The sequence below is a fragment of the Coregonus lavaretus genome (genome assembly GCF_964263955.1).
Source record: "Coregonus lavaretus genome assembly, chromosome: 3".
Classification (NCBI taxonomy): domain Eukaryota; kingdom Metazoa; phylum Chordata; class Actinopteri; order Salmoniformes; family Salmonidae; genus Coregonus; species Coregonus lavaretus.
In genome coordinates, this window is record NC_139990.1 from 61,174,905 (window position 1) to 61,319,083 (window position 144,179).

Below are 144,179 nucleotides of genomic sequence, written 5' to 3' on the forward strand. Positions count from 1 at the left end.
GGAAAATGAGCACTTTGATATATTGTTCTTGAATTAAATGTGTCATGTACTGACTTATACTGACTGTGGAATAAAAAGGTCCATGGCAACTGGACCAGATGAATTGGTTTGGAATGTATACCCCACTGGGCTGATACAACTACTGTACAATGTAGATCAGACAGAGCTTTAGATGACACCGCTACCTAACCTTAGATGACACCGCTACCTAACCTTATGCCGGATACGATGATCTCATACTGATATATACAGTGCCTTCGGAAAGTATTCAGACCCCTTGACTTTTCCACATTTGGTTACGTTACAGCCTTATTCTAAAATGGATTAAATCGTTTTTTCTCTAATCAATCTACACACAATACCCCATAATGACAAAGCAAAAACAGGTTTTCAGACCCTTTACTCAGTACTTTGTTGAAGCACTTTGGCAGTGATTACAGCATCGAGTCTTCTTGGGTATGACACTACAAGCTTGGAACACCTGTATTTGGGGAGTTTCTCCCACTCTTCTCTGCAGATCCTCTCAAGCGCTGTCAGGTTGGATTGGGAGTGTCGCTGCACAGCTATTTTCAGGTCTCTCCATTGATGTTCGATCGGGTTCAAGTCTGGGTTCTGGCTGGGCCACTCAAGGACATTCAGAGACTTGTCCCGAAGCCACTCCTGCGATGTCTTGGCTGTGTGATTAGGGTCATTGTCCTGTTGGAAGGTGAACCTTCGCCTCAGTCTGACGTCCTGAGCGCTCTGGAGCAGGTTTTCATCAAGGATATCTCTGTACTTTGCTCCGTTCATCTTTGCCTCGATCCTGACTAGTCTCCCAGTCCCTGCCGCTGAAAAACATCCCCACAGCATGATGCTGCCACCAACATCCTTGACCGTAGGGATTGTGCCAGGTTTCCTCCAGACGTGAGGCTTGGCATTCAGGCCAAAGAGTTCAATCTTGGTTTCTTCATACCAGAGAATCTTGTTTCTCATGGTCTGATAGTCTTTAGGTGCCTTTTGGCAAACTCCAAGCAGACTGTCATGTGCCTTTTACTGAGGAGTGGCTTCCATCTGGCCACTCTATCATAAAGGCCTGATTGGTGGAGTGTATGGTTGATTTTCTTGTACATATGTTGTAGAATGAAACACCTATATGCCTTACAGTTTTTCTCCATTGGTTTGGCTCATTTCTTGAAACAGAAATTACATTCTCAAAACTACATGGACAAACCTCCAAACCACTTGGCAATTGTTCACAACAGAATTGAATTTCTCATTCATTTCATCAAATTGCAAATGTCTAAGTACATGTCTCAATGTCTCAGTACATCTTTGCAAATGATTAAGTACAGGTAGCCTACATTTAGCACAATTTCCAAGTGAATAGATCTTGTTGATCTAAACTGATTGTTGATTCTCAGTCTAATGGTTGTTCGCTCCAAAACGTGTCAGCGTCATTTCATTGTATAAGTCATCACATGCACAATAGTCTGTTCAATTGTCAAAATTAGTCAAGAACATAATACCATGAATACCATATATGAATCCCTTGGAACATTTGATAAATTTATTACAGCAATTGACAGTCAGGTGAAACTAGAACTTGACTAACGAAGGAGGAGTTTCACACATCTCAGATGACCAATCAAACAGTATGTTTAGTTACCTGACAGGTGCTGTCCATGACTGTGAATGCTGCCAAACATGTATGTAAAGAGCTTGACCATGCAGGACCAGTACAATTTCTGAACATGGAGGCACCTGGCCAAGTAAATGAACAAGGGCAACTGCCTGCTCGAGGAAGAGGAAGAAGAAGAGGAGGAGGAGGAGTAAGGGTGCGTGGTGGTGGAATAGGGGGAAGAGGCCGAGGAGCACGAAGACACCATGCTGTCCCGGATGAAATTCGGGCCACAATTATAGACCATGTCATCAACCATGGCCTCACAATGGCGGAGGCAGGTCGCCGAGTGCAGCCTAATGTGCCTCGCTCAACAGTCTCCTCCATCATCCAAACCTTTCGCAGGGAAAACAGGTATGTAGTCAGTCAATGATGGAATTATATGTTGTATAGGACAGGACACTGTGCATAGAGCAAGAAATATATTTATTTACATATTTACCTATTCATTTAGTGTGTGTGTGTGATAGGCCTACAGTAATATCTTACCTCAATGGGATGTTATGATACTAAAAATGACAAGAAAAACATTGGAGAAAATAAACTATGGAATAGTTTATTTTCTACAGTATTGATGATACAGTTTACAGTAGTATTCCAGTCACTGTGCAGTGATGCATTAGAATTGTGGTAAAGTTACTGTAAGTAAAACAACAATACAATTACATAGGTAACTCATTCTGTAAGGAATACATAAGGTATACATTACGAATGGAGTGTTGTCCTTTGACTTCTATATCTAGGATTGGACGACAACCTTGCACAGGTGGCAGAGGAAAACTTCTCAATGAACAACAAGAACAAGAGATCTGTAACATGGTGATGGCAAATAATGCCATCACATTGAGACAGATCCGCGCTGCAATCCTACAAGACAATGCCATATTCCAAAATGTCAACTCTATAAGCATCTCCACAATAGACCGGATATTGAAGAAGCATCAGATGACAATGAAGCAAATTTACAGGGTACCATTTGAGAGGAACTCTGATAGAGTGAAAGAGCTGCGGTACCAGTATGTACATGTAAGTCAGTTACTGGTTGTCCATCATTATAACATTTTTACAATTAAGCAGTGGTTCCCAAACTTTTTTGGCTTCAGTACCCACTTTACCTGATTTGTGTATCCAGGTAATCCAGGTATGGAAGTATTTGATTTATCTGACTTCAACATTTCGCCTAAAAACTGCAGCTTACTGTATGATGCAATTATCATTATAATCCTTATTTTGAAGAATATAACATACAATAAGAAAAGGGGTCAAAGAGCTGCAATTAGTGCCTCCCATGTAAATCTATCTAATACTGTGGGTTTTACTGTAACATTTCAGTAAGTCTAGTCATTGATGATTTCCCCCCTCCCCTTTCTGTCAAATACCCCCTGTAGTACCTCTGCATAGGGGTACATGTACCCCAGGTTTGGAACCACTGGAGTAGTGGCCAGTAGTATATTGAACTTGTGGAGAACATAGAACATTCCTATGTAATTGTCTGTAACTGTAGTGTATGACTCTTCTGTATGACTGATTTGATGTTTTCTTTTTTTACGCTATTGTAGAGAATAATGGCATTGGAAGGAAACGAGACCCATCACATCCTCGTGTTTGTGGATGAAGCTGGCTTCAACCTGGCCAAGGGCCGAAGACGTGGCCGTAATATTATTGGCCACCGGGCCATGGTGGATGTCCCAGGCCAGCGAGGGGGCAATATAACTATGTGTGCTGCCATATCGGAGAATGGTGTGGCCACTCACATCCCCAGTCTTGGCCCATACAATACACAGAAGCTCCTCATCTTCTTGGACCGCCTTCATGTTGATTTGATCCCTGAAAATGAGAGCGGTCTCGTAGGGCCTCACCTACCACAATATGTCATTGTATGGGACAATGTGAATTTCCACCGTGGCCCGCTCATCAGGGCCTGGTTCACTACTCATCCAAGGATGGTCATGGTGTTCCTACCACCTTACTCTCCTTTCCTCAATCCTATTGAGGAGTATTTCTCCGCTTGGAGGTGGAGAGTGTATGAGCATCGGGCTCAAGATCAGAGGTCCCTGCTCCATGCAATGGACGCTGCGTGTGAGGATATTACAGGAGATCAGTGTAGGGGATGGTTGCGACATGCACGCCGTTTCTTCCCTCGTTGCATCGCAAGGGAGAATATACGCTGTGATGTGGACGAGAATCTGTGGCCAGACAGACAGCAGCGTGTGGATGGCCAGGAGGGTGAGGACAGCGACCAGTGAAGAACTGTTAGTTGTGAAACTCCAGCTTTATTTACAGCACTGTAGGCTGCATATAATTTTCATTGTTTTTTGTTTGTGTGTTTATATTACAGTATATTATGCTGTATACATTTTCTTTTTACTCTGATGTATGGAAGTTACTTTATGTGTGTGAATGATAATGGTTACAATTTCCTTGGCAGTATGAGTGCAATGTGTGATGTCAAACCTTGGAGGCTACTCTTACCCTAAAATCCTATTTATTTTTTTCAGTTTTATACACAATTGTATTCTGTTAGCTAGACAAAAAACAGTACAGTAACCATTGTCAATGAAGGACTGGGCTAAGACTGAAAGGTGGACATGAGGGATATTTCAATGGTCCTCTGCCATAGTGACAAAACATCTAAACATTTTGACTTGCAGTGCTTACACAATGCCAAAGGGACGAAGCATTTTGGGGGCACTGACTGTTTAAATGAGAAGGAAATGTAGTTTTGACACATGCGTGAACTGTTTTGGGAGAGGTATGAGCTTTTGCAGGTGAACCATGGTGTTGTGCCGAACCATCCACGTTATTTTGGCTAAAGCACCAAGAGTGTTGAGAACGTCCGGTCTGTTTCAAGAAATGAGCCAAAGCAATTGAGAAGGATCTTTGCCATTTTCGTGGCACTGACTCCTTATATGGGAAAGGAATTTAGTTTTGAAGCATGAGTGAACAGTTTTAGGAGAGATATGAGCTTTTGCAAGTGAGCTATAGTGTTGTGCTGAACTGTAAGACTGTTTTGCCAAATGATCTTAGAGTTTTGAGAATGTAATTTCTGTTTCAAGAAATGAGCCAAACCAATGGAGAAAAACTGTAAATGCTCATGGATTGAGAACCAGTTGAAGGGTTAAAACAGAGCAGAGACATTTCTTTAGTGCAAATGCTGTACTTCAGATAAATGAAATGATCTATCTAATTCCCTGCAGATGATCTGGGTATGTCAATGACATGTGATGGAGATACAACTCCTCGTGGTGGCTGTATGGAGATTGGAGTAACAATGGAACTAGTATTATCACTTGTTTGTGCTTATGACCTGATCCACATAGTTACATGCACATAGTTACAAGGAAAAACCATAGCGGCTCAGGGTCCTGGGAGGATGCTTTTTGGGATTGGCTTAAATGTATGTGGTTGAGAATGGGTTATGGCCATGACATGTTTAAACCATGTTTAAGTATTAATTGATATGTTTTATAATGTGTTATGAAAGTTTAAGGGTAAAACAGAATGAACATGATTGATACTTTGTACTCCAGATGCATGTCTGGATAGTGAATATAGTCAATACAGAGTGTGATTGTTCTTTAACGTACATATGTACATACTTTTTTGAGTCACGCCACTAATAAGATACAGAGGCCCCATTTAGAGAAGCGCAAGTAGCCCTCGTGAGTAAAACAACATGTGGCACTGAAAGAAGTTAATCATTTGCCTTAAGGGGGTAACTGTATATTCTATGTAAGCATGACTATGCATTTGTGTCTGTATAAAAGGAGAGCTCTGGGTCAGGGCAAGCAGGTGTTCCATGGAGCAGCTCGGCTTTGTTATGCAATAATAAAGTCTAATATTTGGATTCCCAAGCTCCAGTTTCTTGAGAGATATTTTTGAGATGACTACTTTTGAGTCAAATATTTCTACGACATAGATGGCGAGCGTTGCCAGGAGTTGGAAACAGGGACCAGAGACGGTGGACATCTGCGGCTGTGAAACGGCTTGGACGGACCATACAAACAAAGCGGCCGCTTTTAAAAAAGGTTAGCCAAGTTCTTATTTATATAGTATAAAGTTTGTGTGGTTCGATCCGGGGCCTGGCCTCAGCTGCAGAATACCAAGTAGGTCTCTCCAAATTTAAGAACCAGAAAATTAGAGACTGGGAGCTTTTGGATTTAAGAATACATGTCGATGTCACTCTGTTGTTCGTCTGAACCGTCTGTTCAATTCATTTGATTCATTTGATTCATCCTGCTGATCGCTTTGTTTGGGTTGCTTTGGCACGGGCGGCTGTCCATCTGTTTGAACGATCAGAGAATAAATTGGTAAAAAGCCCTACAGATACCACTCTAAAAGTGTCGAGGAAGTGTATCGGTTAGAGGGCTGCTTAGGTAGGCAGAAATCCTGTGCAATACCGCTTTTTTCTGTGTCGAGGAAGTGTATCAGAAAAAAAGGGCTGAATTTACAGGTCGCTTAGGAAAGTATAAGATAGAAGTCCAGTAAGGGTGTGTCGAGGAAGTGAATCACCTAGAGGGCTATATAGGTAGATAGAAATCCTGTATAAAATCATCTTTCTTGTGTCGGGGAAGTGAATCAGAAAGAGTCGATCAGGTAAAAAGATAGGTCATCCAGAGTAGGTGACACAAATTGGAGTTAACACCGGTCATCCTGAGTAGGTGAACGGGTTAAACAGCCACTAAGGCTTCAAAATATAGAGAAAGTGTTACATAGAGTAGGTCTGATCATCTCATGTGGATGAGTGGTTTCCTTGGGCTACTGTGAGTCATTAAACTGTCTGATTCATTTGGGCACAAGTGGCTGCTCATCTGTGTGAGTGAGAATAATAAGAAATCCTGCAAGTAATAGCCTTTTCTGTAAGGAAAGGAAATATATTTGAGGTCGTTTGAAGCTTCTGCCTGGTGGAGAAAGGGCATGCCCAATCTCACATTAGGAAAGAGAATAATTAATGTTATGTGGATATACATTTACCAACTGAGTGGAAAATTCACATTACTAGGAGGGGTATGAGAAATCCTGTTGGAGGAACAGGTCACGTGTACCGGTGTGATCATATGACGTCTATGCATTGTATTTTGGTCAATCTTTCAGGATGTGTTTCTGACATTATATTTGGAAACTTTAGAGGTGATGTAGGTTTGTGATAAATTGACTACAGTTAAAAATAACTGGAATAGGGTTAAAATTCCAAATTTAGGCCCTTTGATAGAATCAAATATTCCTGTAGGTTATACAAATAGTAATTAAGCGCGTTTGAGAACAACATTGTATGAATGTTGAATGAGAGTGGTATAATGGTGTAAATGAGTCGCACTCTGAAGTTTGAATGATGAGATATAGAGGTGTGCATGATAATGTAAATGATATCTTGGAGTTTCGTACAACAATGTCTGTCATAGAATTTTGTAAGATCAGTGAATAGTGACCAGCCTGTACGATTCTGGGAGGATTCTATGACTGAGGGGAAGGATTTGGGTAATTTGTTGTTCGTTCTGCTGAGACTAGATTGTGATTAACTGATTTGTGGCAGTAAAGAATCATTAGAAACATGAATGGTTTGGTAGATGTGAATATATTAGAATAGAATGAATTTTATGTGAATGTAATTATTTTATTAATTTATTACGAGGGATTGGATAAAATAATAGATGCTGACTTGCACACCCAAAAACGTAGACATGCGTGAGGGGTGGGAGAAAGTACATAGATAATTTGATAGAAATAAGAGTAGGCATTATGATAACTATCTATCATTTTGAAGCAGAGGTGAGATAGTAAAGGAATTTTTGTATAATAGGGGGAAAGAACATAATCCATTTGATTGAATTCGTTAGATCTGTTTCCAAATTAATGAATGTAGATTTGACTTGTTGACTGCTAAAGCTTCTAGCTTGTGAAATCTTAGTCCTGTAAAGCTATTTTCTGATAAAGTGTGGTATGTGCCAGATACTAAAACTACTAACCATTATCATTGGAATAAAGGAGGATTTACTTGTCATTTCAATAAAGCATATATTCTACATCGCTGATTAGAATCTAGGTTTTCTAAGTATAGTTCAACTATGGTTGTGGGTTGCTTAGATTGAAGGAACAGTCAGGATAAGACTGGACGATTTAGCAGCCTGCGTCTTTTCAGACTGAAGGACTCACTTATTTAACGGGAAAGAAGGAGGAGTGACTATAGTCTAATCAGAAAGGACAGTTACATACATTTGAATAGCGGACTGGCAATTGCGATAGAGTTGTGGCCATAATTTGAATTGTTTAGGTAGACTGGAATGAAAGTAACGTCTTTTAATAATATGAATACAAATATACTATTAGTTATTGTTGGGTTGTGAATAGACTTTACTAATGCCATGTTTTAGTTCTCAGGCAAAAGAGAGTCGTACTTGCTTGACTGTATCGAGCTGAAAGAGATATTTGAAGCAAGTCTGAATAGTTGGATGGAAAACATTTATTTGACAAACTCTAATTGTTATTGCTTTATTCTATAGTTTGCGTGACACCAATGATGTATGCAAATAGTTAATGAATTCTAAAATGATAATTTGTTTTCGCTACGTGGACCAGTGGAGTGTAGGTAGTTTTAACTATTATGCTGATGGGATAGTACCGACTTAATGTAGGTTCTAGATTTGTTCAACAACAACTTTGTATTTTAAACTAAATTAATGCAATAGGCTACAATTACAACATTATCAGAAAAAGGCACAATCTAATGCGAAACAGTTATTACATATGTCATTAATCCATTAATGATACAAAGCTAGATGGATAACAAGAGGGAGAGTGAACCAAAAAAGGCTGGCTTAATTACACCACCACCAAGAAGACCAGGGGTCTGCTGGAGGTGCAGTCAATCAGGACATACAAGAAGGGATTGTCCTACCAAGCCGTGGTGGCCTAGGCAACCACAACAGGGTAATTGGCAAGGGAATGGGCCCAGCTTGGCTGAATGGCAGCAGTCTTAGAACTTGTGGGAAGGACCAAATCAGGATAGCTAGAGAAGCATTTATTTTGGACTAGGGGACAGGAGACAGCACTAACTTCTTGTGGGTTCTGGATTGGTTACACAACAATTTATATTTTTACTAAAAACAATGCAACAGGTTGAAATTATTAGATTACTGGAAAGTGGTTATGGGTTTGTTATGTTATAGGTGTATATTCCACTTAATGAAACATTATAAATGTCTGATGTGTCTTGGTTGGGAGTCTTTTCTGGGATTGATGGAAATCCCCTACAGAATGAATGATGAAGGAGATGTAGGAGACCCACGTCTCAAACAACATTTTAATAGATACTTGGGATCAAATATCACTGATTCCTTATATGGAGAAATTGACTGTATTTGAGGTTATGGAAAAGCCTCGGGGGTTGAAATCTTATGGGACTTTATGTCATTTTATGTGCTCTGGATAGTGGAATTCATCGGGGAAGGGAGCAGTCACAAGTGATGTTCTTGAGGGTTTTCTGAGTAGGAGAATTAGGAGATGTGGGAATAGATAGTGAGAATTTCGAATTTAGATTGTTTGGACTGGTTGGGAGGTATCAAAATGTAAACTAACTAAATGTGTACCTTTTCTTCCAGGAAAAAGGGGGGAGTGATTTTCTCTTTTCTTTGAAATACTTTCCGAGACTATAAATAGGGTCTGGTCATTTTTTGTTTGTTTATTGCTTTACTATATGGTGTTTAAATAACCACAAACAACCCACTTAGTATGAAATGTTAGCTGTATAGGATTTTAGGTTTTTTCACGGGATAGAAGTGAAATATCTTAAAGGGGCAAACACATGTAATTTGGGCTTTTATTTACTGAGGGATAAGTAAATACATGTGATTTATTTTGAAAAGAGCTGTACTAAGGAATTACTGTACACTCGGAATACAACATTTATGAAATGTTTTGATGGTTGTTAATAAGTAGTATACTATTGGATGGAACAATTCATTTAATGATTTCAATGACCTCTTCAATCTGTCCTGGCTTTATAGTGTGACCTGATCACCCGCACTGTAAATCCTAGAGGAATGCTGAATTGGGGGTTAGATATAATAAGGATAATTGTGAAGAAGTTTATAATTTGGAAAAAATCCTATATATTAGTCCAAACAGGACAAGGAGGAAGTGAGAGAGTTAGTCCTGAAGGAGAGGTATTCCTTGAATAGTGTTATGGGATACAGTTAAGTAAAGATATGCTCAAAGGTTGTCATTTTAAGTTTAGTTATTATTTTTGGTTTGATAGGCAATATTGTTGTTGTTTTGTTTTTTGAACACATGAATCACGATGTGATGCATGTGTCCAAGGGGGGAAGTTGGGCTTACAGAGGTTTTAATGTTTTATAATGGTTTTGTGGGGAAATATGCAAGGTGTATTAAGGATATGAGCAGTAGTTATAATGTGTTATGGGTTTGGTGAAATATTTGTTTTTGTTTTTGTGATAGGAGGCAGGGTGTAGAGGTGGTCTGTCTATGAAATGAGTAGACTACAATAAACTGGAAGAGAGTGCGCTTCATAATCTCAAGGCTTCTCCTGACGGATGAGAGGACATAAATAGCATACTGTGTCTCACCTAACCTAACAATGTTCTTAAGATTTTATTTTCATGGGTGAAGATAACTCTGCCCAACTAAGTAGGAGAATCTGAGTATTTTCTGCGCCCTGGAGACTATGTGATGGCAAAAGACTACAGAAGAAAGACCTGGAAAGACCCTGTGTGGAGGGGCCCATACCAGGTGTTGTTGGCTACCTCAATGATGGTAAAAGTGGCAGAGACCGATACTTAGATCCATGTTTCCCACTATAGGAGTGTTCCAACCCCAGGAGAGGAAGACGACCCGCCATTGGGTAGCATTGTTGTCTTTTGTGTTTGTCTGTGTTTGTGTGTCTTTGCAGGAGTGACTCCGAGCTTCCCTATGGGTATGCTGGTAGAAGGACACTCTTCGCAGACCGATGTCAGTAGATTGAGAGGGACTCCGGCTGGTCCGGAGACCCTAGTGATGGAAGAAGATTAACAGCTAAAGTGACCATACATCGGCGTCCAGGTTACACCAACGGCGGTATGGATAGAGGGGAGCGTGACCTGGTATCATCTAAACCATTGTACCAGAGTGAGGGAACCGATGACTGAGAGATGAGAGAGCTGAGGATGCTGGCGAGAATCAGATGGGTCAGGATGGCAATTACTGATGAGCTACGTGTTCTTGCTGATTCCCTCGGTGGAGGGGCAGATCTTCTTTCGGGGCTGTCGCTGGGCAATACGGACTTTCAGCTCCCTCCAAAGATTTTATATTGGGTTCAGTTCTAGAGACTGGCTAGGCCACTCCAGGACCTTGAGATGCTTCTTACGGAGCCACTCCTTAGTTGCCCTGGCTGTGTGTTTCGGGTCGTTGTCATGCTGGAAGACCCAGCCACGACCCATCTTCAATGCTCTTACTGAGGGAAGGAGGTTGTTGGCCAAGATCTCGCGATACATGGCCCCATTGTGGTGTCAAGACAATGATGCTGATATGCTGTGTAGACAAGAAATCCGCTGACACTGTCCTTGATTATAATGGTTTATTACATCAAAGATTACAGTATCAATTTACAGACTCCTGCAGAAATCCCGAGAACAACTGACCCAATCTCTAATATGTTATTGTCCCCGTCCTTTGTTCAAAACATGGTATTTATATCCTATGTAACATAATATGGCGTGATTTTAATAGACCAATCCCTGGCCTCTACATAGCAGACTCTCCTCTGTTTTAGAGGGCCCCTATAATAATGTTTTCCAGATGTTTCCGCAAGCAGAGCCAAGTTCCTCTAACACACCATTTGCAAACGTCAGCAAAATCATAAACTGTTTAGATACTATATATTTCCCCCCTTCGAGACTAATTAAGTCTCGAAAACAAAAATAATAGGATTATGACAAATAACAATTTTTGTTCTTGAGTAACTTTAGCAATAAACCAAAATGTATGGAGAGTAAACACATTTTTATATAGACACATTTTTGTATGGAGTGTAAATAAATTGTTATGAAGTGTAAATAAATTGTTATGGAGTGTAAATAAATTGTTATGGAGTGTAAGAGCGAAAACCTGTCTGGCAGCTTTCATTCCAAATATCCATCAATCAATCAAGACAGGAAAAATCTCTCACGGCCCCTCTGCCCCAGGCGACCACCTAAGTACTCCAGATCAATTTATAAATCTTTATCAATGCATTTTAAGCTATGATGCAATTGAATACACATGAAAACCTGAGGTCTCGAAAACCTCAGAAAACAAAATACAATCAAAAATGTCCACATTCAGGCTGGTCGACCCATCGGACCCTCCTGTGGATTCTCTCTGTCCCTGCCTAGACCCAATATCCTTAAGCTTCAACTAAAAAAACAAAAACATCTGAGGTCCCCACATGCATCCAACAACAGAAAACATCATTCTTCAAAAATTAATACAGAAAGAATATGACACAAATTATGTATTACACATGCAAATATGTCTATATATCATTGCAGACACTGGAATGTAGTCCACTACACTGCATCTCCTCAGCAGTGTCAACTTTCAATGCAACGTCGATGATGGAATCTGAACATTTCCACATCTTCCTTGTTCCACTTCCTCCAGTCCATTCATATTGTCCATGTTTGAGTATTTGAATCCCACTCTACACATCCCCATATACTTCTGGAAGAAAAGAAAACACCAACCAGTATCTTTTGCAAAACAACACATGCAAATTAAAACATCAATATCAACAATAATATAAAAATGATATATAAAATGATATATAAAATGAATCACATTCCATTTCCCCCCTTTGATTCATAAGAAAATACTAAATATCACAATAATATGTAAAGACGTGAAAAATTATCGGATATTTAAAATGGATATCTATCCATCAATACTCCATCCAGTCCCACTTGTTTATCTCCATCTAGATCAGTAACAGTTAACAACGGCATCTGAGTGTTGTCTCCAGGCATCACAACTCCAACACATCTCAATATCATAGCCTTAGCAAAAGTCAATAACAAAGTACAAAAGCAAAACATCACACACAGCGCTACAAGAGCTGCTACTAAAATCTGAACTATCACTGCGCCCACTGGGCCTAACTAATCTTGCAACCAAGCCTTCGCTGACCATCCAGCTCCTTCAGATTGACCAAACGCATCCCTTATACTCTTCAATGCATCTATAACACTAGTGATATTATCGGAACTATCGGGGATCAAAGTATAACAATCATCCCCCGTCAAGTTCATAGCCAAACATAAGCCACCTTGTTTGGCTAAAATATAGTCAAGAGCCATGGCATGTTTCAACAGCGTCAGTCTGTGACTTCTTTGAGTATTTGACAGAAGGTTAAACCCTCGTATCGTTTCGTTTGCAAAACCCTGCAAAGTATAGGTAATATTATCAATGTGATCTGCCAAAAATGTTACACCATACCATGGAAAAAGTCCAAGTCCCCACTTCTCTCCCAGACTTATCCTCCAAATTTCGCCATTTCCCTTTTCACCCTATTTCCAGACCTAGAATCAGATTTAGCAGTGTCCGGTGCCTCCCCCTTTTGAATGGTATAAACCTCATATGGAAGCTTCAACGTCGACATGTAACAACATCCTGTCCATCCATAGGGTAAGAATATATAGGCTTTATCACCACAAACCCACCAAATATCTCGAAAATTCCCAATAGTCACATTGCCAGGCAAAAGCTGATATTTTACCATCAAAGTCCTGCTCTTCTTACTAAATGGAACATAAAAAGTTATTTTATATATCTCATCACTAACCTTACGGTCATGTTTACCCAAAGTCATCATATAATCATCACAATCTGATATTCCCATAAACATACCCGGTCCATCATATGTTTTATTTGAACAAAAACATATTTTAGCCCTCACGGGTTTCACCTCCAATGCTTCAGGAATCGCTGTTAACTGATTTTCCTTCCGATCTAACAAATTCACATAGGGTAATTCATTTAACCAAGAACAATTAAACCTAGACCTAAATAAATGCTTCGACAATGACATCATTATATCTGTTAGTGATTGTTGCTGATACAACAGCCATGATAAAGCATAAGATTGACACGCAGTTGATAGAGGTTGAGCCACCGTCTCTAAGATTGAACCCCATGTGCCTGGTGCTGGAATTCTCAACAGACATGGACCCTCAAGATTCCTCACTGATCTTACAGAATGAGTTAACTGCTGGAACCATAGATTCCTACCTGCCCATCCATCTTTAATTTGCAAAACAGAAGAATCAAATCCATATGCCTTCCATTTAGTTTCTCTCTTCCCTAACTAGCGTTATTGATCAGATATATCTTCTGGTATTCCATCAAAATTAAAGAACTCATCCTGTACCTCCGGGATAGAATTCTGCACTATTTCAGATGAATCTACATCATTCTCTGCTACCATCTGCTCTCCTATTTCAACACTATCCTTACTACCATTTACAGCACTCTCCATCTGTATCATAGACTTCTGAGTCACATTTACTACATCCTTTAGTTTCAGAAATGTTGGTGTCTGTGTCACATTTCCGAAATTTGTTATCGCCGTCGTAACATACATCTCTTTCAAAGTTACTGTTAAAATAGTGGCTTTAGTTGATGTATTAACACTCTTAATTATTTCCAGGGGCAAAGTGACAGATGTCCTCTGTGTATTATTTACTGTTGGAGTGGTTACTGTAATATACTGCTCCTGAACTCCTTTGGTGACTGTGGAAACTTCAACAGACTTTAAATCTTCCATCATAAGCATCACCTTACGAGTTACATAGCCTTCTAACCAATAATTCTTAACCGGAACAAATTTGAACGCTGGCTCTAAATAAGTACACGTATATTCTCCCTGATCTTCCCATGTAATATTACACAAAATAAGTGAGCAATCACTCATAACCCTCTTCCACTTCATATCATTGTACAAAATATACTTCCTTTGACTAGGTGGCACAGCTTCTACTTCTGGTCCTGATAACAACACTTCTTCTCCATAATTATCTCTCCACGTGGGAGGAATGTCATCACCCCCACTCCGTCTCTCACATCTACAAGGAAGATGAGCTGTACCACCCATCCTAACCCTAATGACAGTCTTTTCTTCTAAAATTGGTGTTGGAGCGATTTTTTGAGGCGCCATTGTAATCAAATGTGATACATTTATAACTTTAATAACTGTCAATGTTGAAAGAGTTGAATTGCTTCTCACTGTTGTTCTATTAGGCTGAAGTGTTGATGTCATTGTTGTTGATTCATCTATTTTCCCCACAGCTTGGAGCTCTTTACTTGTATTTCCATCTATCACCACTAGTGTCACTACATTAACTCTCAGTCCCGACTCTAATCCCTCACTTTCAAACTGTGGATTCTAAAAAAATACATTTATAATCACCTTGATCCTCCTGCTGGGAATTGTACACATAGAGACTGCAATCACCCTCAATCTTCAGTCTTCTCTTATCATTCAGCAACGCATACTTTCTCAATGCAACTGCTCCTAACAGATCTAAACTCCTGCCATAGCTATCTTCCCACTGAACTCTAAATTTCCCTTCACCACTGTTCTCTCTCGTGCACTGGCATGGAAGCTGAGCTGACTTTCCTAGAGTTACTTCAACCCTAGTTTTCGAAACGTTTTGGTCTGACTTTTCTCCTAACTGGTCTGGGCCTACTTTGTCTAACCGAATCACCAGCTTCTCCTGTAACAGAGTTGCCCTTGGTGATCTCCGCGGTTTCACATTCCACTGAAATATTCCCTGTTGTTTCTGGGACGTATTGAAAATCAATGTCCCCAAATCTCCTTTCCTTTCCATCCATTGCAGAGTCATCTCTGGCATCATCAGAAGTGTACACATTATCATCAACGTTGTCCACAACATGGACAATCTCTCCTTCTGGGTTTTGACTCTGGATATTGTCATGCATCTCTCCTTCTGCCTGTTCTTCCCTATCTTCATCCTGCTCTCTTGAGCCTTCAACATCCTGTCTCTCTGCGCGTGGCACCTCTTCTCCAGGTGCTTTAACACAATGTGACAAATGATACCACGTTGGAGACCCTTTAACCTGGACAGCTGTTCCAGTACTACGAACAACTTCAAATGGTCCTTCACGATGTTCGTTATACCACTTCCTTCTAAATACCTTCACGAACACCTTGTCCCCAGGTTGCAATGTACTCCTTTTTTGCTCATCAAGCTTCTCCTGCACCTCTTCTTTACTTTACCTGTCAGAAACATATGTGGACAACTTTTTATGAAAATTGGCCATATATGTAACGTACGCTCTCATTTCATCTTCCAAAAGAGCCAAGCTTGGACCCTTTCCGCTTGTTCGCAAACAAGGCGTAGGCATCCTTCTTCCTGTGACCAGTTCATGGGGTGTCATATGTAGATCACGCAACTCACTTGAGCGACACACCATTAATGCTAAAGGAAGCGCCGCTATCCAGTTTAGACCCGTATGCTGGCAAATTTTGACAATGCGATTTTTCAAGACACTGTTCATTTTTCACAAATCCCTTGACTTTGTGGGTGATAAACTGCTCCAAGGCGTTGCTTAATTCCCAATTTTTGCAACATCAATTTCACTGATTTATCCACAAATTCCTTCCCATTATCTGAGGATTTTCGATCGGGAAGTCCCCACCTGCTTATGACTTCTTTACACAAGAACTTAGCAACCGACTGAGCATCTTTTCGCTTGGTTGGACAGGCCTCCGGCCATCGTGAAACTCTATCTACAACCACCAACATGTATCTTTTCCCATCAACTGGTTTTATCATATTAACAAAGTCGATAACCAACTCACGCATAGGACCTCTCGGTGTAGGAAGAACAGTCACACCCCTGCGAACATTATTTTACAGACAGATTGTGCACCTGCCTATATAGACATAGTCAACCTGTTCAAGCAAATATGATGCCCAAAAACCATACTCCTTTGTGATCTTTCTCCTAACCTCCCCCCTTGCAACATGAGCTAACCCATGTGCTTCCTGAATCATCAGACCTAATAGATCTAGAGGCGCTACTATCAACCCCTCATGGTTTCTCCAAAGACCAGTAGCATCTTTGACGGCACCTCGGTCTAGCCATAACTGTTTGTCGATCGTAGAAGCAGCTTCCTGCATCAAAATCACATCCTTAAGCGTAATTTTGTCTTCTAAATCCACTCCATGAGTGACCAGAAAAACTTTGCCCAATTTGCCGCTCCTGTGACGGCTTTTGCAGCTTCATCAGCAGCTTTGTTCCCTTGTGTGACTTTTGACACATCTGTTTTATGAGCTGCACACTTAGCTATCGCTATCTCTTTAGGCTTCATCATAGCATGCAGCAGTTTCATTATTTGCACATGATGTTGTATCGGAGAACCATCCGTTTTCTTAAACCCTCGACCTTTCCACACTGCTCCAAACAAATGACATACACTATGTGCATATTCTGAATCAGTGTATATCGTCACTCGCTTTCCTTCTGCTAACAAACATGCTTCTGTTAGCCCCACAAGTTCAGCAAGTTGTGCAGACGCAGGCTGTGGTATTACTTCAGCCTTTTCAACAACAAATCCAGTTCCTTGGCCTTTAACTACTACATAGCCAGCACACAATTTATCCCACACGATAACAAGACCCATCAGTCCAATACTCCAGGTCTGCCTCACGTAATGGAAAGGCTTGCAAATCTGATCTAAGCCTCGAGTATTTCTCTGCTTCTTGGACACAATCATGTGGCTCACCATCCTCTGAAGTTGGCAAATTCTCGGCTGAATTCACCGTATCACACCTCACTAGGGTGACATCTTCCTGCTCTAAAAGCCTATGATAGTCTCTGAGCCTAGGCATAGTCAATGTATATTTCCCATAGTTCAGAAGATTTCTGAGACTATGATGGGTAAGAATTGTTACTGGGTAACCCATCATCAATCAATCAATCAATTTTATTTTATATAGCCCTTCGTACATCAGCTGATATCTCGAAGTGCTGTACAGAAACCCAGCCTAAAACCCCAAACAGCTAGTAATGCAGGTGTAGAAGCACGGTGGCTAGGAAAAACTCCCTAGAAAGGCCAAAACCTAGGAAGAAACCTAGAGAGGAACCAGGCTATGAGGGGTGGCCAGTCCTCTTCTGGCTGTGCCGGGTGGAGATTATAACAGAACCATGCTAAGATGTTCAAAAATGTTCATAAGTGACAAGCATGGTCAAATAATAATCAGGAATAAATCTCAGTTGGCTTTTCATAGCCGATCATTAAGAGTTGAAAACAGCAGGTCTGGGACAGGTAGGGGTTCCATAACCGCAGGCAGAACAGTTGAAACTGGAATAGCAGCAAGGCCAGGCGGACTGGGGACAGCAAGGAGTCACCACGGCCGGTAGTCCCGACGTATGGTCCTAGGGCTCAGGTCTCTCAGTTGGCTTTTCATAGCCGATCATTAAGAGTTGAAAACAGCAGGTCTGGGACAGGTAGGGGTTTCGTAACCGCAGGCAGAACAGTTGAAACTGGAATAGCAGCAAGGCCAGGCGGACTGGGGACAGCAAGGTGTCAGCATGCCCGGTAGTCCTGACGTATGGTCCTAGGGCTCAGGTTCTCAGAGAGAAAGAGAGAACGAGAGAATTAGAGAGAGCATACTTAAATTCACACAGGACACTGGATAAGACAGGAGAAGTACTCCAGGTATAACCAACTAACCCCAGCCCCCCGACACATAAACTACTGCAGCATAAATACTGGAGGCTGAGACAGGAGCGGTCCGGAGACACTGTGGCCCCATCCGAAGAAACCCCCGGACAGGGCCAAACAGGAAGGATATAACCCCACCCACTCTGCCAAAGCACAGCCCCCGCACCACTAGAGGGATATCCTCAACCACCAACTTACAATCCTGAGACAAGGCCGAGTATAGCCCACAGAGGTCTCCACCACAGCACAAACCAAGGGGGGGCGCCAACCCAGACAGGAAGATCACGTCAGTAACTCAACCCACTCAAGTGACGCACCCCTCCTAGGGACGGCATGAAAGAGCACCAGCAAGCCAGTGACTCAGCCCCTGTAACAGGGTTAGAGGCAGAGAACCCCAGTGGAGAGAGGGGAACCGGCCTGGCAGAGACAGCAAGGGCTGTTCGTTGCTCCAGAGCCTTTCCGTTCACCTTCACACTCCTGGGCCAGACTACACTCAATCATAAGACCTACTGAAGAGATAAGTCTTCAGTAAAGACTTAAAGGTTGAGACCGAGTCTGCGTCTCTCACATGGGTAGGCAAACTGTTCCATAAAAATGGAGATCTATAGGAGAAAGCCCTGCCTCCCGCTGTTTGCTTAGAAATTCTAGGGACAATTAGGAGGCCTGCGTCTTGTGACCGTAGCGTACGTATTGGTATGTACGGCAGGACCAACTCGGAAAGATAGGTAGGAGCAAGCCCATGTAACGCTTTATAGGTTAACAGTAAAACCTTGAAATCAGCCCTTGCCTTAACAGGAAGCCAGTGTAGGGAAGCTAGCACTGGAGTAATATGATCAAATTTCTTGGTTCTAGTCAGGATTCTAGCAGCCGTATTTAGCACTAACTGAAGTTTATTTAGTGCTTTATCCGGGTAGCCGGAAAGTAGAGCATTGCAGTAGTCTAACCTAGAAGTAACAAATGCATGGATTAATTTTTCTGCATCATTTTTGGACAGAAAATTTCTGATTTTTGCAATGTTACGTAGATGGAAAAAAGCTGTCCTTGAAACAGTCTTGATATGTTCGTCAAAAGAGAGATCAGGGTCAAGAGTAACGCCGAGGTCCTTCACAGTTTTATTTGAGACGACTTTACAACCATCAAGATGAATTGTCAGATTTAACAGAAGATCTCTTTGTTTCTTGGGACCTAGAACAAGCATCTCTGTTTTGTCCGAGTTTAAAAGTAGAACGTTTTCAGCCATCCACTTCCTTATGTCTGAAACACAGGCTTCTAGCGAGGGCAATTTTGGGGCTTCACCATGTTTCATTGAAATGTACAGCTGTGTGTCATCCGCATAGCAGTGAAAGTTAACATTATGTTTTCGAATAACATCCCCAAGAGGTAAAATATATAGTGAAAACAATAGTGGTCCTAAAACGGAACCTTGAGGAACACCGAAATGTACAGTTGATTTGTCGGAGGACAGACCATTCACAGAGACAAACTGATATCTTTCCGACAGGTAAGATCTAAACCAGGCCAGAACTTGTCCGTGTAGACCAATTTGGGTTTCCAGTCTCTCCAAAAGAATGTGGTGATCGATGGTGTCAAAGGCAGCACTAAGGTCTAGTAGCACGAGGACAGATGCAGAGCCTCGGTCTGACGCCATTAAAAGGTCATTTACCACCTTCACAAGTGCAGTCTCAGTGCTATGATGGGGTCTAAAACCAGACTGAAGCATTTCGTATACATTGTTTGTCTTCAGAAAGGCAGTGAGTTGCTGCGCAACAGCTTTTTCTAAAATTTTTGAGAGGAATGGAAGATTCGATATAGGCCGATAGTTTTTTATATTTTCCGGGTCAAGGTTTGGCTTTTTCAAGAGAGGCTTTATCACTGCCACTTTTAGTGAGTTTGGTACACATCCGGTGGATAGAGAGCTGTTTATTATGTTCAACATAGGAGGGCCAAGCACAGGAAGCAGCTCCTTCAGCAGTTTAGTAGGAATAGGATCCAGTATGCAGCTTGAAGGTTTAGAGGCCATGATTATTTTCATCATTGTGTCAAGAGATATAGTACTAAAACACTTAAGTGTCTCTCCCGATCCCAGGCCCTCGCAGAGCTGTGCAGATCCAGGACAGCTAAGCCCTGGAGGAATACGCAGATTCAAAGAGGAGTCCGTAATTTGCTTTCTAATGGTCATGATCTTTTCCTCAAAGAAGTTCATGAATTTATTACTGCTGAAGTGAAAGCCATCCTCTCTTGGGGAATGCTGCTTTTTAGTTAGCTTTGCAACAGTATCAAAAAGAAATTTTGGATTGTTCTTATTTTCCTCGATTAAGTTGGAAAAGTAGGATGATCGAGCAGCAGTGAGGGCTCTTCGGTACTGCACGGTACTGTCTTTCCAAGCTAGTCGGAAGACTTCCAGTTTGGTGTGGCGCCATTTCCGTTCCAATTTCCTGGAAGCTTGCTTCAAAGCTCGGGTATTTTCTGTATACCAGGGAGCTAGTTTCTTATGACAAATGTTTTTCGTTTTTAGGGGTGCAACTGCATCTAGGGTATTGCGCAAGGTTAAATTGAGTTCCTCAGTTAAGTGTTTAACTGATTTTTGTCCTCTGACGTCCTTGGGTAGGCAGAAGGAGTCTGGAAGGGCATCAAGGAATTTTTGTGTTGTCTGAGAATTTATAGCACGACTTTTGATGCTCCTTGGTTGGGGTCTGAGCAGATTATTTGTTGCGATTGCAAACGTAATAAAATGGTGGTCCGATAGTCCAGGATTTTGTGGAAAAACATTAAGATCTACAACATTTATTCCATGGGACAAAACTAGGTCCAGAGTATGACTGTGGCAGTGAGTAGGTCCAGAGACATGTTGGACAAAACCCACTGAGTCGATGATGGCTCCGAAAGACTTTTGGAGTGGGTCTGTGGACTTCTCCATGTGAATATTAAAATCACCAAAAATTAGAATATGATCTGCTATGACTACAAGGTCTGATAGGAATTCAGGAAACTCAGAGAGGAATGCTGTATATGGCCCAGGAGGCCTGTAAACAGTAGCTATAAAAAGTGATTGAGTAGGCTGCATAGATTTCATGACTAGAAGCTCAAAAGACGAAAACGCCATTTTTTTTTTTGTAAATTGAAATTTGCTATCGTAAATGTTAGCAACACCTCCGCCTTTGCGGGATGCACGGGGAATATGGTCACTAGTGTAACCAGGAGGTGAGGCCTCATTTAACACAGCAAATTCATCAGGCTTAAGCCATGTTTCAGTCAGGCCAATCACATCAAGATTATGATCAGTGATTAGTTCATTGACTATGACTGCCTTTGAAGTGAGGGATCTAACATTAAGTAACCCTATTTTGAGATGTGAGGTATCACGATCTCTTTCAATAATGGCAGGAATGGAGGAGGTCTTTATCCTAATAAGATTGCTAGGGCGAACACCGTCATGTTTAGTTTTGCCCAACCTAGGTCGAGGCACAGACACAGTCTCAATGGGTATGGCTGAGCTGACTACACTGACTGTGCTATTGGCAGACTCCACTAAGCTGGCAGGTTGGCTAACAGCCTGCTGCCTGGCCTGCACCCTATTTCACTGTGGGGCTAGAGGAGTTAGAGCCCTATCTATGTTGGTAGATAAGATGAGAGCACCCCTCCAGCTAGGATGGAGTCCGTCACTCCTTAGCAGGTCAGGCAAATGTTTTGGGTAACCTTCCACAAGCTTCCCACAATAAGTTGGGTGAATTTTGGCCCATTCCTCCTGACAGAGCTGGTGTAACTGAGTCAGGTTTGTAGGCCTGACAAAGCATAACAGATTATGCTTTGTCATACATTGAATATACTCCCACCATTGCTCTGTAGCACAGTGGTAGCCCTAGTTCTACTTCTGAATAGGCAGTAGAGTAGTAGGAAATAGGCTGAGGATTCGTCCCTGTGCCTGTCGGCTGACAAAGAACTGCACATGCAGAGCTGGTGTAACTGAGTCAGGTTTGTAGGCCTGACAAAGCATAACAGATTATGCTTTGTCATACATTGAATATACTCCCACCATTGCTCTGTAGCACAGTGGTAGCCCTAGTTCTACTTCTGAATAGGCAGTAGAGTAGTAGGAAATAGGCTGAGGATTCGTCCCTGTGCCTGTCGGCTGACAAAGAACTGCACATGCATATTTACCTCCAGTAGAAGTAGACACATATAGCAAAACATTCTTAGAGTAGTCTGGTAGTGTGAGTGCAGGTGCCTCCTGCAACCTCTGTTTGATCGTTTCAAATGCCACATGGCCTTCCTGTGTCCAGGAAAGATTGCTATGGAGTTGACCATTTCCAGCATCCTTAACCATAGCTCTCAAAGGTCCCGTCAAACTAGCATAGCTCTCAACCCAAGCTGAAGAATAACCAGCAATACCAAGAAATGTCATAATCTCTCTGACAGTTCTAGGCTTCTGAGCCTTACGAATAGCTTCCAATTGACTGTCCGAAATGCTTCTGTGTCCATGCATTATTTTCTGACCCAAATAAACAACCTTCTCCTGGCAATATTGCAACTTTTTCTGTGAAACCTTATGCCCCTTTTCTGCCAATACCTTTAGCAATTTAATTGAGTCTCTATGACGTTTCCTTATTCTGTGAGCAGATAATTATAGCATCTACGTACTGAATGACAGTGCTTTGCAATATCTGATCTATCCCTACCAAATCATCCTTCAGTACTTTATTGAAAATGTGCGGGCTATGCTTGTACCCCTGTGGCAAACGACTGTACTCATAGAACTGTCCCTTATATGTGAACCCAAATAAACCCTGAATTTCTACACTAAGTGGAACACAAAAAAATGCACCACATAAGTCTAACACCGTAAAATGTGTCGCATCAGGAGGAATATGGGCTAACAAGGTATGCGGGTCTGGCACTTCTGCTGGAAAGTCAGTCACTACCTCATTCACCGCTCTCAAATCATGAACCACACGATAAGTTTCATCTGTTTTTTTCACAGGCAACAAAGGTGTGTTACTCTGAGGATTTTTTGTTGTCCTTAAAACACCTGCTTTCGAAAGTCCTTCAATTTGTGGTTCGATCCCTTGGATTGCTTCATCTTTCAATGGATACTGATTCTTCCAAGGAGGTCTGGCTCCTGGTCGAAGTTCAACTTTCACCGGTTGGGCTGATTTCACAAGTCCAATATCGGTACTGTGTTGAGACCACAAACATTCTGGAACTTGTTGCAACATCTCCTCTTTCATAGGGTCTGAATCCATCTTCACACTGCAAATAGATTCATGTGTCATCCATACAGCTTGTGGCTCTCCTTGTCCTTGAGCCGAAATCATGATTTCAGAAATCGCTGATCTTCACTCCTCCAAATCGCCAAATTCTCTTTCATCGGTACGAAAACAGCTTTCTCTGCTTCTGTCATCATTTCTCCTATATGCTTCTGCTCATAGCCTTCAGAAACCAACAAGGTCACATGTGGCACCCTCTTCTCAATCTCAAATTCTTTATCCAGATTATCGTCTGTGTTTATCTTCATAGCTGCTCCTTGTGGTCCTAAAATTATGCAACATGAGCTGAGTTGAACTTTCTTTGGTTGATGACTCAACCATTCCTCTGAGTTCGATTGGGCAGCATTCTTGAAATATTTGAGCGTACAATGAAATGGATATTCCGGAAGCCTCGCATCTGGCATGTTTGCCACAATGAATTTCTCCCATATCTTAGCCTGCTTCAAAAAATCTTCACTGAGATTTCCAGAATACTGAAGAAGAATCCATCTCTGTCGTCATCAACAATTGGTAAACCTTTTCCTTTGGCACTTCTACCAGACAGCCGTCTGGTGTACATTTTATTGTACAGTTCAATTTACACAATGCATCTCTTCCCAACAATGCGATAGGTGTATGTTCCGATACCAATATGGGTATTGTAATTTTCTGATTTTCACAGCAGAGCTCAATTGGTTCCGTAAAAGGAATCAGCTGTTTCACTCCCTCAAATCCGATTGTCCTAATTAGTTGATTGGACATAGGGAGATGTGTAGCATCTTCAGGCCGAACACAGGTAAAAGCAGCTCTGCTATCCGCCATCACTTCCAATGGTTGTTTGTTTACTTTCACCTCAATTGTTGGATCTTTTTCCGGTCCTGTTGCTACCAGCTGACACCCCCCTTTTGGATCTTCTGGGCACCTCTAGAATCCTTGCTCCGGGCCCCTATAAGGGTTCACCGGTCCTCCAGATGATCTTGACTGGCCCCTGTATCTTCCTCTGAAATTCCCTCTGGTGTTTCCTCCTGGCCCATTACACTCACGGGCAAAGTGACCAACCTGTCCACAATTATAACACACTTCTGAAGATTGCTGGAAGTATGGCTTAAATCTTCCTCCTCTTTCTCTTCCTAAGCCTTCTCGTCCTCTTCCTCTCCAATTCTGTGTCTGTCCAGAAACTGGCTGTGGATATGAAACAACTGGTACCGCTATTGGTGGCTGGTACAATTGCGGTTGGAACTGGTTCGGTTGAAGCTGTGGCAGTGATTGTTGATTTGGTGCACACTGATTCTGCATAACCAAAGCTTGTTTCTTCTCCTTCTTATTCTCCACCAGTTGTATTTGATTGAGTTTTCTGAGAGTTTCTTGGTCCTGTTCTTTCTGGTTGTGTTCCTTTTTCCGGTACAGATCCACTTGATGGGCTATATGATCTGTATAGACACCTTTTGTCATGCTTCCAAGTCCAACCACCTCTGCCAGTTTGCTCCTTACTGGTGAGGGCAGTCCCATCTGCAGTTTAGCTCTCAAAATTGACTGCTCAATTTGACTCACCTCTGGATCATTTCCGGTAATATTTCTCCACACTTGATGAACTCTTGACACATAGGCTAGTGGGTCAATCAGAATGTTGTCAGGATGCACATTTGTTGGAAACGTATCTTTCAGTGCTCTCCACAGCCGATTTCTACTTGCAGCCAACAATTCAGGATCATTCACCGCAGTCCCCACATATCGATGAAGTCCAGCTCTCTGAAAAATGTCTTCCATACCTGGAATCCCAAGGAGATTAGCCAAAAGTATCTTAATGTCTCCTATGGCAGACTGTGTTCCCACTGTAATTTCTTCCAACTTAGAAATCCAAGGATATGCTCCATCTTGAAGAGTAGGCAGCTTCTCAAGTATATCTGACATATCGGTATTCTGCTAAGGCTTATACTCCAGGTTCTGTCCTCTAATTGTCACTGGCATCATCTTCTTACTTGTGCTCCCTTGTCTTGGCCTCAATGTATACCTCTTCTCCAATTCTTGGGATCCTTTTTTCAGCAGTTTTTTCTTCTGTATCTTCAGCTTCTTGAGTTGTTCTTCCAGTTCTCTTACTTCTTCTAAATTATTGGCCTTATCCAGGCATGATATGCATCAATCTATATCTTTTTCTATTTCTTCTGTGCTAGTCATTGTAGGATAAAATCCTCTTGAATATGAAGCACCTTTAATCTCCAAATCTTTATCGCTGTCTTCATCTTCACTTTTATCAAAACTCGAATCTCTTGTATTCTTCTTCTTCCAACTTCCATCACCCCTTCTTTCCGCTCTGGCCAACCTCTGTCTGATCACAGGGTCATATCCACTCATGATCTCTTCTGAATCACTCTGATCATCATCATCATCATCTTCAAGTTCCATCCTCCTGAACCTCACTCCACCCTTAGTTTCCAGACATCTCGTTTTCTTCTTACTTTTGGAATTTGGATTCATCTTTATGGTCGTTTCTGCTTGTCCTCTCTCTATTATTCATTCATCTTCATCTCTGATGCAATAATCACCCTCCTGAATGATCACTGGAAGCTGAGGATAGACGTCCTTAAACTCTACTTTTTCCTCGTAAGGTGGGGGCCTCTTTGCTGAATCCGTATGTGAGAAAGGTGTATTGACTTCTGCCATTAGTTTTTCTGTTACCTTCATCTCTTTTGCCATTTTCTCTATACCTCTGTCTCTTTTATCTTTTGTATCTTTTATCAGTTTTTGTCCTTCATTTTCAAACAGCTAAAGAACACCCAGCTCTCTTTGTCTCTTTTCTTTACGTTGTTCCCCTTTTTTCCCCTTCTTTTGATCTGCCTTATAAGTCGACACAAGCACTTTCATTATGTTGATGACGTCTGGGTTAAGAGTCCCTTCCACTGGCCATGGTTGTTCAATGTCAGGCCAACGTTTATTCCATTTTCCAGATAACCTTGCAATACCATTAACTAGAGGATTACTATTTTGTACTACATCAACAGGAGTAATTACTTTCATAGTTTTGATGTCCTTTTTCCCCATTGTAACCACTCTTTTATATTCCTTTATTGTGAATTATTTTATTATTATTATTATTTTTAATAATACATTTGTAAACCCAAAAAACTTTTAGCTATGTTCTTTATCAATCCCTCCTATTTTTTCCCCATTTTTATTTTTTAAATTAATCAATCAATCAATCAATCAAACAATCAATCAATCAATCAATCAATCAATACTTAATTAATTAATTAATCAATATATTTACAGTGGGGGAAAAAAGTATTTAGTCAGCCACCAATTGTGCAAGTTCTCCCACTTAAAAAGATGAGAGAGGCCTGTAATTTTCATCATAGGTACATGTCAACTATGACAGACATTTTGAGAAAAAATTTTCCAGAAAATCACATTGTAGGATTTTTTATGAATTTATTTGCAAATTATGGTGGAAAATAAGTATTTGGTCACCTACAAACAAGCAAGATTTCTGGCTCTCACAGACCTGTAAATTCTTCTTTAAGAGGCTCCTCAGTCCTCCACTCGTTACCTGTATTAATGGCACCTGTTTGAACTTGTTATCAGTATAAAAGACACCTGTCCACAACCTCAAACAGTCACACTCCAAACTCCACTATGGCCAAGACCAAAGAGCTGTCAAAGGACACCAGAAACAAAATTGTAGACCTGCACCAGGCTGGGAAGACTGAATCTGCAATAGGTAAGCAGCTTGGTTTAAAGAAATCAACTGTGGGAGCAATTATTAGGAAATGGAAGACATACAAGACCACTGATAATCTCCCTCGATCTGGGGGCTCCCCATGGGGTCAAAATGATCACAAGAACGGTGAGCAAAAATCCCAGAACCACACGGGGGGTTGACCAAATACTTATTTTCCACCATAATTTGCAAATAAATTCATTAAAAATCCCAGAATGTGATTTTCTGGAATTTTTTTCCTCATTTTGTCTGTCATAGTTGACGTGTACCTATGATGAAAATTACAGGCCTCTCTCATCTTTTTAAGTGGGAGAACTTGCACAATTGGTGGCTGAATAAATACTTTTTTCCCCCACTGTATTTATTTTTATTAATTAATTAATTTATATATATATTTATTTTATTTTATTTTACCAAATTATTGATTAGTGGCAATCTTACCACATCCGATCAGGAAAAGTAAAGGAAACTAGTCAACTTCAGAGCAATCCAAAAAAGAAAGACCTGTAATCCAGCAACACTACAGCACTCACAAACCAATTGCTTAATAAGCACCCAATTACCTTAATTTTACAGAATAATGTCAGTGCTGGATTTCCAACACAACTCTAATCAAACCAACCCATGCACAACAAACTCCAATGTGCAATTCTTAATTACATCAATTGATCAGTCTGTTGCCAAGTTGTCACAACATGAAATATGCTAGGCACACACAGTATCCTGTATGGGAAAGTAAGTTTGTGAACAGAACAGTACTGGCCTTGATTGGACTGGATCCGGAGCAGCACACACTGTCGCGTGACGCACTGGTCAGCACCTCCTCTCTCTCTGTCTCCTCCTTCTCGTCTCTCACATGACAGGAGAACAAAGGAAACAGACAACAATTTACTATTTTATGCATACCTATGTTCACATTCGCGCTAAGAAATAAGCAAACATCTTAACTCAGGAATATTATAAATAGCGCAATAACATTTTATAATCTCTCATTTATAAATTCAATAGATCTCAATCAAATAGTTTCATAGTTAAGCAACAGCCACTTATCAAACAGAATACTTTATCCGTGTGTATTCAAAGTCTCCCCCCTTTTCACATCCCTGCAGCACTAAGTCTGCGTGTCACAGCAGCTCTGTGCAGGCAGGGGAGTGGCATATTTGCTCTACGTAACTCTAAACTCATAAAATCCCACACATGCGCAGCTCATTCACCAGTGCGATTTCAAAGCGAGAGGAGCTCTCCCAAGCAGCTCTCTCCAAGCTAAACAACAGAAAGCAGACAGACCAGCTGTCCCTCCGTTATTTCCAACACAGACAAACAGTAACACTTAACAAAACTCACAAACCAACACAGAACATAGAACACAAATCCTACTTCGAAGTTTCTTATCTTCACTTATTCTAATCTGCAGATTTATAGTTATTTTCTTATCCATTACAAATAATCGTCCTCCCAGGGGCTCATAGTTTTTTAACAATTATTAAACGTTCTCTTTTATAGAGACTCATAAGGTTTTAACCGTAACGTCCTCCCAGGGGCTCATATATAGTTAACAAGTATTAAACGTTCTCTTCTATAGAATCAAAGGTCCTCCCGGTGACTCAGATATAGTTAACAATTATTAAACATTCTCTTCTATAGAATCTAAGGTCCTCCCGGTGGCTCATATATAGTTAACAAGTATTAACGTTCTCTCTAATGGAGACTCATAAGGTTTTAACCTTAACTAACATATTTCCTTACAAAAAACGAAACCCCCTGTTGTCATAGCCTTAGTCGACACACAGCAGAGACCTCCCCTTTTACACACACACGCATAGGCTGTCTTCCTCTCACACACACACAATTCAAGAGGAATGCATCCGTTCATACAATACACTAAGCATGCTACCGTCGCTCCTTATTTCTCATTGTTCCTTCCTAAATTTCTGCTACCTCGAGTTGCAGATATTCAATTAGAGGTTACTTCGAACATATACCTCGTCAACTATATGTCGAGAGGTAACGTGCAATTGAATGTATCTTCCACAAACTCACAGTTCCCAGAACTGCCCCGAAAGTCAACCTAGTGACTCTCCTAGGATTTATGGCCCATCTTAATGATCGCCTCGTTTGAGGGCTTCCTTAAATCAGCGACGTCCTAAAAGTATACTTTTTCCTTATTTCCTGGCCTTATTCCTTCATGCTATTCCTGGACACTCCTTTTAATTTTATTCAAGCCAAATATCCGTGTGCCCAGTGTTAACAAGAGACTCCCCCCTGTTTGCGTTGTTCCCAACGCAAACAAATTTAGAAATTTAGAACGGATTCTCATCACACAGCAAATAAGAGCAAAGCGCACACGCAAGTCCTAAAACGGTACATCCCCTCAACGCACACACACACACAAGCACACGAACTGACGAGCGCCCAAAATTGTGAGAAATCTCACCTTATCTGCCAGCCTCTTGAGCGGGAGTCACTTCGTAGCTCATGAATGGAACGCTGAAGAGACGCAACACATCCCAAAAATCCTCATCGCCATTCTGTGGTGTCAAGACAACGATGCTGATATGCTGTGTAGACAAGAAATCCGCTGACACTGTCCTTGATTATAATGGTTTATTACATCAAAGATTACAGTATCAATTTACAGACTCCTGCAGAAATCTGGAGAACAACTGACCCAATCTCTTATATGTTATTCTCCCTGTCCTTTGTTCAAAACATGGTATTTATATCCTATGTAACATAATATGGCGTGATTTTAATAGACCAATCCCTGGCCTCTACATAGCAGACTCTCCTCTGTTTTAGGGGGCCCCTATAATAATGTTTTCCAGATGTTTCCGCAAGCAGAGCCAAATTCCTCTAACACTCCATTTGCAAACGTCAGCAAAATCATAAACTGTTTACATACTACACCATCCATCCTCCCCTCAATACGGTGCAGTCGTCCTGTCCCCTTTGCAGAAAAGCATCCCCAAAGAATGAGGTTTCCACCTCCATGCTTCACTGTTGGGATGGTGTTCTTGGGGTTGTACTCATCTTCCAAACACGGCGAGTGGAGTTTAGACCAAAAAGCTCTATTTTTGTCTCATCAGACCACATGACCTTCTCCCATTCCTCCTCTGGATCATCCAGATGGTAATTGCCAAACTTCAGACTGGCCTGGACATGCGCTGGCTTGAGCAGGGGGACCTTGCGTGCGCTGCAGGATTTTAATCCATGACGGCGTAGTGTGTTACTAATGGTTTTCTTTGAGACTGTGGTCCCAGCACTCTTCAGGTCATTTACCAGGTCCTGCCGTGTAGTTCTGGGCTGATCCCTCACCTTCCTCATGATCATTGATGCCCCACGAGGTGATATCTTGCATGGAGCCCCAGACCGAGGGTGATTGACCGTCATCTTGAACTTCTTCCATTTTCTAATAATTGCGCCAACAGTTGTTGCCTTCTCACCAAGCTGCTTGCCTATTGTCCTGTAGCCCATCCCAGCCTTGTGCAGGTCTACAATTTTATCCCTGATGTCCTTACACAGCTCTCTGGTCTTGGCCATTGTGGAGAGGTTGGAGTCTGTTTGATTGAGTGTGTGGACAGGTGTCTTTTATACAGATAACGAGTTCAAACAGGTGCAGTTAATACAGGTAATGAGTGGAGAACAGGAGGGCTTCTTAAAGAAAAACTAACAGGTCTGTGAGAGCCGGAATTCTTACTGGTTGGTAGGTGATCAAATACTTATGTCATGCAATAAAATGCAAATTAATTACTTAAAAATCATACAATGTGATTTTCTGGATTTTTGTTTTAGATTCCGTCTCTCACAGTTGAAGTGTACCTATGATAAAAATTACAGATCTCTACATGCTTTGTAAGTAGGAAAACCTGCAAAATCGGCAGTGTATCAAATACTTGTTCTCCCCACTGTATATGCCTTAAATGCTTATGGATTGAGAACCAGTTGAAGGGTTAAAACAGAGCAGAGACATTTCTTTAGTGCAAATGCTGTACTTCAGATAAATGAAATGATCGATCTAATTCCCTGCAGATGATCTGGGTATGTCAATGAAATGTGATGGAGATACAACTCCTCGTGGTGGCTGTGTGGAGATTGGAGTAACAATGGAACTAGTATTATCACTTGTTTGTGCTTGTGACCTGATGCACAGTCACATGCACATAGTCACAAGGAAAAACCATAGCGGCTCAGGGTCCTGGGAGGATGCTTTTTGGGATTGGCTTAAATGTATGTGGTTGAGAATGGATTATGGCCATGACATGTTTAAGTATTAATTGATACGTTTTATAATGTGTTATGAAAGTTTAAGGGTAAAACAGAATGAACATGATTGATATTTTGTACTCCAGATGCATGTCTGGATAGTGAATATAGTCAATACAGAGTGTGATTGTTCTTTAACGTACGTATGTACATAATTTTTTGAGTCACGCCACTAATAAGTTCAGGTCATAAGGTTTTTGCTCTGACATGCACTATCAACTGTGGAACCTTATATCATGTCCAATCAATTGAATTTACCACAGGTGGACTCCAATCAAGTTGTAGAAACATCTCAAGGCCCCATTTAGAGAAGAGCAAGTAGCCCTCGTGAGTAAAACAACATGTGTCACTGAAAGAAGTTAATAATTTGCCTTAAGGGGGTAACTGTATATTCTATGTAAGCATGACTATACATTTGTGTCTGTATAAAAGGAGAGCTCTGGGTCAGGGCAAGCAGGTGTTCCATGGAGCAGCTCGGCTTTGTTATGCAATAATAAAGTCTAATTTTTGGATTCACAAGCTCCAGTTTCTTGAGAGATATTTTTGAGTTGACTACTTTTGAGTCAAATATTTATACGACAAGTGCTGCAGAGGTGGTTGTCCTTCTGGAAGGTTCTCCCATCTCCACAGAGGAACTCTAGAGCTCTGTCAGAGTGACCATCTGGTTCTAGGTCACCTCCCTGACCAAGGCCCTTCTCCTCCGATTGTTCCGTTTGGCTGGCGGCCAGCTCTTGGAAGAGTCTTGGTGGTTCCAAACTTCATCCATTTAAGAATTATGGAGGCTAATGTGTTCTAGGGAACCTTCAATGCTGCAGAAGTGTTTTGGTACCCTTCCCCAGTTCTGTGCCTCGACACAATCCTGTCTCGGAGCTCTACGGACAATTCCCTCGACCTCATGGCTTGGTTTTTGCTCTGACATGCACAATCAACTGTGGAACCTTATATCATGTCCAATCAATTGAATTTACCACAGGTGCACTCCAATCAAGTTGTAGAAACATCTCAAGGATGATCAATGGAAACAGGATGCACCTGAGCTCAATTTCGAGTCTCATAGCAAAGGCTCTGAATACTTATGTAAATAAGGTATTTCTGTTTTTTGGTTTTAATACATTTGCAAAAAATTCTAAAAAACAGTTTTTATTTTGTCATTATGGGGTATTGTGTGTAGATTGCTACTCTTTCCCTTCATGACAGCTTTGCACACTCTTGGCATTCTCTCAACCAGCTTCACCTGGAATGCTTTTCCAACAGTCTTGAAGGAGTTCCCACATATGCTGAGCACTTATTGGCTGCTTTTCCTTCACTCTGCGGTCCGACTCATCCCAAACCATCTCAATTGGGTTGAGGTTGGGGGATTGTGGAGGCCAGGTCATCTGATGCAGCACTCCATCACTCTCCTTCTTGGTAAAATAGCCCTTACACAGCCTGGAGGTGTGTTGGGTCATTGTCCTGTTGAAAAACAAATGATAGTCCCACTAAGCCCAAACCAGATGGCGTATCGCTGCAGAATGCTGGTTAAGTGTGCCTTGAATTCTAAATAAATCACAGACAGTGTCACCAGCAAAGCACCCCCACACCATAAAATATCCTCCTCTATGCTTTACGGTGGGAACTATACATGCGGAGATCATACGTTCACCCACACCGCGTCTCACAAAGACACGGCGGTTTGAACCAAAAATCTCAAATTTGGACTCCAGACCAAAGGACAAATTTCCACCGGTCTAATGTCCATTCCTCATGTTTCTTGGCCAAGCAAATCTCTTCTCCTTATTGGTGTCCTTTAGTAGTGGTTTCTTTGCAGCAATTCGACCATGAAGGCCTGATTCACACAGTCCCCTCTGAACAGTTGATGTTGAGATGCGTCTGTTATTTGACTCTGTGAAGCATTTATTTAATTTCTGAGGCTGGTAACTCTATAGAACTTATCCTCTGCAGCAGCGGTAACTCTGGGTCTTCCATTCCTGTGGCGGTCCTCATTAGAGCCAGTTTCATCATAGCGCTTGATGATTTTTGCGACTGCACATGATGAAACTTTCAAAGTAATTGAAATGTTCCGTATTGACTGACCTTCATGTCTTAAAGTAATGATGGACTGTCGTTTCTCTTTGCTTACAACTGATTGGCTCAAACGCATTAAGAAGAAATAAATTCCACAAATTAACTTTTAAGAAGGCACACCTGTCAATTGAAATGCATTCCAAGTGACTATCTCATGAAGCTGGTTGAGAGAATGCCAAGAGTGTGCAAAAATGTCATCAAGGCAAAGGGTGTCTATTTGAAGAATCTCAAATATAAAATATATTTTGATTTGTTTAACACTTTTTTGGTTAATACATGATTCCGTGTGTTACTTCATTAGTTTCGATGTCTTCACTATTATTCTACAATGTAAAAAAAAAATTGTACATATAAAGAAAAACCCTTGAATGAGTAGGTGTGTCCAAACTTTTGACTGCTAGTATATATACTTACATTTTTGTAATGTACACAATTGAACAATATTTGCTGCTCTATCTAGCCTGAAAGCTTTTCAATACTTAAGAACAAAGATGGGTCAGATAATACTATTATACTATACTATATACTACTAATACTATTTGAGGAAGTAATTTAGAGCCGCTCTAATACTTTTGTTAGGCATAGAGAAAATCATACATTAAATCACACAAAAAACGGAACTTTGGGGAATCTGTGTATTTTCTTCTATAAAACAAGACATTTACAACTGAAGTCACATCCATATAAATTACAACAGCAAACACAATATATTTTAAATACAGATCTCCTCTCTTCATTTCTTTGCTCACTTGACCAATAAAAGAACAGACAATATAAATGTCCCTTATATTCACTTGCAGTCCGGTGCATTGAAATAGTGGCCATAAATGCAATATTGCCTACGTTGGGGAACAAAACTACCTGCATTATTTTTATCATCTAACTCCGGACTGGGAAATATCAAATTGCATGTTATTTTATCAACGTATTATCCATACAGTTCACTACTTTAAAGCAGAGCCAAATAGGGAACAATTTGAGACGCTGACGATAACTCAGTCTTAACTTTTAAACAGCATTCCAGCTTGGGTCTCCTTTACGTCATGACCACTGATAGGTAATTTGAATAAGCAAGTTCCCACCATGTTATTACTAAAGACATGTCAACTCCAGACCAGGGTCAAGCCTAATTCCCCTACCAATGGATAGAACTGGTCTCTATGTCTTACTGCCCTCTACTGGTTGAGAATGCTCAATGCTTTGCTACAGTCTGTATATCCCTGTTGATTGGATGGCTTTATGCAAACAATGTCTCCATTGTACTTGAATGATATATGGGGAGACACACAATGATATCAGTGCCATTTTAAAATACCTCACCCTCAGGTTAAGGCTAAAATATGAGATATGAAAATTGTTCTCCCTACAACTTCACATCCCTAGTTGTAATTACAGCTTTACTCCGCAGGAAGGACAATAATTTCTGTCACTCACACAATCTTCAAAGGCAGAACACAAGGTATTCTCTCGTGACTCTGCTATATAACACTGCAACAAAAAAAACTGTATGAAGGTAATAGAGACATGTGACAACATTATATGAAATTGAAAGAAAATGAAAAATCCATTGTGCAATTGATATGTTTTCATGTACAAAGCTGAACAACAAATAAAGGGTTAAAATATGAGGGGAAAAGGCCTCACAGGTACTGTACATGAAAACAAGAACCTAGTAGGTAAGTACGGGCTCCACAGTGAAGTACCTTCCTCTCTATTAACCCTTCCAATCAAGTGAATCTTCTGAAGTTTTTAAATCTCTGCCAACAATTCTTAACCCGCTACTGGCCTAAATGTGTGGTGAATGAAATACTGGTGATGTGTGACTAATATGCATTGTGTTGACAACAGATCCCAACTACTAAAGTTCCATCACAGTCATTCCCTTGTGGACCATCCACCCAAACAAATCACTCCCATTTAACTTGGGAAAAGAGGTGTGAGATGAGGTAAATATGCATAAAATCAGAGAAAACACATGACATCATACATACCATAATCAACCCCCCCCCCCCCCCTTCCACACGTTTTTCTTTTTTTCTTCTGTCAGCCACTTTTCTGCTACAAATGCCTCAATCACTGAGAATCAGTTCTTAAACTGAGAACCCCCAATCATACTTCCAATTCACAAGAACAGTACAGGAAATTAAAAACGCAATACAACTCATAAATCCTCTATGTAATATGTATATGTGTCCGTGTGAAAAGTCCTTCCTGGTTGTGATGTAGGGGTGCAGGAGTGGGGTTTTATAGGACTCGTGGATTCTCCTTGACTGTCAGTGTCTGTTCCCAGTCACACCCTCCCTCCATTTCCTGCCTAACCTAATGTAGCAGGCATAGAAAGACGCCTGAGCAGAGTTCCCACTTACGTTAGGTTGAAAATACCGTATCCCTGAAAAACGGATGTTAGCATTTTCTGGCGACTCTGCATAGGCTATTTCCTGCCTTAGCCAAAGTTTGACCATAGCTCCATTCCACACCATGAGCTGGAAAACACACACACTAAGGAAACCATAGTGACAGTGATCAAACCATTACATTGCTGATCCCGACTGTGCAAGGTTAGAGGTGTTCTGAAGCCTCACCATCTGCTCCCAAGACCGATAGTTAACATCATCCTCTCCCAAAATCAATAGCAAACATCATCCTTTCCCAGTCGACATCATCCGTTACCAGATTTGACATCAGAGTTGACATAATCTTCCCGAAGTCATCCTCTCCCGAAGTCGATAATCAACATAATCCTCTCCCAGAGTAAACATCCTCGTTTGGATTGGCTGAGACTTGCTGAAGCGGTCTCATCCCAAAGTGATAGACTTTACCACCAAGGTCCAGTTGACAGAATTCATTCCAGAGGGTGAAACAGAGCAAAAGAGGCATGAAGTGCAATTTAATCTAAAGATTTTGACTGTAACTGTGTGTGATTGGTATGTACCCTTCCAATGTACTTTGTGTTCAATTTCGATATTGACTCTTCCCATCACGGATCACTAGACATCTCCCACTCTTATGAGATTTTCTGTCTGAAAGCAATGCAAGTTATAGAATATGTTCACATTGAATGCATAGATTGCAGGTCGGTAATATGCCTTACATGTTGCATACGTATGAAATGCATGGTTTATGACCTACAAACCAGTACGAGTTATATTGGTGAAGCAGAGGCCATGTATATACGAGCAATGAGCAAAGTCCAAGGGGGCTGGGTTGTATGTACCAGGTCCAATAATCCCTGTAGCCAAACTATAGGCCGAGAGGGTTGTGGTTAGTTGTTGAGGAAGCTGTCCAAAGGCCAGTTGCACAATGGAAGTGAATGAAAGTCAAATGTAGATATCGGGTTCACACAAACAAGGATAGTGAGGTATAGTTGCACGGTCAGGAGGGCTTTTATAGTGTGGCCAGGCTGTGCTAGGGGGCAGCACAGCGGAGAAGTCCAAAGTGAAATGTGAAGGCAGAATTTTTTGTCTGTTGTTTTCTGTCTAGCTTTTCTCATCCCTTCTTCTTGGCAGCCTGGTATCAGTGTTCCGGGGAGCGGAGGCAGCAGCAATGGGGCCAGAATTGGAGTGGGTGGAGGCTGGAGCTGGTATCAGCACTCGAGGGGCAGCAGGAAGCTCCGTCTGCAGTCCACAGCCTTGGGGCTAGGTGGCTGGGCTCGCTTCCTGCGGAGTTCCTCGCGACCCAAGGAGCCACTCAGCCGTTGGTACGCAGCCTTGTATTTCTTATCAAACGCAGCTAAAAGACAGAGAAAGTGCTGTAAGCAATAAGCCTGGTTGGTCTGAAACTATAGTGAAGTTCTAGTATTCTATTATTCCAACTGTCTTAAAGAGGCTGCTTACCAACGTGATCTCTACCCATGGCAGCCAGCGTGAGGAAGAGCATCTCTCTGTACAGACTCCTGGACAAACAACACAAAGTACTGTCGATCACAATTGTGCAATCACATAACCAATACAGTGCCTTCAGAAAGTACAGTATTCACACCCCTTGACTTATTCCACATTTTGTTGAGTTACACCTTGAACACACAATACTCCATAATGACAAAGTGAAAACATGTTTTTAGAAATGTTTGCCAATTTATTGAAAATGAAATATCAGAAATATCTAATTTACATAAGTATTCACACCCCTGAGTCAATACTTTGTAGAAGCACTTTTGGCAGCGATTACAGCTGTGAGTCTTTCTGGGTAAGTCTCGAAGAGCTTTTCACACCGGGATTGTGCAACATTTGCCCATTATTCTTTTCAAAATTCTTCAAGCTCTGTCAAGTTGGTTGTTGATCATTGCTAGACAACCATTTTCAGGTTTTGCCATAGATTTTCAAATAGATTTAAGTCAAAATTGTAACTCGACCACTCAGGAACATTCACTGTCTTCTTGGTAAGCAACTCCAGTGTAGATTTGGACTTCTGTTTTAGGTTATTATCCTGCTGAAAGGTGAATTCCTCTCCCAGTGTCTGGTGAAAAGCAGACAACCAGGTTTTCCTCTAGGATTTTGCCTGTGCTTAGCTCCATTCCGTTTATTTTAAAAAAAACTAAAACTCCCCAGTCCATAATGATTACCAGCATTCCCATAACATGATGCAGCCACCACTATGCTTGAAAATATGGAGAGTGGTACTCAGTAATGTGTCGTATTGGATTTGCCCCAAACATAACACTTTGTATTCAGGAAAAAAAGTTAATTGCTTTGCCACATCATATTTTGCAGTATTACTTTAATGCCTTGTTGTTTTCTTTCTCTCCGACAACTTAGGAAGGACACCTGTATCTTTGTAGTGACTGGGTTTATTGATACACCATCCAAAGTGTAATTAATAACTTCAAGGATATTCAATGTCATATTTATTTATTTTCTACCAATAGGTGCCCTTCTTTGCAGGGCATTGGAAACCCTCCCTGGTCTTTGTGGTTGAATCTGTGTTTGAAATTCACTGCTCAACTGAGGGACCTTACAGATAATTGTATGTGTGGGGTACAGAGATGAGGTACTAAAAATCATGTTAAACACTATTCATGCAACTTATTATGTGACTTGTTCAGCAGATTTTTACTCCTGAACATATACTGTAAAAAATATAAACGCAACATGCAACAATTTGAATGATTTTACGGAGTTACAGTTCATATAAGGAAACCAGTCAATTGAAATAAATAAATTAGCAGGGGCGCAGCCATGGGTGGGCCTGGGAGGGCATAGGCCCGGGAGGGCATAGGCCCACCCACATGGGAGCCAGGCCCAGTCAATCAGAATGAGTTTTTCCCCTCAAAAAGGGCTTTATTTCAGACAGAAATACTCATCAGAAGTCAGATGTGGAGTTCCTGGGCAGGCGTGGATACACGTGGTGTGCGGTTGTGAGGCCAGTTGGACATACTGCCAAATTCTCTAAAACGACGCTGGAGGCGGCTTATGGTAGAGAAATGAACATTCAATTCTCTGGCAACAGTGGACACTCCTGCAGTCAGCGTACCAATTGCACGCTCCCTCAAACCTTGAGACATCTGTGGCATTGTGTTGTGTGACAACGGCACATTTTAGAGTGGCCTTTTATTGTCCCCAGCACAAGTGGCACCTGTGTGTTGATTATGCTGTTTAATCAGCTTATTGATATGCCACACCTGTCAGGTGGATATATTATCTTGTCAAAGGAGAAATGCTCACTAACAGGGAGGTAAACAAATTTGTGCCCAAAATTTGAGAGAAATAAGCTTTTTGTGCGTATGGAACATTTCTGGGATGTTTTATTTCAGCTCATGAAACATGGAACTAACACTTTACATGTTGAGGTTATATTTTTGTTCAGTATATTTAGGTTTGCCATAACAAAGGGGTTGAATACTTATTGACTGAAGATGTTTCAGCTTTTCAATTTTAATTAATTTCTAGAATTTTCAAAAACATAATTTAACTTTGACATTATGGGGTATTGTGTGTAGGCCAGTGACATTTTTTTTTAAATGTAATCAATTTTAACAACAAAATGTGGAAAAAGTCAAGGGGTGTGAATACTTTCTGAAGGCACTGTATTACTCACACAAACAAAAAATGTAATCAACAATTGATGATTCAGAGGCCATTTCCTGCACTCACCTTTGTATCTTGGGCGTGCCTGGTTGCTTGGCGATGGTTTCCAGGAAGAGGGTGATTCCCTTGTGTACCTCGTTCATGCCGACCCAGCGCAGCACTTCCTCCAGGAAGACAAGGGTGAAGGGGTGGTTGTGCCTCCGCCAGCTGTGGTTCCGCATGGGTACGCCACCTGAGAGAGAGCGAGCGAGAGAGAGAGATATGTAATTCATGAAAGGATCTGAACCTGTATCATCTGACCATTTCCATGTGAATAATGTGTGTATCTTACTGTGTATCCTCCATAGGATGTAGAGGGGGGGCCAGTGGTCTGTGTCAGGGGTCAGTGTGTCCCACAGCAGCCTCACCCTCACTGCTGAGTTCTCTGAAGTCTGACATACACACAGACAGGAGCTCAACATTAGTATGAGGACATTATGTATTGTAATATACTAAAGCTAATAATTAATCACTAGGCCCCAAGATAAGCCTGGGAGCGAAGTTACCTGTGCTAGTTGGTTGGCCAGCGGTGAGGAGCTGACCAGCTGCAGCAGATTGCTGGGCAGGCCCAGGCGATGGAAGTACCAGACCAGGTTCCAGAAGATGATGGAGTGGCTGTCCAGGAGCTGGCCCTGTGCCAGCACCGCCTCGCCCTCGTTCTCTAACAGGCTCTCCAGCTCCTTGCGAAGCACCAACGGGCTCAGGTAGGCTACCGTCACCTGGGGTGACCCGCCCACCGACAAACCCTGGAGTCAATAACACGTTAACTGTGGTTATAGACTGAATATTTCCCAGAAGCCGACAGATAAAGATGAAAAATAAACTAGTGTTGGTAGAGTACCGTGGTAGCGCTGCTGCTCTCAGAATAGCTGCTGGTCTCAGAGCTGGAGTCCTCACTCACACCGTTGTGACCCAGGATGGCCTCCTGGCCACCAGGGGGCTTGGCGGCACTCTCCACCTCCTCCTCCGTGTTCCAGTTGGTACGCTCCAGGCTGTGGTGAGCGCTTTTTGATGTTAGTCAAAATGAAGGGATTGGGTGACAAAAATGTCTAACGTTCATTCAGTTTAAGAATCATACAGTCCTCACCATACATCATACAGTCCTCACCATACATCATACAGTCCTCACCATACATCATACAGTCTTCAGCATATGTATTTAGACAGTAAAACCGTAGCTTCACTTTCCAAATACATACAGTGGGGGAAAAAAGTATTTAGTCAGCCACCAATTGTGCAAGTTCTCCCACTTAAAAAGATGAGAGAGGCCTGTAATTTTCATCATAGGTACACGTCAACTATGACAGACAAATTGAGATTTTTTTCTCTCCAGAAAATCACATTGTAGGATTTTTTATGAATTTATTTGCAAATTATGGTGGAAAATAAGTATTTGGTCACCTACAAACAAGCAAGATTTCTGGCTCTCACAGACCTTAAAGAACTTCTTCTTTAAGAGGCTCCTCTGTCCTCCACTCGTTACCTGTATTAATGGCACCTGTTTGAACTTGTTATCAGTATAAAAGACACCTGTCCACAACCTCAAACAGTCACACTCCAAACTCCACTATGGCCAAGACCAAAGAGCTGTCAAAGGACACCAGAAAAAAAATTGTAGACCTGCACCAGGCTGGGAAGACTGAATCTGCAATAGGTAAGCAGCTTGGTTTGAAGGAATCAACTGTGGGAGCAATTATTAGGAAATGGAAGACATACAAGACCACTGATAATCTCCCTCAATCTGGGGCTCCACGCAAGATCTCACCCCGTGGGGTCAAAATGATCACAAGAACGGTGAGCAAAAATCCCAGAACCACACGGGGGGACCTAGTGAATGACCTGCAGAGAGCTGGGACCAAAGTAACAAAGCCTACCATCAGTAACACACTACGCCGCCAGGGACTCAAATCCTGCAGTGCCAGACGTGTCCCCCTGCTTAAGCCAGTACATGTCCAGGCCCGTCTGTTGTTTGCTAGAGTGCATTTGGATGATCCAGAAGAGGATTGGGAGAATGTCATATGGTCAGATGAAACCAAAATATAACTTTTTGGTAAAAACTCAACTCGTCGTGTTTGGAGGACAAAGAATGCTGAGTTGCATCCAAAGAACACCATACCTACTGTGAAGCCTGGGGTGGAAACATCATGCTTTGGGGCTGTTTTTCTGCAAAGGGACCAGGACGACTGATCCGTGTAAAGGAAAGAATGAATGGGGCCATGTATCGTGAGATTTTGAGTGAAAACCTCCTTCCATCAGCAAGGGCATTGAAGATGAAACGTGGCTGGGTCTTTCAGCATGACAATGATCCCAAACACACCGCCCGGGCAACGAAGGAGTGGCTTCGTAAGAAGCATTTCAAGTTCCTGGAGTGGCCTAGCCAGTCTCCAGATCTCAACCCCATAGAAAATCTTTGGAGGGAGTTGAAAGTCTGTGTTGCCCAGCGACAGCCCCAAAACATCACTGCTCTAGAGGAGATCTGCATGGAGGATTGGGCCAAAATACCAGCAACAGTGTGTGAAAACCTTGTGAAGACTTACAGAAAACGTTTGACCTGTGTCATTGCCAACAAAGGGTATATAACAAAGTATTGAGAAACTTTTGTTATTGACCAAATACTTATTTTCCACCATAATTTGCAAATAAATTCATAAAAAATCCTACAATGTGATTTTCTGGATTTTCTTTCTCAATTTGTCTGTCATAGTTGACGTGTACCTATGATGAAAATTACAGGCCTCTCTCATCTTTTTAAGTGGGAGAACTTGCACAATTGGTGGCTGACTAAATACTTTTTTCCCCCACTGTATGGTAAGGACTGTATATGGCCCTGAATAGACAGATTGAATATAAATAGGAGTCAAAATGAAGGGATTGTTTTGACTTCTATGGGCCCTGGTCAAAAGTAGTGCACTATATAGGGAATAGGGTGCCATTTGGGACGCACTTCAATTTGAGGGTGATGTTATGATGAGAGGAGTAGTCCTACCTGCTGACGGGTCCTAGGTCACAGATCTCAGCGTTGAGAAGGGGGACAAAGGTGGTCGAGCAGAAGGGACAGCTGGAGTTGAGGTTGGAGTCGTCAGACGTCCACCCGGCCATAATCTCCTCGTCATAGACCAGGGAGTTACAGCTCCGACACAGGGAGCAGCTCGACATCAACACCTCTAGTCCCGCTCCCCCTTGGTTGGTGTCCCAGGACTTGCGGAGAGGAAAGGCCAAATTGGTGGTGTCAGGCAGGTCAATGTCACTCCCCACCGACAGAGAACTCTACAGAGGGAAACGATGTGGGAACATTAAGCATGTTTTGACAGGTTTAATATTTCTCCCTACATCTGCAAATACATTCACCCCAGTAAACTAAATCAGTTGGCCAATACAGTATAGTTAGACTATAAGCTACAACAACCCACGTTGTTCCCTCACCTCAGAGGTAGCATTGTAGAGCCTCTCCTTAGCCTTCAGGAGGCTCTCAGCCACCGGAGCTTTTCGGGATTGTCTCTGTTCCGACACCCTGCGCACCGTCCCATTTTCTCCCCCCGTGCGCCGGGCGTCTACACTGGCGGCCCGCCGCCCCGAGACTCTATGGCGAGTAGGCGTGAGCAGCTGCTGTAGTTTCCCCGCCAGGCTGCCTTGACTCGGCGGTGACACATTGTTGTAGTTCTCATCCACGGCCTTGCGGTTCACAGTGTCTCTAGGCCCAGGTGGCCTACATTGAGAACAGAGGAATGGGAGACATACTCTTATAGTATATCAGAGTGATATTTCAACTGTAATCCCAACACATACCAGAACATATCAGCCCAAGCTTCTCCACCCCCTCACCTGCCGTCTCTCTCCCCAGGCTGGCAGCTGAAGTCGGGCTCAGAGTCGGCCGCCTCAGCACAGTCTTTGTAAAAGGTGGAAAGGCACACCTGGTCGCGGCGCACCAGGACACCACCAGGGGGAAAGGGAGAAGGGGTGGAGGTGTCTCGTGTCCCCACGGGGGGCTTACGGGAGGCAGGGTCGCTGCAGCCATTGGCACCTGCGTTCCGGAGCACCGCCTTCCTTGAGAGCTTAGACTCTGTGGGGTGGAAATTGTTAGGAGGGTGGTTCCCAAACATTAGACACAGTTGTTTGATGAGAGTGTTATGTTATATTAAACATTATATAACATTCCAATTACAGTGCTATTACCATATAATAGATATATGTCACTCACTGTCTTTTGAGCCTCTCATGCTGTTTAGGCTGTTGCTCTTCACCATAGACCCCGTCAGCGATTCGTGGCTGGAGCTTTCACTCAGGCCACTCCAGCTGGATTGACGAATCAAGTTATATTGTGGGCGGGACCGTTGGTTACTGTCCATTGTAACATCTTTTTAAAAAGACAAAACATGTTTCACCTCTATGTTTTTACATATATAATGATTTTGTTTAAAACCATGCATATTAGGCTCAATTACCATTTATTGTTACAAACAATAGTAAAAAACAACAACATGTAAATATGTCCTGTCCTGACCTGTCCGCGAGCCTACTGAACCACTCTTCTGCCGTTGTCTGATTGGCTGTCTGAACTGCGCCACGGCCATCAGAACGTTACGCAACTTGGCCCAGCGCAGACGGCCACCCTGATTGGTAGAGGGCCACTTGCTCTCCAGCACTGCCTGAGGAGAGACGGCAGAGCCAGAGGTGAGACAATATTGAAAGAAAAAATACAACACTACAGATGGGATCACAGACGTGGTTCAACTCATTTTTTAATTCATGTAAATAATGGCTCACCTTGTTGTAGTATGCATAGGTGATGGTGTTGGGTGTGATCCCAGCTTTCTTCATCTCCAGAAGTACCCTAACAGCGAGCACAGGCTGCCCGTACTGCCCACACAGCTGCATCAGGATCCTGTAACACACCTCATCCGGTAGTACCACCTTCCTGGTCTCCATGTGCTTGAGCACCTCGTAGGCCGTTTGCAAGGCACGCACCTTGGCACTCTCCGCCCGCACAAAGGTGGGCAGGTAGATGAACCACAGCCCATAGCAGTGGCCCAGCAGGCATTTGGACCACATGTCGGGCACTGCCGAGTATATCTGTGCCCGCTTCTGTGCCAGCTTAATCTCCTAAAGGAGAGACAGCGACACAGAGGAGTTAGGTAATCCAATCTAGATTTACTAAAGCCGTAATAATGTGGTTCCTATGTGTCCTAGTAGGCGAACTTAACAACCCTGAAGGGTGCTTGGGGTATTCACCCAAAATACACAGCCGCCACTGTGCTTCCTGCTTTTAAATATTGAATGAAGGATGAAACATTTATGCTCATTAAATTAAAATGGCACAGAAAAACAGTGAAGCATGTTCCCTCTTTGGCTGTGGAAAATTGGGTTATCATAAAGCTAACTGGGGAGTCGTGAACAGATCAAGTTGATTGGTGCTAATACATTTGATTTTGATTTGCAGGCAGGGTAAAGCTCTTAATAAATAATAAAGATTGAAATTAAACTGTGTGAGTCAGCCTCTTAATATTATTGTATAGTTCTTAGTAGTTTTGGTGCAGTGGATCTACTGGGGTTGTGTTGGCTTTCAGTGGTGTTGTAGTGTGTTTTAAGGGGCTCTGGTGTGGCGGGTTTGGGTCTGTACCTGTTTAGTGCGTCGCGGGGCAGGGCTGCTGGGGGCACTCCCCTTGGTAGGGACACGTAGCTGGTCCTGAGGCCGGTCAAAAAGATCCATGCAGAGCACAGGGAACGTCTCATAGCTGTAAACAGACAAACACGCCGTCACTGGTCACAGCATCAGACAATATAAACAAACACAAAGTAGTTACTGTAAGTGCTGGGGCCTTATTCGCAAAGTGTCTCCGAGTGGAGGTGCTCATCTAGAATCAGGTCAACCCTCTTATTATTTATGATTTAAAAGGCTAAACTGATCCTAGATCAGGTCTACTCTGAGAAGCTTTGTGAACACGAACCCTGGTATATGTAGTGCCTGTGTTACCTGTAGTGAGTGGGGCACTCTGAACCGTCTGGCTCCTGGGGTTCCTCTGGGGGCATGATGAAGACTGTGTGCTCCCCACTGTGGGCCTCGTCCAGGTCTATCAGACGCACCTCCTCAGGCTTCTCCACATCCGACTGCTTACACACACCACATATATATATATATAGATACATGCCGCAAACACAGGTCACGTACACAGGAATACACAAACATTGACAACATAGAGGGCAGGAGTGGGATCACACATTTCCATTAGTTGTGTAAATACAAAATACAAATCCGGTTTTAGTATTGGAATCAATACACTAAGGCTTCCATAAGATATGGTGTATCACTAAACATTATGGAAAACATGAAGATGTGATTCTGACCTTCTGGACACACTCGTCGAAGAACTCGAGACAGGCGTGGCGGTCACTGACGAAGGAGCACTCCTCGATGAACTGAGTGAACATCTGGGTCCTGGTCAGCTGGATGTAGAACTTCTGGTGGGTGCGTTCACGAGACTTCAGGAAGCCTGCAAGAGCCAGGGAGGGGTTAACTTCAGACACACATTAAAATACTAGCTTCACAAGGGTGTTGATTGTGGACACAGTAAGTAGGTGAGGTAAAATACCCACCCACCCACACACACATACTCAGCCAGAATGTTATATCATATTTGTGTACACTTGTGTCAATCTTTTGTGAGTTATGAGTCACACACACAGGTAGTCACCCCCTCCCACACTGACCCTGCAGGTTGAAGAGGGAGCTGCAGTCGGTGGTCCTGTCTGAGGGGGCCTGGGTGATGGGCAGCAGGTAGGTGCGGTAGCCCCTCAGCAGGCAGCTCATGAAGCGCAGGAAGGCCTCCTGGATCTCCAGCTCCAGCTGCTTCTGACGCCCGTAGATCAGGTCATAGTCCGTCAGCAGGAACTCCAGGGTGGCCTCCTCTTGGCCAGGGGTGTAGACTGATGGATGGGGACGTGTGGGGGAGGGAGAGAGATAGAAAGTGAGGGAAATTGGGGTAGTGGTGGAGAGAGGGACAGAGAGAAAAAAATGAAGACACAAAGCATTGGCACATTGAATTATCAGAGTCAGATGTATTGCACCAATATGTTTTAGCTTGTACTTATTTTCCAGCATCAGTCCCTAGATAAGCTTTAGAATAAGTAGGCTATCACTCACTTTTCTCCAAGGTCTTCATCAAGTTGGTGAGGGTATTCACCAGCATCTTGCCATGCTTCCTTGGTAGCGATCGCCATGACAACGGCTTCTTGTCCTCTGCTCTGCAGGAGAAGAGAACACAAAACTATGGATTTCATCCTTTGTATGTTTGGTTTTTGTTGCGTCCTCTTCCATCAGTTGCATCAGGTCCAGTTCCTTCAAGGTCAGTGTACTCACTGAAAGATGGTGTTGGAGTCCAGGTCAACACACACCACGTCAGTAGGGGGGTCATAGAGGTCAAAGTAGCTGGAGTGGACGCCCACGATGAAGGGCATGGGGGCACACAGTACGTCTGCAAGCCGCAGCGGGCACAGGGGGATGTACGGGCAGTGCCAACGCAGAGGGAACGTCATCTGGAGGGATAGAGTGCATTCTTTGATTAGGATGAGTGTGTGTACGCATATGTCTTTGTGTGTGGTGGTGTTGTGTGTGTGTGTGTGTAGGTTTTGCATGCGTGTGTGTGACTCACAGACACCAGGGCCTCGCTGACGGAGGTGAGGACATCGGGGCGGAGGGAGTGGAGCAATAGTTTGTGCTCCGTCAGCACGGCCAGCAGCAGGACACAGGCATTCTCAGGGCCCAGGTTCTGCAGCAGCTTCACAAAGCTGGCACCACTACAGACAGAAAAGAACAGTCTCTTTATCAATTCATTATTGTATTAATGGATTCACTTCAATATGATAATAGAAATCCCTCAGGGGAAATTAAGGCATTGTTGGAGCGCTAGCGCCTAGCGCACAATAACGCATTACACCACACAGTTTATTGTGACTCAACCTAATGCAGATTTACTGTACTGACCTGAGTGGTAAGGGGGAGGAGACGGGCTGACACAGTAGAAGGTTGTCATAGGGGGAGAGCTGAAATGACACACACACAGTTTTCATTAACAAACCAACATGGTGGACAATAATCTATAGGTCTAAGGAAGAAAGTTTAGCCATGCTTCAATTTCATAGACCACCATTCACCAAATTGATATCTGTTGATTTGAAACAAGCCATTAGGAATCAAGTTTGAAAAGCCCCATTTGACTCGATTTGAGTTTTCTAGAAATCCCCAAACTACTTAAACAATCGTCTCTACTTTCTAGAGCCAGAAGGATCATTCAGTGTTTTGTGAAATTATTTTATATCCACAGTATATTATAGATTGTTTTGATTGGGTGTTATTTTTACCCAGTCCATCTTCACACACTAACCAGTGAAACCATCAATTCATTCAACGCCCATTTCCTGTGGGGGAGGAAGTCAAATCTTTAGTGTAAAACACCACAATGCTACTGGTGTCAAGTTCAAATAGAACTCAAGCGGAGGTTCCACTTGTAACGCACAAACAGGCACATACAAGCACACACACAGAGCAAGCAGGTATTGTTCTAAACTAGCACTAAAACACCTGACTCAACTAATAATCACAGTCATGCCTTACTTGAATTAGGTGTTTTAATGCTGCCTTCTGTATTGCCCTGAGCTAAATCAATGCTTAGCAAGGTTTTCCATTCCACTCTTCTGATGCTTTAAAGTGCTTTGATGTGTTAAAAAGGAATAAAGATAACAGAGAGAATGTGAATTGAGTTAAAAACAAGTATCCATACCTGCACTAGGATGCGAGGCCGCTGAGGGGAGGGGAACGGGACGTTGTGCATGAAGCTGGAGATGTGCCTGGAGAGAGCAGAGTTCATGCTAATAAATCAACCAAACAACCAACCATAACATGAATCAATAGCTTATAGGCCTATGGTATGTTAGCCAGTAGATTAGCAAGTTTAGGTTTATAAAGACACATAGGTGATATTTGCCATTAAGGGCCACTGACTTCTCGAGGGGCAGCACGTGGGGTCCGGAGATGGAGTATCGGTAGACGAAGGTGAGGAACTTCTGGAAAACGGTGAAGAAGGGCCAGTGGGAGAGAACACACACGCTCTTCTTCACCTGCAGGGTGCGGTTGGTGATGGGACGCCGGTCCACCACGCTCACCAGGCCCAGACGCACGCTCTGCCGCTCCGAGAGACACTCACGTGGGAACGCCTCGTAGAACTGGATGGCGGCACCATAAACCTGGGGCGGGAAGAGGAGACACAGTTAAAAAGTTAGGATTCAGCTAACGATAGATGCTTTGAACTGTGTAAACAGTTACCATTTAGCAAATGCTAGATACTGTGAGAAATAGTGGCGTTAAATAAAACATTTTAAAACTGTGAGCGAGTTCATGCTGGAGTCATTCGCATCTCAATGTTTTTGTTGTTGTTTTTATAGCTTCTTGCTGCTGTCGCAGACAAAGTCTATATAGTGGGCCAATTTAAAACTTGTAATTGAGGTAGGCAAGCATGATATTGAATAGCTGCATTGGTAAATAACTACACACAACCCAAGCAACAAATAGTTGGTATTTATCAACATGAGAACATTAGGATTTGTCACTGTTCATATATCACACTTGATATACATTTCATTGTGAGTGTGTATTTCTGAACCTTGTCAGCCACCTTAGGCCATGGCATTTTGTGGAATTAGAAATATTCCAGCCCATTTGGTTCTAGAATTAGATTTTGTTATAGCAACCATAGAATTAGCAACATATTCCTTACTGGTGGCCTCACTGGCCTGTCATTGTGATGTCATCACTCATGATGCTGATTACCTGATCATAATCAGATGAGTTCTGAGTTACCATAGTGATGATTACTATATCATCATCAAACAAAATCAATGGAACATCATATTCCAAAATCATCAGTCTGTGAAAAATCTTTTGAAGAGACAACCTTGCTATTTCTGCAGATTTTTTCAAGCTGATTTTTCACATTCCTTGGACCCTATGTTCAACAAAGCAATGAATCGAGGACTAAGTGTGTCCATGTCCCGAAGAAGGGCAGTTTCTGACGAAGAGAAAATTGTCAGCCGTGGGAGAGGCCGATCCAGGACTAGATGCCACTGCCCTACTTCGGTAAACCAGCCAATACATAAGATTGTACTTATTAGTAACACAGATGTTCTGTGATAAGCTTTTCAGTTCTGTTTCAAATGAAGGCAAATGTGAGAGTGGTCTTGGCTGAGAGTTGTTGAATTTTGTCTCAACAGATCCATACAAAGGAGAGAGAAGGCACTGACTCTGTGACCCAAACAGTGGAACACCCTCAGAAGGCAGAGGAGGACGTTATGAATCGTGGACGGAGTGAGTCTGTCCCTCGAAGAAGAATTCTATGAAAATGTTGTTTTAACGCGATAGCCTAATCTCAGATTTCTTAATCTGATGCCATATGCTAATTATTATTGAGCCATGTCATGTTCTTGGTGATAAAACATTTTCTTTTTTCAGGAGGATGAGAAAACTGTCTGCCGTGAGAGAGGCAGATCTAGAACCAGACGGCACTGCCCAATTTTGGTAAACCAGCCCTTACATTCTTTGGTTAATACAGTATGGATGAACACTGACATTTTCTGATACGTTTTTCAGATACGTTTCAAGTGAACGCAAATGTGAGAGTGGTCTTGGCTAAACTCTCCATATAGGCTAAGTGTTGTTCCATTTGTCCTAACAGATCCGTACACAGGAGAGAGACGGCACTGACTCTGTGACCCAAACAGTGGAACACCCACAGAAGGCAGAGGGGAATGTAATGAATCGCGGACGCAGTGTGTCTTTCCGGCCAAGAAGGCCAATAACTGTGAGTAAAAAATTTTAAAACTCACAAATATTGTCTAAACACTACAGCCTATTACCTGATTTTCTGACGCCATATGCTAACCATTCTTGATCAATGTAATGGTCTTGTTTGCATGATTATTTGGAAACCTTTTCTTTTTTTCAGGATGACAAGAAAATTGTCAGCCATGAGAGAGGCCGTTCCAGGACCAGACACCACTGCCCAACTTCGGTAAACACTGGCATTTTCTGATTCGCTTTTCTGCTCTGTTTCAAGTGAAGGCAAATGTGAAAGTGGTCTCGGCTAAACTTTCCATATAGGCTTATAGTCGTTTCATTTTGTCTTAACAGATCCATACAAAGGAGAGAGATGGCACTGACTCCCAAACAGTGGAACATGCACTGACTCCCACTGACTTCCAAACAGTGGAGCGCTCTCAGAAGGCAGGGGGAGATCACATGAGGGAAGAACAGGACCTAACCCTTTTTTAACAGAAATGTAACAGAATATTAAAGAGAGAGAGGGAGTGGTTGGAGGACAAGCGGAGAGAGATCAGAAAGAGGAAGATCCTATGGAGACAGAGAAAACTGGTAGTAGAGGGAAGATACCTAGCCAAGATGGAGGGATTGCTAGAGGACATGGCATGGCGAGTCCAGGCATTGGATTTGTTCACAAAGAAAGATGGAGAAACAAAGAGTGGTCAATCAAAGGTGAGCTTTAGTGACTATTTCAGCACTATAATGTTGTTTCTACTATCCTTCTGTTGAGGAAACTATAATCTCTTCAACGTAGCCATTTTAGAACTAATACAGTAGTAGCAGTAACACAACTAAACATGGATCAGTAGGTATACTAGTATACTGTTGTTATTGCAGTTAAACAATACTTGTTATCTTTCTTAGAAGAAGAATGGCCAGGTCACCCAGGTGACAGGACAGTACAAGGCAGGGGATAAATCACAGCTTGAGAGCAAGGCTGAGAGGACAGAGCAGAAAAGGAAGGAGAGGGAACAGAGAAAGGAAAGGAAAGGAGAGGAGGGTGGTGATGGAGATGATAATGGTGCAGGGAAAGAATACAGGGGTGGTTTGGCTTGAAATAGGTCTGAGGAGGGCCTGGAAACGGTTGAAGAAAGGGGTCACATCCTACTAGGATGATATGATTTACTTTTTGGAATAAACTGAGCTTTTATTAGAACATTTTTTGCTTGTTGTCTGGATTTAATACGAATTAGGAAACTTTACTATTACCATTATGATTATAACTGTTACTGCAGGCATCATGGATGGAGTGAAGTATTTTAATGTCTGACAAATAACGACATCTTAAGTTATTGTCATTTGTTGAAATGAACTGTAAACCGGTGACTTGCAATGCGCTAAAATTGATTATACATTCACCTGATATTATATCCAGAGAACCTTCCTACACAGCTTAATACATAACCTACTGGATTCAATAGCTCAGCCACTGTGCAGTGTTAAGAGTGTTGGAGAGGGTGTGTGAGAGGGAGGCAGACAGGCGGACCCACCTTGTCACCACAGGCGCTGGTGAGGACGAAGGTAGAGAAGACAGGGAGCTGGTACTTGGTGTTGAGGGGCCAGCTCTCCACCGTCACACCCATGGGCAGACAGAACATAGGCACAGACTCTGGCAGGGGGAACGACTCCACGTCCGCTTCGGGATACCGACTGATCAGACCTAGGAAACACACACACAGAGACAGACAGTTAATAAAAGTACCATTTTGATTAGTGACTACAGAGATACTTTCATTTTTGGTAGATCTTTCTACTTCTAAATGTCTTTAATTGTGAGAAGTAGGTCAATAGGCCTTCTCTGTTTACACTGTGACATATGGAGACCCAGCAGAATGAGAGCTGTGATACCATCGGTATGGAGCAGTCGACACTCACCTGCTTCATAGACTAGGGCGTTGGCTTTGGCTACAGCTCTCTTATAGCACACGTATAATGCTGGACCCCACTGTGGAGCAAACACAACAAAGCACAGTGAGAGAGAGGGAATGAGGGAGAGCAAGAGAGATTAAGAATTAGAACAGAAAATACAGAGTAGAAAAACAGAGCGCTTCAAACCCACTATGCCAGTGTTGAGGTTCTTCTCCACCCGGCAGAAGGTGTGGGGGGCCACCTCTCCCTTGCTGGGCAGCAGGAGGGAGATGTCTGTGACCCCCAGGGTGTGGAGGGCCTGGGACTCTGGGGCCCGGCGGTATGTCAGGAAGGTGCGGTGGGTGGTGGGGCCCCCGGAGCTCAGACTGGCTGAGCGGCTGTAGGGGGTGGTCTCGATCACGTACCAGCCCTGCTTCACCACCTCTTTGCCCTCGTACAGCACACTGGAGACCGGGGGGAGGGGGCAAAGTCAGGACAATGAGTCAGTCAATGTCACTAGTTATCCAGTTAACATAAACCCATTTCTATCACTCATTCAAGGAAAGCTTTTCTTTTCATGTTTAGAAGACATCCCACACTTTGTCCAGAATGAATGTATCATGTGACGTACATGGCTCTTTCCATTAAATAATCGATGGGTATGTATACAATTACATTTTGCAGCCACGTATGGCTTGGCCAGACATGCTTAATTTAATGATTATGGTGGTTTAGGGCTACATAGCAATAGCATACAATGAAACCTTTCTGTGGTCAGACGTGCATGGTTACAGCATGCGGTATGTCTATAATTGCATAATGTAAGCTCAAAGCATTGTTATGCATTAGCTACAGTATGTGAACTCCAAGCACCATTCATAGCTTTACATTGATGTTGTGGTTAATGTCTGACTCCATCACACATTAGAATGGTCATTGTTTTCATCACTGCTGGAGTGTCTCACCCGAGGTCGAGGATGGGTGGCTTGTCATGCCCACGGCGGTAACACAGGTACATGTGGGGGTTGTTGATGAGTCCGGCGCTCAGTTCGGCCGAGTGGCCCCCCTGGGTCTTCTCGATGCAGGTGAAGCCCTCGGGCACCTCCTCCCCCAAGCCCCGGGCGATCACCGCCAGGTCTGTGACCGGCTCCACCGCCCGGCCCCCTCTCTGCTGGCCCTCTTCGTCCAGTGGGGCCGAGCCCCCCGGAGCCAGCCCTGCCACCACAAAGTAGTCCACTAGTTGGGGGCATTTCTCCTCCGTCATGCCGCCTGTCTGCCAACTGCTGTGGAGAGGGACGGAGAGAGGGGGAGAAAAAGAGAGTGAGAAGTAGAGAGAGGGGGAACCAAGGTGAGATTGTGCGATCTCTCTTATGTAAACATACAACTGGCTGATCAGTTGATGATGTATAATGGATTTCTTCCTTCTGACAGTCCCTAGACAGTCTCACAGAAACAAAACCTTATCCAGACAGACAATATTTGGTTCTCATCATTGGCAAGAGATAAACAACCAGGAGAGTGATAACAATATCATTGCATGTGGATCCACGCACAGTCCCATATACAAATATTTATTTTACCTCAGAGGCCGTTAGTCATTCGCATTTCATACAGATCCGACCGGTCCGGGAGGTAGTGTGAGGGTCAATAATAGGCTGCTTAGTTCTGCTGAGGGGGGAGATCTGACTTCATCCTCTCCTGCTCATTAGTTTAGTTATTACAGTATCCATGGCAACGAAAAGCTGAATTTCATATGCATCAGGAAATACAACAAGAAAACAAAACAAATCAATAAATGTGATACAGTTGGCAAATCAAGAAAGTTCAGAAATCATAGATGGGATCATCAGAGTGTTGCACTTTGGATGGTCAGCGGAGGTCCGTAGCCTCAGCAGCACAGAGCACACCTCTCCGTTCCCAACTTCCTCTCTGTGCGTTGGGCTTCGTAGATAAGCCTAACCCTACCCTAACCCTTCGTAGATGCCACTCCTGCCACTGGCACACAGGCTCACCATACATTTGGTGACAGTCAGAGTAGTGGACAATCGTCACTACTGCAAGCCATCTCTGCTAATGCAGTCCTCTTTGCTTCTGCAGTGTTGCGGCATTCAAAGCTAGCTATTCAAAGCTAGCTAGCCAACATCGCTAGTTAGGTAAACCAAACCAACTGCCAACAGTTACATCATATCTAATTAAAAACGGATCAAAAAACAAAAAGCGATTCAGGGAATTATTAGAAACAAATAATGTGGATGAAAATTAAATCCCCAAAAAAATCTAATCATAAGAGGCCATTCACATTAATGGAATTTTCTCCTCTGGGTTCCCTCTCCAATCAATTCAGAGGGAGCATTACTGTCTAGAGCAGCATTTATACAGGATGGATAGGCCATCCTCACAGAGCGGATGAGTCGTTAAGTCACAACTGCTAGGAAGACAGGACAGTGTGTGTTGCGTTTTTATTTCCACTGTGCTTAGTTACAAAATCAAAGTGTGATTAAACTCAAGTGCACTGACAGCGGAGGGGAGGGTTGGAGGGCATAAAAATAGGATGCTGTTGTGTCATAGTCAGTGAAAACTGTACCAGTAAAACCCTCTTATGTAACTTAGGCTCTCCCCCTCTCTCTTTCTCTCTCTGCAGCCAGCACACTTTAGAGGATCCATAAAGTTTTTTTCTCGTTCCTTCTAGTCGTAATAGGCTTGGGACTGACTGGGAGTTTTCTTTGCTCTGTGTATCGGTTGCTCTCAGATAAAGCACTGATAGGACTGCTTTTCAGGCATTTCCAGAACGAGCGTGCAGAGTGATAATAAGATTGAACAGAAATTAGGCTAATTAAAGTTGTAGCCTACTTCCGAGCATGCCCGAGACTAGTGGCCTACAACCGAGCATGCCTGAGACTAGTAGCCTACTATGTCTGAGACTAGTAGCCTACTATGCCTGAGACTAGTAGCCTACTATGCCTGAGACTAGTAGCCTACTATGCCTGAGACTAGTAGCCTACTATGCCTGAGACTAGTAGCCTACTATGCCTGAGACTAGTAGCCTACAACCGAGCATGTCTGAGACTAGTAGCCTACTATGTCTGAGACTAGTAGCCTACTATGCCTGAGACTAGTAGCCTACTATGCCTGAGACTAGTAGCCTACTATGCCTGAGACTGGTAGCCTACTATGCCTGAGGCTGGTAGCCTACTATGCCTGAGGCTAGTAGCCTACTATGCCTGAGGCTAGTAGCCTACTATGCCTGAGGCTAGTAGCCTACTATGCCTGAGGCTAGTAGCCTACTATGTCTGAGGCTAGTAGCCTACTATGTCTGAGGCTATGCCTGAGACTGGTAGCCTACTATGCCTGAGGCTGGTAGCCTACTATGCCTGAGGCTGGTAGCCTACTATGCCTGAGGCTGGTAGCCTACTATGCCTTAGGCTAGTAGCCTACTATGCCTGAGACTGGTAGCCTACTATGCCTGAGACTGGTAGCCTACTATGCCTGAGGCTAGTAGCCTACTATGCCTGAGGCTGGTAGCCTACTATGCCTGAGACTGGTAGCCTACTATGCCTGAGGCTAGTAGCCTACTATGCCTGAGGCTAGTAGCCTACTATGCCTGAGGCTAGTAGCCTACTATGACTGAGGCTAGTAGCCTACTATGCCTGAGACTGGTAGCCTACTATGTCTGAGGCTAGTAGCCTACTATGCCTGAGACTAGTACCCTGACGGGTAGGAGCGTTGGGCCAGTAACCGAAAGGTTGCTGGATCGAATCCCCGAGCTGACAAGGTAAAAATCTGTCGTTCTGCCCCTGAGCAAGGCAGTTAACCCACTGTTCCCGGGGCGCCGATGACGTGGATGTCGATTAAGGCAGCCCCCCGCACCTCTCTGATTCAGAGGGGTTAAGTTAAATGCGGAAGACACATTTCAGTTGAACGCATTCAGTTGTACAACTGACTAGGTATCCCCCTTCCCTACTGTATTTAGCACATCTAACTTGTAAGAGTACTATACATGCCTAGAAAGTGAGAGAAATACTAAAAGGCCCTTGAAAAAGTGAGAGTAGAGGAAATCCATGCAGGTTGGGCTCCAAAGGTTAACTGGCAAACAGGAAGTGGCCACTGGCAGCCTGTTTCCTGTTATATTCCAAGAGCTCATCAGTAGCTTCCTAGTGACACTGGAGCACGATGACACTTCTCCAGGGGGGAAATTATGACAGGACACAGAAGGTGATAATATACAGTGAGCTCCAAAATTAAAAATGTTTGTTGTTGTTTTGGCTCTTTGGATTTGAAATGATACAATGACTATGAGGTTAAAGTGCAGACTGTCAGCTTTAATTTGATGGTATTTTCATTCATATCGGGTGAACCGTTTAGAACTCTTTGTACATAGCTCCCCCATTTTAGGGGACCAAAAGTATTGGGACAAATTTACTTACAGTGGGGAAAAAAGTATTTAGTCAGCCACCAATTGTGCAAGTTCTCCCACTTAAAAAGATGAGAGAGGCCTGTAATTTTCATCATAGGTACACGTCAACTATGACAGACAAATTGAGATTTTTTCCCCCAGAAAATCACATTCTAGGATTTTTAATGAATTTATTTGCAATTTATGGTGGAAAATAAGTATTTGGTCACCTACAAACAAGCAAGATTTCTGGCTCTCACAGACCTGTAACTTCTTCTTTAAGAGGCTCCTCTGTCCTCCACTCGTTACCTGTATTAATGGCACCTGTTTGAACTTGTTATCAGTATAAAAGACACCTGTCCACAACCTCAAACAGTCACACTCCAAACCACACTATGGCCAAGACCAAAGAGCTGTCAAAGGACACCAGAAACAAAATTGTAGACCTGCACCAGGCTGGGAAGACTGAATCTGCAATAGCTTGGTTTGAAGAAATCAACTGTGGGAGCAATTATTAGGAAATGGAAGACATACAAGACCACTGATAATCTCCCTCGATCTGGGGCTCCACGCAAGATCTCACCCCGTGGGGTCAAAATGATCACAAAAACGGTGAGCAAAAATCCCAGAACCACACGGGGGGACCTAGTGAATGACCTGCAGAGAGCTGGGACCAAAGTAACAAAGCCTACCATCAGTAACACACTACGCCGCCAGGGACTCAAATCCTGCAGTGCCAGACGTGTCCCCCTGCTTAAGCCAGTACATGTCCAGGCCCGTCTGAAGTTTGCTAGAGTGCATTTGGATGATCCAGAAGAGGATTGGGAGAATGTCATATGGTCAGATGAAACCAAAATATAACTTTTTGGTAAAAACTCAACTCGTCGTGTTTGGAGGACAAAGAATGCTGAGTTGCATCCAAAGAACACCATACCTACTGTGAAGCATGGGGGTGGAAACATCATGCTTTGGGGCTGTTTTTCTGCAAAGGGACCAGGACGACTGATCCGTGTAAAGGAAAGAATGAATGGGGCCATGTATCGTGAGATTTTGAGTGAAAACCTCCTTCCATCAGCAAGGGCATTGAAGATGAAACGTGGCTGGGTCTTTCAGCATGACAATGATCCCAAACACACCGCCCGGGCAACGAAAGAGTGGCTTCGTAAGAAGCATTTCAAGGTCCTGGAGTGGCCTAGCCAGTCTCCAGATCTCAACCCCATAGAAAATCTTTGGAGGGAGTTGAAAGTCCGTGTTGCCCAGCGACAGCCCCAAAACATCACTGCTCTAGAGGAGATCTGCATGGAGGAATGGGCCAAAATACCAGCAACAGTGTGTGAAAACCTTGTGAAGACTTACAGAAAACGTTTGACCTGTGTCATTGCCAACAAAGGGTATATAACAAAGTATTGAGAAACTTTTGTTATTGACCAAATACTTATTTTCCACCATAATTTGCAAATAAATTCATAAAAAATCCTACAATGTGATTTTCTTTTCTCATTTTGTCTGTCATAGTTGACGTGTACCTATGATGAAAATTACAGGCCTCTCTCATCTTTTTAAGTGGGAGAACTTGCACAATTGGTGGCTGACTAAATACTTTTTTTCCCCACTGTATGTGTATTAAAGTAGTCATAAGTTTAGTATTTGGTCCCATATTCATACTACATCAAGCTTGTGACTCTAGACATTTGATGGGATGCATTTGCTGTTTGTTTTGGTTGTGTTTCAGATTATTTTATGCCCAGTAGAAATTAATGGTAAATAATGTATTGTGTCATTTTGGAGTCACTTTTATTGTAAATAAGAATATAATATGTTTCTAAACACTTCTACGTTAATGTGGATGCTACCATGATTACGGACAATCCTGAATGAATCGTGAATAATGATGAGCGAGAAAGTTAAACGCACAAATATCATACCCCCCAAAAAATGCAAACTTCCCGTTATTGTGAGGTTAGCATGTCTTTGGGGTATGATATTTGTGCGTCTGTTACTTTCTCACTCATCATTATTCAAAATTCATTCAGGATTATCATGGTAGCATCCACATTTCACCCAATTTCTAAACGGTTCACCCGATATGTACTAAAATACCCACAAATTATAGCTGACAGTCTGCACTTTAACCTCACAGTCATTGTATCATTTCAAATCCAATGTGCTGAAGTAAAGAGCTAAAACAACAACAAAGTTGTCACTGTCCCAATAGTTTCGGAGCTCACTGTATTATTATTATTGTTTTATGAAAATAAATATTTCAGTGCAGCATTTGATGCTAAACAAACACACCAGTATAACGGATCAGTTAGGCCTGAAGGCCTACAATGGCAATATATTAAAAGGGTGTTGCCCTGCTGGGAGCTTGTCAAGGACACAATCTCAGGGGTTTTCTGAAATTGTTGATGTAGGCTAATAATTGCTGGTTCCCTTTTTCATAATCCCCTACGTGCATGGTAACGTGCACTCTCTCTCTCTCACACACACTCGCAAATGTACACACAAACACACACACTGGAAAACTCCTTTTGAGAATTGGATTGCCCCAATGTCCAACATGTCTTTATATTGGTCACAATCCTTGCGACTGTAAATCAGTTAAATATCTTTGTCAACATAACTTAGAAATGAATTCATTCAAACTGTCAGTGGTTTGAGCGAGAGAGGGCGAGAGAGAGAGCGAGAGAAAGAGCAAGAGCACCCACATCCTGACAAGAGGCTTTTGAAGTCCCATTTGTATGAAACCCAGTGCATCATAGATATAGAATAGAATACGCCATATTTAGAAAAGCAACAAGAGAGCAGTAAATGTCTTGCCTGGAAGCAGTGGACCACCACCATGATCATACGAGCTGACATCAATGTGAAGTATTAGACCATGGCCTACTGCTGAATAGGAGAGGTGGAGCTGAGAAGAGGGGTTGTTTTAGGGCAGGGGTGCTGTCTGTCATTCTGCTGGTTCTCTTTCCTCCCTGGCACTTCATTAATAAATCTAACTGATAATAACAAGTGCGGCCGTCAAGGACTAGAGTTGTGCATCCCTGCTTGGTTGAACTAATGTCAGAGTTTCTGACTCATAACTCACAAAAACATCTACAGGCGTACACAGATATGACATAAGATTTAAACAGGTTGAGCACATGAATTTGGGTCGCTACCCACTTCAGAAATGATAACGTACATCTCCGTGTAGTCTGTATTGCATCTTGAACATATCAGCCAGCCTATCCCTCTGGCTGTTTTTCCAGATATTATAATCATGTACTAATGTGATTATTCAGTGGGGTGATACAATACTTAAGCATACAAAAACAAAGTCTGTTGTGTGCACCCTGAGGGTTCCCCAGGAATTCATTGAGAAACACTGGCTTATGCAATTTGTCAAAATAGGCTAGCTAATGATCAGAAACACAACTGCCACTGAAAGCCTTCCAGCCACTCACATCACACACTCACACCTCACAATAGTAGTTTCAAACAAGCAGGAAGTAAAAAGAGCCACAAGATATTTAAAAGAGGTCATGGGTTTGGTTCTTCTTTTAATTCACCTGCTTTTGTTGAAAGGATTGCATTCTATCAATATATTTCCACAAGATTATAAACCTCTAATGCAAGCTACTGAGGAATGAGTCATTTCAATGAAAGTTTTCTAGGAAAGGAGAGAGATTTATTCTACCTTACGTAGGTTAAATCCCCATATGAGTCAAATATAGCAGTTAGTTATAGCTCACTGTGTATGTGTGTGTGAATTACAGAGTAGCCTTGCCTCCAACTGATTGAGAATAGCTATTTCTGAGCCAGTGCAGTGACAACAGTCAACCCCTGCCCCCACATCTCTCCAGGTGTGAGCTCCTGATAGATAAGGACACTCCAAACGGAAAAGGAGAGCTCTATTCAGGCTTAGCAGCTAGCAATCCTGCCCCCAACACTAGCACTGGCAGACTGGCACTCTCGCTCTTCCTATACAGCAGGTTGTCAAACTTCTGACATGTTTGAGAATGTGTGAAATGATGTGTGTGTAGAGGGGCTGCACGCATCATTTCACAGGTCAATATTTCTTCATGGCTTTGTCAATAACACCCTCGAAAGGACAGATTTCTACTTTGTGTTATGTAATAGCTGGGGGAACATTTTGACAGCACAAAATTGTGGCGATCTTTAAAAAAACGTCCAGATAATTTCAAATACTCACCACAGCATTTACAAAATGTATTTGAAATACAGCAGAATGTACAGTGCTAACAGCTGTTATGAATACTTTGCAACTTAATGCAAATCATTCTTCCTCAAAACATGCTTGCCAGTTGATTTGCCTGTCAAAACAACATGGAAAGGAGACTTTTTGAAGTAAAACATTTTTAAAAATTAAAAAATGCTTAAGATAAAGTTGTTAGGGATGAATGCTGTCCAGTGGCAGTGCCTTTGTTCTTGTCAGAATGCTGCTGCCTGTAGCTGGCCTTCAACCCGAGCCACAGCTAGTGACAGAGGAGGTATTCAGGGTCGCTCTTCCCAGTGAGATGATGCTGGAAGTCAGCGACGGGGAGAGAGATGCCTGGTAGCTGGTACAGCCATGCCCACGCCAACTCAGGGGAATCGCTACAATACCACCCTAAAATGGAAGCCCGGCCAGCCCACAATGCCCCTTTTGTGGGCACAGGGCAAGCGCATGATGACGTTAAGAGGGGACATACATTCACACACACGCGCGCGCGCGCGCATAGCCTACACACACACACACACACACACACACAACAGAGTGAGGCCCAGAGGGGAGTACTGTACCACAATGGTCATTTCACAAGCTCACCACAATAAATAGCATTCTCCAAAGTGTTGACAACAGTGAATAAATAATCATTATCACACACTGTTTACCAAAGACCACAACTCTGACTTAACAGAAGCTGCCTTGAGCAAAATGTAGGCCTAGAAGAGTGATAGTGGAACAACACGATAGGGGAACCTTCCATTAATGTGAACTTAACTTGAAGGGCATGATGATTCAATATTGTAGGGTAGCGGGGGGACAAATCCTTCTCTGCCTGAGGAGGAATGTCCCATAAAATGCAGGGCATGTGTATGTACAGTCAGCATGTTGCTATAAAGGTGATCTTGACCCATTAGACCACGAAAGAGAAAGCATGACTTACAACAATGTTTTTGCAGGTTATCAGGAATCGACAAGCTATGCTCCTCCTTCTTGGAGTCAGTGCTACTTAACTAAAACTAGCACTTAAGGGTAGACTAAAATTGGTGTTAGCTCATCGGATGTATGAGTAAGTGACATCTCATGGGCCAGTGCCAGTCCAGTCCAGGGGTTGAGAAACACTTATCTACATCTCTTCAGATGACATGAGTCAGGACTCAGCAAAGGGGGGATTCATAAATAGCAGGCTGTTGATAGTAGACAAACTAAATTGAAGTGAACAATCCAACCAAAACAAGGCCTGGCTGGGACATTCTAACTGAGGCATGGTATACCTGAGGAATATGTATAAGGTTGATACAAATTAGGCCTAGGCCTACCTAATAAGCTTCATGTGGATACTGTGTTTAATTTTTAATGAATCACTTTGCATTCAGCAAGTCAACAGTAAATAGCTTGCACCACATGTTGTTCTATATTTGACTCTGGGATTTTCAAAGTAGTTCTTAAACATTGTCTTGCTGATTTTGCAACACAGACTGGCAGAACTAAAGGATCAGGGAGCAAGAGTGTATTCGATGTGGATAACTTCCAGAGTTGATCCTTGATAATGCTTTGATCAATCTAAATGCCATCCACAATTAAATTCAGGAAACTTGATACAGGCAACCACAGTGGGAAAGGTTAGTAATTTCGCTTACTCAAAAAAACCCACCACGACTAGGCCTACTTAGTCTCAATTAAAACAAAAAGTTTTCCTCTGCTAGACACTCTCCTCCCACTCACTTTCCTAGGCCATAACAAACTAAAAGGGGTCGAGAACAAACCCAACACAGAGAGCCTCTCAGGCTGCATGGTCCCCTGACCACTCCACAACTCAACATTGTCCGGTGTGTCTAAATTCACCCTGGTGTTACCTCAGGGCAAGGAAGAAACACCACTCTCAAGACCACAGAATATTCTAATAACAGTTCTGGTTGGTTCACCCAAAGTCAGAGAGCCAAACAGATTCAGGGGCCTCGGTGGCCCTAACACCAGGGTTCGTGCTAGCAGCGCTATTAATTCCACTCCAGCAGCGTCCATCGAGCCACGTGGCTGGCACTGTCTTTGACTGTCAGCACTCCTGAGAAACGGTTATTTCAAACGACGCTTCTATTTAAAGTCTGCTCAGCGAGTCGGTTCTGCCGCTCGCTAATAAATAGACCTGCTTCAGATGGCTTCAGCAGCACTCTTCTTCTCTCTCTGTTGCTGCTGAAGTATTAGAATTCAAATTCAAACGTCTCCAGGTATTGGTGTAATAACTGACTTGCACTTCAACAAACAATAACAGCAGCTTCCCAGGATTTCTGGAAAACTGTCTCTCGTGGGCCTCCTCTGAATTTAAAGGATTAGTCTATTGCCAAACTGGCAGACAACAACATGGGAAAGACGATAGACCTAACTGTCGAAATGAGAGAAGATAAAATAATGACAGACACTTGAAGGAGATTAAGATATCTAAAGTTATAAATATCCAAGACTCCCTACTGGGAGAGGCCGAGAGCATCATGAAAGGCACTTCAGTCAACGCTGGCTTAAGTTTACAATATGCTGCACCAACCAACTGTCTCATTATCTGGAATTTGGATACTATCCATGAAAAGAAAAAGTGTCCATCATTTCTTTAGACGCTAGAACCAAGATGTATCCATCCACATTTAGCAGTAGATAGGGCACTAGACAATGTTAGACATTTTGGTGTGGGCAATAGCCCATTATTGTGATCGTTCTACCAAGACCGAATGGCCATCTTTTCCTTGTTGTGGTGCACTGTGCTTTTACCTAACCCCTATGGTAATATGGCTACAGTGTTTATGCTAGTTTAGTGGATAGAGGACGAAGGGATAGACTGTGCCTTTAGCTGGCAGAGATGGAGTTCACATAGAGAAAGGAAGGAAGAGGCGGGAGGGATGAACTACAGGCTGTAGCAAGGGAACTGGATCTCTGTGTGTACGACAGGCGGGGATAGACGCAAAGTGTGTGTGTGTGTGTTTAGGTGACACACTGAAGGTTGCCAAGTCAGCTAGGGCTGACAGAAAGTATGAGCAACAGAGGAAGAGAGGATTAAAGGGACATATGACAGAGAAGAGGCAGAGAGCATGATAGACAGAAAGAGAAATGGAGAGGACAGAAAGGGAGCGCAGAGAGAGAGGTTTATTCTGAGCAGTCGCCAGCACAAGTGGGATGATCATACTATTGCAGTGGTCAAATATATTCCCTGACGTTGAGCGAGATGGACTATAAATGTGGCTGGCTGGTGCAGTGTGTGCTTGTGTTTGAGGCTGTGTGCATATAACTGATATTCATGCATTCCCTACTAAAACTTTGCATAATTTCTCCTCCTCTTTGCATTGCATAATGCAGCATAGAGTAGGCCTACATATTACACACGGTATGAGGCATAAGTGCTGCTTCGTTTTGAGAACAGTAATTTACACTGCGTTAGCCATAGCTAGTGAAGAAAAGATACAGGACGCAGGGAGCACGTGAAAAGAGGAGACATCCATCGCAGATGGTGACAGAATCTTGACGTTGGCCGTTTGCCAATGGAGCTGACGGCTATAGGGCTGTTCTCAGAGCTACTCAGAGTGTATGTGAGTGCAGACAACCCAACAGTAGCAATACAGGGCTAAGGACAGGTGACTGCTGATGCAAACCTCGATTGACATAGACTGGCTGACTGTTACTAAGCCTGTTTCTTCAACAGCATCAGGTTTGCTTTTAGGAGTGACCCTGTCTGAGAGGAGAGGGGCTGACACGATACACAGGTTTAGGCTAACAGAGGGGTTGCATGACTTTCAACGGCCTCCCAACCTGACTTCATTATGGACGGGGGGAAGGGGGGTGGAGTGGGGAGAGGGGAATAACAAATGGGCTGTTAGCTTCCATCTGCATTACCAGTGATCACAGTGCACCTGGACTCCACTAGGAGATGTAGACCCAACCTGCATCATCTTACAAACCTATTCACGTCATATTCCTCCAACAATACACCCACTTCCTAATCTGATATTCACTAGTTGGATGATATGCCACTTCCTCCGATTTTTTTCTTTATATCTGGCAGCTGTGACAGCTGCCTAAGCACTTTCAACACACAAATGAAAGACCTCGTTCCTCTTCTCCGCTTATGATGACGAGGGAGTGCCATACACATCTGGTAAGGACTCTCTGGCCTTTCATCAGTATCTGTGTGACACTGGGTCATAAAGCAAAGGTCAGTGGTTAAATAAACTTTGAGGAATGAGGCCAAAGTTCCCTATTGAGATTAAATGGAATATGGCCGCTGGCCGGTATGATGACATCATACAGACACTCTCCCTGTATTAGCCAACTGAACATGTCTCAAGACAAACCCTGGTTCCTCCTTCAAAACATTCCGTTTCCACTTCATTGTTATGACATTCAACATGAACCATTCTATTTTGCATGAACTTATAGGCTTTTATGTAAATGTGGTACTAGTGTGAAAGGTTAAGCAGAAACATACACAATCCCTCATGCACAAAGCATAGCCTACCTCTGCAATGAGATATGATGTGAAAGGAAACTAGGAGTCCTGGGAGATAGTGTATACACTAAAGGTGGAATGCTGAGGAGCTAGTCTGTAGGTAAGAGGTGAGGCACAGGCTGTTGGAGACTAGACATATCATTTCAGATAAACATTCTGTAAGGATGGCTCTAACGCTTCATGATTAGACTATACTTTGAGCATTCAGCTTCTATTCAGAAATTGAAAAATCATATTTCAAAGTAAATCGCAACCTTCAATTATGGAATTGGAATTTCTTGACTGAATTGAAATGTAATTGACCCCCAACCCTAGTGGCCACAGAGTTATGAACACTGACAATGCGTTGCTTTGAGGTTCCTTTCTTCAAGAAACTTTCCCCAGCTGTAGCAAACCCCTAACAAGAGGTGACAGGTCCCAAGTGTGATCGCAATCTCAGGTATCATGCAGACAGACTACTGGAGAGCCGATAAATTGGCCTAAATGAGGACTGAGAGTACCCTCCGGAAACTATGTCCCAAATTCTACTAAATGGGTTTTGCTAAAATCAATCAGTTTGTGCATGGTTAACCTAACTACACTAATGGAAAATGAGTGACTGGTAAGTGGTGAGGAAATGGAACAATTAACAATGTAAGCTTCCTTTGTCTATGCAGAGGAGTAGCTAAGTAGGCCAGCCAGCAGCGAATAGGAGTTGTAGTATTACTCATTTCATGTCAGGTAGCTGTCAGCTCAGTTCCTCTACTACTTAGACTAGCTTATCTCTATTTTAGAAATTAGTGTAAAGAGACCTATCGTATAAACCATCTGTCAAAACCTGTGCCCACAACATCTATAGATACATTTAGACTGATTGTGCTTCTCTGTGCGCACTCAGTACACCACAACAAAGTAAGTCCACACATCTACAGCTTATTTTCCCCTACATGAAAATGTAGGTGTGAAGTTGAAATTGAATGTATTAGATTTTGTCTGGAATTGAGTAATCTCTAAGGAATGAATAGGCAAGAATAGATAGTGAAGATTACTGACCGCATGATGATGTTTAGCTTAATTGACATGTTCTAATTGTTATTTTTCCAACAGGGGTTTGTAATACAGCAATGTTTAAACACCAGGAACAGATAGAGGCCATGCCATGAGACTGACACTATACACGGAGTATACAAAACATTCCATGACATTAACTGACCAGGTGAAAGCTATGATCCCTTGTTGATGTCACTTGTTAAATCCACTTCAAAATCAGTGTAAATGAAGGGGAGGAGACAGGTTAAAGAAGGATTTTTAAGCCTGAGACATGGAGTGTATGTGTGCCATTCAGAGGGTGAATGGGCAAGACAAAAGATTTAAGTGCCTTTGAACGGGGTATGGTAGTAGGTGCCAGGCGCACCGGTTTGAGTGTGTCAAGAACTGCAACGCTGCTGGGTTTTTCACGCTCAACAATTTCCTTTGTGTATCAAGAATGGTTATCCACCCAAAGGACATCCAGCCAACGAGATCCAAGATGGCGTAGCAATGCGGTCGCGGTTTTATTCATTGTCCTTGTGTAAATATCCCGTTTCTTGTTTTTTTGTCTATTTTGTATATATTTCTCAATTTTTACTTTTCATTCTTTAACTAAATATACTTTCCTGCAACCCGCCTCACCCAACGTGGAAAGGATTCTATTATTTCTTTATAACTTTCATCAAGAACCTTAAGCTGAAACTAGTGTAGCTGCAACTGAATGGCTACTTGCTATTAGTCACCGTTAGCGTCTTCACCATTGTCCGTGGCCTACACTATCCACCAGCCAGCTCTAGCTCTAGCCTGGACAATTCGTCGGCCAGTCTGCACAGCGTGCTATCGACCCAGAGCTTATTGGACTTTCTGCCGGAATCACTGGACCCTAGCGCCGGATCATCGCAACCAGCTAGCTAGCTGCAACCTGTTGTTGGCTAATTACCATTACCATAGCAAGCACCAGTTAGCCTTGAGCTAGCCTCAGGCCCATCTCCCGGCTATCTACCTCTCTGTCAACCGGACGGGACCTCCTAGTGTTGACACTGAGCCCCGCCGATCCAACACGACTGGTTTGCCGACGAAATCGTCTGATGTGGTTTCAACAGGCTTCCCGTTGCGACGACCACGAAGATCCATCTGCCAGCCCCGGCCCGCTAGCACACGCAAACTACAACTGTGCTCCCTGCTAGCTGTGCTGAAGCACCAATTTGAACTGCTCTCGGACTCACATATTGCTGTTCACTGGACCTTATGATCACTCAGCTGCACAGCTGATGCCTGCTGGACTGTTCCTTTACACGGTACCCTGTCCTGTTTATTCTGTTTAGCCTTAGCCCAAACGTTATCGCTATTACCAGTTGTTGTCTTAGCTCTCTCTAATAACACCTGTGATTGCTTTATGCCTCTCTCCCATGTCAATTATGCCTTGCCTATTGCTGTTTGGGTTAGTTCTTATTATACAATTTCACTGTAGAACCCCTAGTCCCTCTCAAACTGCCTCAAATAGTTCCTTTGTTCCACCCCCCATACACGCAGAGACCGGCTCAATCGGTGCCTCCAGTGATGCTATCTCTTTCATTGTTACCCAATGCTTAGGGTTACCTGAACTGTACTCATATCCTTCCATATCCTTTTCTGTACATAATGCCCTGAATCTTTTCTACAACGCCCGGAGAACTGCCCCCTTTATTCTATGTACCCAACGCACTAGAAGACCAGTTCTTAAAGCCTTTAGTCGTATCCTTATTCTAGTCCTCCTCTGTTCCTCTGGTGATGTAGAGGCTAACCCAGGCCCTGCAGCCCCCAGTATCACTCCTACTCCCCAGGAGCTATCATTTGTTGACTTCTGTAACCGTAAAAGTCTTGGTTTTCTGCACGTAAATATCAGAAGTCTACTTCCTAAGTTTGAGTTATTCACTGCGTTAGCACACTCCGCCAACCCTGATGTTCTAGCAGTGTCTGAATCCTGGCTTAGGAAGGCCACCAAAAATTCTGAAATTTCCATCCCCAACTATAACATTTTCCGTCTAGATAGAACTGCCAAAGGGGGTGGAGTTGCAATCTACTGTAGAGATAGCCTGCAGAGCTCTATCATACTATCCAGGTCTGTGCCCAAACAGTTTGAGCTTCTACTTCTAAAAATCCACCTTTCCAGAAATAAATCTCTCACTGTTGCCGCTTGCTACAGACCCCCCTCAGCCCCCAGCTGTGCCCTGGACACCATATGTGAATTGATTGCCCCCCATCTATCCTCAGAGTTCGTACTGCTTGGTGACCTAAATTGGGATATGCTTAACACCCCGGCCATCCTACAATCTAAACTAGATGCCCTCAATCTCACACAAATTATCAATGAACCTACCAGGTACAACCCTAAATCCGTAAACATGGGTACCCTCATAGATATCATCCTGACTAACTTACCCTCTAAATACACCTCCGCTGTCTTCAACCAGGATCTCAGCAATCACTGCCTTATTGCCTGCGTCCGTAACGGGTCCGCGGTCAAACGACCACCCCTCATCACTGTCAAACGCTCCCAAAAACACTTCAGCGAGCAGGCCTTCCTAATTGACCTGGCCCAGGTATCCTGGAATGATATAGATCTCATTCCGTCAGTAGAGGATGCCTGGTTGTTCTTTAAAAGTAATTTCCTCTCAATCTTAAATAAACATACCCCATTCAAAAAATACAGAACTAAGAACAGATATAGCCCCTGGTTCTCCTCAGACTTGACTGCCCTTGACCAGCACAAAAACATCCTGTGGCGTACTGCATTAGCATCAAATAGCCCCCGCGATTTGCAACTTTTCAGGGAAGTTACGAACCAATATACACAAGCAGTTAGGAAAGCAAAGGCTAACTTTTTCAAACAGAAATTTGCATCCTGTAGCACTAACTCCTAAAAGTTTTGGGACACTGTAAAGTCCATGGAAAATAAGAGCACTTCCTCCCAGCTGCCCACTGCACTGAGGCTAGGAAACACTATCACCACCGATAAATCTACAATAATCGAGAATTTCAACAAGCATTTTGCTACGGCTGGCCATGCTTTCCACCTGGCTACCACTACCCCGGCCACCAGCTCTGCACCCTCCGCTGCAACTTGCTTCTCCTTCACACAAATCCAGACAGCTGATGTTCTGAAAGAGCTGCAAAATCTGGACCCCTACAAATCATCTGGGCTAGACAATCTGGACCCTTTCTTTCTAAAACTAGCCGCCGAAATTGTCGCAACCCCTATTACTAGCCTGTTCAACCTCTCTTTCGTAACGTCTGAGATCCCCAGAGATTGGAAAGCTGCCGCGGTCATCCCCCTCTTCAAAGGGGGTGACACTCTAGATCCAAACTGTTACAGACCCATATCCATCCTGCCCTGCCTTTCAAAGGTTTTTGAAAGCCAAGTTAACAAACAGATCACCGACCATTTCGAATCCCACCGTACCTTCTCCGCTATGCAATCCGGTTTCCGAGCTGGTCATTTGTGCACTTCAGCCACGCTCAAGGTCCTAAACGATATTATAACCGCGATCGATAATAGACAGTACTGTGCAGCCGTTTTCATTGACCTGGCCAAGGCTTTCGACTCTGTCAACCACCGCATTCTTATTGGCAGACTAAATAGCCTTGGTTTCTCAAATGACTGCCTCGCCTGGTTCACCAACAACTTCTCAGATAGAGTCCAATGTGTCAAATCGGAGGGCCTGTTGTCTGGACCTATGGCAGTCTCTATGGGGGTGCCACAGGGTTCAATTCTTGGGCCGACTCTTTTCTCTGTGTATATCAATGACGTCGCTCTTGCTGCTGGTGACTCTCAGATCCACCTCTACGCAGACGACACCATTTTGTATACATCTGGCCCTTCATTGGACACTGTGTTAACAAACCTCCAAACGAGCTTCAATGCCATACAACACTCCTTCAGTAGCCTCCAACTGCTCTTAAACACTAGTAAAACTAAATGCATGCTGCTCTTCAACCGAACGCTGCTTGTACCCGCCCACCCGACTAGAATCACTACTCTAGACGGGTCTGACCTAGAGTATGTGGACAACTACAAATATCTAAGTGTCTGGTTAGACTGTAAACTCTCCTTCCAGACTCACATTAAGAATCTCCAATCCAAAGTTAAATCTAGAATTGGTTTCCTATTTCGCAACAAAGCCTCCTTCACTCATGCTGCCAAACATGCCCTCGTAAAACTGACTATCCTACCGATCCTTGACTTCGGCGATGTCATTTACAAAATAGCCTCCAACACTCTACTCAGCAAATTGGATGTAGTCTATCACAGTGCCATCCGTTTTGTCTCCAAAGCCCCATATACTACCCACCACTGTGACCTGTACGCTCTTGTTGGCTGGTCCTCACTACATATTCGTCGCCAAACCCACTGGCTCCAGGCCATCTATAAATCACTGCTAGGCAAATCCCCGCCTTATCTTAGCTCATTGGTCACCATAGCAACACCCACCCGTAGTCTGCGCTCCAGCAGGTATATCTCACTGGTCATCCCCAAAGCCAACACCTCCTTTGGCCGCCATTCCTTCCAGTTCTCTGCTGCCAATGACTGGAACAAATTGCAAAAATCTCTGAAGCTGGAGACACTTATCTCCCTCACTAACTTTAAGCATCAGTTGTCAGAGCACCTTACCGATCACTGCACCTGTACACAGCCCATCTGAAATTAGCCCGCCCAACTACCTCATCCCTATATTGTTATTTATTTTGCTCATTTGTACCCCAGTATCTCTATTTGCACATAATCTCTTGCACATCTATCATTCCAGTGTTAATACTAATTGTAATTATTTTGCACTATAGCCTATTTATTGCCTTACCTCCATAACTTGCTACATTTGCACACACTGTATATATATTTATTTCTGTTGTATTTTTGACTTTGTTTTGTTTTACCCCATATGTAACTCTGTGTTGTTGTTTTTATCGCACTGCTTTGCTTTATCTTGGCCAGGTCGCAGTTGTAAATGAGAACTTGTTCTCAACTGGTTTACCTGGTTAAATAAAGGTGAAATAAAATAAAATAAAATAAATAAATAAAAATAAAAACTTGACCCAATGGAGTCAACATGGGCCAGCATCCCTGTGGAACGCTTGACACCATGTAGTGTCCATGCCCCGACGAATTGAGGCTGTCCTGAGGGCAAAAGGTGAGGGTTGCAACTCAATATTAGGAAGGTGTTCAGGCTAACTGTTGTAGAAGATAATATTGCATGAGCATTCCAAAAATCATGTTTACGTGTTTAGCCTACAATTCTCCCTGCCCACAGATATTTCACCCTAAACATCCGTAAACATAACTATTTTTATCGGGTATTTTTTTTAAGAGGCACAAATATATCTGTCTTAAGTATCTGTCGACTCCGTCAATGATTGATGTCAATATTATTTGGTCAATGCCCACGAACCTGCGCTACGCCACTGGTATTCCCATATCGTTGTGGAATATGAAGCATTTGCAGGATGTAGGAATGCTGAATACTCAAGCAGAAACACGATTACAGTATGCATTTTCAAAGTACCATGAATGGACAACACAGTATATGAGATGGCCAATGTAGAAAAATGCATTCCAAAGCAAAGCGTGATGCACGCGCAGTACAAAGTGAAATAGCCTTGATCAATGTCCGCGCTGGCAACATATTTTTACATTTTGGACTAGGGGCAGGGAGCACCAGGGGATGTAGTTTAACTACCAACCTTTAATTGCTTTAAAATATGTTGTACCATATACATATTTGGGTCAGTGCTTGGTACCGCTTATTGGATCACGGCACCGGCCAGCATGAGAAATAGCCTAACGTTACACACACCACCACACTACTGTTTTCTCGCTTCGCACATTATTAACCGGTTAGCGCAGCACTACGGCCACAGATACTTTGGTATAATGGCTAACAACTATTGTTGGTTTCGAAAAAAAAAATTAACCGAGGGTTTGAGTTGTCACCACTGTCGCACCATAACTGAATTGTGTGCCATTAATCCAGAGCAGAGGCTAGCATTAGCTAGCTAACGTTAGTTAGCTTCCTAGCTAGCTAACAAACCAAATATTATGGGGCAGCTAATACCACTAATTAACTAGCAATCTATTTACCTTGTAATCCTTGCTGGCAGTTCCGATAGCTCACGTTGGATATCATCCTGTTTAGGTCATATTTAGACATTTAACGTCCATGTTTGCGGTCGTGTGCACCATAGTCGGTTTCTAATTCTGAGCCAGCAGATGTGTCGTATCAGTCCGCTTCTTGCTGGCAGGGAGGTTAGCTGCTAACAGCTCATTCGGTTGAGATGGGAAACCAAAACGCTGTCGTACTTCCAGTGTCACAGACCGAAAGCGCTCTCAGAACACAGAAAATTGCGCCTTGGTTGTGCGCTACTATTTTACTAATACATACAAACTAGTTATTAGTTTGTGCAACTTCCTGCCGTCTATTGTTATGCATTTAAACGTGTTTGCTGTGGCAAGATCCATGACAAAACTAGAGGAAAGGAAATTGCGAGAGTAAAAACAATTGGTGGACAACCCCGCGTGCATGCAGCTGTTGGGTTTTGTTTACAGCTGTCACTGTACTGGAGACCAGTGAATCTGTTATGACAACGCGGATAATAATGCAATATAAAACCAGCCTTTGACAGTTTTTTTCCCAATGCTTTATTTTTTGTAAAAGAATGTGAAGTACAGTCTTTAAAAAATATGTTATTGTTAGGTTTAAGATGCACAGTGGTTTAGGAACATTATTTACAACAGACATGGGTTCCCTGGTTATTACAAGTTTAAAATAAACATGTAAAATAAAAAATGTAAATTATAACTCTGAAAACGCAAAATACATATGTTTTTTACCTTAAACATGAAGCAAAAATGTTTTTACTACAACCGTAAAACACACTGAACAATAATTATACAGCAAATAATATAACGTATGGCCATCTGACTGATCCCAATCACACGTTACTTCACCGTTCAACAGCATCCCCTACTGGCACTGTGTTACTGCGGTGCATGGTATTCAACTACAACGTTATTGCATAACAGACAGATGCTGAGAGATCTATGAAGTTGTAAGCGCAGAGCCTCCTTGTATAGAGCTCGCCAGCTTGTAGTCCGAAAAACCGGAAATGAAACCTCTGGTTCGTTCAGCCATTCCTATGGAGGAAATACATGGGGTTTGGGGATAAACGCCGCAAATAAGGTCCGAGGTTAACACAGGTTTAGGATATTTTATAGGCTTTGTTCTATGAGATAATATCTGTCAGTTAACATGACCTTTATGAATTATGAAGCCTCAATGTGCTTATTTTGATTACATAAATGCTTCAAAATTCACAAAAAGTTACTTAACATATAAGATCTCCTAAGCCTGTGTTTGCCACACAGACCTTATTTTTTTGCATTTATCAAAACAAACAAAAGTCTCCATAAGCTTTGGCCAACGAGACATGGCAGAGTAAGCCTAGCTCCGTTAGTGCCTACCACATTACTATTGCTCTCTATAGCCATGACAGCTAAAACATCAATTGCAGCTGTGAAGAATTGTCAAGATGTGAGACAAATTCACTTAGTATAACTAACTAATACAGAGGGGGAAAACATAATGAACAAATATTGCTCCTTTTCTCAGTAACTAAAATCTGCAGTGTACACATTCAAAATGTCCACAAAAAATTGCCCTTATCTCTTTTGGATACACATGATAATTACCTGAAGAAAACAATTTTTCAACAAGCCAACTATATTGGTAAATTGACCGATATATCTCTATGGAGGCATGGCGTAACATTGTCACAGATTATAAATCAAACAACTGGTAGAGCAAACATGCTTCACCCTGGACTAATCAAGCAGGACAACCAATGGTGGGCGTGCTCTTGGGTTTTCAAATGACAAAGTGCAGAACAACAGTGAACACAATAAAATGACTTTCTCTGCATTTCAAGTCTGTTCTCACACCAGGTGAAGATCATATTATCGTCACACCTCTCGAGTCAACTGCCAGCACTGACCCTGAAACTAACTGGTACTTCATCAGAATACCCTTCAGACCCAATCCAAAACATACTACCCACACCTACATGGATTCCTTCTAAACAGACAAGACATTTCATCCACTATGCCCTACAGTCCAATTTAAAAAAGGCCTCATCCCCTATCAATTCAAATATCACTTCAAATAATCTTTTCAGTTTTGGTTGGGAATGTTCCTCAGTGCAGTATTAAACAAAATCAGAAAATACAGGAAACCTGCCACAGAAAATAGGGGGAACACAGGACTAAGCAATGCATAAAAACTTGTAACACTTCCAAATATGATTTTCACGCAAACTTTTAATGGCTAAATCGAAAATGCATTATTATGCCTCTTCAAAACTACCTTGTGGTCTTACCAATACCACCAGCCTAGTAAGAAGCAAGATATACACCGAGGCACACCTTTGCAAACCCACACTATTACTGTTGGATAGGGGGCAGTGCTGAATGGGTTTTACCATAGGTTTGATACTCAAACCACCACTCCTGTCAAAACAGATTTGCATTTGGCTCATATGATCAGTGTAAAAGCAATATGGTTGAAATAAAACATACCGGTAATAAGCGATACTTCAATATCTGTCAATAAGGGGGTTAAACTATGTTAGCACAACTTCGGAACAGCACTACTTTATTTTAGGGTGGGTGTTACCACCAATCTATGATGATGTAACAGTTGCATACAGCTTTCTATATCCAAGTTGCAACCCTTGTGTTTTATTAAGTCTGTCAAACATGGCCTCTTTCAGTCCACACTGGAAAGAAGGGCTGATCTTCATAATCTTTGTCATTATGAAAGTTCAATGATATTATCTCAAGCGCTCTAACTTCCTGTTGCTGCCACACAACAAACTCACAGTAGTCTTTACTTTAGACACCAATATCAAAACATTGTCACCAAAGCAAAATATGACCATTTAAAAACATGAAAAGCTAAAAATATATATTTAAAAAATGTATTTTCACTACAATAGTATGATGCAAATGTTCTATTTGCAAATGTACTAAATGAAGGATAAAAATGCCAGAAAATGTATTTGACAACTCCCAGACAGAAAATGTATTTGACAACTCCCAGACAGTCACACGAGACATGCACAAGAACATTTTGCATAGCAAATGGACTACATTGTTCAGAACCTGTTGCTTTTCAAATCATGCAACCGGTTTCAGGGTGTTGCGGAACCAAAAGGCTTCTCTTAAATATATTCTCAGTTATTTATACATTTATATACAAAGACATATAGACCACCTTTGATTAAAAAATAAAACTTCATAGTAATAACTACTTTGTTACATAAAAATATGTTACTATAATCTGGCTATGGCTTTTGCTGTGGCAAGACAGGTGCAGCAGGTGGGAGGGGTTAGAGGTGTCAATCACAGTGGCAAGGATTACCTGACTAAAACGGACACTAAAGCTCCAAGGCCTAAGGATAGTAGTAGCAGTTCAAATACATATTATGGCAAAAATTTAGCTATGCATTCGTCTACTTGGTTTTGGCCTTGCCGTTTCCCAATTACTCAATGATAAAACATACAACTCCAATTCATGTCACTGAAATGTATTGAGGGCTTTTGCCCTCAATACAATGCCAATGCTCTTGATGGAAGGCAGACACTTTGTGAATAGCACACATTTAAAAACAAACAGTCCCTAGTTGCTTTAAAGGGAATGTGCAGAAGAGGGTAGGTCTAAGATCTGAGGGAGAGCTAGTAGTATAGCAGGCACACAGGGGTGGTACATAGCAAAAGGTCCTCGGCTCAAGCTTACAGAGAAGATCAATGGTATAGAAGCAGGCTGGCAGAATGGCAACAGCTGCCATGTTGGGACATATAAAAAAATAATACAAAAATGTTTTATTATCACATACACTGGATAGGTGCAGTGAAATGTGTTATTTTATGTGTTGTTTTTATAGACAGGGGAGTTGGATAATGGATTCTATGGACTACTTGGTTCAATATGAGGACAATATCCTTAGACGATTGATTTAGTCATTTTTGAGATTCGGAACCATCAAGACGATTCGAGTTGACAGACTAACTGAGAGGTCAAATGAGAAAGGTCAATTTAGCTGGGTCTTGAACACAGCCACAGTGATAATCTTACAGATGAATATGCCGTCCAGACACTAAAATGGCCCCATAAGTGCCAACTTGTCCTGAGTGACTAAGAAAGTCACCTCTCCAAAAAAACACTTTCTTCTCTTTGTCCGTTGAAAGACTGAACTATATCTGAACTATAGCTAGCAAGGTCCGCCATTGAATTACCTTTACCAAACTTAAGTAAAATAGAAACACTTAGACATGTCAATTGGCCACTATTGGTTGAACAGTCTCTGGTTGGGTTGACGTAATCCAAAAATACCCCAGATCTACGGTATGTTCTTGCAGTAGAATGATGGCGAACATGGCCGATATTCCAGCCTCCCCATACTGGCGTTGGAATGATGGAACACCGACAGACAAAGCCGAAAGACCAGTCAGGAAAGTCCTGTCTTATAGAATGCATATTGTATGGTTTTTAAGATGGCATTTTCAAGTGTAACTGACCTCATGCGTGATCCCTGCGTTTATGCATTAACCGAAGTGCATTTGTTTACATGCAGATAAGACTCGTACAAGCTAATGCCTACATTTTATTTTTTCTCTTAAGCATCACAAGTGCGTTTCCGATAAGTGCCTGGATGTAGCGGAAAGAACCTCGAACAAACTTGCTCCACCACTGACATATCAGTCCCTTCCTCCAACCTTCCCCACCACCCTCACAGAAATGCATGTGGTGAGGTCCCCACTAGACCAGGTGCCTCCAACTCTGGTCCTGGAGAGCTACAGAGCATGCAGTATTGTATTCAAGCCCAGCACTAAGACACCCGATTCAAATAATCAAGGTCCAGATTGAAGACTGTGATTAGCTGATTATTTGATAGGTGTATTAGTGCTGTGGTGGAACAAAAGCCTGCTCCCCAGTTGCTCTCCAGGACCAGTCAGAGAACCCTGCACTAGACTGTCCAAAACATCCCACCTGACGTCTTATTCCCAGATCATGCGTTGGGTCGATCGCCAAGGAAGGGGAAGCAAAGCAGGGCTCAACCCCACCTTCAGTCTGGGGTCGTTCCAACCGCCTTCCCTCCTCACTCTTCCGTATCCACTCCGGGGGGGGGGGGTCACTTGAGGCGGTCGGAGCGGAAGGAGTCTTCCACGGCGGGGTCGGTCAGCATGAGGTCCCTGTCCAGCATGCCCAGCCCCTCAAGGGCCAGGGGGTCCATCCTGAGGGGGTCGTCCAGGGCAAAGGAGTCCATCTCAAACCCTGGCACGTGGGACAGGGCGCTGGCGATCTCCTTGGAGAGGCCCAACGAACTGTCTCCTGGCGAAGAGAGAAAGGAGGGCAAGTAATATAATAATAAATGTGCCATTTAGCAGACACTTTTATCCAAAGGGACTTTCAGTCATGTGTGCATACGTTTTCGAATGGGTGGCCCCAGCGGGAACCGAACCCACAACGCTTGCCATTGCAAGTGGCATACTCCACCAACTGAGCCACTCAGGGTTAGTGTGTTAGTTGTAGTTATAATTATATACTTGGAAAGCATTCCTCTACTACAGGGGAGTAATAGCCGAAGTGGTAGCCCAGATCTCACCTGTGAGGATGATGTTAGGGACGTAGTGGCATCCCTCTCCCCCGAAGTTCTGGTTGTTAAGGTGCTGCCTATCCCCTGAGTCGTGGAGCTCCAGGAAGCCATGGTTGGGGTCGTAAGATTCCTCCTGGCCCTTTCCACCACTCCCACTGCCCAAGCCACCATGGTTGAACGACAGGCTGTCTCCCTGAGTCTCCATGTTGAACTGAGATGGGGACAAAACACCAAAAGTGAACTCAGGCAGACAAATACAGTACAACAGAACTCAGCAATGAAAGCAGAGGTACAGTAGTCAATAGAAATATGAGCCTGAGAGAAATAAAGTGTCTGCAGAAATGGTGTACCTGCTGGTTCTGTCTGGAGGCGATCTGCAGGCCCAGGTAGGGATCATCCAACAGAGAGTTTAACAGTAATGTGTCCTACAACACAAAACACAGGTACTTTAGTGTAAAGACGGAACAACACGTCATACCAAATTATGTTGGGTGACATCACCTACTATATGTACTGTAGCAGTAAAGTGGGGCTTCATTGATGCTACATCCTACAGGCCAATTTCACTGTGGTCTCAATAGCACAGCCCCTCAGCACACAAAGACAGTCTGCTCTCTGGACTGCTATTAATAGAGCCATTCAACAACAGAGCCCAGGATCCATTTCACCTCACTTGGGCATGACATCAGCGTTCCCTCTCAAGTTTCACACCGCAATCTGCAGCTAAAAAACTTGTGCGCATGTTCAATGACATCATCTGTCAGAAGGATGTTGTGAAACAATCTCCAGTGGCAAGCTTTGGAACAAAGTTGAGACTTGAGTGAGCATTGGAAATGTATTGAGAAGCTATACAGGTACAGGAAATGTGAAGCATCAAGTAGGAAATGATTGAGCCACAGTTTTAACAATATGGCCTCTTGAATAGCCCAAGTTCTGTTTTAAATATATCCCATGACAGCAGAGTAATGTCATGGGTAAAGAGATGATATTATACTATTTCATACTTGAGGATGTCACATACTAAGAGGCTGAACAGTGAGCAATTTGCATGGCCAAATGTATAAATAAATCAGCTGATTACACAAATATACAATACAAAATAGTGAGCCAATTCTAGCAGTTGAAGTCGGAAGTTTACATACACTTAGGTTGGAGTCATTAAAACTCGTTTTACAACCACTCCACACATTTCTTGTTAAAACTATAGTTTTGGCAAGTCGGTTAGGACATTTACTTTGCGCATGACACAAGTAATATTTCCAACAATTGTTTACAGACAGATTATTTCACTTATAATTCACTGTATCACAATTCCAGTGGGTCAGAAGTTTACAGACACTAAGTTGACTGTGCCTTTAAACAGCTTGGAAAATTCCAGAATTGGAGGTGTACCTGTGGATGTATTTCAAGGCCTACCTTCAAACTCAGTGCCTCTTTGCTTGACATCATGGGAAAATCAAAAGAAATCAGCCAAGACCTCAGAAAAGAAATTGTAGACCTCCACAAGTCTGGTTCATCCTTGGGAGCAATTTCCTAACGCCTGAAGGTACCACGTTCATCTGTATAAACAATAGTACGCAAGTATAAACACCATGGGACCACGCAGCCGCCATACCGCTCAGGAAGGAGACGTGTTCTGTCTCCTAGAGATGAACGTACTTTGGTGCGAAAAGTGCAAATCAATCCCAGAACAACAGCAAAGGACCTTGTGAAGATGCTGGAGGAAACAGGTACAAAAGTATCTATATCCACAGTAAAACGAGTCCTATATCGACATAACCTGAAAGGCCGCTCAGCAAGGAAGAAGCCACTGCTCCAAAACCGCCATAAAAAAGCCAGACTGCGGTTTGCAACTGCACAAGGGGACAAAGATCGTACTTTTTTGAGAAATGTCCTTTGGTCTGATGAAAGAAAAAGAAAACTGTTTGGCCATAATGACCATCGTTATGTTTGGAGGAAAAGGGGGGCTTGCAAGCTGAAGAACACCATCCCAAACTTGAATCACGGGGGTGGCAGCATCATGCTGTGGGGGTGCTTTGCTGCAGGAGGGACTGGTGCACTTCACAAAATAGATGGCATCATGAGGAAGGAAAATTATGTGGATATATTGAAGCAACATCTCAAGACACAGTCAGGAAGTTAAAGCTTGGTCGCAAATGGGTCTTCCAAATGGACAATGACCCCAAGCATACTTCCAAAGTTGTGGCAAAATGGCTTAAGGACAACAAAGTCAAGGTATTGGAGTGGCCATCACAAGCCATGACCTCAATCCTATAGAACATTTGTGGGCAGAATTGAAAAAGCGTGTGCGAGCAAGGAGGCCTACAAACCTGACTCAGTTACACCAGCTCTGTCAGGAGGAATGGGCCAAAATTCACCCAACTTATTGTGGGAAGCTTGTGGAAGGCTAAACGAAACGTTTGACCCAAGTTAAACAATTTAAAGGCAATGCTACCAAATACTAATTGAGTGTATGTAAACTTCTGACCCACTGGGAATGTGATGAAATAAATAAAAGCTGAAATAAATAATTCACTCTACTATTATTCTGACATTTCACATTCTTAAAATAAAGTGGTGATCCTAACTGACCTAAGACAGGGAATGTTTTACTAGGATTAAATGTCAGGAATTGTGAAAAACGGAGTTTAAATGTATTTGGCTAAGGTGTATGTAAACTTCTGACTTCAACTGTAGATGACAGAGGACACTCTTAAAATTATATGCCCTGGTGTGACCAGAGGCCATCAGGCTGACACTGGTTATGGTCTTGATAATAGCTGTACAGATGAGTACATCATCCGGATCATTCTAGTTGACCTCAGTTTCTATCACAACCAATTTTTACAACATTGCGCTTGCTTTAAAACCATGCTTTTACAAAGACATCAAACCACGCTGCTTTGAATGTTAGCTGGCTGGCATGCCCCTCTGCCCCAGAGAGGTGAGGTAGGTTAATCGTGACAGACCGATAGTAGGAGGACGTAGAAGAGGAAATTGTGGCTTTATTCGGCCAATTGGGGCAGTGTGTTGTGTGTATGGGCTGGCACTGACTCTACTCACGTTGTAGAGGCCCAGGTCTGTGGCCAGGGAGTGGCTGATGTGCTGCAGCTGGGGAAGACTTCCCTGCGGCCTTTGCTTCTCCATCTGCTGCTGTTGGTCTTGCTGGTCCTGCTGTTGTTGTTGTTGTTGTTGTTGTTGTTGCTGCTGCTGCTGCTGCTGCTGCTGTTGCTGTTGTTGTTGTAGCTGCTGTTGTTGTAGCTGCTGGGTCGACCGCGGGTCTTGCGTCTGCAGGCACTGGGAGTTCTGTCCCTGCTCACCCTGCATCTCAATTTTGACCGACACCCTATGCTGCTGCTGCAGGTGCTGCATCTGCTGATTCTGGGAATTGCGCAGGTTCTGCAGGTGCAGCTGCTGGAGGGCCTGCTGAGACTGGGCACGTTGCTGCTGGTGCAGCTGGATTTGCGGATGCAGCTGATGGTGTTGGTGCTGTTGTTGATGTTGTTGTTGCAGTACCATGGACGGCTGGGAGAGCTGTTGTCCTGCTTGAGAGGCCTGCTGGGGCTGATGGGATGCTGGAGGACCTGGCTGATGAAGCTGCTGCTGGGGATGGCTGAAGGGGTAGGGAGGGAGCCTCTGGTCCATGGGCAGTTTGCTGGTGTCCAGAGGGACGCCCTGGGAGGAGATAAACACATTGATTGGAAATGGAATACAAACTCAATTGGCATGCAGATCGGCCAATGTTATGGTGCCGTGTAGGCTTGGGCGGTATTCAGTATAAACTATATACCGGGGTATTTTGAAATACCCACGGTATGATTTTCAATACCGGCAAAACATTTTTAGCTTGTTTTGTCATCAATTTTAATATTAGTTATTTTTAAATAAATACATAGTCAACTTGTGCACTAGGTTAATAGATAAAGCAGCATTAGCTACCATACCAAAAAAGGGCAGTTTAATAAAAAACTAGCAGTATTGCAATCTTCTCAATTAATCATAAATTAGGAATACAGTGCCATCTCCCATCCCACTATTGAGGTAAGATTTCCGAGCCATAACTCGCGCCGGCTCCGTGGTGTCCACATTCTGGCATAGCACAGTTCCAACCAGAGAGAGAAGTAATTAACGTCTAGTCAGGTTATTTTGGCTAACTAAGTAGCTAGCTTGCAAGATCAATCTTCTTGGTTACAGCAGAGACAAATCCCCTCCTGGATCAAGATCCCTGCTGTCTACTATTTGTTTTGTGCGTGCAGCACAGGAACGGCATGAAGGCATGAAAATCTGGATACCGCCCAACCCTAGTGCAGTGCTTATTCTGGCCTATCTGATTAAATCATGGTTAAAGGAGAACGTAGGTAGACATTACCTGTGTTATGGAGGACAAGTTAGGAGAGATGGTGGGGGAGAACTGTTTGGAGTGGTGCCTGCGAGACTCCCCTCCCATGGGTAGGATCAGAGGGGAGAGCTGAGCTCGTCTCCGTGGCGACGTGCTGAGTGGTGACTGCCCCTGGCTAGTTAGCAGTGGCGAATAAGAGGAGCACGAGCCAGACCCTCCCACCCCGCTACTGTAACTAGGGTTACTGGCCGTTGTCTGGAGGGACTGGCCACTCAAGGAGGAATTGCTGAGGGAGGAGTGCAGGGATTGGTTGCTCAGGGAAGACTGGAGGGAGGGGGAGGAGCTAAGGGAGGACTGCAGGGAAGGGTTGCTAAGCGATGAGTGCAAGGAGGTGGAGCTGAGGGAGTTGGGGAAGGAGTGGCTGCTGAGAGATGATTGTATGTTGGGGTTGCTTAGCGAGGACTGCAGGGAGGGGTTACTGAGAGTGCCCTGAAGAGATGCTAGGAGACCTGTTCAAATAAACAAGACCGATAAATAAATGTGAATATAGAGCTCCATAAAATAAAATACACATTTTGAGTCCTGGTGTGAAAAGTTGTGGTAATGCGTTCATAATACACTGAACAAAAATATAAACACAACATGTAAAGTGTTGGTTCCATGTTTCATGAACTGAAATAAAAGATCCCAGAAATGTTCCATATGCACAAAAAGCTTATTTCTCTCAAATGTTGCACACAAATTAGTTTGCCATTGAAAAGGAGTGGGACAACATTCCACAGGCCACAATCAACAGCCTGATCAACTCTATGCAAAGGAGATGTGGGTAATGGTGGCCACACCAGATACTGACTGGATTTCTGTTCCACGCCCCTACCTTTTTTTTTTAAAGGTACTGTATCTGTGACCAACATCTGTATTCCCAGTCATGTGAAATCCAATTGACTGGATTCCTTATATGAACTGTAACTAAAATCTTTGAAATAGTTGCATGTATATTTTTGTTCAGTGTAGAAGACTTCAAACACATCTAAATTCAATGAAACTGTATTGCAACATTTCATAGTTTTAACATTTGATTTGACAAACTGCAAACACAATTTGTCTCCTGCCGATCATATCAGGTGAGGTATAACGCTAGCTCCCATAAAGAGGCCCTGAGCTGTAGGGAGCATCTCAAGAGTAGGTTTCCTTTCCTTCATTTGCCTCGTATCCTTAATTTGCACTGATGTGAACGAACTAGAATAATACCAGCAAATATCTGGTAAGCATTCACCATACTGTTTTCACCCGTTTCCGTCAGTGCCGAAGAGAGGAGACAAGAAGAGCACGCCACCTCAGACTATGTACATGCAGCTCTAGACTGAAGTTAACGACACTCAGCGACTCAGTGTCAGTTTCCTGTGTATGGTCAGCCAAATCACCTCAACACAGATAAGGTCAGTAGGGCCCTATAAAATCTGTTTAATTTCTTGCCTGATTCCGTTTTTTCCCAAAATTTTGTTTTGTTTTTCCAGGTTTCCGTTTTCCCTTGTTTCTTTCAGGTTTTCGCTCTCAAAATGACACTTTAATTGAAAATAATTAAATGGGATTTTTTAAAAGTCCACAACAATGCTTAAACCACATAAGGATACCATTTTTGAGGTCTGGGAATGTTTTGGGGGTGTAGTTACCCTTTAATACCAGTGCACACCTAGCAAGAGGCTGTTCAGCTGTGTTTTTGTTATGGTAGAGTTTGCAAAACAAATACCCACTGGATTGATGCAAATAATCATGATATCATTCTGCCAGGTAAGCATAGGCTACTTTGTAGTTAACATTTAACTGAGAAGGTTTTTGAGAAAGTCTTTCCATCTACCAGAAGATTTTTCATTAGCATCATCGCTAACAGCTACACTATATGGTAGCTGCGCGCACCACACATACACAGACGGGGGAATTCTTGTTGCCTCTTCAGAAAGTTGCAGGAAATACGAATCACTGATGCATTCTGTTCATGTCTTATGATAAACTTGGGCTAATTAATTAATTTTCAATACATTTAGTTGACTCCCTTAATAATAAGTTCATTACATTTTTGTAATATTGTTGACTTCCGTTTTTTTGTCTGGATTCTCTGATTCTGTCCGCGTTCTCTGTTTGCACAGCCCTCCACTTAACCTCCACTTTCACTTTCTAAATACATCTTAAATTAATATAGGCCTATCTCCCTCTTTCACCAACACCCACTAGCTTCCTCCGTTTGACTCACAACTTATACATTTTAACTAGTGTGACGGAAAGGGTTGTATTGTTCCTAGCATGCCTGACTGAGCACACACACTAACATACATGCAAGAGAGAGGTGCTGAAGATCAACATGGGACACACTCTTCAGCCTCTGTCCCAGAGCCCCTTCCTGTACCTGGCGAGTGGCGGAAGGCATTTCTGGCATTGATGCCCAGCTGGGTGAGGGTGGAGGCCAGGTTACCCGTGCTGCTGCCCCCACTCAGGGACGAGAGGTAGCCCGGCTCGTCTGGGTCCAGCGGGGTGGGCAGTGGCGAGGGGAAGTGCAGGCTGGACAGGTCGGGCAGGGAGCCCCCCGTGTTCAGGGCTGAGGGAGCATGGGGGGTGCTGGACTGCTGGTCCGGGGAGGGGAAGATACTGGAGGAGGAGATGGAAAAACTATTTAGAAAGAGAAGAGAAACCACAGTGGTGTCTCATATTCGTCAAGAATTAGACACTGGTGGGCGTGTGGTTTCCAGACAGACAGGGTGATCTCAGCATCCCAGAGCTAAACTGACTCACACCCAACATCAGCAGAGAGAAAGAACGACAGAGAGAGAAAAATAACAGAAGAATGGACCGAGAGGGGAGAAAGCGAGCGAGATAATAAATGACAGAGAGGAGAGAGAGAGAACAAGAGAAAAAAAGAAGAAATGGAGGGAGATAAAAGAACAAGCGAATGAGAGAGAAAAGATATTAAGAATGTCCACTACACACACATTCCAATCTAAACCACAGCTATGAGAGAAAGAGAAAAGAGTGCGTAACGAAAAGGCTTTGGGGGAGTGTAACGTCATGTCAACCAACCCTCTGCATCCCTGGCTACACCGACTGTTAGTCATGACGAAGAAGAGGAGGATAGACAAACAGAGGCTGAGAACGGAGGGAGATATTTCAAATGGATGTTTCAACTGAGAACAAATGGAGATTGAGCAGAGGCTTTAACGTCAACAGAAAGCGTTCAACAGAAATCGGCCATGGATTCATAAATGTATGTCATACCTGAGGGCACATGCTAGCCATAGTACAATACTGTGTCTCCTATCAGACTCCCCTCCATATATTGCTGCTTCACATTAAATTAAACAAATTACATTAATGTAAACAGCAATAGCAACAACAATTTACATTAGGTCTACATTAATGCACGACATTGCGGGTTTGTATAACCGTGTGTTTGCACTGAAACAGATGACTGTAGATTACTGTAGTAGGTTTGCAAACTGCTAGAGCCACAGACACTTCCACACAAGTTATTCTCTCCTGTGAGAAAAACTGTTGAAATGACTTGGATGTGTTTTAGAAGGATTGACTTACTTGATACCGGGAACTTCACAGGACTTGGGTCGAGAAGACAGCAGGGGCATCTTCTTGGTGTCCCAGGCCTTGAGCAGTTTACCCTGATCCAGAACGTTCTCCTCAATAGGGGGAACTGGGTACGGAAACACTGTGGGTGACAACCAACATGACTGAGGAAATCAAATCGCTGTCTCCTGGTCATAGGATTTCTTTCCATTGTCAAGATTATTTGTGGTGTGTTTACATTAGGACAGAATTGTTAGTGTTTAGCGAGTTTGACTGTTAAGACTCACTTCTTCTCCCCTCTCCTTCACTCTGACCTAGAGGAGCACAGAGAGATACAAGTCAGAGCACTGGGGAAAACTGAGAATGGGCTTACGGCACAATCACGATTAAACAATATGGTCATTTAGCAGACACTTTTATCTAAGTGGCAAACCCTCAACTCACACTCCAATTTGTTTACTAAAAACATATGCTGTTGGTTTAGTCTTTAGTGAGTCCTCACCAGTGCGTCTGCCCTGAGGGGTGACTGTGTGTCCAGCGCTGAAGGTGTCTCCTGCAGGTGGGTTCATCACACTGGTGTGTAGGGCAGAGTCTGAGTTGGTCCTGCATAAAGAAAAAGCATTAGGAGAGGAGAGAAAGATAGAGGGAAATATCCAGGGGGTCTCTTTCCATTGCCACATCAACCCACATACACATTCACCAAACAGGATCCAACTACTTGAGTCAATCCATGACTCATTTCAAAAGTCCTCCGGTAACCACATCATGAGAATCACCACTTGACTTTAACTTCTGCTCAGCCACAAACTAACTCCATCCATGATATATTGGAAATCACAGTCGTACTTAAATATCAATTCATTCAATATAAAAAGGATAAACTCATTCAATATACAAGATCTTGGAAGGTCTTTGAATGGCCATATCTCGCACTGGCACGATTGTCTGGTAATGTCTGCCCCAGGACAGTGAGTTGATGCCCTATGTTGAGGGGGAGAAAATAAGATGGAGAGGGTGGGATTCACCTGTTGAGTGCCGTGGTGTGGAGGCGAAACAACTGGCTTTTGTCTCCTGGGAAGTTGCCCGAACAGTTCCTTTTGTGATCAACAACAAAAATGGCCGTTATTCTCCAGAGAAGGATTAAAAGAATAAGAAAAAAAAAAAAAGAGTAAAGGCTTGGGATGAACGGCGAGGAGATGCAGAGCTGGAGAGAGGGAGACTGACATTCTACAGAACACATGGCCCATCCCATAGATGCTTTTTTCTCATGTTGGTGGATACAGAGAATATTGAGTGAATTGAGTGCATTTGTGGGTGTGTATGTGTGTTACTGCATGCTCATGTGCACGAATGTATGCATTCGCAAGAGTGAGCTTGCGTTCATGCATGTGTGTGCTCATGTGCGTCTACAAGACTGGCTATTATGGAAGAGGTTCTTAAATTCTCTGCAGCGATCGGTTCACGTCAGTAGAATTTACGAGGCTGTTTATCAGTGTTTCCAGCCCCCAGTGCAGAACTGGAAAATAATCGGACAGACTTGTGCTGACTCCACCACGAACAAACTTCAGGAGCAGCTCCCTCCATTCACCTGATTGATGGAGGCCATTTCTCAAAGTTCAGCATTCAAGCGAGCAGAGATGAGAAACGCTGGTTTAGAGCGGACTTCATCTCGACATGGCTTTATTTTTGCAGAGATTAAGATAAAAGTGAAACTGTTGGGAGGTGTGTAAGAGACGTATCATTTCATGTCAAAGCCGGTGTCCCTTTCTCAAAGACTATGTCCTTTTCCATTTAGCAGAGAAAGAAAGAAAGAAAGAAAGAAAGAAAGAAAGAAAGAAAGAAAGAAAGAAAGAAAGAAAGAAAGAAAGAAAGAAAGAAAGAAAGAAAGAAAGAAAGAAAGAAAGAAAGAAAGAAAGAAAGAAAGAAAGAAAGAAAGAAAGAGGACTGGCAAGAAGGGAAAAGAGGTTGGAGTTTCTTTCTAAAACTTGAAGAAAAAAGAACGTAAGTGTATTTGGATGCCAGAAAAAAAGGGAGGAAAGTAGAGAAAATAAAATAACTAAAAGTTCTGAAAAGCAACTGAATTCAGGGCTATGAAGGGAAGCTGAAATCAGGGGTCTTGTTAGTCAGTCCCAATCGCGTTAGTACGCATTGTTACCTTGAGACCAAGCTATAATGCTGCAGAGAAAAACAACCAAGCAAGATAAATAAAAAATAAACAGGCTTCCCTGAGGACACCCATGTCTCTGCAGATTGGGGTCCACTCCAGATCATTACCTTCTCCAGCTGGAATCCGGAGGCGGGGACAGATAGGCTGAGTTGTATGGAGAGCGGTCCACCTGAGGAGCACACAAGTCAAGGCAACAACTAAATCTACTCTTCTCATCCACAATCAGGGATTTACAACCAGGGATTTGGTCAGCACAACATAGAAAATTACAAAATAATATATTATCAAAGAAGTCCTTTGCCTAGGTAGACCAAAACTCTGGGTAACTCCTAGATTGTGCTTTGTGGAACACCTCCCGGACTCAGGTCTCAGAGGTATTGTGAAGGATACTTGTCTCCTGTAGGGGCGCACTGGGGAGATGAAGCTTCTGTCCCTCTGGACCCGCTCTACCAGGCCGTGGTGTCGTGTGGAGCGACTGGAGTCCAAGTTAGAGTGGAACAAACCCTGAGAGGGGGGGAGGGGAGGGGAGGGGGGGGTGATATGAAGGACACAAGTAGGAGAACAAAGAAACAGAAAGGGAGAGGATAAAGATGGGTGCAAGAGAAGAGGGAGAGACGCCATGGTGTTTAAATTCGTGTCAAGTGATTGTATGGATAGATTTTTAGGCCATATATATATATATATATATATATATATTTTAATGTGGACCCACACTCACACACTGTGGATAAAAGAGGTGAGCCTCTCTCACCTGAAAGTCGCCTGGGTTCCTGCCAATCTGATTAACGTTGGGTAGGGAGCCCCCGTAGTACGGGCCCTGGGTTCTAGCCAGACGCACTTTCTGAGCCTGGATCTGGAGAACAAAGAGGAGATGGAGACTTTAAACTGCAATACTTCACTGCTGGATTGCTGCATAGCCTACACAGAGACAGAAGCCACATCAGTGGATTGAGATAATCACCAATTGGGTAACAAGATCATCAAGAGTTTGTTGTAGTGTGCTTTATCACCTGCAAAGCTGTGGTTGTCCTATGTCACAATAGAATGTTTGAAATGAGCTGGCCCGTTCTTTTAGTAAGACATTGTCTGGCCATTTCCATTAATGACACAGCCAAACATCTTGGTGTCTTTTCAGACCTTGCTCTTTTGAGTAAAAGCTTGACATTTTGTAATGTGCTGTCCTGCCTCTGACATCTTTCATGCAGTCCCTCAACCTTTAAAACAGGGGGCAGTGAGTTCATCAATGTAAAAGAAATGGACAATCATTCACAGGAAAAACCACAAGTATTGAGGAAAAGCTGGCCTTGTGTTTAATTATTATTTCTAAAAAAAAATAAGAACTTTGAAAACAATCTTCACAAAGCAACAATATCCCCACATTGGCAGTGTAACATATCATTATGACACCAGAAGAATTTGAGACACGGTCTTCATAGGACATAAGATTAAATCTGCCTTTAAACGGTTCCCTTCCCTTCTGAAACTGATTATTATGAACCACTACTGTTCCAGCATACAGATTAGATAGGCCTACTCTGTTATATTTTATGAACCCATCTAAAAATGCCCAAAAGCCATAAAGCTGGAATCCTTCATTGTGAAACTCAACAAAACAAAAGCAATAACAACGGCCGTGGGGCGGACGGTGGTGCTGTTTTCCCTACTGCGGATTCCATCTTTAAATCCCCTTTCTCTTTTACATAGGCCTACCTGCAGGCGAAGACGATTACAGTAGCTAGTGCTTTCCGTATTCATCACACTGATGACAATATGAATTCTCCACACACAAACAAGTTGTACAACCAAACTGATTCATAAAATACAATAAATGAATGGAAGTGGGCAATTCCATGGTAATGGATTTACGCTGAGACTTTTTCACTTTAAAATGTATAACAAACAATAAACATTGATTTCTAAGTTTAACAAACCATAGAACTCTATGCACAAGTACTACTTGTAACAATTTCCACTTAACATTTTACAAAAGTACATTTACAGGATGAACTGTGCAGATACAGTCTGTAAACAGAATAAAACTGAGGGAGAATTTACCGTAATTCTGTTACCAAACTTTGCATCTGCACAGTTTCTCCAGTAATTGTTTTTTTATTTACTGTGTAAATTGTTCAAAGTAGTCATTGTGCATAGAACTGTATGGTTTGTTAAACTTTGAAATCAATGCTTTTGTTTGGCATACATTTTAAAGTGAAGTCTCAGCGTAAATCTGTTTACAGCGTAATTCTGTACTACTCTACTGCATCGTTCGGGCTTCCTTGCGCTCTCTCGCGCACACACAGAGTCAGCACATCAGTTTCACAGCATGCTCCGTCTCCATTTACCGTTAACCGCCCCCCTGCCTTGCTATTAGGCTGATTGGACCGCCCTGACGCTCCTGCAGTAAAACGTATATTACATGGGGAGGTTGTAAAGGACAGGGCTCAAAGGAATTCCCAGAAAAGACAGTGTTTGAGATGGCAAAGGGGAGTTACCATGAATGAAGGAAGTAAGGTGTTATGAGGGGTGGGGATGAGCCAGTGTAAGACTTGAGCCCTTAACTGTACTGCCCAACAATGCAATTTATGAGAGGGTGAGTCTTCACTGAATTTGATTTGCCCTCTTCTCCTTTCTATTCCTCCTTCTCAGTCTGCATCACATTCACCTCATAAAATGTATAGTCTATTTGTAGAGGGGGGACATTCTGGCCATTACCATGTTTCTAAAATATTTAAATGTTCAAAAATATATATTATTGTTGATTTATTCATTATTAACCAAATTAATAATTAGTATCTGTTTGAAAAGCAGTTAAAGCTTTTCACTTCAAATTGAAAGATCATTAGAATGAACTCTGGGGTGTATAAATGATGTCTTGCAACGGAAACCAGTTTACCGTTTAAGAACCAAACGTACGCAAACGATGAAAAACGGGGAGGGCCCTACCTGAATTTGTCCAATTGAAACACTCGTTTTCGTTGAAAAACGTTTCTGTTTGGAGTAAACGGTTACTGTTGCTAAACGTTTTACAACATAATCGGCGTAATTAATACACCCGTGGAGTTCCTATAAACACACCATTTTGTGAATGTTAAACTCAAGTGGGAAAAGAATGGAGTGGGTTGCAGTATGCAATCTGTTCTGCTGTGGTGGTTGACAGCAGCCACAATGTGCCACTTCACTTGATACACTAGCTAATCACTGAAAAGCTAACGTTAAGCTAAAACATGGCTGGTAACTAACGTTATCAACCAGTCACACAGTTCAGCAGTTCTTAGGTAGTTTGGTTTGTAAATGTGTGACAAAAGAAAATGTATTAAAAGTTAGTTATAACTATAATGTCTCGTTTAACATTAGCTTGCTAAGTAGCTAGCTAGCTAACGTTAGATAAGTAACGTAACTTACTAGTTAACGTTAGCTACTGAATTTGAAATGCTACTTAGCCACAGATGGCTAACTCAGGGCTCGCTAACTAGTTCATTTACGCTAACGTTAGTTAACTAGCTAGCTGGTTCGCATTACAATTTTGACAAGTTCGATAAGATAGCATTCAACATCGTAGTTAGGTAGGTGAAATAACTCGGAATTTACATTCAACCTCCATCAACAGATAGGAGGCAAATCGTGGATAACGTTCATTCTTGCCTAGAGTTAACTAGCTATATTTGTTTAGAATTTTCGTATTTTTAGTTGACTCTTTTGACAAGCCCCAGGCCTGTACTTACTCCAGCTATCCTCTTCTGCCTCCCCCCGACTTACCCTGGTAGAGGTGATGTCCATCATAACCTCCTGAAAAGCGGCAGTCTCTTCAGCCTGACGTTGGGTATGTAGAGCTATTTTCTCGCTAAATTTTCGGGGGTTTGATGCCCCGGACCCAGCACCCGAACAGGGTCCTGGTCCGGGTCCACAACCGCCTACATCCGTAGCAGACATCTTTGCCGAACGACTTCACGCAGTGGGATGATCTGACTTGGTCGTCACTAGTTACCATAACCACAAAGTCATACGGGCCGCCTATTTCTACAATTTCTCTAATTAAAATGTGATTTTAAAGCTAACTTTAACCACACAGTTAACCTTAAATGAAGACCAAAAAGCTATTTTTTGTTTTCATGAATTTGTACGATACAGCCAATTTTGACTTTGTGGCTGTGGTAACCACTTGGTGGGAGGAGGAGAAAGTGAGAGCGCCCAAGCGCAATCTGGGGCATGTAGTTTATATATATATATATATAACGCTAGGTCAACACAGAAATTACAGTACTGTATGATGGATATTTTGGATATTGATTAAAAAACGTTAAATTGTTCCACACACAACTATTGTATTGGTTGATTTTCTCAAAAATACACTGCCAGTCTGGTTGTCTGATCACTATCGTACTCATCACTAATCCTATCACTCTCCAGGTGAAAAATAACTAGACAACATGTTGAAAATTATTTCAGATTACTTTTAATCAGTAAACCAGGTACAGATAAACAAGTGCTGATATAAAAGTGAACATAAAAACGAACAGCCATTTCAATTATTCAAACTCAAGTTTTCAAGAGAATAGAGGACTAATTCAAAGCTTTCTCACCACATGGCAGTGAAAAAAATAAGGGCCTATATTTAGATCGCAATGTAAGGCTCTGACAAAGAGCAACCAATCCATGTAGCTTTTTAAGCATTTAAAGTAGTAGCCAGCTGTACATGCTCTTATTATGTTTTTGTAGGGGCTAGGCAGTCATACTACTGAACAAACAAATGTTCTGTGTACAATTCAGGACACTGCTAGTCAGATTTCACAGCTAACAAAACATTAGGTTTGCTATAATATCAAACCAGGAGTTATAAATTTATCATATTTTATTTTTTAATCAGGTCATTTAGACCACATCATCACGGTATACAGACATCTGTTTGTGAAGTATGCCATTGTTTATATAAAACATATAGATACATTCAAATTCTCAAATCTAAAATATAAAACGACATATGATGTTAATTTCAAAGCATGGCAGGATTAGCATATATCCCTTTTTTAAAAATCTGAATGCTTATCAGTCCAAATTGCATTCTCATGGCAAAATAGGAAATTATTTTGTGTCTTTTATCCCAGAAGGGTTGTCAGTTTTTGATAGAATCAGACACTAAGGACTGATCTACAGAATATTTACATTTTGATGAACAGCACACCAGTGACCACTGCGAACCCAGTGAGCATCATGGCCACCTTGGGGATGCGGTTCTGTGGGGAGCTCAGCTCATGGGGCAGGATCTCCATGAAGGTGATATACATGAAGGTGCCAGACGCCAGGCCTTCTAAGGTGGACCTGGCCAGCTGGTGCTGCGGGGACAACTTGGTCTCGGTGAGGGCGATGCCCAGCCCAATGCCCAGCGGGGACATGAGGGCAAAGAGCAGGAGGCAACCCACCACGGCTGCCCGCCGCAGCTTGCCCTGGACCAGCTTTAGGGCTAGACTGAAAGAGATTATGCTCTTGTGGAGGAGTAGAGCCACACCGATCTCCAGCACCTCTTGACTGTCCTCCTGTAACCCCACAGCCAGGCCCTCGAACACTGAGTGCAGAGATAAGGAAAATACTAGAATGAAGGCCCGGATGGCTGAGGTGGAGTTAAAGTCCACATGAAAGTGGGCATCCTCTCCCCCTAATTCCTCCCTACCATGGGAGTGGTGGGAGTGTCTCCGGCCATCTCTGTCATGTGATTGGACGCTGGGGTCCACTAATAGTGCACGTCTTTCTTCAGAGTGGCCCGCCGATCGGTCTTTGAGGGCCAAGACTATCTGCTCCAGCACCAGGACCAAGAAGAAGCCCATGGCTATGATAAACTCAGGTAGAGGGAACTGAAGCTGGAAGGGGTAGATTGACAGATAAGAGGATAACACACACTTTATAATTTACCTGGCAGAATTACCACAAAGTTAGCCTAATCAGTCAGCAGATTAAGCTGACAAATGTAACCCATTTTTTTATATATAATAAAGTGTATGCGAACAGAAATTGATGAGTCTTCACAGAAAGTCATTAATCTGTATTTTTCTCAGCATTCAACTTTGACACAAAGATAAAAAATGTAATTCTGACATCAAGTAATACAGGGCAGGCCAAGATAACACTGTACTTCCAAAATACTAATCAGATGTGAAATGTCTAACCAAAGGGCAGAAACCAAAAAAAGACACAGCTAATGGGGACGTCCCCAAATTCTTACTGTGATACCCAGGCTACTAAATGCTTCATTGATCCCAGATAGGTAGTCAGGCACCAAGTCCAGAAGGCAAGTAGCGAAGAACACTCCTCCAGCGAAGCAGCTCACCAAGCTAACTACCTTGTGACACGTTTCTGTGGAATAAAACAGACCCAGCTCAGCCACAAATGTATCTGCCAGTCATGTTTATTGAAAGGGTCTACAACAAGTAAGGTCAATGTTTTAACCTGTTGGTTTTCGTCTGGTCTCCATGGAAAAAATATTCAGATTTGACAGACTACATCTTGACAACATCCGGGAACAGATTACACAAAAGTGAGCAGGTATGTCTCCCCTTTACTAATTCACCTGCATTTTATTATTCAGCCCTGTGCAAAGTTATTGGTTGTGCATGGAAGTTGAACCCACTTACATTCTACTGTCTTTTCAATGGGTTTGGGGGTCTTAGTGTTTCGTGTAGGGTTTGTGAAAGGAAGGAACACCTAGGAGTCAACAAGTAATTTTACAGTCAGGACTTATTTTCTGGTAAATCCATTTGAATTCAATCACTTTTTGACAGCATCCCTTTTGATTTAAACAACATTTTCCTACATGTTTGCCCATGGAAGAAGTGGTCGGAAAGTTACTTTTTGGTCCTGAATCCCAAAACATTCAGGAGATAAAGGTGCTCAAAGTTGACCCATTTTGCATACCCCACCAGCACCATACACTAAGACATCCATGTCTTCATTACTGGAAAAGATAAATAGTTGAGTTTGATATAATTTAAAAGCTTACAAACAGGGTTACCAAACTATTTTATAATTTCTTGAAATATATATATATTTTTTAAATAAAGATGACATTTTTTTACCTTTTAAACATCAATTACCTAAAAACGCGAAAGTCTGATATTTTTCCTTCATATTCACATATGTTGTATCTTAGATACTATTTTTACATAATCTGAGGTTTTTGTGTTGTGCCCGCCATCGGTTGAGACACAACATGCTTTTGAATACAGGATGGGTGTCATTTAAATCATATAAATATAATTAATAGAATGGACCTATCCCTTCAGTCCATTGCAATTTAGCTGGTACACCATTGCCATTTTAATTGAATTGACATTTTGACTTCTAATTACTAACACAAAGATTGCTGCTGGTCCACCCACTATCAAATGTGAACTTAAATGGTCATGTCTATTATATTATCTATATTTCTATGATTTCAATAGGTTTCCTATTGTATAATTTAAAACAACAGATATGCCCATTCAAGTCAACATTGTGTGGACCTCCACCCATCTTTGTGGTAATGTTTAAAAGTTGAAATTTCAATTTCATTCCTATTTTAGTACATACTGTACAGTAGATCAGCCAAAACATGACACCCACCCTGTATTCAAGAGCATCTTGTGTCTCAATCGATGGCGGGCACACCATAAAAATCTCAGGTTCTAAGCTACAACTTGTGCAAATATGAAAACAATCGGTAGATACAGTGGGGGAAAAAAGTATTTAGTCAGCCACCAATTGTGCAAGTTCTCCCACTTAAAAAGATGAGAGAGGCCTGTAATTTTCATCATAGGTACACGTCAACTATGACAGACAAAATGATTTTAAAAAATCCAGAAAATCACATTGTAGGATTTTTTATGAATTTATTTGCAAATTATGGTGGAAAATAAGTATTTGGTCAATAACAAAAGTTTCTCAATACTTTGTTATATACCCTTTGTTGGCAATGACACAGGTCAAACGTTTTCTGTAAGTCTTCACAAGGTTTTCACACACTGTTGCTGGTATTTTGGCCCAATCCTCCATGCAGATCTCCTCTAGAGCAGTGATGTTTTGGGGCTGTCGCTGGGAAACACAGACTTTCAACTCCCTCCAAAGATGTTCTATGGGGTTGAGATCTGGAGACTGGCTAGGCCACTCCAGGACCTTGAAATGCTTCTTACGAAGCCACTCCTTCGTTGCCCGGGCGGTGTGTTTGGGATCATTGTCATGCTGAAAGACCCAGCCACGTTTCATCTTCAATGCCCTTGCTGATGGAAGGAGGTTTTCACTCAAAATCTCACGATACATGGCCCCATTCATTCTTTCCTTTACACGGATCAGTCGTCCTGGTCCCTTTGCAGAAAAACAGTCCCAAAGCATGATGTTTCCACCCCCATGCTTCACAGTAGGTATGGTGTTCTTTGGATGCAACTCAGCATTCTTTGTCCTCCAAACACAACGAGTTGAGGTTTTACCAAAAAGTTATATTTTGGTTTCATCTGACCATATGACATTCTCCCAATCCTCTTCTGGATCATCCAAATGCACTCTAGCAAACTTCAGACGGGCCTGGACATGTACTGGCTTAAGCAGGGGGACACATCTGGCACTGCAGGATTTGAGTCCCTGGCGGCGTAGTGTGTTACTGATGGTAGGCTTTGTTACTTTGGTCCCAGCTCTCTGCAGGTCATTCACTAGGTCCCCCCGTGTGGTTCTGGGATTTTTGCTCACCGTTCTTGTGATCATTTTGACCCCACGGGGTGAGATCTTGCGTGGAGCCCTTGATCGAGGGAGATTATCAGTGGTCTTGTATGTCTTCCATTTCCTAATAATTGCTCCCACAGTTGATTTCTTCAAACCAAGCTGCTTACCTATTGCAGATTCAGTCTTCCCAGCCTGGTGCAGGTCTACAATTTTGTTTCTGGTGTCCTTTGACAGCTCTTTGGTCTTGGCCATAGTGGAGTTTGGAGTGTGACTGTTTGAGGTTGTGGACAGGTGTCTTTTATACTGATAACAAGTTCAAACAGGTGCCATTAATACAGGTAACGAGTGGAGGACAGAGGAGCCTCTTAAAGAAGAAGTTACAGGTCTGTGAGAGCCAGAAATCTTGCTTGTTTGTAGGTGACCAAATACTTATTTTCCACCATAATTTGCAAATAAATTCATTAAAAATCCTACAATGTGATTTTCTGGATTTTCTTTTCTCAATTTGTCTGTCATAGTTGACGTGTACCTATGATGAAAATTACAGGCCTCTCTCATCTTTTTAAGTGGGAGAACTTGCACAATTGGTGGCTGACTAAATACTTTTTTTCCCCACTGTAATTGACATGTAAGCTAAAAAAAATAAAAATACAATTTTTATTAAAAAAACATTTAAAAAAAAGAAATTATAAGCTAGTTTCAAAACCCTGTTCATAAGCTTTTAAATATATCAATCTCAACTGTTTATCTTTTCTAGTGATGAAGAGATGGATGTCTCATGGTATGGTGGGGTATGCAAAATGGGTCAACTTTGAGCACCTTTATCTCCTGAATGTCTTGGTATTCATGTCCAAAAAGGAACTTACTGAGCACTTCTACAATGGGAAAATATGTAAGGAAGGTTTCATTCCATTCAAAAGGGGTGCTGTCAAAAAGTGATTTAATTCAAATGGATTTACCTTTAAGTCACATTTTCAAAATTCATTCTGATCTAAAGTGCCACTTACCTGGGTCAACATTGCACCTCCCTGCCCCCCTGACGAAGCACAAAGGGGCGAAGCCACAGACCAGTGTGATGGAGAAAAGAACAACCAACGCTCCCAGCTTTACCTCCAGGCCAGGGACATCAGCTGGGTTCATCTGCACTTCAGATGGCCACGCGGAAAGGGCAACAGAGGATGATCCTTTTCTGAGAGGCATCTCTGCACTACCTGCTTCTCTCTCATGTCTGAGTCAAACAGCAAAGAGTAGCTCTCAGACGCCCTCCATTGGCTTACAGTCGAATGGCAATAAAATGGGGAGGGGGAAACCACCTGCATCAGAGAAGTTTGAGGAAAATTTGCCTACATTCAAATCAAGTCAATACAAATAAACGCTGTTTGACATTTATTGCATACATTTTCATAGTGCCCAGAGGGTGAGAGACTTCTGTGAAAATGTCACACTGTAACATCTGCTCTGGGATCTTGGCAAACAAAGAATATTAATTCCCAGATACAGTATGTGAAAGGATGGGAAAGTAAAGTTTGGGTATGAAAGGAGGGGAGGGGGAGGGGAGAGGAGAGAGGGGGGGTGCATAGAAAGCATGTGACTGATCTAACATCAGATAACATTAATTTGCTTTACTGGGACTGTTATAATATCATGTATAGCTGGGGGGGCATAGAAAGCATGTGACTGATCTAACATCAGATAACATGTTATAATATCATGTATAGCTGGTTAGAAAGTTTTAAAAACTATAGCTAGTCCATCAAAAGTTTTCAACAACTTGACTAAAGGTATAGCTTTCTGCCTATGGCATCTCTCACATTACAAATCGCAAGCAATAAATAATGTACTACCTTCTGTCGTATTCTCACATAAAAGGACAGCCTTGGTAAGCAGCTTGTATTGGCACAGACTTAATAAAAAGTGAATAAAGGCAGCAAAATGACATTACTGCGATGCCAAAAACTGCACTCTGAGGCTGGGACGAGCTCGAGGGAGGGGCATGTCCCGGATTCATCAACGCTCAATGAAATCTGATCAAGTCAGATCTGCGCTCAAGCCGTCGATAGTTCATCTCAAGATTGGGGGTCAGCTAAACAGATCCTTTATCAGTTGTTTCGGAGTAATTTCGAACTTTCGCGGTCTATTCATTCGTGGACTTTTGATACAAGAAGATACTGTACATTGTATCACTCATTCAATCGCACACAATTGCAACAGAGGAAGGGTTGAGAGGACATCATGTGCCATCTCTAGACTTTGTATCAGTCCAGTAAATGTGCGGAATATGAGACCTCTGCTGCATTCCCTAACCAAGAAGACTACATACCCGCTAAGCATTTACTGTCAGGCGACGTAATTTGGAGGTCTTTATTTTGGTCCTGTCTGGACTAGTGGTCTTTATTTTTATTTTTGGTGCGGTCCGGACTGGCCTTGATTTTAACGTCAACAGACGTCTATGATTGGTTTAGATTTGGCCCAAATATAGAGTTCTATGATTGGTCTGGTAGGGTGTTTGCCTTTCACGCCACAAACCAAGTTTGTTGTTCGCTACACTGGTGTCAGAAATAGGATGGCAGCCATGACCGTGAAACATCATGACCAGTAGCCTAAGCAATATGGTGGAATCTCCTTCTACTAGCACAAAATTCCACTGATCCTGCTTTTAGATTTGTGGGAGGTACTGTAGTGAACATAGGCCTACACTTCCCACTAAGCATGTACAGACAGACGGTGGTGATGTCTTTTGGATGTCTTTTTTTTTTTTTTATGCAGTCCGGATCAGCATGGATTTCAACTTCAAGGACCAATCTGAACCAATCATAGACGTCTATGTTTTACAAGTTTGGACAGCACAGTGCTGTACAGTAGAGCACAGCAGAGTACAATACAGTACAGTAGAGTACAGTACAATACAGTAGAGTACAGTAGTGTACAGTAAAGAAAAGTAAAGTATAGGGCACTGTATTGTACCCTACTTTACTCTAATGTACTAAACTATACTCTACTCTATTTTTCTTTACTGTACTGTACTCTATTGTACTCTACTGAATATAACTAGACTGTCCTGTGCCGTACTGTACTCTACTGTACTAAACTGCCGTACTGTAATGTAGCAGGTAGCTGACTAGTGGTGGCTATTCAGCAGCCTGATGGTCTGGGGGTAGAAGCTTTGGCCAGTCTGACAGTTTTTGCCATGATGCTCCTATACTGCCCGCGTCTGAGTGATGGAAGTGGGGAGAACAGGCCATGGCTCGGGTGGCTGAGATCCCTGTTGATCTTCTTGGCCTTCCTGCAACACCTGGTGTTGTAGATGTCCTGGAGAGCAGGCAGTATGAACCCAATGGTGCGTTCGGCTGAGCGTACCACCCTCTGTAGAGCCTTGTGGTCCGCGGCGGTGGAGTTGGAGTTGTCGTACCAGGCTGTGATGCAGCCCGACAGTATGCTCTCGATGGTGCTCCTGTAGAACACTGTGAGGGCCCTCAGGGACAGGAAACATGTCTTCAGCCTCCTGAGGTTGAAGAGTCGCTGTCGTACCTTCTTCACCACAGTGTCCATGTGGTTTGACCATTTTAGCTCCTCGGAGATGTGTAAGCCGAGGAACTTGACGTTTTTGACCGTCGCCACGGTGGCCCCGTTGATGTGGATGGGGACGTGCCCAGCCTGATTCCTCCTGAAGTCCACAATCAGCTCCTTTGTTTTGCTGATGTTGAGAGAGAGGTAGTTTACCTGGCACCACGCAGGCAGAGTGCCTGCCTCCTCTCTGTAGGCCGTCAAGCCATTGTTGGTAATCAGGCCTACTACTGTCGTGTCATCAGCGAACTTGATGATGGAGTTGGAACTGTGTGAGGCCACACAGTCGTGGGTATACAAGGAGTACAGGAGGGGACTGAGGACGCACCCTTGTGGGGCCCCAGTGTTGAGTACAATACAGTACAGTAGAGTACAGTACAATACAGTAGAGTACAGTAGTGTACAGTAAAGAAAAGTAAAGTATAGGGCACTGTATTGTACCCTACTTTACTCTAATGTACTAAACTATACTCTACTCTATTTTTCTTTACTGTACTGTACTCTATTGTACTCTACTGAATATAACTAGACTGTCCTGTGCCGTACTGTACTCTACTGTACTAAACTGCCGTACTGTAATGTAGCAGGTAGCTGACTAGTGGTGGCTATTCAGCAGCCTGATGGTCTGGGGGTAGAAGCTTTGGCCAGTCTGACAGTTTTTGCCATGATGCTCCTATACTGCCCGCGTCTGAGTGATGGAAGTGGGGAGAACAGGCCATGGCTCGGGTGGCTGAGATCCCTGTTGATCTTCTTGGCCTTCCTGCAACACCTGGTGTTGTAGATGTCCTGGAGAGCAGGCAGTATGAACCCAATGGTGCGTTCGGCTGAGCGTACCACCCTCTGTAGAGCCTTGTGGTCCGCGGCGGTGGAGTTGGAGTTGTCGTACCAGGCTGTGATGCAGCCCGACAGTATGCTCTCGATGGTGCTCCTGTAGAACACTGTGAGGGCCCTCAGGGACAGGAAACATGTCTTCAGCCTCCTGAGGTTGAAGAGTCGCTGTCGTACCTTCTTCACCACAGTGTCCATGTGGTTTGACCATTTTAGCTCCTCGGAGATGTGTAAGCCGAGGAACTTGACGTTTTTGACCGTCGCCACGGTGGCCCCGTTGATGTGGATGGGGACGTGCCCAGCCTGATTCCTCCTGAAGTCCACAATCAGCTCCTTTGTTTTGCTGATGTTGAGAGAGAGGTAGTTTACCTGGCACCACGCAGGCAGAGTGCCTGCCTCCTCTCTGTAGGCCGTCAAGCCATTGTTGGTAATCAGGCCTACTACTGTCGTGTCATCAGCGAACTTGATGATGGAGTTGGAACTGTGTGAGGCCACACAGTCGTGGGTATACAAGGAGTACAGGAGGGGACTGAGGACGCACCCTTGTGGGGCCCCAGTGTTGAGGATCTGTCACGCCCTGGCTCTGGGGACTCTTAAAAGTTGAGCCAGGGTGTGTAGTGTCTGTGTTGTGTTTTCTATGTTCATGTTCTAGTTCGTGTATTTCTATGTTGGCCGGGGTGGTTCCCAATCAGAGGCAGCTGTGGCTCGTTGTCTCTGATTGGGAACCATACTTAGGCAGCCTGTTTTGCACAGTTCATTGTGGGATCTTGTTCCGTAAGGTTTGTTTTGGTGTTTAACCTAGGACTTCACGTATCGTTTTGTTGTTTTGTTATTTGTGTATAGTACTCATTAAAAGATGTACGCCTATCACGCTGCGCCTTGGTCTGCTTCCTATAACGATTGTGACAGAAGATCCCACCAAAACAGGACCAAGCAGCGTGTTCAGGAGCAAACGTCGGGTAAGGAACTGGAGAAGTTGGCGATGTCCCAGGTGGGCGAATGGTGGTCATGGGAGGACATGTTCGCGGGCAGAGGGCCATGGGCAAAAGTTAAGGCCCTGGCGAGAGAGGAGGTACGGCGCCAACAGTGCCGTCGTCGGACAGGCGAGAGGCAACCCCAATACATTTTGGGTGGGGGGGCACACGGCATGGACGACGGGGATGCTGGAGGCAGCTACAGGACGTATCGGCGGATTAGGAGAGGAGGCCACCAGATTTGGGGGGCTGGAAGGGAGGTTGGCGGAGCCTAGAGGTAGAGCAGAGCCAACTCCCTGTACTCAGGCTAGGCAGCAGGAGGCAGCGACAGGGCGTATCTGCAGAATAGGAGAGGAGGCCACCAGGTTACGGGGGCTATTGGTCATGAGGGAGCAGGAGTTAATTGGTCAGAGGGAGGAGCTACTGGAGGCGATAAGGGAGAAGGAGAGTGTAGAGGCACGGCGAGAGGAACTGAGTAGGCAGCAGAGCAAGTGCAAGTGGTGTGTGGAAGTGGTGTGTGTCACCAGTCCGGTACGGCCCGTTCCTGATCCCCGCACTAAGCCAGTGGTGCGTGTTCCCAGTACGGCCCGACCCATTCCTGCTTCCCGCACAAGGCCAGTGGTGTGTGTTCCCAGTACGGTCCGGCCCGTTCCTGCTCCCCGCACTAAGTTAGTGGTGCGTGTTCCCAGTACGGCCCAACCCGTGCCTGCTCCCCGCACTAAGTTAGTGGTGCGTGTTCCCAGTCCGGTCCGGCCCGTTCCTGCTCCCCGCACCAAGCCAGTGGTGCGCGTCGCCAGCCCGGTCCGGCCCGTTCCTGCTCCCCGCACCAAGCCAGTGGTGCGCGTCGCCAGCCCGGTCCGGCCCGTGCCTGCTCCCCGCACCAAGCCAGTGGTGCGCGTCGCCAGCCCGGTCCGGCCCGTTCCTGCTCCCCGCACCAAGCCAGTGGTGCGCGTCGCCAGCCCGGTCCGGCCCGTTCCTGCTCCCCGCACCAAGCCAGTGGTGCGCGTCGCCAGCCCGGTCCGGCCCGTGCCTGCTCCCCGCACCAAGCCAGTGGTGCGCGTCGCCAGCCCGGTCCGGCCCGTTCCTGCTCCCCGCACCAAGCCAGTGGTGCGCGTCGCCAGCCCGGTCCGGCCCGTTCCTGCTCCCCGCACCAAGCCAGTGGTGCGCGTCGCCAGCCCGTTCCGGCCCGTTCCTGCTCCCCGCACCAAGCCAGTGGTGCGCGTCGCCAGCCCGGTCCGGCCCGTTCCTGCTCCCCGCACCAAGCCAGTGGTGCGCGTCGTCAGTCCGGCACAGCCCGTGCCTGCTGCTCCACACCGGAGCCTGAGCAATCCGCTCCACCGGTGTCCAGTCCAGCTCCGGCCAGCGGGACCAGACCAGGGGCGCTACGGGGGGGTAGCGAGAGAGTGGTGGTCACGCCCGGAGCCGGATCCGCCTCCGAGGCGGAATGCCCACCCAGCCCCTACCCTCTTGAGTTTGGTTGGCGCGGTCGCAGTCCGCACCTTTGGGGGGGGGTACTGTCACGCCCTGGCTCTGGGGACTCTTAAAAGTTGAGCCAGGGTGTGTAGTGTCTGTGTTGTGTTTTCTATGTTCATGTTCTAGTTCGTGTATTTCTATGTTGGCCGGGGTGGTTCCCAATCAGAGGCAGCTGTGGCTCGTTGTCTCTGATTGGGAACCATACTTAGGCAGCCTGTTTTGCACAGTTCATTGTGGGATCTTGTTCCATAAGGTTTGTTTTGGTGTTTAACCTAGGACTTCACGTATCGTTTTGTTGTTTTGTTATTTGTGTATAGTACTCATTAAAAGATGTACGCCTATCACGCTGCGCCTTGGTCTGCTTCCTATAACGATCGTGACAGGATCAGTGTGGAGGAGGTGATGTTGCCTACCTTCACCACCTGGGGGCGGTCCATCAGGAAGTTCAGGACCCAGTTGCATAGGAAGGAGTTCAGTCCCAGGGCCGTGAGCTTTGTGGTGAGTTTAGAGGGCAATATGGTATTGAAGGCCGAGCTGTAGTCGATGAACAGCATCCTCACATATCCTCACACTCCTTTTGTCCAGGTGGGTGAGGGCAGTGCAATGGCGATTGCGTTTTGCCATGGATCTGTCGGGCGGTAGGCAAATTGGAGAGGGTCGAGTGTGTTGAGGAGGTGATGTGGTCTTTGACTAGCCTCTCGAAGCACTTCATGACTGAAGTGAGTGCTACAGGTCGGTAGTTATTCAGTTCAGTTACTTTCCCTTTCTTGGGCACAGGGATGATAGTGGACATCTTGAAGCAGGAGGGGATAATGGCCTAAGCTAGAGAGAGATGAAAATGTCCGACAACACATCAGCTAGCTGGTCTGCACATGCTCTGAGGTTGCGGCTAGGGATGCTATATGGGCCGACAGCCTTGCCAGAGATAACACGTTTGAATGACTTACATACGTCCTCTGTGGAGACCGTAAGCACGTAGCCCTCGTTGGGGCACTCCTGGGCAGATCAGAGTCGTTATGCTTGAAGCATGAGAAAAAGGTGTTTAGTTCGTCCGGTAGAGCGCCGTTGGTGTCTGCGACATGACTGGCTTTCTTTTTGTAATCCATGATCGTTAGAAGCCCCTGCCACAGCGTCTCGTGTCTGACCCACTTTGTCCATATACTTGTGTCTTGCCATCTTAATCGATCTGCGTTGGTCGTATTTCTACTGTTTAACCATACAATTGTCCCCGGTCACCTTGCCGTGTTTATAAGCAGCATCTCTCTCTTTCAGTTTCCTGGCAAGGCTGCCATCAATCCACGTTTTTTTATTTGCTCATTCAGCAGACGCTCTTATCTTGTTTTTTTATTTTTTATTTTTTTTATTTCACCTTTATTTAACCAGGTAAACCAGTTGAGAACAAGTTCTCATTTACAACTGCGACCTGGCCAAGATAAAGCAAAGCAGTGCGATAAAAACAATAACACAGAGTTACATATGGGGTAAAACAAAACAAAGTCAAAAATACAACAGAAATAAATATATATACAGTGTGTGCAAATGTAGCAAGTTATGGAGGTAAGGCAATAAATAGGCTATAGTGCAAAATAATTACAATTAGTATTAACACTGGAATGATAGATGTGCAAGAGATTATGTGCAAATAGAGATACTGGGGTACAAATGAGCAAAATAAATAACAATATAGGGATGAGGTAGTTGGGCGGGCTAATTTCAGATGGGCTGTGTACAGGTGCAGTGATCGGTAAGGTGCTCTGACAACTGATGCTTAAAGTTGAATGCACTGACAGTCAGTGCATTCAACTAAGGTAGATAAAGAACATATCACAGTCATAGTAAGAAAATAAAAACATCTGTAACCGTTACTAAGAATGATATTGTAGTTGAAGTGGTCTGTCGGTTTATTCTGTAGGTTGGACTACTTTGAACATCATCGCTGCCAGTTTTAAAGCTTTTGAAAAAGCTAACTTTCAGTGCATTTGACAGATGGTAGCAATAATAAATATTCTGTTGCAGTCTTCAGTTGGCTCCTCTTTCCTATATTATTGTTATATAATGCTTACTTCATTGAGAATGTGCAGCTGAAATTTGTCCATAGAATCAATGTCAGAAAAATACATATTTTCGCCCATATAAGACATATTTTGAACGTCCATATAAGACGTCTCTACGACGTCCGGAAAATATGTATTTTCAATATCCTGAAAATACGTATTTTCGACATCCATTTCAGACGTATTTTTGATATAAGTCTTCTAACCTTTAATTCAGCACCTGAAATGCACGTAATGTCAATGTCTGGAAAAGTATTTTCAAAGTAATTTTGCTTACTGGGTAATGTAGGTTATTATATCCTGTATAGAATAAAAATATATTGATTGCATAGTATATTGTGAAGACTTTAGGCCCATCTGTTTTTCAAAAGATTACCAACACAATTTAATGTATTTATTGAGAGAGGCAGAAATTGCTGATGCTACAACCCAGTTCTTATGAGGTGAGATCATGTGAGATCATAAACAGACAAACCTTGCCTTGTATAAAAAATAGAAAAACAGAGTACCATGAGTCATATAAAACTGCCCTATTTTGCAGGAGATCCTATTTAGACAGACAACAGTTTATATTTGCCATAATAAAACCATAATACAAATAAACCATAAAACACAATATACAGTATAAAGGACATTAATATATTAAATACATTGTCTGACATTTTGGCTAAAGGCCTGGTTTGGAATTCAGCATGTAGATATAGCTTTTGAATTCAGCATGTAGATATATAGCTTTTGAATTTATGGCGTTATTATATGACCATGAATGCTCAACGACACATTGTGTTCCCTCCAGCTCCAGATATTGTTAAAGGTCCGTCTCCACCAAAAGCTCCTCCCAATAATCCTTGAAGAACATGACATTGGAAGAGTTCTGACAAAACTGCTTTAGCCCAGGCCAGATACTGGGGTGCACATAGGTATAGAAGATGAGATATCCACTCAAGCATGAGAGCAGGTTTCTAAGCTGTGCCAGGAACACAGCACAGACTGAATCAAGGCTGTGACCAAAGATGTTGTTAAAATGGAGGGCAACGTGGCGGTAGGGCACTGGGTATGGTATGGTGCAGAGACTGAGGGCATTGGGCCTGAGTGGGCAGTCTCTACCCAGGTCAGCCCCCTCCTGTGAAGCACTTCCAGGTTGGCCTCCACCAGGCAGTAGGTTTGCAACCACATTTGTGCTCAGCACTGCTTTTTCTTCCTCTGCTTGGCTCAGGGTCACTGGGTTGAAGGCCTCAGCCTTGTACTCTTGTTCGAGTCTCTGTTGTAGTTTCTCAAGTAAAGGTCCTATTTCACCTACCTCACAAAACAAACAAAGAATGCCCTGCCACAGACACAATAGATGCGAGGCAATTCAAGTGAGTCGGCTATTTCAGCTCATGATACATTGCATGATGCTTGTCCATACATATAATGAATTATAAATAACAGAACTAGAGAATATGTTATATGTCAAATAACTGGACCTCAGATCTGTGGCCATCAAGGACTGCAGTTGTGCACGTCCCTGCCTTATACAAACCACACTGGCATGCGAGCTACGTAGGCCTACCTCTTTGGCCAACAGGCGATATCTGGACAGTTTTTCAGATGATGGGTCGTCTCCTCGGCACAGTCTTCGGGCAAGTGACCTGTGGAAAGTGACTGCAGACATACTCTGTCATATGTCTCTGGATGGCACCAGTAATCCCCTGGCCACGCACACTTGGAGCCACCCGCAGCCATGCCCAACAATGGTCTCCACACCATCAACTAGCAGGACAGACTTTCGCCACCTACAGGGTAAAGGGAATTATACAATTTCACAAAGGTGCATTCAAGATCGCAACATTTGGCTGCCGTTTCCATTGTTGATCAATCAATCAACTACAAAGAATGGTGAGACAAAAATATCAGTGCCTATTGGAAGTAGATGAGGGCAAAGAGAGCAGTGAACACATACAAAGATTGACTCACCACCCTGCTATCCATTTTTACAAGGAACACCAACCGACCAGGCTCTTCCAACCATCATTGATAATGTTCCAGCCATGTAGTCCAAGCCATCAAAACTGCTTTGAGATATCCATGACCTGTTCAAAGTCGCTCTCGAGCCAGACAGAACTCCAGACCGTGTGACATACTTTCAGATTTTGCCTTATCCCCTGGTTTTGCTCTATCCTGCAGCAAAAACGTCTCATTAGAGAATGTTGGCAAAAGTATTTATTTTTATTTTTTTTATTTCACCTTTATTTAACCAGGTAAGCCAGTTGAGAACAGGTTCTCATATACAACTGCGACCTGGCCAAGATAAAGCAAAGCAGTGCAATAAAAACAACACAGAGTTACATATGGGGTAAAAAACATAAAGTCAAAAATACAACAGAAAATATATATACAGTGTGTGCAGTATAGGCCTTTGCACATTTTTGTTGCTGAATCTGCGAATGAAAACACAATTTAAGAACTCAATACATTACCGTAACTGATCCTTTCCAGTATTTCCAGCATTATCTCTAATTCACTACGACATTGTGCCTCCAAAGTATTCACACCCTCTTCAGTTTTTTTTATTGGTAAATTGCCCTGCCCAATCAAAGGCGCAAAGTGGGAGGGACTTCGGAGTTATTTGACACTTATGAACTGCACAACGTCGGTGTAAATGTACTGATTTATAAAAGAGACATGTTTTTGCATAAAGGAATAAGTAAGATACAGAGAGAAATCCACATACTCTATCAGTTAGTGATTTTAGAGCCAACGGTTGCGCTTAGGCGACGCACATGCGCCGTGTTAGTATGGTTATTCGCCCTCCGGGATGATTGACATAAGAATTGCCAGCTGGATTTTCGGGAGAAATGCGTCTGACACTGGTTGATCTTAAACACTACTCGTCTGCATTTTTCTACTCACGTTGGGCCTACTATTGTTGTAATGCACTTGAAGTAGACCTATATGTATATATTCGGAAGAATCATCGCTTCTGAAAACAGCAGCAGACAAGTAAGTTGTTTGTGGTGACATGAGGCTATAGTCGGAGAGTACAATGTAACTCTTGTTTATCCGGCTTGACAGGGAAGGGAATCCTACACATGATCGAGGTATAGTGTCAAACTCAACATCTAATACGAACCAAGAAGGCAATCGTTTACGAATGTTGAATTTTAATGGATAAACTTTATTCAAGTTCCGCCATTTAATAGTGTGAGATAATTATCTGAACACTTGGCTGAAATATGCAGGCAATAGCCTACAATATAGAAAACATACGTATAGACAGACTACAGTTTATTATAGACTACTGGTGTGGGTCACGTGCTATTATTATTTCTGCTAGCCTAACTAGTAGGCCTACATATTAAATATGAGGGCCAAAAAGTGTAACAGTTGTGATTTTATGAGGGGTACAATTGCTATTGAGAAATGCAACTGTGTGTGTGTGTGTAGGTGTGTGTGTGTAGGTGTGTGTGTGTGTGCGCGCGTGTGTGTGTACCAGGATGCTGATATCCTCTTGCGAAAGGACTCCCACTGATCAAACTGTAATAATAGAAATAGCTCCACCCTTTAACAGCTCTCTGAGCAGTTGCCACACCTTCTTCATACTTTATAAATCTTCACTTACAACAACATAGATATGAGTTTCAAACACTTCAATAGCAAAGAGTTGTAATATTGACAGTGCAATAAGAGAAGTACACAAAAGTGAACTGAATTTATAAATATTTTGTAATACTTCTAACTGCTGTTTTGTTTCTTCTAGGACATGGATGTAGAGAATGGAGAGCTGTTTTTCGGACACAAGGAGGAGGACAGTATGACAGAGGAGAGTTGGGGACTGGAAGGGCCATTTTCTTGCTCTGATGTCATCTATGCTGGCTCTGAAAAACCCCTGGATGAATGCACGGTAGACCCCCAAAGTGTGCGGATGGTTTCCCATTATGACTAGTTGTACAATATAGTGAGCCAAGTTGTAAAGACCTGGGGCTATATTTACTCAACTTTATTTATTAACACATTATTAACATGTAATAATGTATTATACTTATTTGCTTAAAGTATTACCAAATTTCTCTCCATATGTTACAGGGTCTAAACGATAGCGAGCCAGAGGATGTGCTTTATGCCATCAACCCAAATGACGTCTTCCCTACCAGAGCCCCAGTGGAGACCTCCTCAGAGAGCGACAGTGGCATCTCCGAGGAACCCTGCTCCGAGAGCCCCCTTGCTGCCACAGTGGACCCCTCTCAGGCCCCTGCAACTATCTATCAGGTGGTCTATGACATCAGCACCCTGGCCAACATCAAGACGGAGCCAGAGCAGCATAGTGTCGATGTCATTTCCATAGAACTGGGTGAGTGTGTGTGTGTTTGTGTGTGTGTACACTAGCACGCGCATCTGCGTATGTGAGTCCATGTGTGTTGGGTGGGAGTTTACTCTCTTTTCCTATGTCTTCTGCTACAGATGAGTGGAGTTCTCAGATGTTGATCTCGGAGTCCTGTGTCGTCAACGAGTTACCCCTAGTATCTGCTGGGAGATTTGACCATGGTCACCTTTCTACCCCCTCAGTTTCCACCTCCAGCCCCACCAGTCCAGACAGCCCGCTGGTGAGACTTAAAAGGGGCACATTTACTCTAAAATCAGCGTTTGTCAGATATTTTCACACCACAAAAGTGGTCTAATGTCAAGATGAGTCCATATTCAATGGCATCTGTTGTGAAGATCCCGCCATGTGCATTAGGAGAAAGCTGCAGGGCTCAATCCCAAATGAATAGGGAATGTTTTTACCATCTAATTAGATGTAATTACACAGTGACAATCTTTCCCGCTTATTTATAATTGAGGCCTGCAAATGTATTGTAAAGATGTGGTGAAATCCACAAGCCTCAATCCCTAATGAATGGGGAAGATAGGCACAATAAGAAGATAGTGGGGGAGGGGGATTGTTAGTCTGAGACCCCAGGTGTTTGTTCAAGTGTCTCTTTTTGGGATTATGGCGGTGTGGATTATAAACACAATGTCCTCTTCTCCTGATCAGCTTTACCCCGATCTCACGCTGACTGAAGAGGAGCAGAAACTGCTGAACCAAGAGGGGATCTCTCTGCCCAACAACCTGCCCCTCACCAAGGTCAGACACTCGCACGGTAGATGGTACACTATTCTATGTACCCCAAAGTCATTACTCCCCTGCATGCCCTTGGATTACATTACTTTTACATGACAACTTTGACATCACAAATGACTTCGTTGTATATTTTATATGATTTCAGTGAAATTGACTGAAATTGTTTAGCTCTGAGTTGAATTGCATCTAAATGTATTGGACTGAATTCCCTTCTAGGCCGAGGAACGGATTCTGAAAAAAGTGAGACGCAAAATACGCAACAAACAGTCAGCCCAGGACAGCCGTCGCAGGAAGAAAGACTATGTAGACGGGCTGGAGAGCAGGTTAGGCCTGAGGCTTCTATTAGGCTCCATGAAAATTGGACCCACCATATAGTCCATGGTGGATAACCTCTATAAACAAGTCACTTGCATTTCCTTACCATTTTCACTTGTGGTAGAACAGCGAGGCATTTGCAGTAGGAAGTCCTCACAATGTGTCCTTCTGTTGTATTCTGCCACTGAGTTATTGTTGACTCTCCCCAATGGGGCGACACTGTCGGACAGTAGGAATGCTTTTCTGTCAGTGACCCTAGGTATTGTCTGTGTCTCAGGGCAGCGGCTTGCTCAGCCCAAAACAAAGAGCTGCAGAGGACCGTGGAACAGCTGGAGAAACACAACATGTAAGTCAATTGGCTAACATCACCTTTTTGCACTGATGATGCTCAATGATGATGTTCGTGTCTTGTTTGTTCTGGTGTTTTTATAATATCTCCATGCACAGGTCTCTCCTGGCTCAGCTGCGCAGACTACAGTCTCTGATCAAGCAGACGGTCACTAAAGCAGCACAGACCAGCACCTGCGTCATGGTGAGATCAACATGTCTTTCCTCCATGCCTTTGGATACTTTCAGGGTGATCTTTAAAAAAGTGAATTGAACGTGTGTGTGTTTTTTCCCAACAGATTATCATCTTCTCTCTGGGCCTCATCATCTTCCCAAGTTACAGCCCCTTCCACTGGGGCGCCACATCCATAGAAGAGGACTATACACCAAAAGGGGGTTAGTTATCCATTTAGGAATTAATAATAGATTTTTCTTATGAAAACGATGAAAGTTAAATAGCCTTCCCTCTTCTTTACCGTTTCAGTTATCTCCAGAAACATCCTCACAGATCCTGCTTCATCTTTGCAAGCTGCTGAGGATGTGGACAACCATATCATTCAGCCTGAGTCCCTACCCGTTTCCCGTGACCTCAGTCAATCAGATCCCCCGGATGCTTCCAAAATACTAAAGCAACCAATAGAAAGTCCCGAAATCACTGACATTGAGGGTGTGGCCCTAGAGGAGAGCCAACCAGGGAACAGCTCGACTCTGGTTGACGGGCAGACTGAACCCCTGGCCCTGGGCCTGGTGTCAGCAACAGGAAAAGGGAGCACAAGCCTTGACCCCACCAAACCAACCCACGCTGATGAGATGTAGACAGTGTTGATGAACTAGTTTGACTACATTCCATTTGCTTTATTGTGCTCTTCAAAGCTTCTTGCATTCGTTATGGACAAGTCCAATATGCTGCCCCATTACCACATTGGTTTTCAACCAGACCCCTTTGGGTGCCTTAAATGCCTAACCATGGCCTTACTCTTTTTTGGTGCTGTGGTGCAAGCAAGGTTTAATCTGGGATTCGGTGGAATGGTCCTCAAAATGGGTTACATTTTTTTGACTGTTTTGACTTTTCTATTTAAGTACCACTTCTTAATGTTTGTATGGTAAAGGTTTTAGTACATTTCCAACTTTGAACTCTGAGGAGTTAGTTAGCACATCCTGTGGGAAGGATGAAGGTTGTTAGATTGTAGCTGGAAAAACACCACAGATATTAATATATTGTTTTGGCTATGCATACTTTAAGCAGTTCTTGGTGTACACCACACACACACACTCATTGAAAGTGAGCCTACACCAATGGATTATGTTCTGGACTAACTACCTACTCGTGTGTAGAGTAACATGTTTGTGAAACTGCCTAGCTAGTTTCTGACTGGCATCTGTGCTCAATGTAGTTTGCAGCTCTCATAACTGAATGCTGAGAGACTCATTTTGCACTGTAAGCAAACTGTCCTTTGGCCCTCATTCGGTTAAGAGATAAACAGTGTGTACAATCCAAACATGTCCTTATCTTAAGCATGACATTGTGGTCCAAATGTATACTCTTCACAGAACTTGCTATCCTAATTTTAGTGGTTGCTGGTGTCCTATTTTATGTGATTTACTTTATATTTATTAAATGGGAACAATACTGTTTTTGCTTTATAGTAATTATATAGCCTACCTGAAGTTTGACTATTCAGAGCATTGAAGAAATCCATGAAAAAATGTAGTGGGTCATGTAGTCCACAGCAGTAAAAACTGGTGATATTCTTCCCTGTGTTTTGCAAGCCCTCAATACAGTATGTGGAAACTCTCAAATACTTTTGGCCGCATGGTATCAATTCACTTATAATATAATAATAATATGCCATTTAGCAGACGCTTTTATCCAAAGCGACTTACAGTCGTGCGTGCATACATTTTTGTGTATGGGTGGTCCCGGGGATCGAACCCACTACCTTGGCGTTACAAGCGCCGTGCTCTACCAGCTGAGCTACAGAGGACCACTTGATCAGCAGCTTACAAGGGAATGGGTGGAAATGCAGAACAAGCATTATTTCAAATGGTGGCACAATGAAGTTCTCTCCACATTATATTATTATTATTATTATTATTATTGTTCAGGGTATTGACCAAGTACACTATGGAGTAGTAATTACAACCACATTATTACTATGTAAATAATCACCAAAACATCAACAGCAAATTCAGTGGTGTTGCTTAAAATGATAAGCAGCACTACTTTGCATTATTTATCTTTGCCAATTAGTTTTGCATGGCTCAGTGCCCCAGGTGGTTGGAGATTTCATTTAAAGATGGCCTCCAGCGATTTTGAACTTTTACTGTTGAAAAGAGATATCCCAAGTATAAATGCAGTAAAGTACACACACTTAAGGGTGGAAAAAAACGCTTTAAGCAAAATATTGTTTTTTAGGCACAACTGCAAACTAAGGAGTAGGGCATTCAAGGAGTTGGTCTAATGGGAATCCGTGATGTCATCTGCCTCCCCCCTTGCTTGAGAAACAAGTGCTGTCACTTGTGCTGTCATGACTTACCTGGAGCCCCTATTGAGATGTGCCTTTTGTTATGGAAATCAGGTGTTAAGTGAGATGACAAGGAGCCTGAAGTGCCACTTTAAGGACCAATTGAATGGTCTAAAATGTGCAAACTCTGATCACCCAGGGCACTGGGCCATGCAAAACAAAATAAACCCGCCCATTGTGTCACCCATGTCATTCTCATGGTGGACCCGTCATTGGTGCATGCAAACGCTCTCACACTTTAGCCACGCCCACATATAATTTACTAACCCGTACAGTAGGTGGCGGCAATACACCTTATAGGATGTAGTCTGCCATAAAATCCAAAGAAGAAGAAGCCACTGTCAAGGGTAGTTGGATGACTTAGAACACTTTAGAGTCGAGGAGTTTACTGAGGACGCACATCCAAAGACCCGCAGATCAGATTGCGACATAATGGGCGCAGACAGCTAGTAATTCACGGAGGAGAAATGGCGTCCGTAGACAATGCAAGAACTAGATGTATGTCAGGAGAAATGCAGTACTATCATAAGGAGAGTTATATTGGAATACGGAGGAGGAATGGCGGGAAAAAGAGGCATAGGAGGTATAAGAGAGAGGGAGGAAGAGGGTGGGAATGAGAATGAGTATGAAAAATGTATGCACTCACTAACTGTAAGTCGCTCTGGATAAGAGCGTCTGCTAAATGACTAAAATGTAAATGAGTCAGTTAAAAATGGCGGGGAAAAGGGAGATTGTTAAAGCAGAATGGTAGAAAGTGTAAGCAGAGTGAGTTGAAGACAATAGGAGAAATGGAAGTGAATGAGGGCGAAGTATCGGAGGTGGTAGGTGTGGTGAAGTTCTCGGAGCCCGAGGTTTGCACCAAGGGTCATTTAGCAGACGCTCTTATCCAGAGCGACTTACAGGAGCAATTAGGGTTCAGTGCCTTGCTCAAGGGCACATCGACAGATTTTTCACCTAGTCGGCTTGGGGATTAGAACCAGCGACCTTTCGGTTACTGGTACAACGCTCTTAACCACTAATGTCTGCACCTGTTGTATTCGGCGCATGTGACCAATACAATTTGATTTGATTTGAAGGGGAAGATTCCCGGTGTTTTTTATGCTCGTCGTTTGGTACGACGCAGACAGGGCTGAGAAACAGAAGAGTCATTGTCTATTCTTCTGAGTTTTAATGTTGAGTCTTTGCCCGACAAAGTGATGTTAGGATATATAAGTTATCCGGTACGAGCTTTTGTGCCGAATACATTACGTTGTTATGGGCATGTGGCAGCAGTGTGTAGGAGGGAGGTGTGAGAAGTGTGCAGAAGGGCATGAGACAAAGGAATGTGTAACATTGGGGAAAGTAGTGGTATGTGTTAATTGTAGGGATGCCCATGGGGCTGGAGATCAGAAATGTCCCATGTGAGAGAGGCAGGTTGAGGTTTCCAGGGTTAGAGTAGTGCAGAAGTTGTCATATGCTGGGGCAGTGAAGAAAGTAGAGGAAGATTGGTCAAGGGGGAGGGATCCTGAGAGGAGTGGTGTGAGTAGTAGACCTATACCAGTACAGAGGGATAAACCAAAAAGTGATATATGTTTTAGTAAGATTGGATTTTTGGCATTTATAGCAATGGTTATCAACTGTACTGCAGGGATGGAATGTAAGTCGCAGAAAATAAAGGTTGTGGTGGCAGCTGCAGAGAGTTATTTGGGTGTGCGAGACTTGACATCAGAAGAGTTACAGGGTGTGTTAAGTGGCGATGTCCGATCCTTTCAGGCTGTTGGCCTGAAGTAGGACAAAATAGATTTAAATAGTGGAGTATGTTTTTTATTTTTATTTGTTTTAATGTTTTGTGAGTGTAGAGTTAGATGGTAGGGTATTATAATTCTTATTATTATAGTATTTATAAAGCAAAGTATAAGGGAGTTATACTCCAGTCTAGTCGGTGGTGGTAATGCAACATTTATTGGATGCCAACCGCCGATAAATCACATTGAAGAAGATGGTGGAACTGGATGTTCTGTTTGAATCAGATGGGGCGTCGAGTGGAGATGAGAAGGATTGGATTCAATGGTGAATATGAAAGGAAATAAGAGAAGTAAAGTGGTAGTAGAATCTAGTAAATCCAAGCCTAGTTCTGATTATTTTTTTGGTCGGAGTGAGGTTTTTGGATTGATGGAGTTACCTGGGAGATCCATTTTAAGTCTATGAAAATGGTGGATGCGTTGGACAAGATGGCGTCGGTGAGAGTAACAAGAAGTTGTTACGTGAATTATTTAACAAACTATTTCAGTGTCTCTGTGCATCTCCCAAAAGGTTGTACGTCTTTTGGGATTTAAGTAACGGCCAGAGTCCCGGTCTGCATAGTCAGAGATATTTATTCATTGAGAATTCTGCCATCACAATTTCAGAGTCCATCTTTTATACTCATACGTCATACAAAAAAATCTGTAGGCGGGCTGTAGTTTTCCACTCTAAAACTGCTCTACTGACCATCAGTTCACACACACACACATATACACACATGCATACACACATATATACACACACACACACACACATAGCCTACTCCCTGCATTACTCAGTTATTGCCGTTCTCACAATATTCTGCACCATGTTTTCATAACAGTTTCTCCCCTCCCTAAATTGGGAGGCCTCTTTATCTTAGTTTCTCAGTTGTCTTTGTTGTCTGGCCTAACTCTTACTCACATTGCTAAATAGTGGCTCAATGCCATAGCCTTTACTGGTCCTACACTCACACATTTCTAACACATTATACACAGTTTCAGGGTGTAATAATTAGTCATTAATAATTAATCTATCAGAAGTGGGCTTATTTTGGTTTTCTGTGCATCAGTAGAACAGACGGAGCATGCTCTGCACTTCAAGAAGATATCGGATTTGAGTGTGTGGATCTTCGAAGCAGGGCGCCTATCAAGGGGGTTATGTCTGGGGTGGCGCTAGAAGTGAATGCAAAGGATATACGTGAAGAATTGGATCAAATGGTTGGTACACACCATCTGATCCACATGGTCGATGGAGTGAGGAAGCCCATTCCATCCATTCTATTGTTTTTTGAAGAAGAGTTTCTCCCTTCTCACGTGTATTTGGGATTTGTGAGATACCCTGTAAGAACCTTCATGCCCAAACCCATGCAGTGTGATAAATGCAAATTATTTGGTCATGTGTCAAGTGTGTATAGATGGGAGGAGTATCATATGCAAGCAGAGCATCAATGCTGCAATTGTGGTGGCGAACATGCGCCTGAATTTCTGAAGTGCCCTGTTAGTGAGAAGGAGTCAAGAATATGGGATGTCCAGCATGTCTCCTATCTGGAGGCAGTGAGAAGAGTGGAAGAAAGGAATGGTAGTAGGAGTAGAGACACCAGTGGATATTCCTTGACAACAGAGGGATCCTGACATGTTGCATGTTAAGAAGGTGGACTCTGTAGCGTTTATTGCATTGGTTATCAACTGCACAGTGCAAACAAAGAGAAAATCTGAGAAAATAGGCATCTTTGTGAGTGTGGCTGAATGTTTTTTGGGACTTATGGGTTTTAGGCATTACAAGGAATCCTGTCAACGAATGTTTCGTCCTCATAGGCCCCTGAGGCTGTGTAGGGATGTTATTTGAACTGTGACTGAAGGAGTGGGATGTTTTTTTTATTTAGTTATTGTATTTTGTATGATGTCGGGATCCCCCCCACACACACAACTTTCCCGCAATATAATATTTTTGTTTCACTACCACTTACAGTCAACGGTAGTTATTCCTGTAAATCCACCATGGCTACTCCTGCCTCCAGTAGTTGATCTAGAAGTGTTGGAGAGACTACAGAAAGATAGGGAGGGTGTTGATCCATCTGATTTCTTTAAGAGACGTCTGGAAACTGTATCAGGATTTTGTGGCCATATCACAGATGGTTCAAAAGATCCAAGGACGTAATGGGTCAGCATTTGTAGTGCAGGAATGTGGGGTGGAAGTCAGGAAACGTATTACAGATCATCTGGCTGTATATACGGTGGAGCTGATGGCCATACTGTTGGCCTTGCAGTGGGTGGAGGAAGTCAAACAAGACAGAGTAGTTATTTGCTCTGATTCATGTGCAGTGTTCATGTGCAAGAGGAACACCTACGTGAGAATGCTATTCATTGACTACAGCTCAGCATTCAACACCATAGTGCCCTCTAAGCTCATCACTAAGCTAAGGATCCTGGGACTAAACACCTCCCTCTGCAACTGGATCCTGGACTTCCTGACGGGCCGCCCCCAGGTGGTAAGGGTAGGTAACAACACATCTGCCACACTGATCCTCAACACGGGGGCCCCTCAGGGGTGCGTGCTCAGTCCCCTCCTGTACTCCCTGTTCACCCATGACTGCATGGCCAGGCACGACTCCAACACCATCATTAAGTTTGCAGACGACACAACAGTGGTAGGCCTGATCACCGACAAAGATGAGACAGCCTATAGGGAGGAGGTCAGAGACCTGGCCGTGTGGTGCCAGGATAACAACCTCTCCCTCAACGTGACCAAGACAAAGGAGATGATTGTGGACTACAGGAAAAAAAAGAGGACTGAGCACACCCCATTCTCATCGTTGGGGCTGTAGTGGAACAGGTTGAGAGCTTCAAGTTCCTTGGTGTCCACATCACCAACAAACTATCATGGTCCAAACACACCAAGACAGTCGTGAAGAGGGCACGACAAAGCCTATTCCCCCTCAGGAGACTGAAAAGATTTGGCATGGGTCCTCAGATCCTCAAAAAATTATACAGCTGCACCATCGAGAGCATCCTGACTGGTTGCATCACCGCCTGGTATGGCAACTGCTTGGCCTCCGACCGCAAGGCACTACAGAGGGTAGTGCGTACGGCCCAGTACATCACTGGGGCCAAGCTTCCTGCCATCCAGGACCTCTATACCAGGCGGTGTCAGAGGAAGGCCCTCAAAATTGTCAAAGACTCCAGCCACCCTAGTCATAGACTGTTCTCTCTGCTACCGCACGGCAAGCGGTACCGGAGTGCCAAGTCTAGGTCCAAAAGACTTCTCAACAGCTTCTACCCCCAAGCCATAAGACTCCCATCCTTTTACGCTGCTGCTACTCTGTTAATTATTTATGCATAGTCACTTTAACTCTACCCACATGTACATATTACTTCAACTACCTCAACTAGCCGGTGCCCCCGCACATTGACTCTGCACCGGTACCCCCCTGTATATATAGCCTCCATACTGTTATTTTATTTTACTTCTGCTCTTTTTTTCTCAACACTCATTTTGTTGTTGTTTTATTTTTACTTTTTTGTTAAAAAATAAATGCACTGTTGGTTAAGGGCTGTAAGTAAGCATTTCACTGTAATGTCTGCACCTGTTGTATTCGGCGCATGTGGCCAATAAAATGTGATTTGATTTGATTTGAGTGTTAATGAGTCTCCAGTCCTTTAGCTCACGTAGCAGACAATACCTGCTTTCTGAGGTGCTACAAACCCATGGCAGGATTAAACAGATGGGTATACAGATAAGATTTACTTGGGTCCCAGCCCATGTGGGGGTGGAGGGGAACGAGGCAGTAGATGAACAGGCTAAACAAGCACTTAGTAGTGGGGATGTTGATGTTAAAGTTTCAATGAGCAAGGCAGAGGCAAAAAGTCTGATATATACAGTGATGGTGCAGAGGTGGCAGGAGCAGTGGGATAGAGATAATAAGGGAAGGCATTTCAAGTACAGAGGAAAGTCGGGGAGGGGAGGGCGGCAGGAAGGGACAGAAGAGAGTAGGCTATTTTTACAAGATTAAGGGTGGGACACAGCCAGTTGACTAAGACATTAAATGTGATAGGAAAGCATCCAACAGGAAAGTGTGATTATTGTCAGGAAACTGAGAACGTGAGGCATGTATTGCTACAGTGTGGGCAGTATCAGAGGGAAAGAGAGAGGATGAGATCTAGTATGAGGGAGAAGGGGATACAGGAAATTAGTTTAAAGAGTATATTGAGTAGAACGTCATCAGAAATAGTCTCAAATATTTTGTTATCTTTTTTAAGAGCAACGGGGCTGGCAGTTAGGATTTAGTTTCTCCCTGTCTCTGGCCCACACTCCAGTACAGTAGGTGGCGGTAATGCTCCACAACGTTGGATGCCAACCGCCGATAAACCCCACTGAAGTAGAAGAAGAAGAAGAAGCCACTCCCTCTAGCAAGCAAACGCAGCAGGGTAGAACACTTCTAGCTGCGGAAGTGCACATTTTCAATATCGATTTCAAGGAAGTTTCCACAACGTCTCACACAATGAGGTAAAAGTACATATTTTTACACGTATGTGATTTAGAGAGCTTACAATAATAAATCAACAAACGCATTTCACCACGCTAAAACACTACTTAAAACTTCGCTCGAGGTGTTCTAGCTAGCTAACGTTAGCGCCGTAAACGTAACGTTACCTCGTGTGGTATACATAGTTTAGGGAACTTGCTAGCTATTGTGCTAGAGCACGCCCCTTACATGTTTATTAATACATCACTTTGAACGTCTTTTAATGTTACATCATACGTTGCTTTGCTTAAAACCGTTGAATCAAGTTTATGAATGTGTTGTCACTTCTTCATTTGCCAGAGGCGAGAGGGGTCGAGGCCGTTTTGGGGCTCGCGGTGGAGGACCTGTACCAGGGTAAGCGCCTTCTGAACACCACACTGAACATTACAAAGGGTACGCCCTCAGTAATGTTTGAGGTCAATTATATTTCAAATCAAAACAACTCAGGGAATGCATTGAAATTCGAGTGCATTTGGCTTTTAGTAAATTCATCTGGGAAATGGCCCTGTGCTTATAGCCTGTATGATCTCCTCCGTTTGTAGTTTTCGCCCATTTATCCCTCACATCCCCTTTGACCTGTACGTGGTGAGTATGCTTGTTCAATCTCAAAGAAATGCCGTATGTTGATATATTGAACACCAAAGTTGTGGTTAATATTCCCATCTTTGAGCTTCCACACTTCGTTCTCACCATCCTGCTCCACAGCACTCTTTAGATGCAGAGTTTCCTTCTACTAGAGATAGTTGGACTGATGGGAAGATGTTGCTACTTACATAATACAACATAATGACTGAGATTATATTTTTGCCATCATTGTGTTAATAAATATCTATTTCCCCTTGTCTCAGTGTGAAATGGCCTTCCCTCGCCTGAAGCCGGCCCCTGATGAGACAGCCTTCAGTGAGGCCCTACTGAAGAGGAACCAGGACCTTGGCCCCACCTCTGTTGAACAGGTCTGTGACTAAGCACACGTGTTTACATGACCGTTTACTATTTTAGACATGTACAGTCTGCTGCTTGTGAGCAACTGGAGTAATTCACGTGAGGTGGCCTGACCAGACAGTACAGCACCAATAACTTTTTTTAGTTGTGTGTCTGTAATAAGCTGGTAACAATATCCACTTATGTTGTTAATGTTCGCTTTCCTGCCCAACTAGATGTGCAGGCGCAGCATTGCATCAACCAATGGTTGCGTGCAAAAGTCAATCGACAGGGTATCTGATTGCTCTATCATATGATGTGGTTAGCTGATATGTTATATACTGTAATGGGAATTTCCATGTGAACAAAAAGGAAAGCAGTATTGGATAAAATATATCAAAAATCAATCTGGTTTATTACAAGTTGCAAAGGGGAGACACCTCCAGAACAGGAGCAGAGAAAATATCTAACAGGCCTTCTCTGAGAAGGCCCTTATATATTAATCACACAGCACCGAATGTTCTGTAAACACCAGCCCGAGAGGCTTGTAGGAAGTCACAACATCAGGGTTGTATATTGATTACGTCTTGCAACAGAAACTGTTTACCTTTAAGAAGCAAATGGAACGAAATGAGGAGGGACCTACCTGAATTTGTCCAATAGAAACTTGTTTTCCATTTGGAGTAAACGGTTTCTGTTGCAAAACGAATCGGCGTAATTAATGCACCCCTGCTGCTACAGAATCACACAGTAACCAGGTTTCCATCCAACCTTTATATGCGAATAAAGTACATGATGGATAAAAATGTCACGACAGGCCTGATGGAATTACACTAGACAAGGTGGGATGTTTTTGTGTCGGTTAAATTAAGTATGCGAGATATGGCGGTGGAAATGCCTTTATGAGCAAATATTGATATAATAACCATCATATTGAAGTAAACTGGGAGTCACGCGATGATCTTGTTTGGTCCTCTCACTACGACTCGGGAAAGCATGCAGTTTATTAGGCTACAGATGAAATAAGTTATGATGAACTTCACAGGGTGGTGAAGTGCACAGTAGTGAGCTTGATGTTCCTTTCCAATAAATATTGAGGGTCTTATTCTGATGACATGATGATCGATGCTTGGCTGCCGTTTGACAAATGAATTTCTCTCATCGTGTAGGTAGACTACCCGGACTGTATCTGCGAGCTGTTGGCTAGAGCGCACGTGCCAAGACCAGAGATTCGCTATTTAACGCAACATTTCTTCTTACAAAACCATCAGTAGAGTTGAAAATGAGATGGAAACCCATTGAACTTGTATATTTTTGTTCAGTACATGGGAATTTAACCACAAAAGTTATTTTTATGTGCACTACGTCATCACGCACAGACTGTTATCCGCAACAAGTCAATTTGATGGAAACCCATCTCTGGTGAGAATTGGTTTTGTTTTTATGCAGTTTTTAGAATATTTGCTTGAAAATCTGTCCCAGTTGGATGGAAGCATAGCCACTGTCACAGATATATTATCAGTGTCCTCGCATCCAGTCTGGAGCCAAACTTTACACAACATTCAATACTTGGCAGACATTTTATACAGGTCAAAGGTAAGAGCATTAATTAAATATGGTACTTAAACATCCATGGTTAACTCCTTTTCACTTCCCCAAGGGAATGCATCTGTCTGCATTTCCCCGCAGATACAATCATGTTTATTACATATCAATCCATATCAACAGTAAATCAAATACAGGAAAATAGGCGTTGTAAGATCTGGCATGTGTCTGCAATGTTTTTGGGCAGGAACTGTTGTGGCAGTGATGCGGATTGCAAGTGCTCAACAAGTTGTGTGTGTTTATGGCAGTTTGATTTCAGACACTTGGTGGCAGCACTGTATGTGTTACTTCACTCCAGCTGTGTGCTTCATAGACCAGTGTTTCTTAACCTGTTTTGAACCAGTGTCTAGGATGACCGCAATTAAACTAGCACATTAGAACTGCCATCAGACAGCAGTTTTACCCTTTCTCTCGTTCTTCTAGTCATCCATCTTGTCACTGGTCACCAAAATCACCAACGTCATTGACAACTTCATCGTTTCAGCTGGGGCTGATGAAGTGGTACGTACTACAGTGTCACATTTTATCTCTCACCAGAGAAATACAGTTTGGTAAATCCACAAATGCAGGGATGAGGGAATGACAAACAAGTTAGTTGAGTTGAATGTGACATTGTTTTCATTCAAACTCTAGGAAATTGAGGAAATGAGACAGGTGGGCTCCTACAAGAAAGGCACCATGACAACAGGACACAATGTTGCTGACCTTGCTGTTATTCTCAAGATATTGCCTTCTGGTAATTTTTTACCTAAATGCATTTCCAATATCACTATTACTTGATACACTATTACTTGATGATCACTACTCGGAGGAAATGGGTTTGTGGATGGAATATGATCCAAACTGACCAGTAATATGACTGTTTCTCCCAGTGGAGACAGTGACAGCTCTGGGAAACAAGGTGGTGGAGACCCTACGCACACAGGACCCTTCAGAAGGTAATGCACGTCACTTTTCTTTACATTATCATCAATCTTTTCTCAGATCTGATGCAATTATGCACGATTTTAGGTCTGGGTTTCCAAGATTATGACATTTGTAATCTACAGTATATGTTTAAATATGATTCCCTAGTACTCTCCATGCTGCCCAATGAGACAGGCTTTGAGATCAGTTCGGCCGACGCCACCGTGAAGATCCTCATTGCCACCGTGCCCCACAACATGCGCAAGCTAGAGCCGGATGTACACAGTACGTACAGTATAGCAAGGATCAATAGTCACGCACTTGCGATGAAGGGTGGATGGAGGCAGCCAGAGATATGGGGATGGTTTAGCTGTTAACCTTTCACCTCTACTGTCTGTACCCTCTGATCAAAGAAGTCAGTAGCTGAAATATTGCTATTATAGTGGACATGGGGGACTAAAACATCAATGTCAACAGGTTTAGCCAGATATATTGATTGATTTTGGCTGCCTCCCTTCTCCACAGTCGATATAAAGCTCCTGCAGAACTCCCTGGCTGCAGTTCGCCACGCTCGCTGGTTTGAAGAGAATGCCTCCCACTCCACGTGAGCTGCCACTGCGAACACACACCCACACTTGGCTTCATCAGTAGTTTTTTTTCTTCTTAACGGTCAATTTTGGAATGAAATGAGAACAATGGAAATATTGTTGATGTTAAATGTACCTATCCAAACATATCAGTTTGTGTCTTGAGTGTGTGCGGTCTGGTTCTGGCCTATCAGGGTGAAGGTCCTGGTCCGTTTGCTGAAGGACCTGAGGACCCGCTTCCCAGGGTTTGAACCCCTAACCCCCTGGATGTTGGACTTACTGGTGAGCCCCATGCACGGCTTTCTGCATACAACATACACTCAATTTATCGATTTATGTCTGTCCTGACCCTATTTAAGCAAACTGGTTGTCTTCATTGGAAAGTTTGTGTTGAACCTCCATAGGTGTAAAAAGCACTCCCATATGTTAGCCTGTGTGTGTGTCCTCATTACAGACTTCAGTGTGGGTGTACTATTTAGATTTACTGAACCTCATGTAGTATGCCTGCCCCTGACAAGCTTCATTTGGAGGAGAGGTTTTGGTCTGCTCAGCAGTTGGATACGCACTCAAGGGTCTCTAGGTGTCATTTATTACCCAAGCGAACTGCACTTTACATGGCCAAAGAAATGGCCAGTCCTGCTATTTTAGCGTTGACACAAAACAGTCAAAATACACAAGATGCTAAGTCTGTTTTTCCGTGGTGAAAATGTTAGGTTTCTCTCTCTCTGTACAGGGTCACTCTGCAGTCATGAACAACCCCAGCAGACAGCCACTAGCCCTCAATGTGGCCTTCAGGCGGAGCCTGCAGATGCTGTCATCAGGGCTTTTCCTGCCTGGTTCAGCTGGGATCACAGATCCCTGTGAGAATGGACACTACCGTGTATTCACTGTCATGAACCTGGAGCAACAGGTACTTGCCTACCGGCCTCTCTCCATATCCATTATATTTAAATGTTTGTTCATTTAGCAGGTGCTCTTATCCAGAGCGACTTACAGGAACAATTAGGGTTAAGTGCCTTGCTCAAGGGCACATCACAGATTTTTCTCCTATTCGGCTCAGGGATTCAAACCAGCAACCTTTCGCTTACTGGCTCAACACTCTTAACCGCTAGGCTACCTGCCGGCCCGTATTTTATCCTATCTTGTAAGAGTGTAAACCTGCACTTTCTGAATGTAATCTTGAATTATTCTGTTTGAATTCAGTTTATTTTTTGCTTGTCTAAGCAGTAATCTGCAAGACTGTAGTCGTGGCCTAATTTGTAAAACTAAGGTATCAAACAATGCATTTGCAGTGTGTTCTCCACATTATACCAAGATGCTGACCATAATATTTGCTCTGTCCAGGACATGGTGTGCCTCACTGCTCAGACCCTGGTGAGGTTGCTGTCTCATGGCGGTTACATGAAGATTCTTGGTCTGGATGGAGACGCTACACGTAAGTCAACTCACCTGAACATGAGGCATTTACAGCAACTTTATTAGTGATTTAAACTTTCTCCCCCACACACGTTTACCTGTTCGGTCCTCTCTGGTCAGATCTGGTGATGGAGTCGTCCACGTGGGATGGAGTGACAGTGAAGCCTTCTGAGAAGGCATATGAAAAGATGCCTGAGGTGGAGGATGATGGTGATTGTGATGGTGATGCAGAAATGGAGAGCATGGACGCTAAAGAGGGCATGGACGCTAAAGAGGGCATGGACACTAAAGACTAATTGTGGTAAACAGCTTTTTTCAGTTTGTCATTCGACTGTGTTGAATGGTCCCCCTCTGAGGAGGGATGAGGATTTTTATTTTTGTACGGTCTCCTACCTGCGCCCAGTTTAATAAGGGCATGTTTTGTTTTCAGACAAACCTGATACTAGGGACACAAGGTGTGGCTTCCAATGTTTTATGTTTCATCTCATATCAAGTCTTGTTAACAGAAATTGAACTATTTTCTCTTGGCTTATTGTACATCAAAGATTTTGATTAAAACAAATGTTTTATTGACATTTCTGATTTCTGTTGTCACTCCCAATTGATGGTGCTCCAGTGTACAGTTTCTCTGAGCTGGCTGTCAACAAGAGATAGATCATGTCAGTTTGGTATCTGAAGATACTGAGCAGCCAGTGGAGACGAGACCAGTGTCTCGGTTTATAATGTCATCTGGACTATTTCGGACAGCGGTGGTGTTGTCAGTAATAACTGGGCTTTAATCAATGAACCCAATTACGGAGTCCCTTGACTGCAGAACTGAAAAATGTCAATCAGTTAGAGGAGCTGTGAAGGGAGGGGGAGTCTGCTAGCGCTCAGCAATTAACACCCAAGGCTGGCTTATAATTGAGGTTTTCTCTGGCTAGACGGAGATCTTGATCGAGCCATGGCTGATAGAATATCATCTATTTTGTTTGATATGAGTTTTCAAATGAGTGGACAAAATACTATGCTATTGGTATGAAATCTTTAAAAAAGTATGTCTTAGCTCTTTCGTAAGCCATTAAACTCCATGATTTTCAATATTTTAACTTTTTCTTGAATAATTCAGCTGAATAAACATGCAGTAGTTATTGTTGATTCTCCAGCTGACTAACCACATCCTCTTCAAATGGAATGGTGCATGTTGCAACTGTGGTATTGGAGTACTTGTCCTCAGATGGCAGAGGTTTAAACTTTTGCATCCTTCTGAGAGTTTCAACCATTCTGAGAAAAAACATAGCTGGATAGACTACTTTTGTGTCAAAATAAGAAAAGTGCTTGCTGGTGTTTGCTCAATGTCAGTGGTACCAATTGTTAATAATTGGCTCTTGGACCTTAACTATGGTTAGCTTTTCATAGGGTTGTTGATTTGCGGTATCGGTTTACACTCATACCTGTATACGGGTTGAAAATGGCAGATTTGGACACTGATAAGTGTCTAAATTGGAACACAGTGGCTATACAGTAACATGCTGTACGTGCCATCAGAGCTCTGGCTCTGCGCTTCACAGTTCTATGGGTTTTGACAGACAGCCGTTCTGAATTTGAGCACAGTGCAGGACAGGAAGTTGCCCACATCCCTCCCGCTAATTGGGCATCTTTTGAATTTATTTTGCCATAATGTATTTTGAAAGATGAGATGTTGAGGATTATAATAAATACAGCTTTGATGTCATACAAGCAAGCCAAACACCCGTGAGTACAAATGGGCACTTCACATTACCATATAAAACTCATGTAATATACAGTGTGAATGTTTTATGATCGCTATGTTTGATGTACAGTTACAATATGTTATTGCGTTATACCCTGGGTTGTACTGATGTTTGTTGTATTGTGAAGAGAATTTGCCCCGGACCACGCATCTGAATGCACTCATGACTCCATTCTATGCTTACCGATTACAACCTGCTTCTCTCAAATGCCTTGTGAAACCCTAACACTGTAAGATTATATTTTATAATTTTGCTAGCCATATTTGCAATAGAACAAGCTTTGAAATTATGCCCACCTGAACCAGATTGCGATGTATAATGGGCCGTACTTTTGATTGCGTAAACAACAGTAATTGTGAAAAGGCTATCCCGTTACTATGGCACTGCCTGCTGTAGCAGAACCATTCTGATAAGAATAGAAAAAAAGTAAAATGACTGGAGGCAAAAAATAAAAGCCCTCACAACCCCTTTGTCATTTTGAAGCTGATATTTGATGAGCTAGATTAGTGTATATAGGGCTGTGACTGTCATGGAATTTTGGATGATGGTTATTGGTCAGCCAAATGACCATGGTCACAATTATAATCATGTGAATAGTAAAAAAAATATATATTTAATACGCACATTCTCTCCTCCGCTCCTGGCTGACTGCATGTGCTGTGCTGCTGCAGGGAGGGGGTGTTACCTAGGCAACCAAAGACTTGTTTGGTACAATACTTTGTTTGTTTCAGCAAGGCGCAACAAAGTTTCATCACATTGCAAAGGGTCTGTGTTACTGCGGAAACTGACTCAACCGAATGAATGCCTGGCTGCCCCGTCTTTAGTCAGCTGTTCTTTATTTTATTTTCATGAAGTTCTTCATCCATCATCGTCGGTTACTCGATTATACTGTAATTGTGCCAGCCTGTAAATAAAAGATCTGATGCTTTTCAACAAACAAAAAAAAAAAAAACATCTCATCCCAAGCTTTTGAAAATGGCCTTCTGCTATCATCATGGAGCCGTGACTGTCCTCGTACATACTAGCCTACATTCCTGTTTCCACCAGGTTAGGTCTCAAACATTCTGTAATGGAATGAAAAATGAATGCTTTGGTTCAAGTAGATTTTTTCGCAAAGTTGATTATACTACTATTTATTTTGTAGTGCGTGCTGGTTTTGTGACCCTAAATTAGTTTCTTAAACTTAGAAAACTGAGTCATTTATCTTTTTTATTTAAAAAAGTAGGAGATCTTTCCAATCTAATACAAGAGTTACTGATGGTCGTGTTATTGAGTATAGTGTCAAATGTGTATTCTCATAGCAATACAAAAAAATCATGCAGCACACAAAGAAGATGAGAGAATGTCTAATTCACTCAACAGCAAGCATTGGCCTCATGCCATTCATATGGTTTATTCAGGGACACTGATAAGCATCTTGCCCTGAGCCGATGGGGAGGGTATAGAATGTGCATTTTGCTCACAACCTGCTGAGTCAGATTGAGTAAACTGAGTCGTTCTTTCACTCAGGAACTATTTTCTTCCCTCCCAGTCCTGTCGGCAACAGTGAGACGTAACAGAAACCTCATTTGCAGCAGGGAATACTGGTGTCCCAATGCCATATTCATTTTGCCAACAAAGTAATATGTTCATGCTGCACAAAATGCACCTTATATGAGCTTATTTTGTGGTGCTCTTCTGGAAAACGGCCACCCACAACTTTTGTAACATGACATCTTTAGTCTTCCACTGGCAGCCCGGTGAATGTGAGATGGTTATTGATATAGATCTAATTAATTACATATATACTCTAGATATCTTGGCTGTACTGGGGGGTACTCCTATTTATCCTAAAATAGCCCAATACTGGAAACAACAGTACATTAATAAATGCCAATGCCGCACTTAGTTTTGCTTAGCATGGAGCCCTGAGGAGTGGTGCAGTAACCTGTTGTTGGGCACTCCTTCCTCTGCTTTCCCTGATAAGGAGAGAGGGCTGCAGGGCTAGACGGCACCAGAGAGGAAGCTGACATTTACATTTTAGTCATTTAGCAGACGCTCTTATCCGGAGCGACTTACAGTTAGTGAGTGCATACATTATTTTTCTTCTTCATACTTGACCAACTCCCACACTTTGTTAACCCACTAATGGGCCTCCCTCCCCACCACTAACCCTTCCCGTGCACGGACTTCTCTGTTTTAGCAAAACTGAGGAAGGAAATATAATGCAGGAACAGGTAGATAAAAATTGTGAGGAAAATCAACAATATTAACCATAGATTAAAATGAAATGGTATGCATAAATAGCTAGGTTTCCATCCAATTGGTGACAGATTTTCATGCAAATATTCTAAAATCTGCATAAAGAAAATACGCGTATTTTTCGACCAGTGGTGTGTTTCCACCAAACTGACTTGTTGCGGATAAAAAATCAGTACATGATGACTTAGTGCACCCAAAATTTACTTTTTCTTTTACGGTTTCATGTACCGAATAAAAATTGAAAGTTCAATGTGTTTCCATCGCATTTTCAATTCTACTGATAGTTTTGTCACAAAAACTGTTAAATAGCAAATGTGCCTACTCTTGTCTTGGCACGTGCACCCTAGCCAACAGCTCGCAGATACAGTGCGGGTAGTCTACATAATGAGATTATTATGGATAAGAGCAAGAATAGTTCTATTTGTCAAATGGCAGTCAAGCATCGATCATCATGTCACCAGAATAAGACCCTCGATATTTATTGGAAAGGAGCATCAAGCTCATCATCGTCTGCTTTCACCACCCTGTGAAGTTAATCCGAATGTATTTATTCCGTAGTTTAATAAACGGTATGGTTTCCCGAGTCATAGACCACACGCCATATCATTGCGTGACTCTAAATTTGCTTCGATATCATTGTTATTATATCATTATTTGCGCTCAATGGCGTTTCCACCGTTATTTCTCGCATACTTAATTTTACAGACACAAAAAGATCCCACAATGCCGAACGAACAAATTGTCTGTCGGCATTTATACAATTGTACCGAAACTTCCTGTTTGATTTTTTTTATTCGGTATGTCTTTTTTTTACTCGCATAAAAACTGTGGATGTAAACGTGCTTACAGAGACAGAGGAAAGCACATTCAATGCTATGGTGGCACAGTGCCAGAGCTTTTCATGATTTCGCTAGTCTGTAGTGGAACAAGACAAGGTTTTCTTGTTCCCCGTTGGCTCTGATTTAAAGGTCATGATTAAATATTAAATATTCAGTAATCAAGCAAGTGGAAAGGGTATAAAGAAGCGTCTGCTAGTCTGTGCTAGCACAAAATACAGTGCCTTCAGAAAGTATTCACACCCCTTGACTTTTTCCACATTTTGTGTTACAGCCTGAATTTAAAATGGGTTGAATAGAGATTGTTTGTCACTGGCCTACACATAATACCCCATAATGTCAAAGTGGAATTATACTGAACAAAAATATAAATGCAACATGCAACAATTTCCACGATTTTTCTGAGTAACAGTTCATATAAGGAAATCAGTCAATTGAAATAAATAAATTAGTCTCTATTCTATGGATTTCATATGACTGGGTAGGGGCGCACCCAAGGGTGGGCCTGGGAGAGCATAGGCCTACCCACTTGGGAGCAAGGCCCACCCACTGGGGAGCCAGGCCCAGCCAATCAGAATGAGTTTTTCCCCACAAAAGGGCTTTATTACAGACAGAAATACTCCTCAGTTTCATCAGATGTCTGTGTGGCTGGTCTCAGACGATCCCGCAGGTGAAGAAGCCGGATTTGAAGGTCCTGGGCTGGCGTGGTTACACATGGTCTGCGGTTGTGAGGCCGGTTGGACATACTGCCAAATTCTCTAAAACGACGTTGGAGGCAGCTTATGGTAGAGAAATTAACATTCAATTCTCTGGCAACAGCTCTGGTGGACATTCCTGCAGTCAGCATGCCAATTGCACACTCCCTCAAAACTTGAGACATCTGTGGCATTGTATTGTGTGACAAAACTGCACACTTTAGAGTGGCCTTTTATTGTCCCCAGCACAAGGTGCAGCTGTGTAATGATCATGCTGTTTAATCAGCTTCTTGATATGCCACACCTGTCAGGAGGATGGATTATTTTGTGCACAACATTTTAGAGAAATAAGCTTTTAGTGCATATGGAACATTTCTGGGATCTTTTATTTCAGCTCATGAAACATGGGATCAACACCTTACATGTTGCGTTTAAAATTTTAGTTCAGTATATGTTTTTAGAAATATTTTTAAATTAATTAAAAATGAAAGCTCAAATGTCTTGAGTCAATAAGTATTCAACCCCTTTGTTATGACAAGCCTAAATAAGTTCTGGAGTAAAAATGTGCTTAACAAGTCACATAAGTGGTCCTCTGTAGCTCAGCTGGTAGAGCACGGCGCTTGTAACGCCAAGGTAGTGGGTTTGATCCCCGAGATGACTGTAAGTCGCTTTGGATAAAAGCGTCTGCTAAATGGCATATTATTATTATTATTATTATTATTATAAGTTGCATGGACTCACTCTGTGTGCAATAATAGTGTTTAACATTCTTTTTTGATTGACTACTTCATTTCTGTACCCCACACATACAATTATCTGTAAGGTCCCTCAGTCGAGCAGTGAATTTCAAACACAGATTCAACCACAAAGACCAGCAAGGTTTTCCAATGCCTCGCAAAGAAGGGCACCTATTGGTAGATCAGTAAACATTAAAAAAGCACACATTGAATATCCCTTTGAGCATGGTGAAGTTATTAATTACACTTTGATTGGTGTATTAATACACCCAGTCACTACAAAGATACAGGCGTCCTTCCTAACTCAGTTGCAGGAGAGGAAGGAGGGGGGGGATATATTTAATCAATTTTGAATTCAGGCTGTAACACAATGTGGAATAAGTCAAGGGTTATGAATACTTTCTGAAGTGTGGATGTGCTCTCAAACCACAGCCTTGGAGGGTAATTTAGGGAGTGAAGAAAACAAAGAGTGACAGTGATTCTGGGTGAGAATTCAATAATGAGTGTGTTAGATATAGGGGAAATAAAGGGAAATATAGAAAGAGGAGAGAAGTGTGTGTTAATAGATTACAACTGTTGCATCCTGTTAAGTTGTACTTTCTCTGCATGTCTGTAAGTGGGCAGGGCAGAGGCAAGGGAAACCGACATGGCACAGCACTGGTTTAATCTTGGCCACAAGGGAGATAAACCACTTGGTTCAAAGCCAGTTCACTGGCAAATGTGATTTACGAGGGGCATCTCCCTTTCTTGTTTTTCTCCAACTCTATAATGATTTTTTTATTTGCCAAAGGGATTTGTTGAGTTTATTGATCTGTAAACTGCTGTTGGGTAAGAGGGCATAGAAGAGAGGAAAGATAAGCCCTAGAGAAAGAATAACACAAAAATGTTAGGGGGCAGGAAGACATTGTGGTGAGGAAAAGACTATGCAGGATTCTACAGCTCTTCAGGGAACAGAGGAAGGATTAGAGCGGCCACAATGTTCATGGCTTTCACATGGGAATGTACAGAATGCATTTTTCACTCAAAATGGCATTTTGCTTCACCTACACCGCTTGCTTCTAATAAATATGTGTGTGTACGGGCCCCTAGCTTTATTTGAAATAGAATATCGGAAGGCAATGACTGTTATAATCTGGCCACGCCAGATCTCAAGAAATGTCTCCCTGCTATTACATATGCCTGATGATGAAGAAATGGCAGCAGATTGTCAGTCAGTCACCAAGCAACGCTTTTGTCTTGACACACAATGAAGATGGGTGGAAAGCATTTTTGAAAAGGTATGACGATCATACATTTGACATGAGTGAGAGTTATGACTTGACATGCACACAATAGGGAAAGGGGGATACGTAGTCAGTTGCACAACTGAATGCATTCATCCGAAATGTGTCTTTTGCATTGAACCCAACCCCTCTGAAACAGAGAGGTGCGGGGGGCTTCCTTAATTGACATCCACGTCATCGGCACCCAGGGAGCAGTTAACTGCCTTGCTCAAGGGCAGAACAGCAGATTTTCCCACCTTGCCGGGTCGGGTTTCGAACCAGCGACTGGCCCAACACTCTTAACCGCTAGGCTACCTGAGGCTGAGAGAAAATGTTGCAGTTTTAAAGCTAATAGCCTTACTGATTTAAAGCTAATAGCCATACTGATCCCGCGGTGAGGGATTCAGCTCAGTGGCAGTTTGACCATGAACTACTGCACCAATCAGTGAGGTGAGGTGGGGTAGAGATTGGGTGCTCATACAGCACAGCTTGTGCCTGCTGTCTCATGTCTCCAGACATCAGGGCTGGATTACCGAATGGTAATCAGAGGTTGGGGGCCCCCAGATAGCATATGATAGCAAAATGTGTAGCATTGCAGGAAATTAGCTTTAAAACTACAAAATGTTCTCTCAGACTCATGGCAAAATGGGTAGAATAGCAGGAAATGTACTTTAAAACTGCAAAGTTTTCGCTCAGCCTGATGGTAAAATGTAAACAAAAGCATGAGATGAGCTGTAAAACAGCACATTTTTTATTTTAAAGCACAACATTTTCTCTTAGCCTCATGACAAAATGTGAGGAATAGCATTGTAAAACTGCAAATTTTTCTCTGCACCATGGCAATATGTGTTGAAATGCAGGAAGTTAGCTGATTTCCTGACCCCCTCAGTGGGCCCCTGGAGGTCATTGACCCAGTGCCCCAAATGCTCTAGTCTAGGGGCCCTGATCATGGCCTTCACATGTCACAAACAGTTGCTCTCAGAAAATATATTCGCCCACTTCATGAGTAAGGTTACCTGCACACAATGAGATTGTTGTGGATAGTCAGATTAATATAATAGTTCAATTAAAACGTTAAATTAGTTAACCTATATGCTTTGCAATAACGATTTTCCCTAATAATCCTGTTTACATGGACACATCTGAAATCAGGCTACCTGATGGCACTCGGATAAATGCAGAAAATCGAAATAAACGTTCTACCACAGCGACCGTGTTATTTTTGGGAAGCATATTTGATTCTGAGTTCGGACATATAAAGTTTGTATGTGAAAACTACTAAAACGTTCCGAACTCACTTCACTCGCGCTAAAGAGGGAGGCTCGCTCGGCTGGTGTTGGCACATCCCCAGATCAAATACACAGCTTTAACGCCGATGTACTAATAATTCGAAAGATTGCTCAGAAAACCTGGTGTTTTAATCGGCGTATGTTAACTTCGATTTTGACCTTACGCCGATTAAGATAAACAGAGTAAGGTGTTTACATGACTATTGCATAATCTGCCTACTGCCATAACCAGTTCAATATATAATTATTACTGTACATGTAAACGTACTGTGTGTGTGTGTAACCTGATATACATGTTCAACCCCCGATATTTTAAGAGACAAATGCATGCACTCAACAACTGCTATAATTTCTCTCAACATAGACTGTTGGACATGCTTTTAAATACAGCTCATCTATGGTAGAATTATTTACCACTGTGCTAATTGCTTGAGAATAAATATTTGTATAGATCCACTCCTCCCCTCTCCCGTTCTCTCCCTCTCCTCCCTCCGGCTCCAGTGGAAACGAAAGCCTGCCCCTCCTGTGCCTGAGTGAGACACACACACACTTTCACACAAGCACATACACACTGTTCCAGCATCAGGCAGTCAGTCTCTACTCCGACTGGCCAAGGCTGCCTCAGGCTAACCACTGCAACACTGAAATAGACAGACAGAGTACAAGGAATACTGGTATGAGACGAGACATACACACACAAACAACAGGGGGTCACAAACACAGGGATGTACAGCTGTGTGAGGAGCCGGACACACCCTCAGACCAGACGAAGGGAGGCATAGTGTGTGTGTGTGTGCGCGTGTTTCTTTGACCTGTGGCTGTAGAGGATTGTCCGGGTGTGTGACGGCACACTGCTGTCGTCCTCTCATTTTCCTCTACCTGATGCCTTGGGATTTCCTAACCCTGGAGTTCAACAGCTGACCCATGCAGGCCTGGAATCAGCTTCCCTGAGTTGGGGACCTGCAACAGTGCTAAAGGTGTTGAGTGCTTTGCTAGCCTTTCCTTGGAATATTTTCAAATTCAGGCAAAAAGTTACATCTTCTCATGCTACAACTATGAAACAACATGCACCTTCTCTGCATAGATAGGCTACTATGTCTGACACAGCAAATCATCAAGGACTGTCTTTGCTTAGCCTAAAATAATTGAATCAGGAAAGCCAAAGTCAAGTGTGTCCAGTCTGTTTTCTTTGGTAATAAGAGGTGGGAGCTAGCACCTCTCAAATGACTGACTGTGGCTGTGCATTCATTCTGTGATTCTCCAATCACATTTTTTCCTGGTTTCTTTGTGCGCAACTAAAAGGGAAAAAACTTAATTGACGTTTTCTTTTGTAGATATCCCCAGGTTTTGTGAACCACGCGTGAACCACGCGTTGCCTTTTCGCGGGTTTCGCGTGAGCATCAGCTCCTCCGCGCAAACACCAGCTGATATTTTTCCTCAGTAACTGACAGTCACACATGCCAAGACCTCGGCATAAACCAGAGCTGGACATGGAGGGAGAAAACTCAATTTAAGGTACTTTTATTGTATTTAGGCAAATCTCAAATATGTTTAATTGTCAAATATTTAATTCATGTTAAATTATTTCGGCTACAGCCAGACAGTGCACCACATGTTTTCCCAAATAACTTTTGAGTGTAGGCTATTATGTGAGCACAGATATTTTGGCCTAATATAAGGCTAATAGCTTTACAAAACCAGGTATACCGTCCTTATAACGTTTTAAGATTTTGTTATGTATACATTTAGACGTTTTAAATCTTTGTTATCTACTAGAAAAAGCCTTTATCTGATTTCAGACATCCGTTTTATCATAACCCTAAGCATCCTATTACTCAATTGTTTATGTTTTTGATAAGATACTTTATAAACAAGATGTAGCCTATAGCTTCAAATGAATCAAAGTAATTGCCCTCGGACTCAACACTGTTCGATCTAGCCTACATACATGTGAAAATGGCATGCAATGCACCTTCGATTATTGCTCCATTGTTTAGGTATTTGTTGGTGTACCAGGCTTTGATGCTAAACAAATCTCAATGAGTGCAGTTAAACAGTTAAATCAATGCATATCTTGTCAGGTGCAAGCTTAACGGTGTACCAGTTTGATAACAGCAACTAACAACCATGTAGTTGTCTAGGAAAGTTCACCTTCACTATAACTTACTAAAGGGAGCTGTGACAAGTATTTTGTCACACACGTTGATATTCTTTGATGCATGGTTAATTATTACGTTTATATTCTCAAATTCTGAGTATAAATCTGATTTGAGGGGACAGAACTGCCCATGTTAAACTTAGTAACTCCAGTCTGGTATAAGGGAGTCACTCTCTCATAGATGTTCTATAGCATGGCAGTGCAAAGGCCACTCAAACGTGACATGAAGAAAAATTGTTTGAGGGAATTCAGCTGTGACGAAGCAAAACAGCTTTTTGAACAGAGTTGAACAGACATGAAGAGACTCCAAACTGAGCCTTTCATGTGTGTGTGTGCAAATGTCTCCCTATATCTCCCTCTTTAGCTCAACAGGATAAATAATTAATAAAGACGTTATTCAGCAGCCTAGCAGGATGAGGATGGAGGGAGAGAAACTGTTGCTGGTTCTTCTTCTGCTGCTTGGCGCTTGTCTCCAGTGGGTCCAGTCTGGCAAGTCCTCCCGGCACCGTGATTCACACCGACACCCCAGAGAGCACCGGGACCATCGGCAGCACCGAAACATCACGCTGGCCATCATCCTACCACAGAGAAACACTGCCTACCCCTGGGCCTGGCCCCGTGTGGGTCCGGCTCTGGACCGAGCCATCAACACCATCAACGCTGACCCGGCACTCCTCCCTGGTCACCACCTGGGTTACGTGTTTGAGAACAGCGAGAACGAGGAGGGCATCTGCTCCGAGTCCATCGCCCCACTTATGGCTGTTGACCTCAAGTTCGCCCACGACCCCTGGGCCTTCATCGGGCCGGGCTGTGACTACACCTCCTCCCCAGTGGGCCTCTTCACCACCCACTGGGACATCCCCATGGTAACGGCGGGCGCCCCAGCCGTGGGCTTCAACGGCATCAACATGTACCCATCCATCACCAACACAGGCCCCACGCACAAGAAGCTGGGCAAGTTCGGCCTCCATATCTGCAAGCACTTTGAGTGGAAGGAGCAGGTGCTGCTCATGTTCAGTGACAACAAGAAGGATGACCGGCCGTGCTACTTCGCTGTGGAGGGGCTCTACACAGAGCTGCACGTGAACAACATCACCTCGGTGGACCTGGTGTTTGAGGAGAACACTGGACCAGTCAACTACTCTGACCTGCTCCACAACATCAAGCAAGATGGCCGAGGTGGGTCCCGATATTCACTACACGTTATTCACAGCTTTATATTCTACATATTGTGAGAGCAAATCCATTAATGTTCAGTGGGGTGGCACAGTGTCTTTTCGTATACATTTCTCCCTGGAACTTATTTCATTATGGTTAGGCTTGTCAGCCTAAGAACAGCCTAAAAAGAACATTCTTGGAGCATGTTATTTATTCAGCCTAAGCCCTCGTGAGATAGATTTATTTGAATTTGTTGACACAGCTGTACAAAAATAGCTAAACTGTATGTGCTTGTTTTCACATTTACGATTGTGTGTGTGTGTCTCACTTATTACCTATGAGATTTGTTGGCTCCTGCCCTCTGAATGGTTCGTAGCAGCATGGCTTGTTAAGCGTGGATATTAGCTTTTGATCCTTACTGCAGGGCATGGTCGCGCCAGCAGCCTGAGCAAGAATTATGAGCTCAATTGATGCTGTGCAGACCAGACAACTCACTGCTGCAAATGGCCTGTCCCCAGGACAGACAGAGATAATAAGATCTGCATCATTAGATGATACAGCAGTTTTATGGACCCCCTCAGATGTTTTCCCCCACGTCATGTATTTTGGTTCAGTTTACCCTTCTGCTGCCTTTGAGGAAATGGGCACAGTGAGTACAAGGCAAATATCTTTAATTGCTACTCCAATCTATCACTTTCTTTGCAAAGTCAAGTGAGTCAACAAATAGATAGATAAGCCTCTCGATTGGTTCCCTATGAGCTTCCCTCTCCCGTTCCCACACGGGTATAAAAACGTCTCCAGAGAAGACATTTATTAACAGAGGTCAAGAGCCATGCGACCTTATAAGGGAGCTGCAGTCAACATATCAGATCTGTAGGTATTTCCTGCTAAACAGACTCCGTCATTGGTCTAATTACCCTGGCCCTTTGCTTTTTGTTGTTCTGCAGTTTATCATATTTAACCAGAGGTGAGCAAATTATGGACTTGGTCAAATTAGGAATTTGTTCAAACAAAACTGGTCATCCATGTCCTGGAACAGATACTAAATATGAGTTTCTGTTCAACAAGAAAGCATGTGTGACTTACCATGTAGTTTCTTTATGTTTTCACACTGTGAACTTTGTTGTTTTGGTTACATGGATCCAAATGTGTACTTTATGGAGCGCCAGAAGACTGTTGTCTTTGGCTTATTCCAAATTCACAGGCAACAGGGTTTGATTGATTAGGGCTTTTAGTTAAGGTTGTCTGACTGAGATCTGGTAGAATGGCCACACTAATTGGAAAAAGGACATGGGACCAGAGCTGATTGTAAAGCCGTGCGTTTCGATAGAGTGCAGTTGACCTGTGTGTGCAGACCTTATGTGTTGTTTTATGTATTTAGGTTAAAGGGGCAATCTGCAGTTGCTACATCCATGTTTGGACTTATAAATTCATGATATGTACCCATTGATTCTTGAAGAATATAACTTATAAATGCCTCATGAGCTTAGTCCAACTGCCGTACCCCATTAGAACCCACAATACAAGCTTGTTTTACTCCAATGTTTGTAAACAAAGTAAATATAAACTATATAGCTTCAAAACATGGTTAAATGTATTATTTTGATATCATGGATGGTCAGTCCTTGCATCCATAGCTCTGTCTATGAATTTAAGAGTGGTTACATTTCTCCAGACCTACCCTCAGCTTTTTACCGAAACAGGGGCCGGAGACGACTTTATTGTTTTAACTACTGATTGCCACTTTAAAGTGTCTGTTTAGCATTAACAGTTGGGAAATGTTTAACCCAAAGACTGTCGTAGACATATTCTTTTTATTGCTCATACACCTGCCTGTGAAAAAGCCATCATAGGTGATGCAACGTTTCATTAAATATCATTAATATCTGAGTAAAAAGGCTGTTTCCTGAATACAACCTCCACCACGGCCCAGTTAGGAATCAAAAGAAACTAAACTCCCACAGTATTTATCAGCAAATCTCCTATGCTTGAAACAACCATTTGATTTGTACAACTCCATTTAGCAGAATACCCATGGAAGAGTTATAGTGGAAATATGACTGACTCAAAGAAGAATAAAACGAAGTCATAAAGTAGCAAGTGGAACAGTATATGAGAGTACAAAAATACTTCCTGATTATGTTTCTGATTGTAACTCTGTTCTGTCAAAGCACACAATCAGCAGCTGATTTACATGTTGTTGTGGTAGTTGTCAATTTGTTTCAGAACAGCAGATGGTTTGAGGATCAGATGGACCTGCTTTATATTAAGATTTCATGCATTGCTCTTCTCCATGTGTAGAAACTCTTTTCACAGCTCAGAGACAGATAAAACCAAAACAACACCAACACTTATATCACCCTATGGTTGGAGAGAGTGAGGGGCAGGAGTGCTCAATGTGCAAAAAAAGGGTCTATGAGTGTATGTGGTGTGAAAAGATAATGTAACACCCCTTCCCCCCAGTCCACCATAACACATAGACACACATCTATCACACTCACCAGCAGTGCTGTGACCTTTTCCTCAGCACTCATCAAGAGAGAGGAAGCCTTTCACAATATGTCCCCCCACCTCATCACCCCCTGCCGCCATCCCCAGGGACCAATAAATAAATACGCACAGCATTATGATGAGGAAATGACGCCAGAGGCAGTTTGCATGCTGCAGGGACCTCAGTCTGTTGTTTGGGTGCATTCATTGTCTCACCAACTGTTGCTTTGCTCAATTGCCCCTTTTACTGAAAAATAACATGGCTTAGATTGTTTTGGACTGGTTTCATTGTTGCTTCAGGTGCCTTAACAATAATTCAGGAGAAAAAGACTGAAAGTGTGGTCTCTCATATCTCTTTGTGTGTGTGTTTGTGTCTACACCCCAAAATGAAAATGTATTAGATTTCTCCTGATGTGGTTTAAGCATTGTTGTAGACGAGGTCTCAACTTACTGTTGTGAGTTAGAATACTAGAATATGGTGCAATTTAAGGTGCAATTTCGAAATATATTATATTATATTGTGGATCAGCAGTTTTTCTCGTTTTGTAATTCACTGATAGTCAGTCAATTATCCCATGTCAGCTAAAATAATTTTAGATTGCTAAGTTAGTTTAGTGGCCAGCTATCTAAACTTGTTACACATGGATGTGGGTATGCAGAACCGTGAGCAACCTGCGGCCCCTCATGATGAGTTCAGATTTTTTGTGGCCCCCATCCCCATCAAAGTTGCCCATCCCTGACTTAGAACATCCAGTTTTGTTGTTTTTGTATAATAAAAAATTGATTTTGAGAGTGAAAACCTGAAAGTAGGGAATACAAAATGGAGAAAAAGGAATGTGGGAAAAACTAAACGGAATTAGGCAAAAAATGAAACAGATTTTATAGGAACCCTACAGATGCGCTCGGAAACCCCTTGAGCTGATTGAGCACTTTGACCCCCTGTTCCAGCTCCCTTCAAAATAGGATCCTTACCAACCCACCACTGCTGCACTGCAGGGAGCAGGATGGAGATGGTGGTGCATTGAATATGGTTTAAATAACTCAATGTTGGTAACTCATCATAGAACTTGTAGAAGAGCTAAGCCCAGTGGACTGGGTGGGTGTACATGGTGAGTGAAATATAAGGGGCCATTTGCTGAAATGTCAACAAGATTTTCTCAGCAACAACAACAAAAAAATCAGCCTTTTGTTTCCCCCAAGAGTCCTTTCACTAGCACAGCATTTATCAGATGCAATAACCATTACCATGATTACAATAATTTATCATTATGTTTTTATGAGATAATCTTATACAGAAAGGAAAAGCTGATTCTTGTGAAGGATTTCCTCCAGTCCACTGGTCATACATATTTTAACAGTCGACTGCACTTCTTGTCAATTATTTTGGTGTTAATTCCTTAAAATGTACCTGTTAATGTTATTTCCTGTCAGAAATAGTTTTTCTGGGACTAACAAATCGCTGTCTCTTTGATGGTAGCATAACAGTATTGCTTCCGTCCCTCTCCTTACCCCAACCTGGGCTCAAACCAGGGACCCTAAGAAAACATTGACAACTGTCACCCAGGAAGCATCGTCCACGAAAGCCGCTGGCTTTTTTAATCTACTTTGTTGAAATGGTTGGACAGAACACAACAAGGCATTTATCAATGTCGTAACCTTTTTGCACAATATTTGGTATTATGAAAGACCAGATTTGTTCTTCTTTCATTTCAATCAATTTGGGGCATTTATCAACCTATATTCACACACAGTCCTGACCTGAATTTAAAGTTTCTGAGGTGACATAGAAAAAGTGTGAAGGTGACTTTTCATTTGGACTTTGATATTAGCAAATGTATTTGAGCAAAGGTCAAATGAATCACTAAATCATGGACCCATGCGGACACTGCTCTCCCCTTGCCACCCCCTCTCCGCCCTACCTCCATCTTGCCCTTCTCTTTGCTCTCCTCACCCCCACCCTCCCCTTGGTATGTTAATCAGTTATATTTTGGAATGGCTGTTCTAATCAAGGACAGTGTAGCTCCACAGGTGATTCAGTATCAGTCCCATTCATCTTATTGATGAGAAACGCTCTCTTCTGGCAAAGCCATACAGTAAAGATAATCACTTCCAAAGAGAGACAATCAAAGAAAGGCTGAGTTCCTCTTTTCCTTTTCCCTAACACTACACACACCCACATGCCCAGTGATTACATAACTTGAATAGCTTAGTGAGAGTACAGTATGTGAGTAGAAAAACCATACACTGCTTATCCAAAAGCAATGCATGGCTTATTAATCATTAGTTGAGGAAATGTACAGCACCCAATTGCTTGACGAGATAGGAGCACTCAATTCATCCCAATGGGATTACCTGTCTATAAAGAAATGCCTATACACAGTTCAAAGAACATCGCACTACCTGCGAAAGGGAGGGGTGATTTTCAATTACCTTTCATGGTGGCAGATCTTTGTAGAGATTGTAGAAAGTGTTGATGAGCGAGAGAGTTTTGGCAGTTGAGCTTGTTATCCCAGTGTTAAGAGGGACCTGTAACTCTGTAGGGTTGTTGACATCACTCTTGCCTCGACATGACCCCTTCACCCCATAGCTTGGACTTCCCAAAAGGGGTGACGCAAGACCCTGGAGCTTCCATCTCTTCTAGCTCACCTCCTCCTGTCGCCATGGTTGCCAAGGCAGAAGGTGGCCATGCTGAACTAAACTAGCCACAAGGCCGTGCTCAGCCTTTCCCTTTCCTCCCCCTCAGCCCCCTCGGCCCTGTCCATCTGGCATTAGTTAAACATTTATATCCTGGAATCCTGGAGAGGCAAGGAGAAGGAGGGGAGCCAGACATGTAGGCCTATAGTTTGCCTTGGAGCCGTGGGAAGATGGTAGTGGTGGTTGGTTTTAGATTTGTTGGTTTGCATGAATACACACAGATGAGTCAACACACATTGAGTTATCTTGGTGAGTTCAGGCCTGCTGTTCATCACAGGTGGAGTCTGGGGTCCTGGGAGGGACGGAGGCTGCTTCTTCCGTAATGGTTCAGCTTTGAACAGACTCCTATCCTAGTTTAACATCTAACAAAGCTTTTTATTGTTAGACATTGTATAATTGGATGTTTGCTGTATGATGTTGGATATACACTCATAGAAAAAAAGGTGCTATCTAGAACCTAAGAGGGTTCTTCTGTTGACCCCATAGAATAACCCTTTGAAGAACCCTTTTTGGATCCAGGTAGAATTTTGTGTGTGCTTGTATCAGTATATATCCATCTAAAGCTTTTGAAATTGTCTTTTGTGTCATCAGATAAACAATACCATATTTCTGGTCAGATCCCTGCAGGCCTAAGCTGCGATACAAGAAGCTTTTGCTGATCTCATCCCACCTTCCAAGAAGGCCCTATTGGGTTTGCTTTGTGTGCTGTGGCTATGATGGCAAATGAAGCAAAACATAAATTCAGTAGGAATGGGTTGATAGTAGCCACAGTCTAAAAGAAGTATAGTATCTCAATAGTGTTCACTTAGAAGTCTAGTTTTGATTGGATTGTCAACTAACGTGAAATGAACCAACATTTTTACCATGCAATTGGATTTAGGTTAAAAGTTGGGTGAAAAAAAGACAAACAATCACGAAATACCTTTACGTTGATGACTTTTTGCAAAGTTGTTTGTTGAAAGGACGTGAAAACAACGTTGATTCAACCAGTTTTTGCCCAGTGGGATTGT

General features: G+C 43.0%; 5 protein-coding genes and 1 pseudogene across 8 annotated transcripts in view; 3 read left to right on the forward strand and 3 right to left on the reverse strand.

Annotated features, from left to right (window-relative positions):
* Positions 1-34,283: 34,283 nt before the first annotated feature.
* Positions 34,284-72,776, reverse strand: LOC311126933 (DENN domain-containing protein 4B-like). The gene is made up of 27 exons (XM_084158649.1): positions 72,649-72,776; positions 53,399-53,716; positions 52,645-52,897; positions 52,461-52,530; positions 52,076-52,245; positions 48,717-48,958; positions 48,496-48,562; positions 47,700-47,758; positions 47,368-47,512; positions 47,076-47,251; positions 46,860-46,960; positions 46,427-46,642; positions 46,064-46,209; positions 45,693-45,826; positions 45,339-45,453; positions 44,486-44,821; positions 44,223-44,367; positions 43,920-44,075; positions 43,544-43,781; positions 43,145-43,427; positions 42,708-42,988; positions 40,563-40,713; positions 40,228-40,467; positions 40,014-40,113; positions 39,749-39,914; positions 37,493-37,551; positions 34,284-37,388 (listed from the first exon to the last, which is right to left on the reverse strand). Exons 2-27 carry the CDS (start codon positions 53,695-53,697, stop codon positions 37,243-37,245), a joined length of 4,494 nt encoding a protein of 1,497 aa, XP_084014775.1. The 5' UTR covers positions 53,698-53,716; positions 72,649-72,776; the 3' UTR covers positions 34,284-37,242.
* A 415-nt stretch (positions 72,777-73,191) lies between these two features.
* On the reverse strand, positions 73,192-92,225 carry LOC311127064 (CREB-regulated transcription coactivator 2-like). Of its 2 annotated transcripts, XM_084158811.1 has the most exons (14): positions 92,051-92,225; positions 89,046-89,147; positions 88,685-88,798; positions 88,402-88,463; positions 87,153-87,221; positions 86,630-86,730; positions 86,415-86,441; positions 86,140-86,269; positions 84,962-85,200; positions 82,588-83,066; positions 81,282-81,893; positions 78,569-78,643; positions 78,228-78,429; positions 73,192-77,953 (listed from the first exon to the last, which is right to left on the reverse strand). In XM_084158811.1, the coding sequence occupies exons 1-14, from the start codon at positions 92,222-92,224 to the stop codon at positions 77,754-77,756; spliced, it is 2,586 nt and encodes an 861-aa protein (XP_084014937.1). In that variant the 5' UTR covers position 92,225; the 3' UTR covers positions 73,192-77,753. The 2 variants fall into 2 exon arrangements, with proteins under 2 accessions (XP_084014937.1, XP_084014938.1); XM_084158812.1 differs by lacking the exon at positions 87,153-87,221.
* A 1,225-nt stretch (positions 92,226-93,450) lies between these two features.
* LOC311120250 (zinc transporter ZIP1-like) lies at positions 93,451-98,865 on the reverse strand (the record flags this gene model as incomplete). The annotated part of the gene is made up of 4 exons (XM_084157829.1): positions 98,818-98,865; positions 97,981-98,286; positions 94,509-94,639; positions 93,451-94,146 (listed from the first exon to the last, which is right to left on the reverse strand). Exons 2-4 carry the CDS (start codon positions 98,171-98,173, stop codon positions 93,451-93,453), a joined length of 1,020 nt encoding a protein of 339 aa, XP_084013955.1. The 5' UTR covers positions 98,174-98,286; positions 98,818-98,865.
* Positions 98,866-108,630: 9,765 nt separating this feature from the next.
* Positions 108,631-113,361, forward strand: LOC311111582 (cyclic AMP-responsive element-binding protein 3-like protein 4). Of its 2 annotated transcripts, none has more exons than XM_084154343.1 (10): positions 108,631-108,848; positions 109,606-109,764; positions 109,932-110,196; positions 110,307-110,449; positions 110,881-110,970; positions 111,184-111,290; positions 111,560-111,628; positions 111,730-111,814; positions 111,909-112,005; positions 112,094-113,361. In XM_084154343.1, the coding sequence occupies exons 1-10, from the start codon at positions 108,801-108,803 to the stop codon at positions 112,423-112,425; spliced, it is 1,395 nt and encodes a 464-aa protein (XP_084010469.1). In that variant the 5' UTR covers positions 108,631-108,800; the 3' UTR covers positions 112,426-113,361. The 2 variants fall into 2 exon arrangements, with proteins under 2 accessions (XP_084010469.1, XP_084010470.1); XM_084154344.1 differs by having other exon boundaries at positions 108,654-108,848; positions 109,606-109,749.
* A 6,938-nt stretch (positions 113,362-120,299) lies between these two features.
* On the forward strand, positions 120,300-126,935 carry LOC311124728 (interleukin enhancer-binding factor 2 homolog). The gene is made up of 13 exons (XM_084158329.1): positions 120,300-120,401; positions 120,721-120,774; positions 120,963-121,005; positions 121,269-121,373; positions 123,370-123,447; positions 123,580-123,682; positions 123,819-123,884; positions 124,021-124,137; positions 124,378-124,456; positions 124,634-124,721; positions 125,173-125,349; positions 125,784-125,874; positions 125,976-126,935. The coding sequence occupies exons 1-13, from the start codon at positions 120,397-120,399 to the stop codon at positions 126,149-126,151; spliced, it is 1,182 nt and encodes a 393-aa protein (XP_084014455.1). The 5' UTR covers positions 120,300-120,396; the 3' UTR covers positions 126,152-126,935.
* A 9,153-nt stretch (positions 126,936-136,088) lies between these two features.
* The window catches only part of LOC311123759 (atrial natriuretic peptide receptor 1-like), a 44,478-nt pseudogene continuing 36,387 nt past the window's right edge, over positions 136,089-144,179 (forward strand). The window contains exons 1-2 of the transcript XR_014615281.1: positions 136,089-136,184; positions 137,192-138,006. The product of XR_014615281.1 is annotated as an atrial natriuretic peptide receptor 1-like (transcript). The remainder of the gene's footprint in view (positions 136,185-137,191; positions 138,007-144,179) is intronic.

Bases quoted from the DNA above. Each gene is read 5' to 3' on its own strand.
- LOC311124728 (XM_084158329.1), top strand. The intron at 123,448-123,579 runs GTACGTACTACA...TTCAAACTCTAG, and splicing joins CAGCTGGGGCTGATGAAGTG to GAAATTGAGGAAATGAGACA. The intron at 125,350-125,783 runs GTACTTGCCTAC...TGCTCTGTCCAG, and splicing joins TCATGAACCTGGAGCAACAG to GACATGGTGTGCCTCACTGC.
- LOC311126933 (XM_084158649.1), bottom strand. From the start codon at position 53,697: ATGACGGAGGAGAAATGCCCCCAACTAGTGGACTACTTTGTGGTGGCA. The intron at 52,531-52,644 runs GTGGGTTTGAAG...TTTGCTCCACAG, and splicing joins AGAACCTCAACACTGGCATA to TGGGGTCCAGCATTATACGT. The intron at 46,643-46,859 runs GTGAGTGATAGC...CCCATCCATCAG, and splicing joins GATGAAGACCTTGGAGAAAA to TCTACACCCCTGGCCAAGAG.
- LOC311127064 (XM_084158811.1), bottom strand. From the start codon at position 92,224: ATGTCTGCTACGGATGTAGGCGGTTGTGGACCCGGACCAGGACCCTGT. The intron at 89,148-92,050 runs GTAAGTCGGGGG...TTTGTTCTCCAG, and splicing joins TGGACATCACCTCTACCAGG to ATCCAGGCTCAGAAAGTGCG. The intron at 85,201-86,139 runs GTAAGTCAATCC...CTCCTCCTCCAG, and splicing joins TGTGAAGTTCCCGGTATCAA to TATCTTCCCCTCCCCGGACC.
- LOC311111582 (XM_084154343.1), top strand. From the start codon at position 108,801: ATGTATATATTCGGAAGAATCATCGCTTCTGAAAACAGCAGCAGACAA. The intron at 111,291-111,559 runs GTTAGGCCTGAG...TCTGTGTCTCAG, and splicing joins GTAGACGGGCTGGAGAGCAG to GGCAGCGGCTTGCTCAGCCC. The intron at 111,815-111,908 runs GTGAGATCAACA...TTTTCCCAACAG, and splicing joins AGACCAGCACCTGCGTCATG to ATTATCATCTTCTCTCTGGG.